Below are 121,896 nucleotides of genomic sequence, written 5' to 3' on the forward strand. Positions count from 1 at the left end.
ATGACAAAAAAAAAAAAAAAAATCAATGATATAGTGACGATGGAACTTGAGATGATATATAATTATCGCATTCTCAATGATTTTATTGAGATAAATGGCACCTTAAATAGGATTTTTTTCAGCCCGTATTATTTTTACTTTAAAAAGTGGTATAAACGCACTACTGCTTTCTCTTCACGGCATAGGTATTCATAGTTCCTTTATTTCTCCAGTCGCTAAAAAAGATTTAATGTGCAACAAAGACAGATATGAAAATCATTAGGTGGAATTGATGAATCAATCAAAAATGCAAAGGTCGTAGCAGAATCTTAAATTTTTACTTTGATTTACAAGAGACTGAAACTATAATCTTCAAGAAGACTAACTGAGCATAGTCAATATGCTACTTATACAATCAAACTATCATTTTAAAAAGCAAGCAGCTTTAAGAATGACTGCCTACACAAAACAATCTACGAAAAGGGGGGAAAAAAGGCCAGTGCTATTTTTTTTTTTTTCTTTACTGGTTGCATTAAATATAGCTTATTGTGCAACACAGTGCCGTTGTTTCAACTTAGCAATGCAAACATCTCATTCTAAGTCAATTTGCAGCAGTGAGCCTGGAATCTGTCATTTGATTGATTTTCAATGTAACATAGGCTAATGTCAACAAGGCCTATTTAAGTGGTCAATATTGCTAGTTATTTTCAAATTCCACTTCAGGAGAGTGTTTCTTTTTTTCCCCCTTTTCAAAATTCATCTAAAGGAGTTATATTTTTAATGAGTGAAACTCCAATGCAACATATCATTAATTAGCTCTAAACAAAATCTTAAGATACATAAAAGTAATTTAAGCGTTTAAACAAAATTCAGCTTGAAATGACAAAAACAGATTTCTATGATCTGAAACTCTACATTAAGATGAGACCAAAAACTGATGCAAAGATGTCTGTTAGGTCTGATGGAAATGTCTTTTACACACATTTTAAAAAGTATGCCTTTGAAACTGGTGCAATAAAATGTAAAATGCTGCAATAAAATTAGGGTCAAAGAGTTAAAAATAAATTGCAACAATTTTAAAAGTGCTAAAAAATTATTTGGTCCACATTTCAAAAGATAATTATTCTAAATTTTGAAGTAAATGTGAAAATGCCTGCAGATAACAACTGTCTAAATATAACTTTAAAATATGTAAAAATATACAAATTATAAATGTGACTAAACAATGAAACAAAAGTTTAATATTTAAACAACAAAAAAGCTAAAAAAATATTGTGTTTTAAAATAACTGTTCCGTAGTGTGTGTAATTCGCCATGGCGACAGAACTCTCCGCCAATCGCAATGCCTTGGTGATGCTCTCGCTAATGGGAATCGAATACGCCTCAACCCATTCGCAATAAAACTATTTCAAGAAAATATAGTCCGCTAATTTTGCTTATAATTAAGCACACCCGCACAATAACTATGAAAAGCAGTTTGAAAATTAAAGAAAAATCAAACAGTAATTAGTAACGTTGCAAAGTTAGACCCCCAATTGTAAAAACAGTTTTTTGCATAGTCATTATTTACTCCTTTAGGTAGACAACTTTCTAATAACATAGTAAATCCATCTAGATACTAACAACATATGTGCCAAATTTTGTTCTATTCATCCATCCAGGGACATAGAATTGCATAAGACTAAAAAAGGAGAATGTATATATCAGGCCTATCACAAGCTTGGAATAAAAGATGAAGTTTACAAAACAATGTGTATTATACTAAATAAAAGTACTAAGAAGCAAAATATAATTAATTGAATAAATTTATACAAAAATGCTTAAGAATTAAAAATAATGTAGAATTACTGCATGAAAAAAAATCAATTAATCTCCAGAGTGATAAAATTCATGGAAATTTGCCATGTTTTGTCTGTACTGGCACTCTACAGGACATATATAGATAGATAGATCTATTGAATTTGGAGTAAATATACCTTGAGATGAGAAAATACACATCAAAGAGATTTTTTTTAACTTTTAGCAAGAACTTTAAATTAAAATTAAATAAATTTGGGATTTTGAGGATTTCTAAAATAATCAGCAAAATATTTCAAAGAATAATTTTCACATTGTTTTAAATTTTAATAAATTATTTTTTAACAATTCTTATTCCGTTGCTATATAATTTTTTTCTGAACTTAGATAATTATTTAAAAATATTTTTATACAATTTTCAGAAATATATTTCCAGTCGCAATGAAATTCAAATTATTTTCATTGTTCCATCAATATATCATTTCAAAATTTTCTTCCGTTACTGAAGGATTCTTTTTATTATATGGCCGGTTTACACAATGAATAAGAATGCAAATTTACAGTAGATAAACCAAATAATTATGTTTTTAAATTAAATCTGGTGAAATGTAACTAAACTCCACTAGGAAGATTCATTTAATACAATAAACTGAACTAATGTATGGCTCTTGTCAATCAAAAGGTAAAAATACTTATCTGAGGGACATAAAAATTGAAATGAAACCAATATTCCCAATGAATTCATTGATACTAAAGGTTAGTGTATGTGTATAACAAATGCACATTCTTTAAAATGCAGAAAAACAACACATAAGAGAAAAACAACAACATAGGATATTTAGAATATAACTTCATTTACCACAATATACAACTATTTACAGCAACTGGATGAGAAATGGTGTGGTTTAAATACAATTTATGCTTATGTGAATATAAACAACCAATTCTTAATTGAAATCTGCCATGTTATGTCATCCATTTTTCACCATCAGGTTTCAGAATTAAACAAATCTAACCAATCAAAAAAGTGCAACAAAACTTCAAAGCCAAATCACAATTATTATTATTATTTTACCTTCTTAATCCCGATGGTAAATAATTGTTAATGCTCCTATAAAACAGTTATAAAATCTTTTTAATACATTTAAAAAATTACATACTGAACTGTATATGCACTGAATATTAAAATATTAGCCAATTCTTCAATTTTATATAAGATCTAAAATTGAAAAAAAAAATTAATCTATTTTAAATGAAATCTTTCAAGAATGGACTTTTTCAAAAGTTTTATCCAAATTAAAAAATTGCAATAATCCTGCTGTTGGATAAGATGTTATTAACTGACTATAATAAAATATAACTTGGACTTAATTATTAAACTTATATTTAAATGAAATTTTTAGTCATTTTCTTAATTATTTTTTATAGCAGAAAAAGAATCTGAAAGTAGAATCCAGTAGGGTCCAAGTAATTTTCTATATGATCATACTCAGGTTCACCATTCTACTTATGCTTCATAAAAAGCTAGACTGAAAAAAATAAAATATCTGGAATGAATCACAAGAAGATTTTCTGTTCCCATTTGATCTTCCTATATTAATGTTTAAACTACAATTATATTCTTACAAAGGCACTATAACCAAATAATAATAACTGAAAGAGAAACCACCGACAGATTTTTAATCAAGAATGGTTGTACTACTGGACTTCATATTTTCAAAAAACAGTAGCCGTTCAGATTTTACAACTTGCTGCAAAGAACAAAGAAAAACCGCGAAACTCTTAATCAAGATCAGTGGCTCGCCTGGGCTTCTTCGCGTTCTTCTTCATTCTTTGTGCACCCATTTTCACTTTGCCAGGGAACTCGGTCACATTCTGCGGTGACCGATTCCCATTCATTGTGGAAGATGATGAAGAACTGCTGCTGCTTCTTGAATCGATTGCCAAAGAATTAACTGCCCCATCTGAAGCAGTGACTGTTTCACCAGAATTGTTCTCACCTTCTGCCATACGTTCTGTTTCTACGACTCCATTTACAGAAGCCATAGAGGTGATGGAAGATTTAGAGAAAAGTCTCTCTGCTTCCTTGAATTTACGATTCCGTTTGTCTGCTTTACTGCTGGTGCTACGACTCGTTGCAAGATATCGGTCCCAGCCACGGATAATGTTACCGTAAAGTTGTGTGTCCTCCAGATAACTGCCCTCAAAAGCATATATCTGTCGTTCGAGGTTGGCTAATGTGTCAGCTATTTCAGCTCGCTTCTTCACCAGCTCCGCAAGTTCAGCTCTTGCATCAGATGATTGAGTTTTTGACATGATTGATGATGAGTTTGATTTGAATGTATCTAAAAGCATTCTGAAAAAAAAATGATAAAAATATATATATTCTCCAGCTGATATTAACATAGAGTAAAAATTTATAAAAAAATTTCATAATCAAATTATGAATACTTAAAAAAAGCTTGTTTCTTAAATTATTTTCACCTAAAATATCTTACAAAACAATATACAAAAATTTGAGCATTTAAATCATTATAATTTACAAATTTTTAATTATATTTACCAATAAACTAACTTGATAGTCGAATAGTACATGGTAGATTTATTTATTAAATAATTTAAGCCAGATAAATACATTTTTTTAAAAAAGTTTTATTGCAAAAAAGAAAAATTTAACTAAACATGAAGTAGAAGATTTTATTTACAGATGTATATATAACACAATGATCACTATGTTGTCTTTATTGATAATTTATTCAAATAAAGTTAACTTTTTAGTTATTCAATTCAGATTTAAATTAAATTCAAGATTTTAAAATACAATGAAACTTAATTCTTAGTCCTATGAATAAAAATCTTTGGAGTACCTTAACTGAATTTCCCATGTAGTGCAATTTATTAAAAAATATATGGAATTAGAAATGCATTTTTCAACTAAACTTACTATGAACATAATAATGTTCAACATGGTTACTTTCATACTAGCATCCCTGTTCTAATTAGTTTCAACCACAGGTCTACTTGACTAAAAAATATTTTTAAATCCAAAACAATACAATAGAAAGGATATTTAACTAAACATATTTTTTAAAAAATTTTTTGCACATCTATATTTAAAAAATCGACAGAAATACTCACTGTAGGTGTTTCTTTATTTTCCTACATTTTCCAAACTTTTTTTTCTAGGTGTTCCTGCATTTTTCTAATTAATGTATATAATTATATCTTTGGCCAGGACCAATAGTTTTCACTCTCCACTGCATTTCATTTACTGTCAATCAAAAATATTATTGCACCCAAAAAATTTGTTGTCATATAGATTTTTATAAATGATTTTCTTAAAATTACTGCTCAACAGTTTTTTTTAAAGAATTTTCTATTATCTTTAGGTTATTTATACAATAGACGATTGGTTGGTTGGTTTGATTTTATGACGCAAAGACCAGATTTGATCATTCTGCACCAAATATTTGTTAAACATTGTTTTCGCATTGAAATTTAAGGCATTCTAAAAAGGGGGGGGGGGGGGAGACAATTATATCTGATGCAAAATTTCGATATTTTTTTAAAAAGGTAAAAATATTTGAATGAGGGTTATCACTTAAAATGTCATTTAAGTTAAAAACAGTCACCCCAAAATGAACTTGTTGTGTACTAAAATCTTGCCATTCACATAGAATATGCTTAACCGTTAAAGCACAATTGCATTTATTACAAAATGGTGCATGATCAGGGTGTAAAAGATGTTTTTGGGTCAAATAGGTGTGGCCTATTTGAAGTCTCGTGATAATGACTCGTGCTAATCTTTCTTTCTGGTCAGAATTTTACTTTTGAAACCTTATAATAAATGATATTTCTGCATTAAAACATTGATACACTTAATTCCTTAGTTAAAAAACACCAATCAATTTAGAAGACATTATTTATTTTCCGATTGTTTTTGGAATAATTTATCTCTAAATACAAATAAATTCTATGTTACTTTTATATTAAATTATAATGTTCATGAATAAAATATTAGGTTTTAAAATATGATATTTTGTCACATATTTTTAGTATATGCATAACAGTTCAATTCTTTAAAGATTGGATAAAAGAGAGCCAAAAACAGTAAACATAAAACAGTAATGCTTTTCAACAGCAATTATACTTTGAACTTTTCAAAAAATAGTGAGACATGAAAAGGGAAGAAATTGAAAAACAATTTGTACACATAAAACATATGATTTCATGTTTTTTGTATTTCCTATTTTTTTACTAAATCACACTAGTTTCTATGATTATCACTCAACTGGCACTGACTTTACTAAACCTGAAGAACCCAAATTGACAAGTAAGTCATGTAATAATAGTACATGAAGCTTAAAACACAGCAGCCTTTTAATCTTAATTAGAAATTCTACACTCTCAAACAATTACAAGTTTCTTCTGTAACAAAACCAAACATTCTGAACAGTTTTACTGAAAACATGAAATGCAAGAAATAAGAAAGTACAAAAGAACGATGCAAGGCTTACATTTTAGAAAACCTAAATAAAGCAGACTACTAAATAAATGTTTAATAATAGCTCATTCGTCAAGATCAAAGCTTCAAATTTACAGTGAAAATAGATGACAGATTACATCAGTTTTAAAAGAAATTATAAATGTTAATAAGGTTCAATTGTAGTTGTGATCATTTCAAATCTATATAATTTAATATTCATATAATACTAGCTGCCTTTGATACTCAATTACTTTGCTGGGATTAAAATTTCCAATTAAATATTTTATATAATTTGGTCATATAACATCTTCTTTAGAAAATATTTCTAATTTTCAAATTTTGATAGGCATGTAATTCATACTATTTTAGAAGCCATATATCATTCTGCTCATTATATTATGCATTTCCCTTATTTTCTACCAGCTCCTCTAAAGTTCATTAAAAAAAAGATATATTTTGGTATTTCTAACCTTTTAATAAAATAATCTAATTTCTAACTTAAAACAATACAAAATTTATCATTTTTCATGTTAATAATATTTTAAGTATAAAAGTCAAAACGTTTAAAGATTCTTCCCAGAATTAAATAAATATATTTACTTTGTAATAATGATTCATATTAAGGAAAGAAATTTATTTTCACTATTTTGAATATTTCAAAGTTTTTGTATTAATATCGAGAAAATGGAAGATAGCATTATAATTTTAATAATGATTTTTCTCAATAACTTTATTGTTTTTCAAAATTCTTATGTTTTTGTATTATTATTCATAGCATGCTTAATATTCATTCAGAATTCCTCCACATTTTTGTATTCTTGTTGGAACTTAAAATCTTAATATCCTTTTTAAATTAATGAGAAATAGAAAAATAAATTATGACAAAAAAAATGGCACAACTGAAAAGTCTTTTTCTTTTTTAAGTCAAATTAAAAGTAAGTCAATACAAGAAAAAATGTCATGATGTTGTTTAATTTTTCATTCAAATTTCAATCAAAAGTTTTATTTAAAAAATCATTTTGAGGTGAACAAATAATATATGTGTCAAGTTTAGTAGCTCTAGATTAAACTATCAAGCCTGTAGAGTGCCAAAACACAGACAAACTCTCATCTTATCATAAGACTTCTTCAGTCACACTTTTAATATAAAAAATAACTAGAATATAACATTTTGCAATTTTAAATAAAATAAAATGTGATCAGAATCAAACATTAAGCACAATAATTAAAAGCTTACAAAGCAAATGTTGTGATCTTTGATTCAGCAACAATTTTCTTTTCAAAACATGATTTTCAAGAGAATCTGCAATAAAAAGTTTTCAATTTAATAATTTCAAATAATATGTTGCATAGATGTGACAGATATAAACAAAGGAAAACTGATGCAATAAGGGAAATAAAGGAGCATTTATAACTCAGATCTGTATATCAAACACAATTATAAAGTTATTATAAAAATCTGCCTGAGAAGATTTTAAACAATATCCTTCAGATTTACAGCATTATATACAAAACTGAGCACAAGTTTTGCTCTCCAAGCACATAATGAAGACTTTAAAATAATGGAAACTTAATCCCTTAATCTTTATCACTCTGTGGAACATCATTACAGGAGAAACAGAGGTGCATGAACATTTCAGGTTTAAAACATACATATGATACAACTTTTTTTATTAAAACAATATTTTTATATATCTTTACTGAGATTGCAACTATTAATAATGTTATAAATAAATATAATTATATAGTCTTTAAGGAAATTAGCGATTGAATGTGACTACAAAGCATTAAAACCATCTAATTAGTTTTTAGATGAAAAAGGAATATTAATTATAAGACTCAGACTTCCAAGAGATTAATTAATGTTAATATATAAAATAGAAAAGGTGAGATCAAGATATATTTTGATTACAAATTATATAATTCTTACAGTTTCATAGCATAGCAAAAAAGATTTCTGTACATTCATAATTTGAATTTCATGCATTAAATAAAATTTTTATAAAAATGATACCTACTATCAACATGTTTTCAGTGCATAAAATCAGTTATTTAGTATGTTACTAGAGAAGTTAAATATTTACTCTTTGCCATGAATATAATTCTTAAGGAATTACAATTTTTTAAATGAATTACATTGATTTTTATTGGTATCATATTACAGGAAGACTTTATTTTCAGTCTTTAGATCAGAAATTTTAACAGGGAATATACCAAGACAAAATATTTTTGAAAAATATATCTAAATCATCAATAATAGTGGGAAACAAAAAAAGCATTTTTTAAAAAAAGAAGACAATTTCTTATTTACTTAGCACAATTTTGAGGATTTAAAATTAGATAGACAATGAATAGTTCTTCCATGCAGCATCAAATGGAAAAAGAAAAAACAAAACTATTTTATTAGAATTTTCTCAATAATTCATTAAAGACAAAACTTAAATATATGTAGTACAGTAGAGCTGCATAAAACAATTAGTAAAAATATTTCCAACAGTGTAAGGTTGTTGTATCTGATAAACTTATATGCATTTTAGTGGCCTAAGTACATGCTAATAGAACTCAACTAATGGTATTAGAATACAGAAATTTATTGGGTTGGCAACTAAGTAATTGCAGATTGTTTTTAGAAAATCAAAGACAATTTTTTCATGGAACTAAATAACTTTATTCTGTAATGTATTGCACATTTTGATCAATGACCTTTTGTTATCTTTCAGACAGCATCATAATCCCACGTTCATAAAACTTCTGGTTTTTATTAGCAAAAAACTGAATCGGGTACGATTTGACATCATCATCATTATTGAAATTTTTACCATTCAAGGAGTTTTGTAAAGATCGAAACAAAAAGTAATCAGATGGTGCAAGGTCAGGACTATATGGTGGATGTGCCAAAACATCCCAACCAAGCTCCAATAATTTTTGCCGAGTGACCAAAGATGTGTGTGGCCTTGCATTGTCATGATGGAATACAACACCTTTTCGATTTGTCAATCCGGGTCACTTTTCTTCAACTGCATTGTTTAATTTCGTTAGTTGTTGAATGTAGACATCAGAATTGATCGTTCGGTTGGGTGGTAAGAGTTCAAAGTAGACAATTCCTTTGTAATCCCACCAAACTGATAACAAAACCTTCTTTTGATGAATATCAGCTTTTGATGTTGTTTCAGTTGGTTCACCTGGCCTGCTACACGATCTTTTCCGTTTGATATTGTTGTAAACAACCCATTTTTCATCGCTAAGTTGTTTTAAGTGATCTTCAATGCATGTATGTGATACATGAAGCTTCTCTGCATTCTCACGTGTTGTACTGTGATAATCCGAAACGATTATTGATTTGATTAGGTCGTCATCAACTTCAACTGGATGACCAGAGCGTTTTTCATCTTTGAGTGAAAAATCACCAGAACCAAATTTGGCAAACCAATTTTGACACTGCTGTTCTTTTAAGGCTTCGTCACCATAAACAGCACATGACTTTTTATGAGCTTGTGATACTTTTTTCCTTTTGCGGAAATAAAAAAGCAAAATATGACGAAAATGTTCCTTTTGATTTTCCATTTTTCAACAAACGCCAAACGAAAACTACGCAACTGATCAAAAAACTTTTTTTACTGATTGACAGCTGAATTGCCAACTATCAAATAACAAAATGTGTTTTACATTTGTACTACGTCTGCAAATCTAAAAATTCTTACTTAGTTACTTAAAAATTACTTAGTTGCCAACCCAATAAATCTTTTTTGTAGAACTTTATGCTAAAGAAGCATTTTACACATTGACAAATAATTGTAATGTAGCCAAACAAAGCAATGTTACTTGAAGAAGTAGTTCAGCCCTCCAAGTAGATGAAATATTATCAACTGTTGAGTATCAGAGAAAACAATTATTAGAATAATGTATGATATTGGAAAGAAACAGACAATTAAGTGGGTGATCTACAGATTTTGAAGTAAAGATATTTGTAGTATGACAAGTAAGGTTTATGAAGACATATTTGCATGAATATACACAAAAACTCTGAATATACGTCACATTACAATAAACAGAGTATCTTGAATGATCTTCAAATACTATTATTATAACAAAAACATATTGCATTCTTTTCTTTTTTTCAGTAAAGCCACATTTCCACAGCAAAAACATTAAACATATTCATAATATTTTAACTATTGAATATAACATTTGGTCTTTCCAATATTATAAAGTAGCTGTTCTGAATATATAGTATCAAAATTATTTATCTCAAAAAATAATCCAAAATAGCCGATTGAAATATTTATCAAGTGAATGTGAAAACTTCAAAGAAAACGAACTGAACTATTCAAAATTAACGCATGAATCATTATCAAGATAAGAAAATATTAATATTGAAAAGAAGATGCAATTTATTTAAATCTGTATACTTACCAAAAAACCATGCCAAATAAATCTTAATCAACTTGTAAACAAATGCTGATACTACATATCTTCACTATTTACCTATTAAAACAAATGAGAAAGATATAAATAAGAGAAAAATAAAATAGAAATATGTCAGCATTTACATGAAGCTTGCATTAATTTTACATCAAAAACATTACCATATCATTTTGAAGCTCCACATGGCTAATTTTAATGGACTATATAATTTGGATTATAATCAGATAATTAAATATACCTGAATACATTAACCCCACCCCCTCAAACCTTCCTCCCTCTCAAACTTTTCCCTTTACTAAGTCTACACGTGTCTAAGAAATCCCTATAAAAATTTCATAGTAAAACCACTGAAGGGAAAAATTTTGGTCTTTTCTGCTCTTTTGTCACGATGTAGACTGTCGTATCTCTCATTGCATTTTATCAAAAAATTTTCTGCTTCCAGAAAGTAATAAATTGAAATTGAAAATTTCAAAAGTATCTTTCATTATCAACACAATTGTTAAAATATGTTCACACACATATTTACAGAAGTATATTTATTGCCTAAAATAAGAAAATATTTTATGGCATTTAAAAACTTTTTTTAAGTAAAACTGAATTTTATGATAAATTAGAACAATTTTTTTTATTGAATACTTACTCCTTTGAGATTTATAAATTGTAAAATATTCTAAAAATAATGGAAAATTCAATGCCAAACAATCCCCCCCCTTTACTCAAGTTTCAATAAAAAAATGTTACTATATTGGTTAGAATTTAATCACTTCCATTTTAAAAGTTCACATTTCAGAAAGAATAACAGAAAATTTGAAAAATGCATAGTACAATGAACAGACGGCCACAAAGTTTCTAAAATAATATAAATTATAAGACTATCAAAATTTGTAGCTTAAAAATATTTTGTTGAAGGAACCATAAGAAGCAATTAAATAAAACATTTAATAAAAATTTTAGGTTTATTAATCTCTGTGAACCAGCCAACTGCAAAAGGGAGATAAAAATTAATAATGTTCCAAGTGAATATAATTGGTGTAAAAGGGTTTTTCTCCACATTTAGTAAGCTTAAGTAGAGATTTTCATCATGAGAAAATCTTGTTTTTCTATTATAACAGAATATTATAATAACAATGCATTATAATTAAATTCTATACCTTATTTTAATGTTGCTAATTTTTGATAAAATTTCTTTAATGTTGTTTCTTTCTGATGAAAATAGTCATATCTGCTTCATGAATTATTTAAGCTCTAACGATTTTAACACTATGCCATCCGCACGTCTGGTTGGAATTTTTTTGTTTGGCGCCGGTAAGACTTATGTTGCAGGTGGGTTTTCAAGTTTTCGGGATATCATAATTGTCATTTTCATAAGATAAATAATTAGTTTAAATAATAATAATTTTCATAATATATGAAATAATTATTACTAAAGAATTAAAATAAAATTTATCTTGAAATAAATAAAAATTTACATGACACCAACATGGTGCCTCCGGAAAGCATAGTACAATAGTGTTAATTACTTATAACTTTAAGAAAACAAATTCTATTAATGCTATTTTCTTTGCACATAATTAAATTTTTGATTACCATATAATCTCCATACCATACCTCTATTTGAATACCATACCATCTCCATTCATTCAAACTACACTTTTTTTTTTTTTTTCTTTCTATAACAGATCACATTCATTCAATCAATAATTTGACATTGAGATTTTATTTAAAATGGTTAAAAAGCTTAGAGTCATCGAGAAATTTTTTTTATTTAAAAGTAAACATCCACTGGTAATAAATTTCTGTGCAGTAAATGTCAGCCATAAGTTATAAATCAGTATGTTTTAACAAAAAACTTCTCTTTAAAGACATAACACTTGGAAAAACGTCAAAAGAAATTAAAGTAAATTCATGGAATCGCTCTGCTAGTCCATTTGCCTCAAAATACAAACAGGACAAGGACCGGAGAAAAAAGACTTGCTGCAACAGATATATGTACAAATGAAACTCCAAGCACCACATTGTAATATATAAGGAACGATTATATGCTAATTAAATAGTCTTGAATGCTATGCTAATATATTTTAAATTACACACATTTAAATAGGATCATAAAGGAGAATTGGTTTGACAGTAAATGGTGGATGCTAGTAAATGGAGTTGTTATTTTTTCAGACAATAAGTTGCCAAATGTTTTAATCTTTTTTAAAACAATTTATTTTTTATTACATTAGTTAGTTAGCAAAGTTTTGATGGGATTAACTAATGCACTGTTCAAAAATGATTTAGGTCTCATAATATATGTAAGTGCTGATATCTAGTCTTAACCCTTAATTGGGAGGTGTGGTGTGCGAGAAAAGCTAGCAAGGGATTTTCGGTCACCCCTATTCTATTTTTAGCTGAATTGAATGGATTGACGCTGTAGCTTCCTATTTTATGACCTTCAATACATGTGCACTTCCTCAACCAATTTCAGTAGATGCTTTTTTAAAATAATACAGTTATTTCTTCGAGCATGGTCTCTAAGACCGCACCTCCCTGTTAGTGTCCCAGTGATAAACAAGGCTTAGCATATGGTGCTAAAATTTGGGCCCCGAAATATCATCCAATTTACTGATCTTATAATGAAGCAGTACTCCAGACACTTTTAAATTAAGCAGAAAGTGATTTTAGTGATAAGGATAATTGTACAGAAGATTTTTTCGATGAAAGCCCATTCAACTTATTCTGATATGTAGGTTCAAACATAATTAATTTTTCTAGTGATAATGTATTTTGAAAAATTTATAAAATATATTAATATACCAAAAGATATATATACAGAATTTATAGGTTGACTTTTATGTTAGTTCTTAATCTGTATGTTTAAAATGCTCTAGAAAACCGTGCTACGAAAGTCACACAAGCCAATGAAAAAAGGGCCAATTTTACCCATTTTTATTTTTCATATAATTGTTGAATTTTACATAATATTGTCATCTATATACTTCTTATACTGTAAAAATAAATATGATTTAAAAAGTAATAAGTTTATTTCAAGAATATTATTTATTGTAACATGTAATTTGGGAAGAAAATGTATGTTCCAACACATTTACTTTTTTCAATGATATTTTGAAAAATTTCAAAAACATATCTATATATCAAGAAAAATATCTGCAAAATATATTGGCAGTTTTTCATACCAATATACTCATTAGAAAATTTAATTTGTGTGTAAATGAAATGTGATCCCGGAGACACCTCCCCAGTTAAGGGTTAAACTAACAAAAAAAATGAGAAGCAAAAATAAGTTTGCACTGTATTTTTTAAATATATACACACTGTCTGAAATTAAAAATTCTCAAAACAGAATAATTGCATTAGTTCTTTATTATCAAGATTTGACAGGTTCTTCTCTGAAGATACTGCTAGTATAATAATAGTAAATTTTTAAGCAGTTTTGCACTCTCAGATGAAGTTAAAATGTTCAGGCTCCCTCTTAGCATCCAGTACATATAGCACTCTTTTTTTAGATTTAAATATCATTGGCATTAAGTATGCCTTGCCCATATAATATATAAAATGGAATAAGTTAAAATTGTATATTATTTGTTAGTATATACCTAAATTTAACACAAATTAACAATTCGCAGAAAACAATATTACAGGAATCATTTCATTCCATTTGTGTTGATTTGTCTACCTCAATAATATTTTCATGTAATTTTGACAACTACATCAATCTTTTATTACAAATCATGTTTATAAGAACGTACAAAACTAGAATTCTCATATCAAATATCTGTATACAAAGAGCCAAGAAAGAGAAATTAACGCCTACTAATTATGACCCCCCCCCTCCAAAAAAATACACATAAACGAAAACATTCTATTTTTATTTACAGAAAGTTTTCAGAAGTCACTGTTTATTTATTAAACGTGCCGCTCAATCCACTTTTTAAAAAAATTTATGAAAAATTTTTGCAATGACTCAGATTTGTTAAAATAAATAAATAAACTTTATTATCGACACTGATTTTAAATACTACAGATCAGAAATCTTTTCATTAGTTATGAGAATTACCGTTGTGTGTACACATGACGTAATAAAAACAATAACATAAAATTCATGTACAATAAGGAAATCATTTTACAAGCATTAATATAAATCGAACGCTTTAGTATGCAATATGAGGAATTTAGTAATAAAATATAAGTATTCTAGTTTCTGAAAGTTTCCATGTTTAGGGTTACATACCTAACGACCACGTGCAAGTAAATAAACAAAGAGATTATTTAAAAGAAACGAACCTGTTCAAAACAAAACAGCTCTCAAATTGTTTAATCAATTAAATGTATAAGCAAAATTAATGAATATTACGATAAATGGCAACTATTTTTATATTTTGCTAAGCCTTAACTGACCATAGCAAACACAGTTCGAATGCGTTCAAGTTCAAAAACCATTTTCACTGTTAACCGCCATTTTTAATACGAATATTTTTCCCGCTCAAACAGTGTCAGCCGACACATGATGTTTATGGGTTTTAAAGAAGAGGGCATAAGATCTGAATGAATAAAGAGGCCTTGCTTACGTACTTTTTAAAACTCTATTTATATAAATCAACAAGGTCTATTTTGTTAATATTTTATATTATTTAACGATTGTTTAACTATTAATTTGGATTTTTTTTATTAGTTTTCACATGCGAAAGATTTTGAATAGTTTAGAAGAAATTTAAGCAATCTGATCCACAAAACTATAACAATGGATTACTGACACTGTCAAAATTCTTAAGGAGAAATTTTAAGTATCAGAACCATTTATAGTTATAATCTTATATGTAATGGTCCATAAGAAGCTCTAGTGTGATATCAACCTGCGCACATAGAAGGAGGTACAGTGGCGGCATCTATTGTATATGTTTTCAATAAGAAGTGATATTGGAATAAAAATCAAACGCAGTAACGAAGTACCTATATAACAGCAATGACACGAAAATATATTAAAAAGTCATAGTAAAATGTCGTGGAAAATGCATAGTTTTTTCTTGACGTAATTATAGAAAAAACTATGCTTATACCTGTACTTCAAACTAAAAACGAATAAAATTTTAATTATATTTATTAATATTTTAAGGGATATTTTGAGGGGGAAAGTTTAGAAGAATTTAGACGTCAATTTACCGAATTCAATCTACAATAATGTTGAAAACGTTTACGGAAATTATATTAAATTGGTTGATATCTCTTTTACCAGAATAGGAATTAAAAGATAAAATAATGGGAAAATGAGCGTAGTTCCGGTCGTGCATTACTTCATATGTTTATAGGTGGATTCACCTTCTGAAGCACCCCATAATAGTTTTTCTTTTTTGTTGAGTTCTTAATACCCGAAGTGCTTTTTCATATAGATAATACAGTGTGAATTTAATTTCTGTTTCTATGGATTTTTTTATTATACTATGCATAGCTGATCAAAATTCTAGACATAATTTTTCTCACTCACTCTGCTTCACGCAGATACGTTATAATGTGAGGAGTTAGTCCTATCTTTACATACAAGTAAAAAGGGGAATGCTATCGAATATGAAGTATACAGGGAGTTCCTTGTCCTCTTAAAAGTGGAACAAGCTTATATTTCTCTAAATATTGCATTTAGGCATATACTTACAATTATAAATACTATGGATATTTGTTTGTAAACATTTTTACTTCTCCGGAAGTTGACCGAAGAAAGTTAAAAATTGTTTATCTTTTATTCATCTATGCAGATAAAAAATTCCAAGTATCTATCTAAAATTTGTAGATATATACTTATTTTTAAATTTGTAAAGACAAATCACAAATTTAGATGATAATTTTTACTTCAGAAATACAAATTTATTCAAAACAGAAAAACTGTCAAATACAACTATTTGCTCAGTCGAACGTCAAGAAGTCATAATGATTTGAAATAAATCAGCATAATGATATTCACTTTGATTAATCGATAATTCGACTTTATAAGGAAGGGGGGGGGGGAAAACTTGGAAAGCTGAATTTAAGATATTACAGAGACGTACAGGATTGACGAATAAGAAAATAAAATTCTTTGTTCGTAACTGAGTTATTGATATCAATTACTGTTGTGCAGTATATATTTAATTCAATTTGGAAATATATATATATATATATATATATATATATATTTCCTTTAAGACTTTTAACCAAAAATTTTCTTACGAACTCATAATCATTGGTATTTTAATAAAAATGCACAGTTTAACAGAAATGTCTTGATCGAATGTTAATTTGTTGTAGTAATAATGGAATTCTATTCTCGAATTTTATGCTATCGGATTTTCAGAAAATATTTCAGGTCTATGCCAGTAAAGCTAAGTCATTCGGTTGAAAACCCCGAAGGACTTATTAAAAAAAAATTCAAATAAGATCGAAATCATGGAAATAAAAAGGAAGCTGACATTCGTCTCATACATTTATTATTGAAATGTTACTATACCTCGTGAAGGAGAGAAAGTAGCTCTCTAGTGAACGTGAGGTATTGTGGTGAAGCTTTATAAGCCAGATAACAGCTACGGAACACGAATAATTACTTTTGTCTTGTGGTCATGCTACTCGGCTACGAGCCATAAGGTTACGAGTTCGGTCCTCGCTATGTCCAAAATCGCTACAATATCGTCCTCGTGAAGTTTAAAATTTCCAAATGCAGTAATTATTACAAAAAACGAAATAATATTTAAAAATGCAAATAAAACATTTTTATGGAATTTTATTGTAAATATTATCTATAAATATTATTTTAAATGATTGGATTCAAGTATATGTGTTTGTTTATTATCAGTCAACTTTGGCGATCAACTGATACTTCTGGATTAATGGGCATTAAATTTTTTTTATATATATATAACTTGATTTTAATGGCTTTCTTAGCAAAATATACTTACCCTTCAAATTTAAATAGTCATACAACTCATACTATTTTAGAAGCCTTATCAGAAAATAGTTCCCTAATTTTCTACCGTCTCACCTAAAATTTGAACTTTGATTTGAAATGGAATTCAAACTTTAATTAATGCACAAAAAAAGTTTTTGGCGAAACCATACATGTTGTATAAAAATATGAGTAGAGACGATAGAATCATTCAACATTGAAATCTTCTGTGTACTACAGAATAATTTTGATAATTTGCGTAATAATTCGGAAGATTGTTCAATAGAAGTCTCTATGATTCTATATGAAATTCAATTTATTATAATAAAAAAGAAATTAATAAGTATAACTCAAAGTACCTGTGGTCTATATAAAAATTTAAAATTCTTAAGTCATTGGAGCATTTATTGATTGAAATTGCACAAAATATGATTCTTTATTTCATATAGGTCACCTTCCTTAGATACGCATGCCTTTTTTTTTTTTTTTTAACTATTTAGGAATTAGTTGCCCCTATTAGAGCATATGTCCTATATCCTTTCCTGTATAAAACAGAAAGAATGAATTAATTATATTGATATTTTAAAACGCCACAAAAAAATTTTCTGGAAAGTATCATATTTCATTTTATACAGACATATGCTGAAAGCTAAAATTTTCTAGGTTTAGTGTGTATTGAAAGTTAACTTTATCTTTTAATTTAAGCTTTTGTTAAAATACTAGCAAAAAAAATAAATAAATAAAAGCTAAAATATATAAATTAAAAAAACAAAACAAAGCTAATTTTTATCATGCACGCGTAACGTGCTAGTGCAGGTTAAATTTTATTTTTTATATGAGGTATATCATTAGAAAATAAGCTCAAAATATTTTTAATTGATTTAAAATAAAGAAAATTACCGCAAAATAATAAATATCATTAGAAATTTTTTTTTGAATTTTAAGAGGATTGATTTTGTTGCTGAAAGTGATTGGATTGCGTAGTGTAATCTTGATATGATGAACTACAATTTTTTTTTTTAATTTTAGAAATGACCTGAAGAACTTCAATTTGGAATTGGATCTATTCATTACTATTAACCTTTTCTGCATGGGGCAATAGACTGTGATAGAAAGATATGTAGATGTTTGGTTTCTCAGGTGTCATTTCCACCAATGCCTTTAAAATTTTCAAATCCACTTCATTATTTTCTTGTGCTTCGTTTGCTACGGCTATATGTTGGAACACATTTGACAGTCGAAAACAGAATCTTCAACAATCGATCGTGTCAATCCAGAAGTTACATAAAATGCGTTTTTGATATCCTCAACAATAAATGGAGAATATTCTATCGACCTCTATTTGCTAATGATATTGTTAAAGTCTGTATTAATCTTCATATTTATGTTAAGGGTTAGAGATGGATACCTAATTGAGGATGTAATGTCAATTATAGGATTGGAAGATATTCAATAAGAGAATATTACAAGAGGAGGGCTCAAAGCAAACAATGTGAGAAAGATTCTATGTAGATGCTTTGTTTCAAATGCAGGAGAGATTTCCTGGCAGATGTCCAAGATATCAAAACCTTCTGATCGCCATGATATCGACGATAAATACCTGTAAAATATGCCGCTTTCTCATTTAAAATAAGTATTCCAAAAGAAAACGTTTTTCTTCGCATGATTTTTATTTACTTGTAAAATATTTTTGTTTTATTGGGAAAAGGTTAAAAACACAATAAAACTTTTTTTAGAAAAACATAATATTGTTACTGATTTTCCAATAGTGTTTATGTTTTTACAAATAAAATGGTTGCTATTAATAGTCAGATACGACTGTTTCTGAAATAAAAAGAATTTATAATTAAATCCAAAAACAATAGTGCAAGGTAAATAAAAATTAATTGACTCTATAGGGAATTATTTGACTATCACTATCATTCTAGTGTTATGATTATCATTTAAAAATTAGATTTTTTACGACTCCCTCTTTTTTTTTAATAAGTGTATATATCGTCTTACCAAAATCATTTTCCTCTTTTTCTTCCCATTCATCAAAGTCACTATAAATTTCTAGACAAATTTCAAGCCAGGCATTTCTGGCTGCTTTTCTGTCTTTAAATACAGGATGTCCATAAAAGAATGGGGGTTTTGTTGAACGTTTTTTTAAAAATTCAGTCATAAAATTAGGTTAATGTTATATATATATCTATTTAAAGATTAATTTATCAAGATTTTTACCATTTGGTTGATTTCAATATGTACCCCGTTTGTGACTTGGTACACATGCAAATGGTATTCATTTTCTTCCCATGTCCTGGCCAGCATGTCTGGAGTGGTTATCTATTGTCTGAGATGGTTTACACCCTGAATATTCTCGCGTAATCAGTATTCTTGACACATATCCAGAAGAAAAAGTCTATTGGAGTCTATTCGGGCTTCTTGAAGGCCAAGAAATAGGACGTGAACTTCCAATCCTTGTTGCAGAATCGAGTAATCCAATGCTTTCCGTACTCGCAAACTGAAGGAAGGTGGTACTGGTGAAACTGGTGTGAATAAAATGTGATCAGCTACTTATTTCTTCAAAATTATCTGATCTCACCAAATTCATACCCTTAACTATGATTTTTTAAAACATCGAGTTCTTTTATGGACACTCTGTATATCAAGAGTTTTATTCCATAAAAAAGGTCTTCCTTGGACTAAAGCAATGAAAGTTTCTTTATCAATATTTAACTCACTCATGTTCATAGTAGATGAAACTCTATTGATGCTGAAAGAAAAAGTGTGTTTCACATAAGAAGGAAAGTAAAATTCATTGTAAGAAGAAATCTGAAATGTAAATCTGGATGTTTAAAAAAAACGGGGGGGGGGACACCGCTTATGCAAGCTTGTATTTAGTTATGTGCGCCTGTACTTGGACGGCGATAGTAAAAATACCGTTGTCTTCAGTGGCAGTCGACATCTGTATAGCGCCCGCCAATGGGAAATTCACTGCCTGTTTCCGCCTAATGTGTAAATCTGTTATCATGGCGGCGACGGTAAATTTACCAGGTCGGCATACTTTTATTTGATCTGATGTTTTTTAGCAATAAAATATTTCGAAAATTTTAAATTATTTTTCCTTTTAACCGTTGCCTCCATGTTTGTTTGCTTTTGTTTAAAAGCATTTCTACTGCTAGAAACAACAAAAGTGGTGCTATAGATAACTTCAGTGCAAAACTACAGTATACAGTTTCAAGTATCCAATTTCTTGAGCAAAAAACAAAGCAATTTCCATTACAAGCCAAGCTTGTGTACATTCTATTAAATATGGTGTGCTCTGAATTCACAGCTGCAAGATCTGGGGGAGACCTTCTTTGTTCCAGTGTCTACCCAGAAATATAGATAATGATTCATGTCTATGAATATTCCTAAACTTGCCGTGTTCTTAGATATCCCTTCAAAAAACATCTGAAACTTTCAAATTTTGTTATTTGCATTTGCCCTCTCACGAAGGAGCACCTCAGACTTGGAGATCAGAAGTCCAAGTTTGGTGATTGGTTCTCTCCATCATGGAGAGTACAGAAATTCTGTAGAATGAACTAATCCCAATAAATGAAGGAACGAGTCTCTTGCTGGAGAGGTTGTACCATGGCCAGTGAAGGTCCTTAGTTCCCGCCAATGATGTCGAGGGTCCGATCATTCAGATTTGTCCCTGTGCCTTCGGGTGAATTGGAGGAGTTGCATTCGCACTCGTTCTATTTTAAGAGCTTTGTATCTGTTCACTTCCTTGTGTTTCCGAACCGGTTCATTACATTACTTTTATAGTTAAAAAAATTGAGTTCTAATGCAAAAGCCGAAAAAATATAAAATTCAAATTCTTGTTCATCGAGTTGAAAATTGCTCATAAAAACATAACAACAGCATGTGTGGGATGGATATGTTTCTTAATTTAGTGATTATAAAAAAAAAGTTATGGGCGTAATTGGAAAGCAACTTGTGAAACTGAAAGAACAATGAAAAAAAAATGTACTAAATTATATATTACGAAGAGATAACCAACGTTCTCTTCGTAATAATTTGTAAATTTGATGTTATCATTTCACTCCTTAAAAGTTTATCAAAACAGTAGTTACAATAAACTTAAAAATTTTCAAAATATTTATATCCTAGTTAAAAAAATAATAGAAAACAGGTAATTAAATAATTTTAATAAAAGAGTAAATATATCATAGTACCTGATTACAGTATTTAATAATTAATCAAAGGCTGCTCTACAATTGCATAATTTCATTAAACTACAGAACAAATATGAATCTCATAGAAATCAGAATAATTTTTATTTTTTAAATTCTTAATTTTATGAAAATGCAATATATCAACTCGTTGTTATCTTTTAATTTCAAGGTAATGTTTCTGAATTAAAAACTTATTTAAGTTCAATTAATTTCTTATAAAAATAAGGTTTTTAATTAATATTTTATTTCTTTTTTTATATATATATTTTTAAAGATAGAGGCATCGATCGCTAAATTATTTTCTTGTATATATTTCGATAACGAAGAAGTTTTTGAATATTTAAAATATATTTTCTTTAAAAAGAACGCACTTCAAAGGCTTTCTAAAAATTCATTATCAAGGGCAACGTTGATATTATGAGCTCCAACAAATATCAAGGTTATTCTGATATGAATTTACAGCGAAATAAATTTATTCCGGCCTCAAAAAATAGCAAAAAATATCCATTACTTTATATACGCCTCTTCCATCACATAAAAGTTTTTTTTTTTTTTTTTTTTTTTTTTATAATTTCTAAACTTGATATTTTCTTTCTCATTTAATTCATATTATAGCAATTCTAAGCAATTTATAATTGCATTTCAAAGCACTAATAGAGTGTCTGCAAATTGAAAAGAATATTTGGTGAACAGAAATATGACCTTCCATTAATATTAAATCCAATTTCACTTTTAATGTAATTTCTATAATACTACTCACATGATTCGATTATATTACGGCCATATAACTACTTTTTCTTTAAAATTAAAAAAAAGTGTTTTCAAACGTTTATGACTGGCATGTCTCTGTCAAAAGCGGTGTTTGCATACGAAACTTAAATTCAAAATCTGGGGATTAATCGATATAACTGAATGCGTAGAAATATTAAAATGAGAGAAAATAACATCACCTTTTGTTTTTAAGAGCTCTATTTTATTTCTGGAAAATAAGTGTTAAAAGCACTTTTTATTAAATTTAATTATTTATTTCCAAAATTTTAGCCTCCTAATAAAGGCACATAGGGCACTTGTGTCCTTTATGCCCAACCTTAGTATGACACACTAAACAGTCCATTCATTCATTCAAACAAACTTAAATTGATCTCATTTCATTGCGCATCCACAGAAGAGGTTTACATTACAACTAATGAATCATTCAACTTATAGAAATTATTAATTAATTTTAAATATCCTTTATATATAAGGAAAACCAACGAACTAGTTATCCAATCCCGCTCATTAGTTTGATTTCACCTATTTTGGTTTCATATGAAAGCTGATGACCTCTAAATATGTCATTAATGGTCACCTGACCCCCCGACCATTCAAATTATTCATCTGCTTCCCGAATCAAACAATCATTCATCTGCCTAAGCTAGAACAACTGCTCCGATTTCGTCAAATTTATTTCCCATGAAAGCTTATGACACTTAGGCAAATCACCAGAGGTATCTTGCCTCCCCCCCCAACAATATCAGTTTTTGAGAGAAATTTCAAAAACACTACATCCTTGTGCATTTGATATGAGAAAAAAATCACGGCCAGTCGTCAGTTTAATTTTTTATTCTTAATCAATGCACCGATTTCATCAATTTTTATTTAATTTGAAAGTGCGCCACGTTGTGATACGTCATCAATGATCACTTGCCCCCGCCGCCCTTCACTTTGTTAAGGTATTGTAAAATAAAACTTTGATATAACCCCTTCCTCAACAATAGAACCGATTTCACAATTTTGTATGCATAGAAAAATCATCAGAATACTCTACATTTATCCTGCAAGCACAAATTACACTTTCATTAGGACGATACGATGCAATTCAAATTTCGTTGACATTATTAAATGAAAGCCAATTGCAAAGTGTGCGAACAGCTGGTTGCCGAAGGCAGCTATTTTATATTAACAATACCATGACTAAAATGGTTCATGACAATAGTTCATAACAGAAGTCAGTACTTTGAAATGACACCGATAAAAAATTGCTTACTAATAAATATATAAAATAGAACCACTACTAATAACAGGATTCCGGAATTGATTATTAACTATTTACTTGTTTATTAAAATTCCACTTAATTTAAACAAATTAATTTCTAATTAAATTAAAATGATGTTAAAAGTTATCTGATCTTAATACATTGCTTCTAAATTCCATTCACACTATTTATTTTCTTAAGACAAGTGTGAAATAAAATAGAAATATTAAATTGTCACAAAACAGCAACACATCATTTAGCATCACCTTGAAATTATACGTTGTCCAACTCGGTGAAATACGAATTACTTTCCTGAACAAATATTTTTCTCTTCTTTCCTTCCTTTTCTCTTTAACACACGTTTGAAAAAGAGTTAATTTAAAACATAAATTTTCAGCTGTCTGCTGCCTGGAAACGATTGAAAGTTAACATTGAATTTTATCAGAGGGAATTTTTATTTGCAATCACATGCGCAGTGAACTTTTATCTGGCTCAGCTGCTATAAATAAAAATCTCATTTCTCCATGCTTGTTCAAATATCAGGAAGAAGAACTTTTGTCCCTACGCAGGTAGCTTCATTTCCCCCCACTTGCGCCCACCTGTTGGAATTCTTTATCTCCGAGCTGCCATTTCGTTCCTGATCCGGCTGCCTTTCGCACACACTCCAGAATGCTCTGCTGCCAAAGGATAGTTGTCCTGGCCTCGCACAACCACCTCTGAGTGACTTGCGACAGTCATCCATCTCAAGAAGCACATCCCCAAGTTCTTGTTCCTCACCTTCTCCGGTTCTTTATTGTTTCCGATCCCTCTTTCCTCACCTGCCAGCAAGATACGAATTTTACTTGGATATATTAAAGAAATTGTTGACTCGCCACACAAAAATTTCTTACATGGTGAGTATCTGTATTTCACTTTGACACAATTAGAAACTCTTGTGCCCATAATTTAAGGTACAATCAGTCTTAATTAAAATACAGCAGTATTGTTGAATTCAGATTATATCCATTAATGTGACCAAATAACTTAATATTCGAATATTTGGATAATTGAGAGATAGACTTATTTCTTAGAAGAAACAAAATTTGCTTTTAATGTATTGATTAAATGACTATAAAAACAACACTGTTCAAATTTTATACATTTATATACTGTATAAAAATACACCTGTTTCAATATGCAAAATCAGTGGTTTTGCTATCTTTTCCTGCTTTTACTCAAGAAGGTTTTATTTGCGATTGTTTTTTCTTCCCACAAAGCGATTCAGATGTCTGCAGTAAGAATGATTAGTTTTATTATCCTTGAAGAGTTCGAAGTTGAGGGGAATGTAGTAAAATTTCGATATACACGGAAACTAAAAAATCCTAATTTTATCCGGAGCGTTCACAAGATGACAATTATTGCGCATAGTCGATATTCCTCTGTTGTTATCCTCTTACTGTCTGAATATAAGCAGTTCAAACAGCGTTGTGGGACAATGGCAAATAGCTGTGTGGACGGGATACTCTTTGCCATTGCACCTTCGTGGTCACGTGATTTTCCTGAGGTAGGCGTGGCCTTCTACAGCGTGTAAATGCCTCTTGAAGAAAATGCTGATCTAAAAGTAAGAAAAGCAGAAGAAAGAAAAAAAAAATTAAAATTGGCAGTAATTTTTTTAATAATATTAAGCAGTTTGAATCAATAATATGTAATTAATGAATAAAAAGCAAATTCTTTTAATAAACAAATAATAATTATTATAATTAATTTTTAAAATATTTTAAGAATAATACATTCAGAACAAATAAGTCATTTAATTAACAAGCAATATGGTGGACTTTGAATACAACTCTTGTGCAATAACACTTCATAATAAGCTGTGCTGTTTATATCTGATATGTTAGAAATTTTTTTTAAAAAAATGGAATGCATAAATATATATACTAGTCGCCTTTGAAAAAACGTTTGCTGGTTAGCTAAATATATTGGTAAAATTTAATTTCAGTTAGATAGCTTAGAAGTACTTTTATTCCCATAATTGTCATACATTAAAGCAATACTATTTTAATTGTCATATATATTGTCTATTTATTATTTATTGCACACATGAGTCTTTTTAATGAAGACAGTCCCAAATACCATAGAGCTGTTAAAAATAATATTATCTAGTTCATCTACGAGGGCAATTCAGAAACTAACCTCCGATTGGTCACAGTGCGGGTAGTGGGGGGAGTAGCGCGCCATCTGTGCATTCACACGCTCAGCAGGTCAGTCGGCATCAAGCCGTAGTCGAGTGAACATCGTACCTGCGCTAGTTTAGTTTTTGTGGCAGTTTGAAATGTGTGCTGCAATAGAAAATCCCGCCAAATGTGAAGTGCGTGCTGTTATAAGGTTTTTTACAGCCAAAGGATACTCTGCAGCAGCTATTCATCGTGAGCTTTGTGCCGTGTACGGACCAAAAGTTATGAGTGAAGGAGTTGTCCGTGAATGGGTACGTTTATTTAAAAGTGGACGAGAAAACGTTCATGATGAAGAGAGGAGTGGTAGACCATCCTTGGTGACTGACGAACTCGTTCAGACAGTTGATGCAAAAGTTCGTGAAAATCGACGTTTCACAATGGAGGAGTTGTCTACTGATTTTCCACAGATTTCTAAGACTCTTTTGTACGAGATAGTGACAGCAAGATTGGGTTACCGTAAGTTCTGTGCACGATGGGTGCCCAAAATTCTTACCGACCACCACAAAAGTCAAAGAATGGCCTCTGCATTAGACTTTCTGTCACGTTATGAGGACGAAGGAGAACCATTGTTAAACAGAATCGTGACCGGTGACAAAACCTGGATTAAGTACGTGAACCCTGAGACAAAAGAACAATCAAAGATGTGGGCACATTCAGATTCGCCTACCAAACCAAAAAAAGCCCGGCAAGATTTTTCTGCCAGAAAACTGATGGCAACGGTGTTTTGGGATGCCAAAGGGGTGTTGTTGGTTGAATTCATGGAACGTGGGACGACCATTAATCAAGACGTGTACTGTGAAACACTAAAAACATTACGACGGGCTATACAGAACAAACGCCGTGGTATGCTGACTTCCGGTATCGTTTTTTTGCACGATAACGCCCGTCCTCACTCTGCTCGCAGAACAACAGCCCTTCTTGAGTCCTTCAAGTGGGACGTTTTCAACCATCCACCTTACAGCCCAGATCTGGCGCCAAGCGATTATCACCTCTTCATGCGTATGAAGAAATGGCTCGGGTCCCAGCGGTTTGATGACGACGAAAAGCTCAAAGATGCGGTCACAGGCTGGCTCAAGGCACAAGCGGGTGATTTTTATGCAGAAGGAATTTCAAAGCTTGTGAAGAGATACGATAAGTGCCTCAATCGTTATGAAGACTATGTCGAAAAATAGTGCAAAGATGTAGTTGTAAGATGTATATATTAAAATATTTTTACTTAACTTGGTGTATTTTTTTCAATCAACCGGAGGTTAGTTTCTGAATTGCCCTCGTATCTTTTAAATTTATTCGTAGTGTAACTTCCCGTTTTTATTTACCTTATAAACTGCATAGATATTAAATCGAATGCTTCTTTTGCTTTCAATAATGGAAGAAAATCTCGCAATCAGATATTTGATGAAACAATGAAAACGGTTTGGGTTTTATTGGTATCGATGGAAATATTGTGAAATATATCCAAAAATTAAAAAAAAAAACAATGAAATGTTTAAAAGATAATGAAATCTTGACTAAAGAATTTTACAGTAACTAAATTAGCATCATTGAAAAAACATTTGTTGGACATTAAAATGGTGCAAAAATCATTTTTGTGATAGAACATTTGTACCATTATTAAGCGAAAAAAATCAAAATCTAACTTAATTTTTAATTAAATAAAATTCTAATTAAAATTTCATTTGCATTTGCATTTTTCCATACTCCACTGTATACATGTTCCAAATTTCGCATCAGTAAGGCAAACAGTCCGGCTTGTTACCAACACAATGTAAATAATGTAAATAATATTTGTAATAATATTATTTACATTACATTTACATAATATTATTTACATTATTACAACAATGTAAATAATATTTAAGTTTCATGCTTTTTCGTTGTCTGCGTCAAGATTGATTTACTGTATTCTCCACAATGGTTTTAATTTGCAGAATACTGTAGAATTTGACAAAAAGTTTTTGAAATTGAGAATACTGGGCTTTCGAACCTCAAAGTTCCTATAATTCTAAATGAGCCAAATTAATCCATGTGAAAATGACTTTCTTCTGAAGTCATTTTTATGGTTTGTGAATCAGCTTTTTGCATCAATATGAGGAGATTTTATAAAATCCTTGAATTAACATTAAATGGAAGCCTGCTCGAACATTTATTCTATTTTACTCTTTCGTTTACGAAGTATAGTGTTGCAATTGTCAGAAAAAAAAAAGGATAAAAACTTCGAACTCGAAATTTTGAAGAATCTCCACATTTTAGACCTCCCTGAGTTCGGAAAACACATTTTTTTAAAACTATCTATATATCCTTCTGTCTGTCTGTGATGAAGGTAACTGCAAAACGCTTTGAGCTAGACGGGTGAAATTTGGCATACAGTCATTACATCAAATTCGAAGATTTCTATCAAATTTTGAGCAAAATCCGTTCACAGGAAGCCTGTTTGTGCGGCTGCTCGAATATAAGTCAGCGCGACAACGAAAAACGAAGAGAGCTGGGTGGATAAATTCGATACACGGATTTAACATCTGTAGTGTACACATCTGCTCAATTTTTTGATAAATCTAATAAGGAATCGACTATTCATTGGTTTGTGTTTTTAGGAAACTGTCAACGCGATACATGCATCTAAAACACAATTCACCTTACAATTCTCCATGATTTGATATTTAAAAGTGCCTCCTGGTAAATTGAAACACGTGCATGTCCAATTTACCATTTGTAGTTCTGCGAAAAAATTTTGTTTCATTTCTGCTGTTGAATACACGTCTAAAACAGAAATATCTTTTTCGGATATATTAACAGCATGCCCGGATTTAATCGCCAAAAAACTCGTCAAGAATCAAACGATCTATTCAGTAAAAGTGTTAAATCCACGTTACTATTTCGTAATTATTTTACGCCAATGCTTAATGCAAGGCGTTCTCTAGGTAAAATCTTTACTAGAGAGTATACAAGAAACTTTCGAGCAGGCCACACCCTATTTTTCTTAAATGAAGCTCGCCAGAAAAGTCTTCCTTTCTTATTTACAAAAGTGTACGAAGAAAGTCTTTAAAAAAAGATTGACATAACAATCGATTTTATTGATTTATTTTATTTTGTTGACTCCACAGGCAGGTGGTTTCAAATGCCATGATTCACCGAGATGCACCCAGACGTACAAAATGAGCAGAAAACAAGTTTTCATTACTATTTCATAATCTATTAAGTCTGCTTAAAGTAAAAACATTAAATTAAAAACCCTGTACAAAATGTTTAACAGCACAATTCTTTTGGAAAAATATTTCGAGACATTTTCTAAATTCTTTGGTGGATTTTATAAATAAAAGAGGATTTAGAGGAATGTGGATTTTTCTCAATATATAAATGTCATCATTTTTTTTTTAACTTGGCAGTGACAATACTTGTATCTAAAAGCAATTTCAAAGTCATGTTCTGAGATTTTGCATTTTCTCGGTAAGTCAGTAGACACTCAAACATATGACGGATGCTACCAAAAAAATGTGTCAGAGTCAATATTAATTTATATGCTTAATTTTATTCATGTGTTTATTTTCATTTTCTGGTTCACATGGATAAAAACAGATAACTATACTATAAAAGGTTTTCGTCTAAGAATGTTTAGTACTCTCAAATTTTTTTAAACGGCCATTTACCAGATTTTATATCGATAGACCCTAGCATTCTTGAATGATCACTTTTGATTATCACCGACAAACATGATTCTAAAAACGTTTTTCGAGCTCAGAGATATATAAAACCTTTTGATTCATCTAAATCTACTGATCGATTTTTCAGACTACAGCAAACATTTTAAAAGTAAATTCTATAATATAATCGTCCACCACCGTCTCTAAAGCTGGGCAGAATTGAAAATATCCTCGTCCGTTTGGTTTATGCCATTATCGCATGCGAAGTACCAACTCTTGTTTTGAAATTTAGTAACTGTGACAGAATTTTAAAAGAACTAAAATTGACTAATTGATCTATGTTTGAATAAACCTAAACATGAATAAATAGAAAATAAACTGAGATTTGCAACTTTTATTATTTTATACTTTTGTTCCAAATCGTCAGTCCAATATTAAATCCTTCGAAAAGTCGCCTAAAAACTGCTATTCTGAATGGATGCCAGAAATGATAACAAATGGCTTTTGGAGATTGCAAAAAACATTGTCAACAAATCGCCTCAAATATTTCAATTTTAGCGACCGTACATTAATGTAAAGTCTAGCTGTATCGTCATGACTTCCCTATGGAAATTGATATTCATACTTTCTAAAACAATTATCCTGCAAAAAAAGATTTTTGTATTATCTTAAGACTCAAAAAAATTATCTTTTTAATGATATCAATTTCATTTCTGCGCAATTTCTTCTTAAAAAGAAATAACATTTTTAATTCAGTTTGATACCTTATCTGTAAAAAATGTTTTTAAGTGCTATGAAGGAATTAAAACTACACATCAAAACATTCAATCGTGTGTTTTTAGCAGTCATTAACTCAGTAGTGAGATTTTCACATCCGCTTTTATTTCGTAATCTATATACTTTTTTAATTTACAGTATGCTGATTGAATTCATGTTTCTCAATCGTATCAAATAACAAATTAATCATTTAACAACCTAAAAAAATCGATAAACTGGGTGAACGAATTGGTCGCCAGAGATGTCTAGTATAAAATAATACTTCAAAACGATTTCTTAAAAATTAATATTGTTTTTGCTCATTATTATTCTAAATGGCGATGATATCGTTTGGTAAACTACAGAAATACAAATAAAAACAAATAACTGGAAAAGAAAACTATTAAAACTAAAAGACAGCGCTAAGAAATTTTTTTTTTTTTTATGGTTCTTAGTTTTTATAATTTGATAAGTAAAATTCACTGTGGATTGGTGGTGAATCCAATAAAAATATTTTGAATTTATCTATAAAATAATTAATTAAAAATCACTCGTTAACGGTATTTTGATCGTTCTTACTTCATATTAAAGAACATTCGAAATATTACTTCAAAAATTTTTAAGGGATGATGGAATAAGAATATCGAAATTTCAGTCACAATTTTTGTAATTTTTCCGGAAAAGTAATAATTTTTAAGAAATTTCACGAAATTTAATAAATTATGCCAGAGGAATAAACGAATTTCTTTAGAACGAAAATTATTTGCTCCTTTTGACAATGCACAGAGTTTCTTTCCCCTATCGTCATTAGAAACGATATTAAAGACAAATATATACGAAAAAACAATATATAACGTTAAATTAAAAATTTCTATTTAAAATTTGGGCTTCGAGGTGTGTTGAATCATCATTGCGAGCCCCTGTGTGTAAATTTCATGGCTATAGTGGTGATGGATACCGTAGATACTCAGAAACATTCCCTTTTTTAAGTACATACATTGCAATACATACATATTACAATAAATAAACATAAATGCGATAGCTAAAAAGATAAGGTTTCCCTTGAACATGAGTGTCGATATGTAGATAAAATAAAGATAGTGATTAACTAGCCAAAGTGGTTTTTCCAAAGCTTTCTCCCATACTCTCTAATAAAGGTGCTATCCCAGAGGACGAATTGCATGGTATTGCCATACATAAGTTGCGAAATATTAATCTTCGGTGTGAATTTAGTATTTTTATTGAATCTATCATGTGATCCTTGAGTTTTTGGTGATTAATTCCTGGCAAAGGATTAATAGTATCAAAAAATTGAACTTTTGTTTTAGACGTGATTTTCACAACTGATTGAAAACAAAATTTCACACACACACACAAACAACTCTACAGTTGCATTCACAAAATTATGTACCAAACCTGAACTTGATACAATCAAATCATTTTTGAGTTCTGGCATTCAATGTCATGATTATGTCGTGTCCGCGTTACCACAGAAAGGGGGTGTGGTAGCCTCTGAGTGTAAAGGCCCTTGAGCACCCGAGGGCAGAAGCCTGACTGCTAGTTCATATGAAGATGAAACTCACACATTCGCTTGCACAACCCCTTTTTACAGGGGGGCACATTCACACACCTCGCCGATAGAATACAGATGAAAAACAACCATGCCCGAACCTGAATTTGAACCCGGGAAGCCCAGATCACGCTACCCCTAGCAAGACGCCGGCATTCAATGTCATCGTCTTATTTTTAAAAATGGAGAGCGACAGACGATCAGTCCCTCGTTGGATTCGGCTCGAAATTTGATGTCTACAGTATAGATGTTAAATTTTATTACCGAATTTTATCCATCTAGTTCTCTTCCCTCGGCAGTTATCGTGTTAACTTATATTAATACAGGCAGACAGAAGACTTCCTCTGAAAAGAGTTCGCTCAAAACTTGGTAGAAATGTACAGATTTAGAGTAAAGACCGTATACCAAATTTTATGAGTCTATTTCAGAGTGTTTTTGGGTTATCTTTGTTACAGACAGACGGACGGATAGATAGACATAATGCCAAAAATAGGTTTTTCGATCACAGGGAGGTCTAAAACCTGGAAATTCGTCAAAATTTCGAGTTCGAATTTTTTGATGATTACAATATTTTCTCTACACCTCGCATACAAGAATGTAAAAAAGAGTGTAATATTTTATCTAACGTCCGTCGTCATAAGTAAGGTGAAAAATAATTTTTGAAAAAAAAAAGACTTTTTTTGTGTAACTTTACTAAGTAATAATGAAAATCAAATATGTGTTTAGGAAAAGTATTTTTTTCCCGTCCATGGATTTTATTCAAAGTTTGGCACAGATTTTCTGTTTGAGAGTAACGACCAGAGGATAAATTTCATTCATCTAGCTCATTGTGATAATGACTTATCGTGATACATTATTTTGAAAATAATTTTCTTCTTTTGCACTCGAGAAAACTCAAGTATATACGATGTTGAAAATTTTATTGCAATCAGTAGAAACAAGAGGAAAATTCAAGCTAAAGCAACATGACCAGGAAAAACATATAGGAATAATACATGGCTAAAAATAACTGTATTATTAAAACTTGAAGGTGCAGCTTCTTTTTAATGTTAAATGCCTGCATGTAAGTGTAAAGATGTCAACAACTTTGTTTATCTTTGCGGGATTGAACTTCTGATTGTATTGTTTTTGTCCATTATCTGTTTCCTTAACAAGTGTTTAATTTTTTTTTCTGTGACTGTTTCATAATTATCAGAAGTTTGATTATTTTTTTCAGTTGTTTTTGCGAAAAATAAAACATAATAGTAATCTAATCTTGGTGTTTGTTATCATTCGTAAAATTGCCTCCAACCAAGGCATGAAATGAAAAGTACATTTTTTCTCACTCTCATACGAGATGAAAACTAAATCAGGATTTTTTTTTTTTTTTTTTAATCTTCTAGAATTTTTAGACTTTTTTATCCACTTAGTTATGTCACGGGGAAACAATTCCGATTACACAATTGGTACAAAGCTGTTTTTGTAATATATTATTGATAAATTCCAAATGCTTTTATTTTTTCAAAATTTGTTATTGCATTCCAAGTGATTTGTAATGCAAATGCAGTACACTCCCCTCCGGACCGTGACTATCCTGCTTCCAGACTATCCGGCTTAGTTTTCTTTTAACTTAATTAAACGAGGAAGGAGCCGGCGTCCTGGCTCTGTGAAAAAGGGTTGAATAAGCGAGTGCGTGAGTGTTATCTTCATATGAGCTAGAAGTCAGACTTCTGCCCTCGGGTGCTCAGGAGTCATTACCCTCAGAAGCTATTGCATCCCCTTTCCGTGGTAACGCGGACACGGCATATCATCATCCTCAAACGAGGAAGGCAAGGAGTCCAACGGGAAGCGTCTAACATAACCAATGCAACTCCTTGCCAAGGCATGGAAGCGGGCGTCTTGCGCGAAATACAAGTTGTCACAGGAAAAGAACAGCGTTCTGCTTATTGTTCATTGTTTCGTCAGTATGTTTGCCTGAGTTGTTGCCACTGTTCCTGATTATACTGCACAGAATATACAGTATTCATTCATTGTTCTTGGGTTATGTTTAATATTTGTTTAAGTGCACCACAGTAGAATTATAGAATTTATGTTAAAATGTTAATAGTTTATATCCTTTTACTTAATTTATATTTGATAAATTCCTGAAACGTGCAGTGCAATTTATAAACTTATATAAACTGCTAGTACAGAGACTTCAATTTTAAATCGACTCGTTATCAGCAAGTGCTTTTATAATTTACTGCGCCAAGGCCGCGTTCACATTCTAAAAGAAGTCAAACGGCTTGAGATAAATGGAGGGCCCAGTACTCAGTAAGAAGTAAGGGAATACGTATCTACCAGTGAGTGTTTGGTATAAAATCTTTGCCTTCTGGTATTGGTAGGCAAAGAGATGAATCCATAGAATCCCAGCCTACCCTTCCGCCACATTAGGCCAGATACTCGGGAGTGTACTGTACAAGAAATATTTCAGTTTTGCATTTCGAACTACATCCATTTAGGATCAGTTTTCTTTTTAAAATTCTGAAGAGGCCTTTTCGAACTTAAGGGGGTCTAAAATTATAGCAAATCAGAATATTAATCAAATAAATAATATAGCAAATCAAATAAAAACCAGAAAATTAAGATTTCAACAGATACAATCCGTTTATATTTTTATGCAGCAAGGGATCAAACTCAAGTGCTAATCTAAGCGCAGAGCAAAGAAACACTAACCACTTATCTTAATTTTTATAGAAGCATACGGTTTTTTTAATACTTATACATTAATATTTTAAAAAAATAAAAAGTAAAATGGTAAAGTTATAATTTTTTTCCTAGTACTTTCTTTACAATCGACTTATTTTTCTTCTTCACCTTGATCGGAAAGCAGGCTTATATCCTTTCGTAATCGAAAATAATTGCTCCCAACGATGAATACTTCAAATACGGAAATATTATCACATGCCCTTTTTTTCAAGTCTTTTCATACTTGAGAAACGGAGCGAGAAAATACGAATTTTTTTATAAAAATTTCAGTTTGGAACATGCTGCTAAGTTTACTGATCCAAAAAGATATTTGTTGTGGGCGATAATCTGAGCCATTTCTAGTGAAAGCAGATAAAACTGACGAGAGTGGTCTTTCCGAAAATTTCTTGCATAATTTCTGATAGGGTGTTATCCCCCCATAAAACTATGGACCCAGAAATCTGAAAACTAAGAACGCCAAGAGTTTTCAGACTTTTGCTTTAAGAAAGTGCTTCGTAGTACAGTAAAGGAAACCGTTACTTGGGTATTAACTGCATGCTACTGCCGAAAAATAGTGGCGAAATACGAATCTTCGAAGTGAATCTAGCATTTTTACTGCGTCCAGCCTCGGAATCATTGGCTACTAATCCATGGCATGCGGCAATTGAACAAATACTCAAAAACTCAATGTTTATTTTGGACGACTTTTTTACAACCGTTAAAAATCAAAATTTGACAAAAGATCTTCAGTTATAGTCATAACATCGCATATCGAATTTAATTAATTTCAGTCATTGCCATTTTACTTTTTTCGTATGCGTAGTATAGAGAAAACAGTGTAACCGTCAAAAAATTCGAGTTAGAGATTTTGACGAATTTCCAGGTTTTACAATTTCCTGAATCCAAAAACACACATTTTTGGAAAATGTCCGTCTATCTGGCTATTTGTGATAAAGAAAACTCCAAAATTCCTTCTGCTAGATGGGTGAAATTTGGCATTCTGTCTTTATACTTAATTTGTAGATTTCCATCAGATTTTAAGCAAATTCTGTTCAGAAGAGGTGTGCCTGTCCAACTATTTGAATATAAGTTAACAAGATAACTACAAAAAGAAGTGAACTAAAGGGATAAAATTCGGTACACAGAATTAAAATTTATAGAGTATATACCTGTCTCATTTTTAGTCAAATCTAACAAAGGGTCTGTAGATCAATACTTTTAAAAATATGTAAATGGGATAGCTAAAAAAACCCTCAAAATTCAATACATGAAATTTAGCAAGCGATTTTTTGGCGAGTCTAGTTCCGTGTCAAATCTTGTTTACAACTAAAACATAAATTCGGTTTTTAGATATTATTAACCGCATGCTGGGGATTAATCGCCAAGAGACTCGCAGATAGTTCAGTAAAAATGCTAAATTCACCCTTTATAGTGGTGTGTTGTGGTTTTATAAGAAACTGCCCGGTTTTAAATACACTATTTTTAATCTTCACAAACACAGCTACACTACAAAATTCACAAACACTTATTACTACAGACACACATAGAAAATTAGGTTAAAGAACAGTATGATGGAGGGATTCCACGGTTTCCAGCCTAAAGCACTCGGCGTTAGCGCAAGGGTTGCGCTTGGGAAAAAAGTCGACCTCAGGGTGCAGGTCTGCCATTCAACTGCTTGTCTTCTGCAAAACGACACAAGGGGGCGCTCTCTGCTGAAGGGGGAAAAGAGGTGCTACACCTTAAAGTTTCTTAACTATCATAGTTCAATTTCATGCAAGCTGTTCTGTGAGATAACTCTTTTATTAGAGAGTATGTGAGAAAGCTTTGGGCGACCACCCCTTCTGATTAGTTCTTGTGTTTATAAATATGTGAAAGTCAGACTTACGTACCTTTGTCTATCCCTTGAAATGGATTCCGTTCAAAATTTGGTTCCAAATAATTTCTTTTTTGTATAAAATTATTATGTGTAAAAAATTATTATGTTCGCTGATTTTGTGAATTGAATTCAAATGTTTTTAGAGCGAAAAAATACTTTCAAAAGAAACGACTGACAGGTGGAATAAGAAGAATTCTCTCTGTTAAAATGGTTGATACAGCGGCTAGAAAAGCATATACTTTGACAAGTATGAAGAAGAACTTAAATTAAGATTTTATTTATCTTTTCAAGTGTATAAACCAACAAAATATAAGAGTCAAACCAAGGACATGCTAGTGTGTGTTTCTTCAGAAAACACAAATGTTGATTTATTTTTTCTTTCTTTTTTATCTGATTCGATATCGCATGAAATGTTTATAGCTTTTCAGTATATGTAAGGAGTGCTGTTTATTTCAAATTTCATAAATATACTGAATAATGTTAACTACCCTTTTTTTGTTTTCTATAATAACAAGATACCTGTTTGTTCTTTTATCCATAACCTGATAGATGTAGAGCAGAGTTTTTAAAACTATTTATTCTTGTGATCTCTTTTCGAAAAAAGATTTTCGTGTCCTATATTCAAGAGAAAATTCTTATCGATATCGTGGAATTTGAAAATAAATCATTTTAATGAATTTATTTGGAGTTTCATTTTGATTGTACAAAAATGTTGTTTAGAGGCATTCATATTTTGAATTTCAAATTAAGTGAGACAAATGGTAATTAAGCTGGTACCATGTATTCATATTTCCATGCCACATCAGTAAGAAGATATTTAACCCGACACTATGGCAAATATTTTGGTGAAAATTATTCTTGAATCTAAAATTTTCTATTCGAAAACAGAGAGCAATTGATACATCATTGTAGTCCAAATTAAAGAAAAGTTAGTACTAAATGAAAAGAAATTAAATTAAAATAAATATTTCGTAAATTTTTATGATATAATTTAACTGTTATTTTCTTTTATAAACTCATTATTAAAAACAACTGAAAATTATCAAAAGAGAATCTAGGAAAGATTTTGACAGGCTGGTGGTATTTTTCTTGATCGCTCTTGGAATCGCGATTAATAGGTTAAAAAATGATTTTAACCTAACAGCACACTTTGCATATTTAATTCGTTGCTTTATAATTAACAGCGGCCTGAGTAGAACGACGTCTGAGTTGGTCCCTCTTCTCCACACCACACTCGTGGAAGGACGGATTTGGTGTGCACCAACGGATTTAGCGTGCACCAAAGCCGCTTGCACGGCAGTTCTTCGGTGGAATCGGGACACGAACCAGAAATCATACCAATTCAGAGCCGAGACATTATCACCAGACCACCGCGCCCCGCTGGAACGCATGAATAACTAATAAAGAAAAATTCAAAGCAACCACATTTCGCATAAAGTTTTTTTAGATGGAACAACGGAATTCTCAAAACTGAGTCCTGAAATTTATTAAATTCTTAACTGCTAATCTTCATTATTTTCAATGATGATTTTTGAAAGAATTATTGAATGAAATTGATATTTTAACCTAATTAAAAATTTATTTTTTGTTTCTATACTTATTGAACTTGTGAAATGTGTATAGGCAATTTTAGAAAAGAACAATAAGAAATTCTTGAAATATTGATATCATCTTTTGTATTGATTTGGCTCTATTATTTATTGCTTACGGCATTAATCTTTTAATCTCAATATTTATCTCGAAAAGTGTTTATTATGTGTGTAATTTTTAAAAAAATTGCAGAAGTTTTTTATGACAATCAACAAAAGAATAAATACAGTGAGGGGCTATAATTTATATAGATATAATATAGAAAGAACGGGAACATTAAATTTCCTCCTTTTAGTTAAAGAAAAATAACGAATTATTCTCTCAATTTAAGAATGTCACATAGAATGTTTGGTCAAAAATGATTTTGTCTACATGTAATACAATCATGCTTTCCTATTTGGCATTGTTAAGAATATTCTAATGTTTTCAATATGTATAATATTTAAAAAAAAAAAAAAAAAACTTTCGTTTGTCAGTTGATTAAAAAGTAAAAAAATCTTTTTATTTACTTATTTTCTACTCTTTAGTCTACTTTTATGTTCTTTGTTATAAATGTCATGAAATTTTGAAAATTCTTTCTTGAATTTTCTATCAATTAGCGTCTCTTAGTAAAACTTTATTTAACCAAACGATTAACTACAAATTAAGTTTTGAAAACAAACCTCGGGGAAGCCTGTAACTCCTATAGGGCGCGTTCCCAGGTGGCGGATTGGGGAATGCCTCCATTGGTTTTTCCTTTGGGTGGTAGAAGAGAAATAAAATACCTTCCGCGGACCAACAGGTAGAAGTCCAACCTCCCAGGAGGCTCTGGCAACCCCCCTCTTCCATGAGTTGTGCAAAGCCGTTTTAGACACTTTTGGACAGATCTAATCCTATTGCACTACTGGACAAGACAACAACAACAACAACAATAGTAAGTGCATCAACAATATTCGTTGTTGAAAACTACAAAATTCTAGCGGATCAAAAAGACAAAGAAGAATTGGTTTCTAAATACCATCTTTATCAACAACAAAAAAAAAAAAAAAAAAAAAAGAAAGAAATGTCGAGAAAAATAAAAATAATTCATAATAAATATATGAATAAAATTTGGTGGATTTTGGCTTCCGGCGATTTGCCATGCGATACCACCAAAGACTTACTATGCCAGACACACTCTAAATTTTTCCTAAGTCAAACCTAATCCTGCTGAGGTGGAGAAGCAGTTTAGAGAAGACGTAGACTGAGACTGAGGAGTTATTCAAGGGACAAACTGATGAAATTCGACCTATCATCTCTCGAATAATGTCAAGGCCGGACGTTAACCCAACAAAATTAAAGCAAATTTTATTGCTTAGCTATTTTTCTTCCATTTATAAAAAAATTAATTAATTTTTATTATGACTTGATAGCTAGTGAACAAATAAGTATTTAAATATTTGCATCAGATCAAGTCGTATCGAAATATTTAATCAATATGTATAATGCAAAGCAATAGATAATAGCAATGTTATTTATAACTGATAACCAATACGTTCGGCTGGCTCGTTGAAGATATTGATTCTATTTCATTTCAGTAAAATCATTTAGATATAGCTTCATGTCCATCAAATTATAAGATATTAAAGCTGTGATGTTTCAATTGGCTTGCGTATCTTGTGTGTCCATTCTATACATGAACCTTTCCCGGGGAGAACAATTCCATCATATGAGCCGTTTATTTTGAAAATGGGGCAATTTTTTTTTTATTGCGAGATGTTTAAAGGTTTGCGTTTTAATAAATTTTAAAATATTGGTAAGTATTAATTGATATATTTTTTGTATTTTGTGGAACCAGATAATGTAAGTTTATAATCCAATAGTGTTTAGCAGTGCTAACGAAAAAAATAAGAGTTCCATTATAACTAAATTGACTTACCTCACTTTCAAAATAATCATAATGCTATTAAAAATGTAAGTATACGAATCAACTCCTAATTTCTGCGATATTATACTTTTATTTTTTATTCGGCTTCTAAATTATACAGATTTTAAATAGAATACTTCTTCTTTAACTCTCAACAATGGAAGAAAATCACTATGAAATACAGTACACTCCTGAGTATCCGACCTAAATATGGCGGAAGGGTAGGGAGGATAATAAAAAAGTCGGATAAACCAGAGTTCTATGAACTCATTTTTTTGCCCACTATTACCAGAACACATGCCAAAACTCATGTTATAATATCACTTTCACACTTCTTTTTTTCTTTTCTCAGTACTAAGCCCTCCATTCATCACATATCACATAGAATGTATTCACGGCCCAGTAAATCATAGAAGCAGTTGCGCGTAACGTGTCGAGTTAAAATAAAATGTCCTGTTCTGGTAGTTTATATATATTTATATGTTGGACTGTACATTTCAAGAATTTACTACTAATACTGTACGTACTGTGCAGTTATAATTAGAAAGAGGGGCAACAATTTAGATCTGTTACACACTGGCGAAACAACGAACAGAGAAAGAAAGCTGCTGTCCTGTCACAATTTGTGTTTTGCATACGACTCATAAGATGATCGTAGCAGAGCCCACTTCCAATGCATTGGCAATATTGCCAATGCAACGCCATGCCTTCTTCATTTAATTATGATAACAGAAAACTAGGCTGGATAATGCAGAAGCCGGATAATCGTGAACCGGATATTCGGGAGTGTACTGTAGTTGATGATGAGCTTAGTAAGAAATTAGGTAAAAAAATATGTTTTTGAAAATTGACAAAAATAATCATCAGTGCATTAAAATTGGTATCATTTAAGAGATAATTTTTTTCCAAGTTTAAAAAACGGAATAAAAATTATCTTTACAATGATATTTTCGGAAGTTAACACGTAAAAATGCCAAAATTCAGTTTAATTTTTAATTAATTAAAAATCTAATTAAAATTTCAAAAAATTACTTTGAGGTGTAAAGTGAGGTACCCTGTAAAATATATATGAGTCAAATTTAGTTGCTGTAAATCAAATGGCCTGACATGTAGAATGCAGCACACACCTATTCTCTTTTATTATTCATAGAAATAATGTCTGATTGTGAATGTAATGCACTTTTTAAAAAATTCTCTCTAATTCTCTAATAAAAGGAGAATAATTTGAAAACCAAAATATTTTCTTTACAGAAGAAAAAAATGTCTTCTTATAAGACCACTTTTTTACTTTCTCGTATAAAAATACTGAGAAAATATTGTAATCGTCAAAATAAATCATCAAAATCAATCAAAATCAAAAAACCTTTCTAAAACACAAATACACCTTTATTGGAAAGTACGCGAGAAAGTTTCGAGGAAAACACTCCTTATGGTTTTTATCAAGTAATTTTATTTTACTTTGAAATTAATCCTTTCATTCAAGAATAATCCTTTCAAGAATATGAAAATGCACTTGAGGTCTTGAAAGTCGTCAAAGGCATTGAATGAGGAAGTTTTGTCTGGAAAGATAATCATATATAAAAAAAAATAAAGTTGGTTTCAATAGAAGGACAGAAATCGTCACAATTTTTCTATTTCATATTCGAAAAAAATGAGGTCGTTTCTAAACATTTCAAATATCTGAATGAATTATCAAAAGTTTCCGTTCGAAAATGCTTGGTTCGATATCATTTGGATTTAATTATTTAAATCTGTATTCTAAATCAGGATTCAAAAAAAGTTATTATTGTTTTTTTTAAGTCAAATTATAAGATTTCAGTAAGTTATTTCTCGGAATGACGTCATATTCTGTACGTCAAAGTTAATATTTTATTTCCTGATATCAGTCTTTATCGCATATCCCAAACTGACAGCACCTCTACGCACAAGAAAGGATGAACGCTCACCTAGAAAGATTATCTGAAGGCATTTATAAGAAGGTTTTGTATTCTAAAACTTTGATAAACAAATGTGACGTTTTGACGTAAAGCTCGCGATAATGTCAAATTATTTCAAGAATTTCAACAGAAGAGTTCTTTACCGTATCTTTGATGCATTTTGCAAAGATGCTCAAAGTGAAATATAAGCGTAAAAAATCTATTAAAATCATCTTTATTTATTTAAAAGCTTTAATAAGTTAATGAATGCATTTAAATATTTTTTATTTACTTTCGTAGCTGGAAATAGGCCAAAAGTGTGATAAGACAAATCTGTGAAAACGCTGATCCTTTAAAAAAACTTTCATGAAAATCTTTTTATTTAGGGTGAACTGTTAGATCTAGAACTGTCAAATTCGGCATGCAGTTACTTCTTGGGTAAAAAGAAAAAAAAAAGCTCAATTGCATTTTTAATTAAAAACTTATTGATATTAAATAAGATTTTTTCCTGGTGACTTTGGAGCACAATATTTCAGAAAAATCATTTTCTCACAACTTCAAAATTTTCTAAATTAGTTTTTCAGTGACATCCGTTTGTATGTGTGTGCGTGCGTACGTGCGTGTTTGTGTGCATATGTATTTGTGCTCACGCCCTTTATTTCTCAGATTTTGATTCATTTATAATAACATTTTTAAATATATGGCATTGTAACATTTTTTGAATTCCTACTATTAGTTCACACTCTCCCTATATATATTTGTATATCTTGTTCAAATTTTCAATCGTTAATAAATACTTTTTATTCATCCACTCAAGTTCAAATACATTTCTTTAAACTTGTAGTGGATGATACTTGATGTTAATACAGATTTTTCAAATATTAATTCATTATTATTAAATTTAATTAATTTTTAATAATTGAAATAGAGTTTTAGCAGTTTGTAATGTAAATTGAAACCAACAGGCAGTAGCTCAATCGGTAAAATATAAGAATTTCAGTGTCTTTCATGTGAAGGTGAAGAATGCGAGTTCAATTCTTGCAAAAATCAATAATTTTTTGATAATTATTTAATAAAAAGTAACTAAAATAAAAATTTTCTTTGTTGACCTAAGTAGGAATTGAATTACTTTTTTTTATATATTACTTGTTATTGATTCAGTTACAGCGTTTATACACACGCACGTTGCTATTAAATCATATTAATCCCTTAGCCCACGGACTTATTTAACTTCCTAATTAGATGTCAAATCGTCTTCAGAACTGTGCTGAAAGTTACAGTTTATAGGTTTAATTGCTCTTTAGAATTAACTTATAATTTTTTAATTTGAACTTTTGGTAACACTAATTTTTTTCATGGCAACATAAAAACTATTTTCTTTCATTCACCCGTGATGTGCTTTGAAGTGCTAAATTTCAATTTTATTTTACACTAGCAGCCTTTGGCGACCAGTTTATTCGCCGGAATTAATGCTCGTTAAAAGTTTCAATTCAGTATTTAATGTACCTTGGTCTCTTAATAGCTTATTCAGCAAAACATTTTTAAGCTTCAAATTTTGATAGCCATATAACTCAGATTTTTTTATTTAATGCTGTTCTGTACTATGTATCTTTCAAATGTTCTGTCAATAATGTAGTTCTGTTCAGTGTAGTTTGTATTTTTTTCAAAATATGTGCAGCAAAATATTTAAACGTGTGTATCCTTTCTGCAAAACAGAGAAAATTAGAAATAATACTCCAATTACGTTCTATAGATTTAAATTTTTATTGCACACGTTTTTTTTATGTCATGTATTTTACAATCAGGAAATATCATATTGATATGTTGTAATATTTATGCCATTCAGTATACTGAAGGGTGTTTTTTTAAACATAACAAAAGACATTTCTTTATATCTTGCTCTAGCCATCGATAACTTATCAGGCAATGATCACTGTGTCCCAGTTCTTTTTTTTAAGGCTATTGCATCACTCAGATAAAAATCCTTTATTTTTTTATTCGTTTTTTTTTTTAGGCTGAATCCTGACAATATGGCTGACTGCGCGGTATGGGATCTTTTGGAGGTTCAGCAATATATATCTTCATGTAAGTGACAGAGCTTTCACATTTTTTTTTAATACTAAGGGTATTGGGAAAACATAATTTGTCCATAGTTATGCCAGGATTTAACATTAGATATCAGCACTTTCGTTGCTTAAAGAGACATTCGTAACTAGAATGTACTATTAATATATATATTATTCGCTTACGATTTAAGTCTTATCGATGTGCTTTCCATCGTTATTTTCCGTACTCGAGATTCTTTTTTGTCGATAAGAGAGTTCCTTGTGATCGAGACAAGGGAAGACTCATACGGTCTGAAAACTTTTCGCAATATCTAATGAAAGTTTGCCAAAGATTAATTGGTGGAAAAGAATTCGAATCATATGCATATGTTATCTATTCGTAAGTTTCAGGAAAAATAGACTGTAGCTCGTGTCGCTTTATGATAGATAATATCAGACCCAAAATGACCTCATATTTCTTCTAAATGGGATGTAAATATAATAAATTAAACTAATTGGTGATATTCACATGCAGTAATTTATTTTTTTAAACATTTCATTCCCAAATTGTTTAAATTTCCTTTGTTGTTTGCCTTAAATGGTTTAGTTTCAACTCGTATTTTAAAATTTTAACTTTGATTTCTCGGGGGGGGGGAATTAAAGTCCATATAGAATGGTCAACACTTTCTCCCGATTTTAAAACCATTGAACATGTGTGAAGCTCTTTCGATAGATATTTTACTCGCCGTGAATACCTTCCCCAAATCTTACATGAATATAGAACAGCTTTACAGAATCAATGGACGTTGATACCTGTACAACTCATTGGCGATATCCTAAACAGTGTGAGTCATTGCTACCAGGGCGGTATCGATGTTCGAGGTGATTATATTCACTACTAAGAAAGTTCTTTGAGCTTAATTTAGAAGTCCAAATTTAGGATATCCTAGCTTCCTGAACGGAATATTGAATTTAATGCGACAGTTTAAGAGAATGGGCAGCTTGGAGGATCATCTAAGAAATGGCAGACCATCCCTGAATGCGAACCGCTTTCATATTATAAAAAAATGTCATGGAAGAAATGGCAGCCGAGACATCAATGGGGAGCATCAGTGTTCGTGAACCTTAAAGAATAACAGGGATCCGAAACGTCTATTCGATATTTTCTGCATGGAATGTTGGATCTATATTCGTTTAAGATATAAACACTTCATCGGTTATTAACTGCAAACGCTGATGAAATACAAACTTTGCTTTATGGGTGTTGATACAAATGTAACTTGACATATAATAGTTACTGGATTTCACGTGAAGGGATGAATCTCACTTTTCATTGCATAGTGACGTCAATAATGCAAAACAGTCCTATCTGAACGATGTCAAGCCCTTGTGAGTGCCTAAACAAGAGGCCCCATTTTCCTCATGTGATTGTTTAGTGTGGTTTCATTGCGCCTTTCATTTTGGGACCTATCTTTTTTTTAAGAGCTTTGCCCTGTATCATGGCTGAAAATTTATACACCCATTTCAGAACAGTAGGTTACGCTTTTGTGTGACCATGTCGTTCCTTTATTGCAGGAAGAGAAGCACTGCCTATCATCTCTTTCATGCCGAATGGTGACTCGCACAATTTAGTACGTGAAGTCAAGACGTTTCTATAGGACACTTACACTAAAAACCGAGTGATAAGTCGAAGTTGTAAATTTAAGTGGCTCTAACGATCCGCAGGTTTGACCCCGTAGATTTTTGGTTGTGAGGATAATTAAAATCTCGTGTATATCATATATCCTAGCTACTTTGGTAGAACTGAAAGAGGCCATTTGATATACAGTCAGTGGAATCGATCCTAGCATTCTATATTCCGCTGTAAGAGGTGTAGTCATGCGCTTCACTTACCTAATATCTTATGGTGGTGGTCATATATCTATATGTGTATATGCGAGCAATTTTTTTATAATATGTCGCTTTTTTTCTTTTCTTTTATTTTCTAACATTAATTTGTAGTACTTTAAGTAAATAACATGCTAGTTAGGACATTTTCTTACAAATCGGATGTTTTTAAAACAGAAACAAGCAAAAAACAAGGCAAGATATCTGAAAATATATCCAGATTGTATACGGTAAATTATATAAAAAATATTTTAGGTGAAATACACGAATAATATATGGTAAATCGTATTCATAAATACATAATTTATAATAGTGTCATTGCAATGTTAATCAAAGTTATTAAACTTAGGATTTACAAATTGGTTTTTATTGTATTGCCTAGTATTGTGCAATGTGGAATTTTCATTATTGTTTCCTTAATGTTTTTCAATATTTGGCTTTTAATCAGAGGCGGTGACAGTAGGTGGGCAGTTGCCCTTATCAGTGACCACTTGCCTCCCACCATCGGCGAAAAATTAGGAGTTTTGTTAAAAAAGTTTTTACCGCTTCAGAACGGTTATGTGGAGAGCTGGGTATTAAGGAATACGATAATTTAAAGCGCGTCTTAAAGTTAATATATTGTAAACAATCCGGATATCCGATTAATGGTTTAAATACCTAGAATCATTACATTTGGCAAAATAACCGACATCTTGTAGCAAGTGAATGAGATGTCTTATTTTACCGACTATTTTTGGTCAGTTGACTAAGAAATCAACACAACGGATGCCGATAGCATCATGTCAACAGATTATCAGACATCTGATTTAACTGTCATCCATTTAGATTATAATTGGCTCTATATTTGGTAAAATAATCGACAAGGTGACGAATGAATATGATGTTGCATTTTGGTCGATTTAGTAAGAAATCAATGTGACGGCAATCGATGACGTTAAGTCATCAGATTGTCAAACATCTGATTGGACTGTTTCTATTTAGCCTATAGTTTTCGCTACATTCAGCAAACTAATAAACCAGATGATATAATAAAATGTCGCAATTAACCGATTACTTTCTATCGATGGAATTAGAAATCAATGTCACGGATGTCAACGACATTAAGTCCCCAAATTATCAGTTATTTGATTCAATTGTCGCCGATTTAGAGTAAGTTTGCTCCTAACTTGGCAGAAATAACGAGATGACAAGAGAAAAAAGTTGTATCATTTTTGACAACTGTTATTGCTCTCTAGGCAAAGATATCATCATGAAATTGTGAGTTTTTACTTTCCTCCACTTTTTCGGCCACTTGCCGAGGAATAAATAGAAAAATTAGAGCTCGTATATTGTAAATGAATGGGGTGATAGTGTTCCTTGATTCAAATTTTACTGAATAGTTCAGATAAGAGGCGACATTTTATATTTCCTGGGAATAAATATGCAAAAATATCTAACTTACTGTGCTTCATTTCATTATAATAATTCCCCCCCCCCCCCCCCGACAAAAATCTAGTTACTAATTAAACTAAATTTAGTAAAAATATAAACAACCGTTGTCGACATTGCCTTTTCAATATAAGCATGTTAAGAAAAGTTGCATTGCTAGCAAACGATGTAAATTTGCTTTAAATCAATAAAGCAATTAAATTATAAAAATAAAGGTTTATTTAATAGTAAAATATTTGGATTTTTTTTCTTGTAATCTTATTTCTTAAGGTATAATTATTTCATCCGTAAAATATTATCGATTGCAATTTGAAGACAAACAAGTAATATATATATATAGTCGATTCCTACTTAGGTCAACAAGATTTTTTTTTATTTTAGTTACTTTTTATTAAACAATTATAATTAATATAAATATGTATATATGTATGACAGAATTACAATATTAAGTGGCAAAATGGAGCTTAGTTATGCAAAAAGAGTTTATCCAAGTGTGCACTAAACTTGTTAAGCAGGTTAATACCTAACTTTTTCAGATTTTTCATTTAGTATTATAATGGAATGTAATTTTTTTCTTGTGCCAAATATTTTACAATAAAAAGCTATATTATTCCAAATGCTTCTCCCTTTCCTGTAGACTTTTGATTAAGATGGCTTAATTAAACGATGATTTAGAAAGCTATTCGTAGAGTATTCATACATAGCACATTGAAAAAAACACACCAATGCATAAAATTGAGGGAGGGGGCAATTGCTTTTTTAAGAATATTTCAGTTTACTATTGCGCCAACGGTATAAGAAGAAGTACTTAATGATAAGAATAAGTCTAAAAATGGATAGAGGGATTCAAGTGTAAGATCTGATTTTTTTTTTTTTAGTCTAAACATGTACATATTTATGTGTGTATATTTAGACATAAAACTACTTTTTAAGAAAATCTTCTACAAATGTGTTTTTCATACTTTACTAAACCATTACAAAAGAATAATTTTAGTGTGTATATATATTTATAAATATTTTCTCCAGTCTTCTTAAAAAAATACATCCTATGTTTTCTGCATTCTATATTGTTTGTGCCCAAAGAATAATAATTTTTTGTTCATATACCGAACTCATTTGCTCGGGACACATCTAAATTCTGGTTCACAAGATGCAATTCTTAAGAAGTGTTCACACCAGGCCAACTACTACGAGCAATGAAAGCAGGAATATCAGGAGACCCCAATGGGACTATGGTAAGTGGTTGCCTTATCGGGACAATTATTTGCAATTGTCCCATTGCAGTCACATGATCTTCCTCAAGTAGGCGTCGCCTCCTATTGCGCTCAATAGTTTGCCTCGAACGAACGCTGTTTTATTTAGGTTTGTGGAAAAGCTCCATTTCTTTTGGGACTGATAGATATTATTGCTTTATTGAATATTTTGGATTTCTAAACACTTATTTTAAAATAACCGCTGGAATTAAATTTCTAAAGAAATTTATATATAAGCATTGTTATAAAAACATACAGATTGTTCATTCACTATGAAATGATATCCAAGCGGAACGGTATAAATTTGCAAATACACTAGATAAGGTACTACGATTTAACAATGAATACGTTAAAAGACATACTCGTGAGAAGCATCCTGAACAACAAAGTAGTGTTGCTGCGATCTTAAAAATGGGAGCAAGAAAAAAGAGTGGAAACCCATGGGAAATTATTTCGCAGTAGATTCCTCGGTTTGAAGGAGATGAAAACTTTAATATTTTCAAAGTACCGATATGAAAGATAAAAGATTTTTTTTTCTGAATTATAATATATTTATAATAATAAACATATGATTTTTTGTGTGTATTTTCTTTTGTGTTGACAGTGTCTTAGACATTAATTCGTTTCGTATACTTATATTTTTAGAAACACTGTACACTATAAAGATAATTACTAATAAAAAAACTTTTTGCTAATTAATACTTAATTGTCTTTAATTAAATGTAAAACGAATTATTAAGGATTATTTTGGAACTAAATTATAGAAATCATTCTTGTCCCCCTCTCCAATGAATAATTTCTGCCGCCACCCCTTCTTTTAATAAAAAATTGTTGCAGTGAATTTTTGGGAATTAAATATCAAATTAAGTGAATATTACTTATTACGTAATTTAATTTTTAATTAAGTTAAAAAACTAATATTTTTGTGCCACAGTTTTGCAATAACAAAACTTTTATGGGTGCCTTTTGTATATTATTACATATTGTTACGAATCTGTAATGTTGCTTCCCAGCACTGTTAGTTCCATTGTAGGAAAGACCGTTTTACGATCAAGTCTATTGGATGCTGTTCGGGTCCCGGTTCAGTGACTCCCGTGCTAGGCGACAAACTTGGCTACCATTAGGCGACTTGATGACGATTTTGGCGACTTTGGCGACAAAATGGATAATACAAGAATCTTCAAAAATTTTCTCTGTCCTGTTTCGGAAACTATAAAAAGTCGGCAGTCCAAATAGTTCAGAATTCAGATTTAGAGTTGAATAGCGAGTCAATGGCGAATTAGTTGAGTCGGTTCAGCGAAAGGCAAGCGTTGAGTGGAGCCCAACGCTTGCCTGAATTGAAGTGAATTGAGTTGTGTGCCGAATCGTAGTATTTATTATAGAAGCAGCATCGAGTCGTGTGCCGAGAAGTCAGTTGTAAAGTAGTGTGTCGGCAGTTGGATCGGCAGTGGAGAATTGCAGGCGTTTGGAGAGACAGTAGAAAGAAGCTACTAAGATTCCCTCCTCCTGCTGAGTTCTGTGACCGCTTTGTGTGCTGTGGTTTTTGTTACTACCGATTATTGCTTGTGGACTGCTGTTTGTTCTAAGTGTGCTACTGTGAACTGCTTGTGTACCTCTCGTCTGTATATTCGTGTCTACGTGTTAATAAACATCGTTATTTCTTATTGAGGCCTGTTGACTGCGTTACACCATACACTTACTACAAGCGAACCCGTTGACTTTAAGGAATTAGTGGAGGAAATTCCGTAACAATATTTTACAATGCTGTAATATTGATACAGTATTCGGTATTCACAATACTGTAATATACTACCCAAAATATTTTACCATTTTGTAGTGCTACCGGGGTTTCTTCACATTCCATTTTCCTTTTAACTATCCTTGTTATAGAGACAGCAGAAGTTGTCATATATTCATATAATGGATTTTGTTGCCTTGAAGTGCTATTCCTTTCTTTTTGATATTTGTGTGCTTCATCGGAAAATATTACATAGTGTCCCTCCTCTTTCTCCCTCAATGCTATCTGTTCGGTAAGAACGAAAGTGACTCGGTAAGTTTGGATGACTGTACGTAAGATTAAGGATTAGCTAAAAATTAGCCTGATAATGCAACGATATATCACATAGTAATTAAACATGTCTGTGGGCCGTTCTGCAAACATATTAAAAGATATGCATGGTACGAAATGAAAATGGAAATGCAAATTCCTCCTTGAAATGAATCCAATATTTTATCAGTGCTGTAACAATGAAAAAACATGTGAATGAAATATTTGATGCAACAATATAATTGGTTTGAATTTAATTTAAACAAGGGGAAACATTGTTGAAAATTGCATTGAAAATTAATGTTGCAAAAGCTAGTAAAATTAAAGAAAAGACGTACCATAATTAAATTGGTATCTTTAAAAAGATAACTGTTTACTCATTAAAGTAACGTATAATTTCTTTATGCATAGTAATTGTCTAAAAATTTATTAAATTATGATTAAAAAAACTAAGCAAAAATGCCAAAATTTTGTTATTTAATCAAATAGCTTGAGGATTAAATACTCTTGATTGTTGGAATGAAGTATATTTGGATCCAGAATGTCAGATACAAATTTCATGTTGCTTCTACTCAGTGTTTTGGGGGAGTTATTGTGAAAGACAAAATGATATAAATTGTTTCAAAAGAAGGAACTGAAAGAAAAAAAAAAGTATGAGTGAACATTGCAGTTTGCGAGTCCAGTCTGTGAACCTGCGTATGAGGGCCATAAAAGCTAAACAAATCCGCAATAGAAGTGGATTTACGATCAAGTTGGCGTCGTAATTTTCCTTCGTGTACACAAAGGTCATAAAAGTGAAACTAAACAAGATTCATGTAATTCATGGTTAAATTTGATACGGGAACTGACGCCAACCACAGGTAAGGAATACAGTTTCGAAAGAAAAGTAATTTCGAATACAGAAAAAAAAAAAAAAAAAAAAAAAAAAGGATGTGCAATAGTAATAAGTGGCCAAGATTGAAAATCATAAGATTTATTTATGGCTTTTTTTAAATCTAGTATTTGAATACAGAACATAATAAAAATAGGTTGTATACATTTATATTTATGTACGTTTCTAAGGAATTTTATAATCGATTTCCCACTCAAATTCCATAGTTTTTAAGAGAATGCATGGTGAATAGTTAGTGACTGGGGGGGGGATTGATTTTAAGATTTCACAATGCTTATAATCCGTCGCCTTTATCGACCAATTAGTTCGCCGAGGAAATTGATTATATTTTATTTTAATTAAATCATTTAAGTTTAATTTCATGTCCATGATTCTTTCTAATTGTCAGACATTAAAATCGTATAATTATAATTATCTTATGTTCTGTTCAATGTAGACATGAACCTTTCCAATGAAGACCAGTCTGATAACATCGTAACTCTATTAAAAACTTTAACATCTGAATTATCTATATTCTAACCTTTGTGCTGTTGTAACTTCATTTTTTACTCATCTTGTAAATTACGCAAGTATTAATTAGAATTCTTCTTATTTAGTACTCAACAGTGGAAGAAAATCACGTGTTTAAATAATTGATGAGAGAATGAAAAGGGAAAAGATAATTTCTTAAATTTTGAAATGGTGTGAAATTCATTTTTGAACAGTAAAATTTTCGGAACTTATTGTGGAAAAACACCAAAATTCAACTTAAAATTTAGGTAGTTAAAATTTCAAAAAAAAAAAAAAAAATGCTCGGAGGTGTTCATTTCCATTCTTAAAAACATAAGTGTGCCAAATTTCGAAGCATTAGGTTAAACGACCTGGCTTGCGGAATATAACATACATTATTATTGGTAGGGGTTAATGGATTAAAAATTAAAAACTAGAAATTAAAAACAAAGAAAATAAGCGATTTCTTTTTTTGCTTTTTAATGCACAAATGCAATATGATGGACTATTAAATAAAGCGAATTAAATAACTATATCGATTTTAAATAATAATGTTTTAATTAATAGCGGTCATTAATACAAAAATCCTATTTACCTGAGCGCCGAAATCAAAAGTAAGTAAAATGAAAAGAATTTGAACATTTAGATTTCCATTGTTCATCAATTATGAAATGGGAAAAATGAATTTTACTTCCTTTGGTGTAATTGACTACTTATAATTTAAAAGAAAATTCATGCATTACATAAAAACAGTCATTACAAAATAACAGTCTAGGCAGATTAAGAAACTTTTATTCAAGAGAGAACTTATTCGGAAATATAACATTATTATTACAATTATAAAATTACTATTTCCGGGCAAGTATCTTTCTTTCTTTATGTTCAATATAATATTTATATATAGTATATTTGCTTGAGAATGCCAATTCCTTTTTCTTTTAAGAATCAAAATGAATCTTATTTCACTTCACATTCATTTAGAAGCAAAATTAGGCTCTAACCCCACATTTATAAATAAGTTTATTTCACAAATCATCACAGAAGATAAAAAAAATAATCGAATTTTGTATTTTACCCTCATTGTATTAAGAATAGTTTGTTGTGGGCTATATTTGAATTTATTTAATTTTATAAGACATATATAATAGAGAGACTGCTTGTTATAGCACGTCCAAATCATTAAAATTACTTATTATATTTATCGTAAAATTACTTATTTATTATCGTAAAATTGAAAAATTTTTCACGATTAACTGAGTTCTAAAGTTTGCATCCTCCGAATAATGTAATTAGACTATGTCATGATTTGATTGATATTAAGTCGTTACTTATGGTTAAAAGTAACTCTGAACAGCTAAGCGAACTAACTGCTACTTCAGTAATACTGCAAGTAACTTACTTGCAGTAATTCAAAACAAATATAGTCAATTCATTATAAGATTCGCTTTCGTATATTGATTTTCTTTGAAGTCACTGTATGGTCTCATTCTGTTTTAGCTCTGTGTTTGGAGGCAGCACTCTCCTCCTCTTCCTCATTTGTTTTTGTTGCCAGAGGAAGCTACAGGCGCGGACACTGGCCATGGCAGACCTGACCAACGTCGAGAGCCAACAGAGACAAGTAAGTCACCCTAGCACCTTAAACATTACCAAAAAAATCTCATGCAGTTATAAGTTATGACCAGTTATCTAACGAACAATTCTGATTTTAAAAGATTGCTCATGGTAACTCGAATAATCAATTATTTCAAGAAGATAAATATGAATGGTAACTGGAATATTCAGTTATTTGAAGAACATAAATATGAATGGTAACTGGAATATTCAGTTATTTCAAGAACATATATATAAATAAGTTTCATGCTGTGATCTTCTTAATAACAAAATAGTTTAGTTTAAAAGAATTAAAAAAAATTAACACGTTTTAATTATTTTCCAATTTTTAGTTTTAACCTTATAAATATTACTGGATCCTAAACTAAATTTTTCTCGAATTCGCTACCAGATAAGACCACAGGTGTTCGTATCAATTTTTTATTAAATTAATGGATCATCTAATAAATAAGTTTTGAAAACATTAGAATAATGTATTTTAATAGATGCTGCATAAGTATATAAAAAATCAAAACTCTATAAGAAGAAGAGTGCAAGTGAAATTAAGAAGAAGTGAAAAATCAATTACAAAATTCAATATTTGCAAACATGAAAATCAAGTTAAATAAAGGGTACAAAAAAATATATTCAGTTGAATCCTATTTCCCTTGCAAGAAATATTAGACATGTTCTGTGGTGTTAATATAGCAAAAAATATAGTACATTTTAGAAATAAACAACTAGAAAACTTTATTCTTTTTCGATATTTAAATGGTAAACTTTTGAGGCATATTTTTTGGCAAGTAAAAACAATTTTTGATTTTTATAGTTTCAAAAGGAAAAAATTTATTCAACAGAATAAAAATGTCTACTATAATAAAAGTATTTTTGTAATAACTCATTTATATCAGGATAAAAAGAAATAAGCTACAATTTTTTTCTTCTTTATTTTATCATCTTGAACTTTCGTTGTTTATAAAAAAAAACTTTTATGGATAGGGACATCATGCTTGGGGTGTATTATCACGGATGATGTATTGCCGTAGATAAGATGACTTTTTTTTATATTGTGGCATTTCGGAAGCAATGTCAAATTTGCATCTTGCTTCCGAAAACGTGTTTTCGCAAGCACCTTACGACAGCTAGACATTATTTCCCAAGCTGTTTATTGGTTAAAAAGGAAACCTCTTCTTTCTATGAATATCTATTCTATAACATGGTCATATATTTAGAGAACAATGCTGTTATCCTGCAATAATCTGATTTAAAACGAAGGCAGAAAGAAAATTCTTCAGATTCAACATCCCTGAAAAATGTGCAATAAAACTCAGTTACAGTTACAGTAATCAATTCTGTATTTATATTAAGAAAAGAATTCTTCAAACATAATCGATAAAGTACTCGTATTTCGTATTGTTAAAACTTAAATAAAAAATTTGAGAAAAAATATTTTCGAGTTTTTTTTTCAAAGCAAAGACATAATTTAATTGAAAATTATATTTAATTAATAGTCACCTGTGGCGACCAAGTGGTTCGCAGGGAATAGTAGTGACATTTAATTTTAGATACACCGGATAAATATAACTTAATGTACATGTTTCCGCCAAATTGTGCGGCATCGAGCCGCGTTCTTTTAATTAATTTACTTAAATTCTCTATTGCATGCATGGCCCTTTCTAATGGAAACCAGTCCCATGACATCATAGTGTTATTATAAACATAAATGCTCGGTTCATCAATCTTCTAAATTTCGCGGTCTTGTAAATTACATAGATATTAATCAGAATCCTTCTTTAGCTTTCAGCAGTGAAAAAAAAAATCACGCGATTAAATATTTGAAAACGATGTGGATTTCAAGATAACAATGCAATCTGCTGTTAGAAATTCGGTATATATATATATATATATATATATATATATATATATATATATATATATATATATATATATATATTTAAAAAAATTCTCATAACTATTAAATTGCTATTATTAGAAAGATAATTTAAAAAAAAAATTTTGAAACGATGAAAAATTTATTTTTATTCAATAATGTTTTCGAAAGTTATCGTTGAAAAACACCAAAATTCAGCTAAAGTTTTAATTAATTAAAATTTCTCTGAGATGCACATTCCCACTCTCCCTCATATATATGTGCCAAATTTAGTAGCTGTAAGTTAACTGTTCTGGCTTGCAGAGCGCCAAAAACTCACACACTCATCTTTATAATTAATAGAGACAATTAATTACGTCAGCATACCTTTCATATTTAAAAGGGTCTATTCTGGGACTGAGCCCTTAATTTTGATTAGCAATAGTATGACGAAGAAAATGCCTGACATGTCAATCCCATTTCCAATAACTTATCGGCAAGATCTCAGAGGAATCGTAGCATGTCCACTAACACATCATATACGCTACAATTGAAATACAAAAAGTATTCTTTATTCAATTTTATTCATGAAACTACCTTCCTTCTTCAATATTTAAAATTAAAAGAAACATTTCTGAATACTCATTCCAAATAAATTTGCATGTAAGGCATAAAAGAAAGAACACGTGTTCTGTAACTATTCATAATATTTTAGAAAGCTATTTAGTTGTCAGTTAATTTAATTCTCTTCGACGACAGAAGTATATCCAGTTACCTGCATAGAGGCAAACGATTATTAAATGCTAATTAGTTGAAATAATTCATTTGATATGAATTTAAATTGATATTCTATTCATTTGCAGTGAGGGAGACTGGTTCTGGCCAAAGTAGTAAAATACCTTCGCAAGCGAAAATTTACTTTATAAATTTTATGAACAAATATTTAACAATTATACTAATAAACATAGTTTATTAGTATGTACGTATGTATGAGTATGTGTATAATGTATGTATGTAATATACTAATAAACATATTTTATTGGAGCTTGAAATTTCCGAATGTAATATCTGATTCTGAAAGAATAAAATATGTTATACTTTCGGTTTCATTAAAGAGGGCGACTCTTCCAATTTTGCTTTGCTGAAAATATCCGAAGATAAATATCATATTCTGAAAGAACGAGTCGGTTTAATTAAAAAATGCAATTCCTCAAGTTTTGATTTGATGTTTAATGAAATTCAATGTAATAACTATTTGTGACACTACAAATGTACAGATAGTAATAAACCGTTTGCGGTCTCAAAGACGTATTTACCTTCAAATGCCATACTCTCTTTAATCGCCAAGCTGATAATTTTATAATACTTAATAATAGTCTTCAATTTCCACAAATATGACATGTAATTTGTCTGATCAAGTGTGAAAACAAGAAAAGAAGCTACATGGCGATCTAAGAAGATCGCAAACTTCTTTCTTCTGTATGATTTAAAATATTTTATTATTATTATTATTATTCATTAATTATTTACCAAAACCCGACCACTAAGCGGCTGTTTGAATCTTCCACAAGCTCATAATCTAAAAGATAAAAAGTCTTATTCTAAATTATTATTACACTTAACATTTTAATTATATTTCCACGCACTGACATTTTCTTTTTTCTTTCCTTCACAGAGAGCGATTCGAAATCAGCGACGTAGCGATACTCATCAGTTGATAGCAGCCATCATCACCCCTCCCCCGGATTACAACACGGTCATCAAGAAAGATTCGATCTGCGAACCCGCACCCCCCACTTACGAGGTGGCTATGTCGGGACTCCGATCGGATGGACATATGTGAAACGGCTCTTCAGAGACCGCCCTGGATCTAACAACAAGCAAACGCATGGAAAATTCTTCCATACATAGAGACATTGCAGTCATGCCTCTCTTACAGATGAACAAAGAACATTCGTTTTATTTTAAGAAAGGGAGGGTAAAAGGGAACAAGGAATATTGTGGCAACTGCATCTGTAATCAATCATGGGCACTATAAATGGAATATCAATCTGAAAGAAAATTTTCTGTTTTAACCCACTTAATTGATAGGTAATTGTAACGAAAAGTCTTGTGTTACATCAAAACGTTCTCTTATCAACGAGTAATTTCGCCATTGCAACAATGAAATCGATTTTCATTAGATAAGATTATTTTTACTTAGATAAGTTCATTCTACCTATACATAAGTATCATCTTGTATCAGCATCGTTTCTGTCCAAAACAATAGCATAAATGTCTTTTGTGGATTTTTACGTAACTAATTTGATAAATGGTGTGAAGACTGACTTTTATAATATGAGTAAAGTAGAACAGGAATTTATCATAAAGTTTTTAAGCAACTATTGAAACTAAAAAATATCTGCAATCTCAGAAAATGTGTACAAGTGAGACAAGAAAGCAAACGAGAGTATTCTTGAAGTACATTGTGTGTTAAAGCAAGCATTTTGTATTTCAAAATAAATGAATTTAATTTATAATGTATGTGGTGAATCTTGATACCTTACAATTTAAACAAGCAATTTTTTTTATGACTAAAGGATGACACTTCTTTATATAGATTTGCTTAAACTCCCAATATATTCGTTCATGAGTTCAGTTTTGAGATTTATTTTCTTCGCAATGTTCACTTTCTATTTAAATATGTGATACCTTATTTTCAGTAATTTTTCTAGAAAAAAACACATATTTATTTGAATATAAATATTTCCATTTGATGCAGAGATTGTGCTTAGTTAAAGATGTAAGTAACAAGATCACAAATTAAAAACTTAGCAAGTACCATCCTGTAATCATCAATTAGTTAAATCTGAATGTTATTCAAATGATGGAAAATAATGTTTAAAAAATTATATCCAGGTCAAATTTTAAATAATTTAAAAGTAGTTTGATACAAAGTGAGTGAAGTGAATAATTCCGATAGATATAGGACTATATTAGATGACTAAACTATAGATATATGACTATATTAAAGTTTTTTTTTTTTTTAAATTGAACATATGTATGAATCGAAACATACAATCAACTAATAAATTATTTAAAAAAATTTCCGTTTGACATATTAAGAAATAATTATAAATTTTTCATTATCAGATCATTTGAAAACAATTTTCAGATCTTTCCATTGATTACTGTTTATATAAATAAATACACTACCTATATGACTTTTGAAACTCCTAAACATGTGCACTGTTTGCCAAAATCTAAATACAATTTTGTTTTTAATCTCATTAGTGATTCTTTTAAACTTTTACTACTAATATTTATAGAAGAACTATTAAAATATTCCCTCATTCATACAGAATTATATGACAAGACATGCCAGTAACATGCCAATAGTTATGACAGGACAAATGGTTAATATTTATGAATAAGTTTTTTTGCAAAGTGAACTTTCTAAAATTTACTTTTTATATTGAATATTCATAGTAAAACTGTATACTTCTTTCGGTTTGAAACATAATTTCACTGATTGCAATCTATCAATATACTTAATTTGGAATTAACACTTAGGGAATGCCAAAAACCTAAATTAATTTTTTTATTTTATTTATAATTTTTCTAATAATCATAGAGCAAAAGACTACAGTGTTTTAAAAACTGTTGTATTTTTAATCAAATAAGAAGAAAAATGCAATTTTGAAAAATATTCAACTTATCAAAAATATTAAACAATCAATTAAAAAAAACATTCTCCCACTCATAAGAAATGCAGAATATTCCATATTAGTAGAAAGAAAATTGCACCATATTTTTGTAAAGCTGTTTCATATACTTAAAATATCCAAAAGAGATACTGCAAAATATCTTGCAATATAGCAACAATTAAAAAAAAAGAAAAGAGAAGAAGAAATTTTAACATTAAAACAGTTTATTTACAAATATTTACAAAATCCACAGATATGTACAAAAGAAATGTTACAAAATCACAAGCATACTTATAGATACATTTAGCAAAATTTCTTTACAAAAACGACACATATGCAAGAATACACATACAACTTAAGTAAGTTCTGAACACTTTAACATGAGATTTTTTAAAAGTAATACCAGTTGGTGGTTTATTTTCGTCATTCCAAAGAATTTCTTTAAGAATTTTTGAAAGCAAAATATTGTTGCCTTTAAATTATTTAATAAGAGCTATTGAGACATTCAGCATAATTTTTAAAACAAGCATTTCTTGTTTTTTTTTTAATGCTGATTGCAAGTAATTGAAATATATGAAAATATATATTTTATATCAAAACTTAAATTTCGAAAAATGGCATCTTAATTTTAAACAATAATCAGATCTCAAAACAATTAGACAATTGATACTAAATATGGATTTTACACAAAGGACATGAAATAAAAGCATAATAATTTAAATATTGCACAAATAACAGAGGTAGTTTAAAAGCATTGCAATGTATTTTACTTGCATATAAAATATAATTAAATATAACAAACAGCATTCTGTCCACCAAATGGAAATTAAATTTTATTAACAACTATACTAAATGCATATGTAAAAACATAATATAAAAAAAATATGTTTGCCAAATTTCAAAAGTTCTTGAAACATTAACTTAATACAGCAAGGTTTGAGGATTAAAAACAGATTCAAAGCAGCAAAATGCTCATCAAATACAAAAATAACATCTGATGAAGAAGCACATTAAAAATATTTATCTATACAGAAGTTATAATTTGAATAGTGATAAAAATATCTTTATAATGAAATGCTAGTCTAGGTGATATCTGCCAATGAAATATAATATCTTTTAATAATGCATTATCCTGCACTAAGAATAATACATACACAAAAAAAGTAAATGATAAATATGTTTAACGAAATTGATCTTTCCAAACAAATAACTTCATATAATGTTTTTATAAAACATCCATTTAATAGAAACTTTTTTCTTTTTGTTCTCAGCAAAATAAGATTATTATTAATAGCAACTAAACTCTTGCCAGCTAGTGAAACAATAATCAATACTGTCATGGATTTTAAATAATTAAAACAAAACTAGATTATCCTGAAAATACAATTAATATAAAAGTTAAAATAATTCTTGGAAAAAGTTTATATGCAAAATCTTACAAAATTTTTCCTAACAATATTAATGAGTATAGATATCAAGATGACATTTATATACAGTAAATATCAAAATTCTTCCAAGATAATTTAAAATGCAATTTTTCTGTTTCATAATAATTCCTGAACAAAATCTTTTAGCATAAAAATAGTTTCATGAATTGCTATAACAATATATAACACAGATATGCTTGACTTGAGTAGAGACAAAACATTTCAGTCACTTGAATCATTGAGTTCCATGAGAATTTTTGATCTATCATAGTCTCCATCATCTTCATCATCACTATCATGACAATAATCATCTTCACACTCATCATCTGTAAAATAAAATGAAAGCATCAAAAGTAAATTCTTCCAAATGTGTTTTCCTACCTAGAATTTTATGGTTAGGAACTATTTGTGCCAAACACATAATAAAAAGTAAAAGGTATGCAGGCGTAAGATGGGGATAAAGTTCTTAGATATCATAGGTGGTGATGGAAGAGCCATAGTAGTCATTTTTACAGTCTAATTTGCATAACTATATTTGTGGATATAAAATTTTATTTTAGTAGTACACAAAATATTATAATTTTTAAACTTTTAAATGTATTATAGAACATGAAAAATTTAAGAGTAGTGATATCACAAAGTTCCATTAAAAATTTAAGATTTTAGGACTCAATTATAATGAATTCATACTGTAAGCACCAGAACTTTGGATATTGGATCAAAAGATTCAGCGATGGGAAAGAAATGAGCCAAGATCAACTTAAATAACAGACATGGAAACTGATTAATTGTGCATCAGTCATCATTTCAAGATAACTCTCCATTTTGCTGCAGAGTTTAATCAGCAGCAAAATAATGGTACAAGCATCAGTTACAAACAGTTTGATTTACTAATGATTACATAAACGAATAAGCACGATAAAAACTGTGAACAACTTAAAAAAGTTGTAGAATTTTTAAAATCCACCAAAATCCCTTTAAATAACAAAGAACAGTGTAAAGATTTAAAAATAAAGTAAATTGTTAAACAAAGATAACATGAAATATTTCTATTAGTAAATCTGAAACATGTGTAATGAAATAAGCAGAATGAAAATAAAAGCTACATAAACTTTCAGTTCCAAGAGTCAAACTGAAAATTTTAACTCATGAAACTGAAAATCCAATGCTCTACATAGAATCTTTGATTAGCAGTACACACACCTATTCGCAAATTTCTGATACCAGGTTGACAGTAAGGGTCATACTCTTCCGATTCATATTCATCAGAACCTAAAATGAAGAATTTTTTTATTAGAAATAATTTAATAAACAACAGGAATTTCATGATAAGAAAAATAATATTATAAAAAATTTAAAATAAAGATTTATTTTTTCAATTTCAAATTTAGCAAGATAGAGAACAAAACATTAACAAATTCAATGGGAAATAGAAAGAGACAATGAATTTATAACTAAAAAAAAAAAAAAAAAAAAAAAAAAAAAAAAACACCCCTATTTTATTAATAAATTTATAAGATTTTTATTTGATGTAATGAACAGTTCAAATTATCAAACGCTAATCACTCAGCAAAAATGTTTAGCTTAATTAAAAAAAATATATAAACATTGAAATAAATGTTTCTTATATATATAATTTTACTTAGAAGACTTAACTCATTAAAGCAATAATAGGACATCTATATAAAGAAAATGATAAAATGTAGATTATTTCTTTTAAAACTTAAATCGTTCTTAAACAGAAAATTTAAATTTCAGTTTATTAGATTCCTTGAAGAAACGACTTTATTTAATGGTTCAATGCACATATTCAGACATGTATAACTTTTATGGCATTATTTTTAAGGTAATATAATCATAAATATTCTTACAAATGAAAATAATTACCCTGGTCAGATTCAGAATTGGATGATTCATCTTCAGGATATTCATTCCTCCAATTATTCTCATCATTGCTGTCATCTTCATCTTCATAACATTCACCATCATTATCACTGTCACCAGAGTAAATGTCATCTTCTGTCATAGTACATGGTCTCACACTGAAATAAAATAAAATAAAAATCAACTGGCATAGTATATAATTCTTCAATTGGTAAAATATACTAGTTAATGAAAATAATCAAAGTATGTAATCAAATAAAAAGCACCGAAAATGCATCACTAAACAGTTTTTTCAAAGATTCACTTTTTATAAGTTTAGAATCTAAATCAAAATAATAAGATATTTATAATAATTGCTCAATATACGGTTTATTTAGATAAACATTTTCTTTTCTAAGTAGGGATTATTTTTAGGATAAGTCTTTTCATATTGAAGTCCAATTAGAAGACGAAAACAATTTAAAATACTTTTAAATTATAAAATTCAGAAATTTAACAGAAAATGCATTACATCGAACAGTAATTTTTAAAAAATTTAATATATCACCAATAGATTACAAACATGTGCGCACAATTGTTTCAGCTTAGTTGAACTGTCCTATTTCTTTCTTTTTCCCAAATAATGTTTAGCTTAAACTCAAATAGTGAAAAGATTGAAATATTCAGTTTACTCTATCAATAAAATTTATTTCAGGTTCCCCCTTCTTCATGATAACTTGAGATTTTTCTTTCAGAATATATTATATACTGTACCAGTTCAGTTTAGGTTATATAACACAGATTTTAATGAAATAAGAAGTATGACAAATAAAAAAAAGAATGCTGGATTAATCACTATTTTCATATTCATCTACAAATGATGACCAATTCAAATTTCAATAAATATTTTTCAAAAATAAATGAAGTCTTTACAGCAACAACTTATGTATTACCCACATGTTAGTGATTAATTGTCAAAGATCACACACACTATCAAGTTCTTTCTTAACTAAAATCTGACCATGTTCCCTAAAGGCATGCATAAGTAACCAATTTATATTATTTTTTATCAGGCATCAAAATACAAAAGAGATAGTGAGAAATATTTTTTCAAGAAATATATTGGATTCTTTTTTAAAAGAATTCTTTAATTAAGAAAGAAAAATATGCAAGTTATAGAATAACTTTTAAAAAAAGGGATAAAAAATACCATGTTAAAACTCTGAAAATAATATTTACCATAAATAATGATTTATATCAATTCAATGAATATTTTTCATTCAATTACCTGATAGGATTCTCTACAAAAGAATTATCTATCTGACCATTAGCTATATATACATCATATACATAATCTCCTGATTTTTCTCTGACTAGAGGTTGGTCATTGCATGTGATGTTACTCTCTGCTTCTTCTGCCTAAAAAACAATTCAAAACAATATTAATCAAAATGCAATTAAAAATTGATAAGAAAAATTAACGTTTAAGTTATGGGAACCAAACTCTGAAAATTTCCTCTACTTATGGGCTTTGAATAAGAGAGACACAAAAATTCTTTTAAGCATGTTTGTTGAAAATGACCCCTTCGACTTCAATCACCCATAGCCTTAATGTGTATCTTTCTCCACAGTAGTAAACAGGTTGTTCTTTTGTGATTTTCAATGGCAATATATGGCTTTGTATCAAAGTTTCATTTCATCTCCCCCTTAAATTGGTAATTTGCTAATTTTGCAGGGTATACTATCACATTAAATATTATCATTCTTAAATTATTTGACTAATTAAATAAAACTACACCAATTTTATCATTTATTTATAGAAATAATACAAATTGAAATTTCCACTATGATTATTTTAGAATGTGAAAGGTTAATACTAGAAATTTAAAAAATATGAATCAAATAAAAAAATTAATCAATAGATTTATATACAATATCCACTAAGAAAAAATTTCTTTACTTTCCTGTCATACCAGTTAGAAAACATCTTCAAAGTAAAATTAATCATAAACAATTATTTTCTATCACATTTGAATTGAATCACAAGAATAACATACTCTTTAAAAAAAAAGTGCCATTTATTTAAATAGTAACTAACACAAAAGTTAAAGAATTAAAAAGACACATATCATTTTAAACATAAAAATTGATAGCTTTAAATAAGAAGAAAAATAAACAGACGTCATGGTTTAGCTTCAGACACAACAACTTTTTTTTTTATGAAACTTATATACAATATAGTAAATTATACTTTGGAAGATGTAATTTGCTATGTGAAAATGCACCAACACCAAATTACTGGATAACAATAATTTGTTTGAAATGCATTTATTTCATTTTAAATGAATGTATTAAATATATTTTTTATAAATTTTATGATAATAGTTATATCTAAAAAAGGATTTTTTGGATTTTGTTCATACCTTTCAACTTAACCAAGCTTTTAACTAATTTTAAAGCTTTCAAAGTTTTTGTTGGTTAAAATCTTTGACAGGATTAATAAAATACTCTATTTACAAATACTTAATTAAACAATACAAAAATGCTAGAATAATCCTCAAGAATTGTTTTGGAAAAAGGGAAAAAAATGTTATGAATCATACAGAAAAAGATTAATATATATATATATATATATATATATATATACTAGCAAGAGAAGCAGAAAGGAAGATAAGAAAATGAAGGTTCAGATTAAAAAGTTTCATTTTTTCCCCCTACTTCCATATATATATTAATAAAATGAGTTTTATCAGAGGAGCCTGAATAGAATGAGATCATGATATCTGTACTACACAACATATACAGTATACATATAATACAATCACTTTCCTTAGTCAATTCTATCATTTGCTAAGTTATAATGCTTATTTTTGAAGCCTTAGTCACATTATTTTCAACAGGGTTTCTGAAATCTTCTTCCACCCCCCATCCCAACCAAAAGTCATCAAATGGATTTTACATGAATTCTCATTCTCATAATTTTGCTGCGCCTCCTTAATAATTATGTCAGTTTTTATAGTATATATATATAGGAACTTACTTCAATACATAACATAACAAGATGCATATAAACAATATATATATATAAATATATACCTGTTTCTTTACATCTTCTGATTCTTCAATAATATCATAAAGCTGAAAAAGTTTACGAACTTCAGCATTTTCAGGGGTTATGTTTACATCTTCTTCAATTGGAACTGTTTCCGATAAAATGAGCCTTCGATTGTTGAGTAAATCTAATTTTTTCTTTTCACTAGCAGCTTTGTTTTCTCTCCTAAGTTTTTCATATAAGCTATGCACATTCTTTTGACTAGAAACAACACTTTTGGGATCACGCCATTTTGAAAATCTTTGAGCTTTGTCTTTGGAAAGTACTGCTTGAATGTGATCTTTAACAGATTCAGTCTAAAATAAAACAAAAATGAAATATTTCATAATATTTCTATTGCCACCTGCAAGATACATAACACAAAAGTGATAACAAATTATAAAAAGGAAAATCATTAAATGAATCTTATGCTTCTCCTTTATATAAAATATAAACATATAACTTCACGTATTATAGTCTATTTTCAGGAAAATAAATACTTCTCTTCTGTTATTGTGGAAACTACTTTTTATCTACTACTTTTCTTAACTTTTATAGTTTGAAATACCTGAATTTAATTTTGCAATCTTAAAACCACATTTTAAAGATATATATAATCTTTAATTAAAAAATGACCACTTAATGAAAAATATTTTTCAAATATTGAAAAAATTATTAGCAAAAAGATAATATTTATGCAAACTGCTGTTCTTCAGGGCCATTTCCTGCTTCATGTCTACATAAGTACTACATTTTTCCTTTCAAAAATCAAAACTGCATACTCAGAACAGCATGAGTACATAATTTGACTGAAAAGGGCCAGGTAGTTTTCATTAAAAAGAGATCCAACAGCTGCAATTTAATTTGGATAATCACTCACTCTCACATAAAAACATACAAGGCATCTGCTATCATAACTCAATAGCTAATTCCTAAATTATTAAATAGATAAAGTGCTAGTTAGAAAAATGTTTGAAATGATAGGAAGAATTATATTTTTGTATTGTTTGAGTCCATATACATATTTTTCAAAATGAAATCTATTTTTATACAGTTCTTTGGTTTTATCAATCATATTTAATAAAATATTCTTAACATTAATAAAAAATATTAAAAAAAAAACAATATGCAACTAAAAATGAATGGTTTTGTTAAACATTGAGGATTATTATTTTAGACAAATTTTACAGCTAAATTTGTTACTTCTAAAGATATGTTACAGGATCAGTTGCAAATTGAAAATATACATTGTTGTATTATTAAGGATAATTTTTTTAAATGCTTTGAGAAGAGAAGGTATTACAAATGCTTTAGAAATAATTTTAATATATAGAAATTTTTAATCAATCTTTTCTTTCTCTCATTTCATTTTACAGGACAGTGAAAACTTTTTTTGTAATCAATCTTACACTTTTAGTTATAAAATATTTGATATCAGAAATAATATTAGGGAACTCAACTAACATAAAGGGAGAAATAAAATATTCATGTTTTTAAATTCACAATATAATTTTGTGTAATAGATTTCAAATTAGCTGCCAACAGAAATTTGAATCCTTCCATGATATAAAATATCAGCTGCTTGTAACAGTATGATATCCTTGAATTTATATATATATATATATAAAATACATGGAAAACAAATTTTTACAATTGAGTATTGTTATATTATTTAAAAACGCATCTATATGTTAATAACAAGGTATTATTTACATTTTGTAATATATGATTGTGCACATGGAAAAGAATTAATAACATCTTAAATGTATCATTTTACAGCATCAATCACAGAATATTCACAATACTGAGAAATGTTGTGACAATTCAGATAATGCAATCAGAATATATGAAAGGCTACAGTCATTATACATCAAATTTTTTCAGTGAAACACATCCATCTACAAATATTATTTTCAAAATTGTTAAACATTCCAAAGAAAGAGGCAGTATCAGAAATTCTGTCTGAATTATATGTTATACAAAATCAATCCTAAGCATACCAAATGAATTTGCTCTGGGTTATGCTCTTGCTTATCCCACAGCAAAAGATTTTAAAATTGCAAATAAATAAAATTTAAAATATGCAACATATTCATACTGCACAGTATTGGCCCGGGAGTTATTACTAGGAAACCAAGAGCAGTAACAATTTTATTTTAAACAAACATAGGAGAAGTCCTTCTTTCATGAATGAAATTTTGTCTGCTTACATTAGAAGGAAGTGTCAATGCACATAAGAATCATTTTTTAGCCTCAAAATCTGAGGCTAACTAAAGCAGAATTCAACTTAAAAATGCATTCAAACCGAAAATTTTGGCTCTAATCGGCTGAATCAAAACAAATAACACATATAAAACTTGATTGAGAATTGATATAAAAAGATCATTTTGTAAAAATAAACATACAGAATTTATAAAACAAAAATTATCAATCTCGACACTAACAATAAAATTCCTAATCATATAAGTTTCAAATATTACATATTTTTATAAAAATAACGGCATAAAAAAGTTAAAATCACTTACTTCACTTTTCAAAGTTGCAGCAAATTTGAAGAAAACTTCATTTGTATTTGAAGTCTCATCAAATTTCGATCGTTTTAAAGCAACAACTAAACCTTCTACCGGCTCATTACATGCTTTCCTTTTTAATCGAAGAACAACTGACATTTTCTCTTAGAACAATTATTCAATACTAATAAACATTCACTGGTTTATCGACAAGAATGATTTAATCTTGATTATAACAAGACTTTGCAGCACGTTCAGAAGTCACACTTGATTACTAACAGCAAGATACACAACCATTTCGTCATACCATAACAATTTGCTCCACTGACCACCTTCCATTAAGTCTATTGAGCATGCGCGAGCCAAAAGCGTGAAATTGCCAAATAATTTCATAATATTTTAGAACTTTTCACTCTTGAGCTGTTTAATTTACAAATGAATGTCTTTTAAGTACTTTTGATAAGATAACCAAATTTAATCGAATTAAAAAAAACTTGTTAAATTAGCAATATCTTTTCTTATAAAATATAATGATCACTAGGGCAAAATCAAGTAACATCAATGATATATATTTATATGCTACCTTTATTAATGTACAATTCTATGAAATTTAGAATATAAGTAGATTATTTTTATTAAATAATTATTCAGTTTAATTTACAGAAGTTGTTTACATCTTGGCAAGTAAAAATAACAATTTAGATTTATATATGAATTGGAGTGTAATAAACATGCTTCTTTTGTAATGTGAAGTGAAGGGAAGGTAATGTTGTGATTCTGCACCGTCTGCTAAAGAACTTTTCCATTTAAACAATTGTTACTACTGTTATGGAGCTAAGTAAATTGGCTTTAGATGGCATTTCTACAGCAGGGAATACCACTGAAATTTCTGATCAATCATATAATCTTATATTAAATGATATATTCGAAACTACTACTTCTGTTAAGAATTTAAAAGGTTAGATAATAATATAACATATGATGCCAATATTTAACTAATCAAAAGAGCCTTATGTTTATATGCATTTTAAATATAAACATTTGTTTCAAATATGCAATATACTTTAAATTTGTATCACAATTTTTTGAAAGAAGACAATCATCAATCATTTAAAAATTATAAATATAACTCCCCCTCAAAAAATTAAAATATAATGATTTTTAAATTTGATTAGTTTTTGATTCTTTGAATTTATAGAAATAAAATGTTAACTTTAATATCATCTGAAAACAAACTGTCTAAAGCTCTTGTATAAATAAGAAATGAGTTACAAAATTACCTGTTTAAAAATAATATATTTACTTTATGTTGACTCATCTGTCATTGATTATTGATGCTGCTGAAAATGGTTAATTAATAATACTTCTGAAATATGATTATTATTTATCAATTTTCTTATTAAAAAAGTCAATACTTGTAAAAATCGTCTAAGATATCATATTTATTGTAACCAGAAATTAGTGACAAGATGTCATATTAGTCATAGCTAAAATCTGACTGTGTTTGCCAGTGACATGCATTTAAGACTAAAGTTAAACAATGGTATGCTGTTGATACTCAAGCATTGAAAACTCATTAATCTTATATTTTCAGCTGGAAATAAAAATAATATCAGATCTTCTACAGAAAAAGCAGCACATAGTGGGTTATTGAGTCTTGTCTTAGAAGCCGCAAAGCATAATGTTGATTCTTCTTCAATCAGGTGACAAAATAATGTTAATTATACAAATAATAAACTTTAAAAAGTTTTATATGCTATTCCTTAGATTTGGGATACTGCATTGTTATCTTTTATTTCATAGTAGTGTTTTCTAAAAATTATTTTTAGTACAAAATCCACTTTTTTGTTAATATAATACCTGTCAAAATATGTGTGTGAGCTAATGACCTTGCTTTACATTAATTAAAGCATTTTCCCTTTAATTTTGTATTTTATCACATTTGTCATACATTTTCCCTACTGCCTTGTTAATAGCAAAGTGCTAAATGGTACTGTAATGTATGATGAATTTTTAAAAATTATTATTTGGTAAATATAACAATTTTTTTTATGTGTAAATAAAATGTGTATGTTAGAAAACTTTAATTTTCTTGCTTTGTTTATTTTTGTTAGATTTATTGTTACATCATTACATAAATTTTTTCTGAAATTTATATTTAAAAGTTATTTAATTAGTTATGAAGATTATGATTTTTTTTTAAATTTTAGTTTTTAATTATTTTTCTTTTAATTTATTAAGAATTTTTCATAATACATTTGATTAAGCAGTATAATATTATAGCATTAATATGAATGGGTATGTATTGGCACTCTACAGACCAAATTGTTTGACCTACAGCTATCAGTTTTGGAACATATAAATCTAGTTTCCACCCTCATCCAAGAGGGATTTCTTTGAAATTTTAATTAAAATGTTAATTAATTATCAATTATGTTGAATTTTGGCATTTTTCTGCAATAGCTTTCAAAAATGTTGCACTAAAATAAATTTTACAAAATTAATTTTTTTTTATTTAATAGTCATAGTCAATTAATATGGTTTTGCTAAAAATGGAGACTGAATTAATCGTGTGTTTGCTGTGAAATTGTGTGTTTTCTTACTGGAGGGGCTAAATAAATATAATCTAATTGTAGTCAGAATTCTGATTGAAACATATTTTCAATCACTGCTTGCCTAGATTAAGAATCCTAATGTGAGCTGCATTTTAGACACATTAACAGAAAATTTTACTTTAGCAAAGATTATTAACAGCGAGGTAATATGACTTACCTATAAAAATACTAAAGATTGGAAATAGATATTAGATGTACAGACGCTTTAAACAAGCAAACTGATTAAAGTCAGATGGAATTGAAATTTGATTTAAAAAAACTGTATTAATGATGAAATTTAGAGAAAGAGGAGAGGGAATTGTTGAATAATTTTCATCTTCTAATGCAACTCAACTTGTGATTGATCGAAATATATTCTTGTTTATGTATGTTAAATTTTGTGTGTGTGTGTGTGTTTTGTCTTGTAATCCTATTGTGTTGTGGCATGATGTGTTATATTTTCTATGTTTCTTTATGCTGAAAATATATATGTTCATTCTAAACTATGCCCATATGTACACACAAACATAATTTTGTTAAATGTTTTTAATGGAAGAAGATTTAAAATGGGCATATGCATTAAAGCTTAGATTTCTTTCTTCCTTTCTTTTTTTTATAGATATTTCAATGCTTTCTTTTGATTTATCTTGTATTTAGTTGCCTTTGGCGACCAGCTGATTCACAGGAGATATTATATATATTTACTTTCATTCAAATCATTTAGATAAAACTTCATGTTCCTGATTCTATCAAATTGTCAAGCACTAAAGCCAAATTATTTTAATATTCTTGCATATGTTTTGTTTATTGTGTGTATGAATTTTTCTATTGGAGACAAATTCATGATATCATAGCACTATTATATCCAACTAATCTATCTTCTAAATTTAGTGATATTGAAATTTCACTTTTTTATTTGCATTGTATATTACATAAATATTAAACTTTTTAAGATTCAACAATAAAAGAAAATTGTGCTATCAAATATTTGAGTATACATTGAAAATCATTCATCATTATTTTCATGTTGAACAATGAAAACATTGTCGTGAAATATATTTAAAAATACATTTCTAAGTTAATTAAATCTAGACTAAGGAATTTTACAGCAACTAAATTGCTAAATTTACAGCAATAATTTTTGAATTTTAAAACAGTATAAAAATCATATTCTTGCAGGAATGTTTAAGTTATTACCTAAAAAAAATGTTATTTTTAATTAATTAAAATTTTTGGAAAAAGATCACTTCTAGCTGCATATTCTCACTCTCTAAAGTATATTTGTGCCAAATTCTGTAGATCTAGGTCAAATAATCTAGTCTGTAGATCACCAGCACATAGACATGCATACATATTCTTTATTATAAGTAGAGATACAGAATGTGGGAAATTAAACACACATTTTTAATGTGTTGAGCTCATTTATATCCTCACCTTCAAATATAAAATATCTATGTTATTACTTTCTTATCATAAATGAATAGTTAGTAATAGCACATATATTTACTTTATTGAAGTATTTTATCCATAAATGCTGAATTTAATTTAATGGATATATTTCATTTAAACTTCATTTACATTATGTTTAAAATATCAAATTTAGTATAATCATAAAGAAAATCCCTCCAAGTTGTTGAATTTTTTTTAAAAATCATTTAGTTTTTTGTAGTTTTTAAAAAAAAAGCATTCTAAAATTTTTAGGATTATTTCTTGAATTCTTTTAATGGAAATCATATTTTAGAAGCCCCAGATAGTATTTAATTAAAAAAATTTAGGGAATTTAATAAGTGCTTTTTAAAAATATTGAATGTATTAATCTTTTATGAGGCATACTTTTGATGTTTTAACTTTTTATTAATTTTTAATATAGTAAAACTTTTTTTTTAAATAGTTCTGTATTGGAAGATTGTAGATGGGATGTGAATCGAATTTCCTCTTTTATAAATAAATTTCAGGTATAAAAACAGTTTTAAACTTATAGCTTCTTTTCTTTTAAATAGAATAATGCCCAAATATTAATTCTTACTTATATTTTATTTTTAATTTAGGAAGATAAAGAAAAAATTCAGTCTGCCTTATCAATGTGAGTATAGCACTAAAATTATTAAAATTTAGTTTTTTACTGTGCACACTAGATGATTATACAACTTTTAAAACAAAAGATGAATAAAGTTTCTTTTGCCTGAAACATCATAATTTTTTTTATTTAATTGATGTAAATTATTTTAAAATCATTTTGAATATTATATGTTTTATAAAGTAATTTTTGGAATTTTAATATATTCTAAATTTAAATAACCTTTCATTTTTATCAAAAATATTCAAAATCTTTAATTGTTACATTATCTTTTAAAGTATATTTTTCTGAAATTTGGAGGCAGTCATTAACTAATTTTATCTGTAAATTAAAATGCATCTTAAAAATGTCTTCTTTTTTTTTTCTTTTTCTGCAGTAGTTTCAATTTAATTTGTGGAATATGTTCCTTTTTTATTCCTAAAAAAAAGAGACACACTGGAAAAGATTTCTACTTTCATGATGCAGTGATAAGAACCAGAAACTTTCAAAATTATATTAATTAATTTTTGGTTTAAACTAATATGCAAAAGTTAAAAATTATGTTGAAAGTATTTCAGAGAAAGACCTTTGTTATCAAGATAAAAAATGCATTAATTAAAAAGTTGATAAAAAATTCAAGCATAAAGATAATTATTTGAGATTAACCATTTTAAGAAAATTTATTTTGCCACTAATTAGAAAGTTATTTTTGTATGAATCTTGTTATTTTTCATTTAAAATTATTATTTCTTGTTTGCTACTTTTCAGGATTGGTAAAAGTTATAATCACATAGTAGGTGTTCAGTGGCGCCAAGATTTTAGAATAAAGGTTAAAATTTCTATATTTATTTTTTCAATTTCATTTTTTGTTGTTGTTTCTATGCATTTTTGTCTATAACTGTTTTTATTCAAAGTTTGAAAGTAAAAATTTAGTCAAAATATTTTATTAGATTTCTTGTATATTTGTATTTTAAAATGCTTAGAAAACAAGCAATAATGCAAGATATTGTATGTGTAGATATGTGTAGTTTTTTTAAGAGCAGAAAAATTTTGAAACATTTTATAACTTGAAATATATAAAAAGTGCATTTATCATTAAAAAATAAACAACCAAAGTAATCTGTAACTTTGAAATGATTAATGGCTCAAATGAAAGTAAATAAATATCTCATTCTGCTATTGAAACAGTAAATGACTGGAGAAAAAAATAGACAATTTTTACGGATAATATTTAGGAAAGCAGTTTTTAGTTACAACATATATCTTTATTTATGAAAAAGATTACTCAAATATGCAGTAAAATGGAGTTCACATTAGAAAAATTAATACAAATGATAGCTGTTAAGAAAATTTCTTATTGTTAAACTAATTTCTGTGGTTTCTTCATATTATTATTCAAAATGATTTAATTAATTGAAGGAATTTAAAATGTGTAATTTCTTTGAAATAATATCCACTGTATTTCATATTAATAATTTAGAATTACAGTTGCAATTCACTAATTTCTGATTGAATTATAGGAATATAATTGATTTTTGAGATGAAACTGAAGAATATCTGAAAAAAATGAGAAGATTTAAACAAATATCTAAAAAATAATGAATTCTTAATTTTCAAAATCAGAAATGAAATGCAGATGCATCTGGTTAGAAAAAATAAAAATAGATCAACTTCAAAGATCGATTTAAATTATCAGTTAGTAAATTAAATCTAATATTCACAACTATAAATGAATATAATTATTAGATAATACTTCTGAAATATTAATTTAAATTTCTTTCTATATTATTGAAAGGTACTATAAAAATAATATTAAAAACTTTCTGAAATTAAAAAAAAAAAATCTGATAGTTTTTCTATTTTAAACAATATTTAAAAGATAATCATGTACTGTCAAGGTTTATATATATATATATGTGGACAAGAATAACAAAGCCTATTTAAATGCTTTATCAATTTAGTGATAAATTATTTGTTCTGTTCATTATATTCTGATTGAATTTGTTGAAAGGTTAGGCCCATAAAATTTGAAATGGGATCATAAATATGATAAAACCTCTAAAAAATTCAAATCAGATTAAATTGAATATCCCTGAAAAATATTTTTAAATACATGCTTTACTATTTAATACATGTAAAATCCACATTTATATAACCTAATGCATTAAAAACAAAAAAACTATGGAACTGCATCTTTTAAAAAACCAAAAAAAAACCTGGGAGGAGGGAAGCATATTGAAAGGAGGTGAAAATATCAAACTTCCTTTCTACATTTTTAAGAGGAAATAACATTTTTTGACCTGATCATAAAGAGAACTGTCAAATCATTGACCTCTGAATGAATGATACTTAATGCTTTCAACTTTTAAATAATTAATGTTTGGAAAAAAAATCAAACATTTCCCATGGTGCTTACTGATGTATACCTGTACTAAATAAACTCTAAGTTCGTTGGTCTTCTCTGAGATTGCCAGTATATTAAATAGTATTAGAGATAATCATGGTTTGTAATTGCTACTGCATATAAAATTTCTTCTTTTTTTTTTTTTGTATAGTCCAATAATTGTGAGAAAATATGTGAACCCAGTTATATTATATCATTAGAAGCTTGGGTAAGTTAATTAGTCAGATTTTTAAAAGAATGCAATATCATTATATAATTTTTATTATTTCAGCTCATTAAATTTATGTTGCATTTGAAACCACTTCCATTAATAATCTTTAAAACATTTTTTTTGTTATTACCCCATTCCCCCCCCCCCAGCTTCACTCTATTTATTTATTTTTTAAATTCAACCGGGTTTGTAATATATATAGAAAATTCCAGAAGTTGAGTTTAAAGCTTATAAGCATTATCAACTGAAAAAAAAAAGACTTGACTTGTACTTAAACACAATTATAGAAGATGCCTGCATCTTGTTGAAACATAAATTCATTAACTTAAAATATAAACATTTTTATATCTTATTTGTAGGATAGATAATTGATGTACACAAGAATGCAACGAGCATGTTCATAATAATTTTTTTTGTCATATTTTAGTTTTTCATTGATAATGTGAGTCTTAAGTCATCAATTGATTAAGTGCTACAAAAGTAGATCTGACTATATCGTAATGAAGAAATTTATGAAAAATTATTATTCATATGATACAAAAATGATCTCTTATCAAAATCACTCATAATATTTGCAAATGTTCCAATAAATTTTCCAATACTGTCAAACCTATTCATATTTTTAATTGCAAATATTTAATTCGTAATAAGGCAAAGTAAGATCTCATTAAATTAAATATCTGATTATATTTTAAACTGTAGTTCTTTATCAGCCTTAAATTAATGTCATACATATTTCATCTTTAATAACTGTTAATTTTCCTCTTAATATTTTATCTATGTTAAAATTTTCACTTATAAAAATGCTATTTAAACAATTATTAATATTAATGTAATGTGTAATGAGTCTTCTTGATTTGAAGGAAAGTTTTTGATTCACTGTATTTATTTACAGAATCCACACATCAATTCTGGAGAGGATATCACTTTCAGCTGCAATATGGAACAGCTAGAAGTAAGTTTAGGTATAAGGCTTTACAACAAAAAAGAATGGAAATTTAAATATTTTGTATGTTAAATAGTAGTTAAATAGTTTGTAGTAAGCAAATCTAAATGTTATTATGTTTTTAAGTGATAATTTTGTAAAAATATCTCATAATTGAAAAAAATCTTTCTAAATGTTCATTCAAAATAATGCGATAAGCGAAATAAAATGATATATAAATACAGTGAATAAATAAATGAAATAGATATTTTTAACTTTTAAAATATAGATATTTACTTTTATTATGAAAATAAAAAATTCATAAAACAAAATGAAACGTATTATTAGATTGGTGGATTATGTTATAAATACATTAATTTCTTGTAACTGAAAGATTAAGCTGCATTATCTTAAGTTCATACTTAAGTGACTGAAAATTAGTGAAAACATTTTGAACTTCATTGAATTATATACTAAAAAATTATGAATTAAATTTTGAAATTTAATTCATAATTCTAATATGTGACATAGTTGTTGTGAGACAACATTTAATTCATGATTGTGTTATGCACTTAATACAACAGGTTGGATCACAGATTGTTTACATTTACTGCTAAGTGCCACTTGAACACAAATTTATGCATCTGCCATATTCTAACAAATCAAACAAAAGTAACCTTGAAATTATCAATCTCGAGTTTCATGATTAAGAATAGTATTTATACATTCATTCTTGTGACATGAGCAGAAAACTAATAAAATGTCATGATGATTTCCTACATTCATTGAAATTGTACATATTTAGTTCTTTGTTTTAAAATTATTTATTTCTCAGCCATTATTCCATTTTTTTTTTATTTCCATAGGTAGCAGTGAAAGTAAACATAGTACAGTTGTAATGTATGAAATTTCATGAAGCTAATAATATCTCTAATATAATAATTTAATCACACTTAAATATAACCAATATATCCCTTGGTTGTAATATACAATCAATTAATAAATACATACTGGCATATTAAAAGAATTTAAAAAAAGGACTGAGAAGCATTTCTGTATAATTCAATATTACCTTTTTTAATAGTCCAAGTGACCAGTTATTCTTATCTGATAACTTTCAGCTCTGAGAAATGAGATTTTTAAAATTCTAAAATTGTGCTATGCTATAGAATCTATAATTGGAAGGAATTTTTAAAAATGCATGAACAAATATTTATTTGGAAACCGAATACAAGAAATAGAAAAATGGAAATTGTTTGTTTTCATAGATTACCATAAATATCATCAAATATAATAACTATCATTAAATTTTCTAGGATTTAGTCTTGAAGTTAAAAGATGCTACAAAATGTATCGAAAGGAATGCAGTTTGAAATTGCCTTTTATACAGAAATGCCAAACAAAACTGTGTCTCTGATTTATACAGTGAACAAGTTGTTGAATGGACAGCAAATTAAGAACAATTAGAATGAGATGATAATATTATGTACTTTGTATGTGAATGTGTTTTTTTAATCCAAGTTAAAGAGCTGATTTATATTATTTATTACTGAATAAATGTAATATTTGCAGCATATATTTTCCATTTGCTTGTTTCTATATCTGGATACTGTTTTCAAAAACCTGAATTTCATGTTTCTTACATTTTAAGTCTGACCATCTGATATAAGGTACAAAAATGTACCAATAAAACAGGTTAAAAGTATGATGAAACTATATACCACATAATGTTTCTTTATGAAGTATCAGTGATAATTCTTTTTTTCTCCTCTGTCTGATAATAGAAAGAACAATTAAAAAGTATTCTTGGCCAGGAAAGCCTCTTTTTATTTTAAATTCAAATCATTATTTGAAATACCTATTATGAGAAAAAAAAAAAAAAAACTTTATAAATTATCCATAGTGTATTATTGTTCAAGTCTGAGTAATTTCATTTAATCAGATTTGTGTTTAAAAATTTGCATTAATATTCCTTCTTTTTATTGTAGGCTTATATAAATGTATCAAAAGGTGGTAATTTACTCATTTTGTAAACTGTTTAATGCTAATATCTATTGTTCAACATTTAAATATTAAGAATAGGATTTTCATTACATATACTTATTTACAAAACAAGTAATATAAAAAAAATCATCAAAGAAAACAATTTTTTCAATTAAATATTAAGTCAAATATGTACAGTAATATAAAACAGATTATTTCAGTTGTTTCTGAAAACTGTTTCTATGTGATTTATGTAATAGCACTATTTTCATCAAATATTTCTTACTTATTTACAACATTTGTTTGTTGAGATTCTACTATTTTGAATTCACTGATGCATGCAATCAACCACATGACTTGTGTAGTACATATGTGTCCACTTCGAACATGTTTTTCTCTTGGTGGCTTTTCCTGGTACAAAATCACATGACTTGTATCCTCCATTGGTGATTCAATGGCATGATAAGGTATCATGAATGTGTCAATGGCATCTGTTCTGGGCTCTCGGGAGAGAACTTTCCCTCCTCCTAAATGTATGAGGTTGCAAAGATCTTCTCGTGAGGGAGTAGGTGAGCAAAAGGTACCATGCAGATAAAAGTAAAATCCATCAAATAAAGGTGGACGCTGAAATTGTAAAAGAATAAATGATTACTTTCCAGATATGCCTACATCTTTTAAAAAACTAAAGATGAAAATTTTATCTGTTGATGATCAATAAAATAAACTGTTGAAACTAGAAATAACAAATTTGGTACAAAAATATTTTGGAGAATACAAATGTGCTCTTTTATTACAATAAAATTGTAAGCCAAATTTTGATGGGTTTATTTTTGCTCATATTTTCCGAAAGAATTATTGCACCATTTTAAAAGATAAATCAGCGTTATTAAAAAGATAAATTGTATTGTAAAAGTATTGTGCAATGTTTAGCCTAATTAAAAAAATAAATTAGTAAAAACTATTATTTGAGGCCAGAAGCATTGTACATACACTCCACATGAGAAAAAAAAAAAAAAAAATGAGTAATTTCATAATAGAACCAGATAAAGTGTTTTTAAATACAAATCTGTCTGATATTAAACATCAAGCAGCTTTTTGTGAGATTTAATATGAAATTACAAGTCGAATCATTCTGTTAACAATTTCAGTTAGAATACCAATAACAGAATGGAAAAGATGACAAAACATTAGAATAAAAAAGTTTTTTCCTCCACATAAATGCATTTTATAAATGTTTTCTGATTGCACATGATTATTTTTAAATACACTCTAATATTAGGATTATGATTTTTTCATATCATATAATATTTTATTTTTATGCCTTTTTACTTGAAACTAAACTGAATTTCAAAAATATAATTATAAGTTTAAAATCAATACTAGAGAAGTGATAGTGAATAACTTATTCATATACTGTTCTGTCAACATAAGATTGAATTTATTTACGCTAATTTTTAATTGATGCACCCTTGAAGATGATCAATTTTGATGCTTGGTTTATAAAAGTCATTTCATTAGATCTTTAATTTTATCCACTATTATAGTAAAAGAATTTTTAATTAAAAATTACTTTTATGATCATGGCTGTATAATATGACAATAAAAACTACTGTAAACAATTTTGAATTTTCTTTTAACTAATTAGATGATCAAGCCACCTAATCATTAAAAGGCTAGTATTGTAATAAAATAATGGGAGATTACTACTTCATTTCAAACAATCCGTCGATTAAAAGTCATATATAATTTAGTATAGTAATGCAATGTATATACAAAAATGTTTTTAATAATTGCATTATATATTATATAATTTCATAATATAATTAGAAATTTATATTTTGCATCACTTTAAGTTTTTTTTTTAATTTCTCAATATTAAATTAATAAATATAAATTTAGCCTGTTTTTTTTTTGTTTTGTTTTTAAGAAAGGAGGAAATAACTACCTAGTTTTAGGAACTACTGCACTTGCATTTTTCTAAGCTAATAACTGGAAGTTCAGTGTTTTCAATAATTTATTGTAATATAAAAAATGCATTACAAATAAGCTAAAAAGGAATGTTTACAAAAAATTTTGTATTTAGCTATTAAAAAATATATCTAAATTACTTATCACTAAAATATTGAAAAGAATTTTCTGATCCATAAACAATTTGAAGGAAAAAAAAAAAAATCTGATATGTTATTTTCTACCTCAGTAATTTATGACTGGAAAATAATGTTCCATGCATGCATTTAAAATTCTAAGAATAATATGATTCTATTAAATATAAAGAATTGACTTTATTTTCTATAACATAAAAAACAAAATTACAGGTTATACTTTCTACTCTTTTATCTTATCAAAAAGAAAATAGACAACTTTGGTCATTTGCAAGAAAAACATTCTTTTTAATTACTAATGATGAAATATGCTTAGTAGGGTAATATGCTGCTATCACGAAAAAGGAAAATTAACTGTTTTCAAAAACCTGAATTTTATGTTTATTACATTTTACGCCTGACCATCTGATATGATGTTGGGGACAAAAATGTACTAATAAAACAGGTTAAAAGGATAATAAAAAATTGCTGACTTTTAAATTAACTGGAAGTAAATGATTATTCAAAATGGTTTAGGAATTCAATTCATGCACCTGCTTCCCTAAACCAATAGTGTTATTGATATATCAAGGTTTGCAATTTAACATCCACAATGTGTAAAATAATAAGATAAAGTAAGCATTTTGCAAATAGTGGTTTCTGGATAAAATGATTTCCATACTTTTTGTTCATAATTTTGTCTCCCACGTTTTGGCCCTTGACTGTTGGGTTGGTTTCTTGTTCCCTGGACTTCAAATACTTCTTCATCGACTTTCTGTTTATATTCTAAGCAGACTTCAATCCCTTGAAAAGAGCCAAGACATTATAGAATTAAATTTTTTATTCCAAAAAGATGGGGATTGGATTTTTATAAATCATCACTCACATTCTTACTTAATATTTTTCTAATAATGAAACTAGATATAATATTAAGGTTCATAACATAATTATTAAATACATGCAAATAGTGAAGGGTGTTATCAAGTAATTTGAAATATTTTATACAAAATTGTATTAAAGTGCAAGAAACAGAAAGGAAAAACATAGCAAACAGAAAGAGCTTTAGAAAAAATAATGAAGTTAAAAAACCTGCAGAATTTTAATAAAAATATTTGCCAGGTAAGCAACTAATATTTATCTTAAAAAATTATTACTTTATAATCACCTATAGAGATTTAAAAAAAATAGTAACAACATAACATAGTAATTTTAATTTTGGAACTATGATAAAATTCTCAGTTATCATACTAAGTACTACCTAATTTTATTCAAATACAAATATAGAAAACTACCATCAACTGTTGAATATTTTCACAAACACTAAAGCTAAATTTATTAGAGATGTTTTTTGTTTTTTTTCAAAATCTTATTAAAGCATATCTAAAATTACTTTATCAGGGGTGTTTGTGGGACCCCAAAAATTCCCCTGAAACTTTTACGGACTTACTACCGACATTTTGGAGTTTCGAGAGGGGGGGGGGGAGAAATGAAAAATTACAATTATGAAGTATTGAATGACCTAATTATAAAAGTTCAATGAATTACTTTTTTTGCAAAATTAAGACCTTTGAACCCAGGTCACGTGATCGCACATCTGGTCGAACGAAGTCTCTCCCTTTTTTTTCTGCCGCGCCTACTTGCCGAAAAGAATCCAGAAGAGAATGTCCGAGAACCGGGGGAATGAGTCATAACTCGCAATAAGGAAAGAACAAAAAAGAAGTTTCCCCCCCCTTTTCACGCATTATCACTGCCTTTGGAGAAAGAAAGGAAAAGTTTTCACCACACACACTGACCTTGCGTTTTCTGCTTTCAAAGCAAACAAAATTACCCAGATCAAAATAAATAATTCATTATTATTCCTTTTGAACGACGATCCCCGGAATTTCCGGGTATCGAAGTTCAAAATCCCCGGAATTCCGGGGTTTCCCCGGAGCACAAACACCCCTGCTTTATATTACATTACAAATAGTCATACTAGGAAGAAGTATTAGACTACAGCTAAATTAACATTCCCTTTAAAGAAAAGAAAAAGAGAGGGAGGAAAAAAAAGTTACGAATATAAGTAAACAAATCTAGAATATAAACATCAATAACTATGTTGTTTTTTTTAGAAATTTTGTTATCTAACTCTTTTAATTGTTTAGTTTTCTTACTAATTGCTCTTTGAACAGCATTCGATTGTGTTATTAAAGAAAATTATCTGGTTTATTGTGCATATGAATTTTTCAGTTATTTCTAATTATGTCGAGATTATAAAATCATATTTCTCTTATCCTTCAAAAAAAAAAAAAAAAAAAAGGTGATATTTTGAATGAGCAAATATTTTCAATTTTTTTTAGTACTGTTTACTGTTTTATTTTTGCATCCCTCCATAAATGCACAAAACTAAAGAACCAATTCCTCAGCCACAACCACTATGCCATCCCCCCACCCTTTATATTCATGTCCATTATAGCTAGACACATCATTGGTTCCTCGTTTTCAAATATTAGTCCATTATCAAAATACTATTTCTTTGTACACACTGCAAATAGAAAAATCTTAAAACAGTTCTTCACTCACAACCACTCAATAAAATATGCGATGTACTAATTTTGCCAGTTTTATTTCATATGAAAACTCATAAGACTTACATATATCATCAAAGGTCACCTTGTCCTCTCCGCTTTTATTTTCTAGAAATATTTCAAAATAAATCTTAACAAAATTCTCAACTCAAAAACTACAATGATTTCACTAATTTTCATCACCAAATAATTTTAACACTTTCCAAGCATAGCTAACCACCTAGAATGCTCCACCAATATAAAATTACCATTATTATGCAATAAATTAAAATAGTTTTTTCTTTTGTTTTTAAGAGATGTATATCTTTAATGCTGGTCAATATGACTGTATTAATGCCACTAATATGGCAGACAAGTGCTTATAAGATTATTTTAAAAAATTCAGTCAAATTTGATTAGCTGGATTTTATAGGAAGTGTTTATGTGCATCTGATATTCAGATAAATCTATCACATTTACATCCATAAAATTTGGCACATAAGTAGTTTAAATGGTGACCTGAGGTATCTCAAAAATAAAATGTTAAGATTTAATGCAGAATTTTTTTTTTTATCTACCATTTTCAAGGTAGTTTCAAGGTTTTTTTGTCCATAGTATTATTTCTAATAATTGTAGAAAAGGAGAAAATTTTTCATTATCGAAAAGAGTACACAATTGCCATTATGGAAAAAATTTATTCCAAATTCCTGATGTAATTTGCTGAATTTTAAGAAATGTTTATGTTTTTATCTTTTCAACTTTTTAAGACAATTATTCAAACACACATTTCTCTCTAATTTTAAGGAAGAATGATCAATATATATATATTGTTTTAATGGCAAGTTCAAAAATTTTCTTTGCCGAGGGGATGTTTAATTTCTTCATTGATTTAATAAGGTATCATAGTGCAAGGGGATCTTGAGAGAATAATTTGATTTGCTGTATAAGCAGCCATTTATTAGTAAAGGAAACTATCTGTTTTGATTAGTTTGTTGAAAAGTGCTTTAGATTTGCAAAATATTTCTTTTTCTGTACAGAGATCAAGAAATCAGTTTTTAATCTTTTTCTTTGTATCTTTGGTAAGAAATTCTTTAGCTCTTTCTTTCTCCAAAAATCAGCCATTTAATGTACTGACTTTTGAAATTCTGCAGCAAATTAAATGAAGTCTTGCCAGCATACTGAAAAAATTTCTTAAACTTTAATATAAAATATGCTGCAAATATATATATATATATATAATCATGTTGAAATACAATGAAAAAATGTTCTACAAAGAAATAACCTCATCTAAAAATGTCAACAGCAAGCTAAGGTTATTGTTGAAAACAAACTTGTATGATTTCTGAGAATGTATAAAATTATCTCTTGTAAGAAGCATTTTTTTTTTCCTACCTAGACTAAGGGAAAAACTATTAAACATGAATCTTAGAACTCATTGGCAATCCAACAATAAATCTGCACTTCTCATTGAGTGTTGAAAACTCAGATGATATCAAGAAAATACATTCATATAATTAGGCATATCTAACATGATGAACACTTTTTTTAAATCCTTTTTAAAAGCAGTTGTTTTTAGGCTCTTATGTAAGGACTATTAAAAATAATAAATTTTTAAGGACCTTTAATGACACTACATATCTTGTAGTACTTAATCTACTTATGCATTGTATTATTAAATAAGTTCATGTATAGTTAGCTACAAGTAAAATATTTAAGTTTTCTAAAAATAAGAACAAAGAAAATTTAAGATAATAGAAGATAGAAATATTATATATATATATATATATATATATATATATATATATAAACAGAGAGAGAGAGAGGAACATTAATTAAAAGATTTTGAAGGGGAGAAAATAGCTAGCTTTCAGAAAACAACTAATGTGATGTTTCTAAATAAACAAACCAAAAGAAAGCTAAACTGTACAAAGTTTCAAGCAATATGAATATTGCTAACAATATGTTAACTGCATGGCAGAATGACAGTACTTCATTGCTAAGCAGAATGCAGCATGACTGAGGATATAATTTTAAATTTCCTTCTATAAGATATAATTCTTAATAAGATTTCATTCAAAAGACACTTAAAACATCAAAAGGTGTCTAAGAAAAGTTAGTATTTAGTGAATAAATTTATCATAAACATAAATGGTAGAATTTTTTTAGTTAAATTTTTTCTGGTTATTTGAAAAATTATTCACTTTATAAACTATAATTAACATTTTAATAAATATTAATTATGTAATAATCTTACATAATATACATCAATATATTATATTTTTATAACTATAACACGAGAAATAATAAGACTGATAAATAATTAATTTGATAGAATAACAGTGGGTATTTTATATCATTTTAAAAAGGCAGGGAAAAAACAATAGAGCAAATTATACTTATATAACATACTTACAATTGAAATTCATAACCCACTTTCCAGTTAAAATACCCATTAGAACTTTCAGTGTTCGAATACAATTTCCTTGATTGTCACAACTTGTTATCACATGAGTAACTAAATGAAAAGAAATATTTCAAAATTTTATGCATAATATGGTTTGAAGTCCTGTAGCAGCTATATAGATTATTAGTAATAGCTATATTAGAAAAAAATAAAATAAAATAAAGCTTTTCAAATTTTAAAAAGAATAATTTTTAATTCTTACAAAATTACTTAAGAGCTTATTCAAAAATAAAAATGTTTTGGAAGAAGAAAGTATGAACAGATTAAAGAGCAACATTTTTGAAATTTCACTATGGCTAACTTATTTAAAACTACATTATTTTGAACTGCAATTAGATGATACATAGCTGCCATTTTTTTTTTTCAAACTTTCCCACCAAACGATCATAAGAGCATCATGTCTTCATTGACAGATATAACATGCATCAAGCACCCATACATCTTGGAGAAATAAAAAAAAATATTTGTACAATAACTGGTTGAATTAAATCAACTAAATACTGACCTTCTGGTTTGAAATCCTCTACTATATCAGCTTTCAACATTTGGGCACATTTCTGTAATTTCTCCTTTTGCTTTTCATCCAAATTAGAACAGAGAAATATTATCTTATCTTCTTTCTTCAAAAAAGACTAAGAAAGAAAATTTATTGATTAAAACAGTAAGACAATATATTTATATAGTGGCAAGTTTTGAGTTAGAGCTCCAGATTCCCCTGAAATTATTTTTAAAAATTGTCCCCCCCCCTGATTTGTTTACTATCCCACACAGAGTTTGATGTCTTTGTGTATCATTTTACTCTAATGACTTTCATGACCAATGAAAATGAAAATAAGCAATAAAAATAAAATAAGGAATAAATTAAAAACGCAGGAGCAATACAGATTAGTGCTGTTCAGTGAGCAGCCCATAAAAACACCCAAAGTGCTAGCATGTGAGTGATTTATCTGAATAGCAAAAACAATCCTTTTCTCCATTTGATTTAGAAGTACTACAATTGCAGTCAAACCAAACCTGGCTTGGAGTATGGCCAAATGATCCAAATACTACAATTACCCCCCCCCCCTTTCCATCCAATGTCTGCTTTTGTCCTTCAAATTATTATTATCAGTTATTTGCTTCCTCTCATTACTTCTTATGAGTTTTGATCTTGATTTATGTTGGCTCTACATAAGCATATATAATTTATTAAATATTCATTTTTTTTTTTTTTTTTTTGTTAGAGCAACAGTTTGAAAAATAATATGATGATAATTTTCTGAAATGATATTTGGCTAAAACTTTTTACAAATAGATACAATTATTATAATTAAAAATGTGAAAATGATGAATATAGCAGATCTTTTATTGCACAGTTTATTCCTTTTTGAATGAACATTACTGGACTGATTGATCGAAGATGAAAGTTTGCATAAAACAGGAGAGGCTCTGCTACTTTTTCCTGCAGAATCATCATTTCAACAATCCCATAAATGTTACTGAAAAAACTACCAGAAATTTATATCATATACTGATAATTTAATATGCCTAAAATGCAACAAACTTTATAAATCTAGCTTCCAGATTAACATTTTTAGGAAACATAGAGGTAAAAAAAAACTTTAAAAAATTAAAATATCTTGATAAATATTTTTTGCAGCACTGCTGATTACTGAAGTGAGAAATTGACACTGCCTTTATAAAATTTAAAAAAAAAAAAAAAAATGAAAATCTTTAAAAACAAATATTAAAAATTAATAATAAAAGTCTGCTAATTTAAATCAGAATCATGAGAGAAAAGTATAATTTAAGTTGTAATATGTTCCATTGCCATTTACTTTTTTAAATTCTTATTTAATTATCAAATGCAAATATAGTATAATTTATTTATGAAGCAATAAACTTGTTTTGATCAATCAATAACAGTTAAAAAAAAAACAGATGTCTAATTTAAAACTTACAAGTTTTCAAGCTTAAATATGAAATAAAAAAATATATATTACTTGACTTTAAAAAGGCATCACATGACTGATTCAAAGAATTTGAGTCTAATTTTTCAAAAACTATTTATATTTTTATATATGAGGATAAAAACTATGAAAAATAGTCAAGATCATATCAACATGTTTATTTCACATGACAGTTAATTTACACAATATTAATTAACAAAATAATACAGAAATATTAATTAAATTATTATAAAACAAAATTACTCCTTTTCCCCCTATGAAATTCATTACTTTGCAACTCAATAGCTAATAGAGTCATCAGATTCTTCACTATACAAATTAGGTGATTGAAAGTAGCTTTTAATTTTATTAAAATGGGAATTCAAAATGCTAAAACAGTTTTCAGTATTCAATTTTCAATAACAATGAATTTAATTATTAGTGCCAAAAAATGTATTAACTTTTTATTAAGTGTCTTTTTAAGAATATTCTATTTTTTCTGCACTAATATTTTCAGAATTTTTACTAAAAATAAATGCAAAATTTCTTCAAAATTAAAATACAGCATGTATGTCTTTTAACTTTTTAAAAACCATTACACATAATGATACTTCTTAAAATAGTAAAGCGTCAGAAAAATCAATTAAATAATATTTTTATGATGCCATCAAATAAAAAATGAGGGAGAAATATGGAAATAAACATTTTAACATATTACTAACTTTTACATCTGGAACTAACGTGTTGGCTTCAATAAATGGAGAACAGGCTTCAGTTAGAACTTTTCTATCTTCATCTGTTTTACAGAGATCTAAAGCTGTATATCCAAAAGATGTTCTAAAATGTTAGGAAAGAAAAAAAATTCTTAGCTTTTGAGAAAGCTGATACGATAAATACCCAAGCAGCAAGAGAAGTCGCTAAACGATTGGCCAAGCATCGCATCCATCTGATATACACCGCCCGTATTTTGCCAATGTCACCTTTGCATTGGCGCGACATCGGATTCTGACCATATTTTTTTCTGTCGCCTCTGAAGATCGCTTTTTCATCGGGGCAAACTCCTACGGCGACTTAGTGAAAAAGACCGGCTCAAAGCAAACGGCCCATAGTCGCCTCGATGTCGGGAAAGTTGTTTTTCCTAGGCGGCGCTATTCGAACATATTTTAGAAATTTCCCATGAATCACCTGGCTGTATTGGATTTTGAAATTCAACCAGCAACGTACTGTCATTTCAAGAAACTTGGTAAGTGTAAAGTATTTATTATTATATATTTATAAATAATATATTATTTATTCTAAATAGTGAATAAAATTTTTTATTTTTGTTGAAGCCGTTCGAACTTGTTGCTTACCTGAAACATGGAGTTGCACGTGATATTATTAGCGTTAGGCGTAAGCGACCATTATCATTTCTTTTCTTGTTTGTATTCTTTTCAAGTGATTTTATTTCTTATCTTTTTTTGTGTGTGTGTTCTTAAATTATTGCAGATATTTTTCCATTTCATTTACAATGCCTTTCCTTTTGTTAACAACACTTTCTAATGAAAAAAGTTTTTAAAAAATATTAAATTGCGTTCTTATGTTTTGGTTTTGCAATAACATTTGTGTTATTATTTTTATTTCGACATAAGGCTAAAAAAATAGATTAGCAGAATATATTTATTGTAAATTTCAAAAAAAAAAAAAAAAAATCTTTAAAACTTGCAATTATGTAGTTATATTTCAATACTCTTATGTGAATAGTTTATAATTATTTCACCTTTCATGAAATAGTAACATAAATTTTACACCCATTAGTTTATATTATTTTTCTCTATTTTCCTAAACATTATTATAATATTTGACTATATAGTTCATTATCAGATTGAAAACATTATCAAGCTTATGAAGTTCTATAAGACTTTTACTCCTTAATTACATATCTCCAATTGTCAACAAATATTTTATTTGTACTTTTAAAAGAAGTGAAAGCTCAATCATTATTCTAATTAAGGAATATGTTTTTTATGTTCATCAAATCTGCAAAAAGAAGAGTGAACTTGAAGAAAAGTATATGTATAATTCTTTATATGTATTACCAGCAAAATATGAAATCCAGTATTCTATAGAATGCCCAAGCATTGTATATAATGCCTAAAACAAGCCAGTAATGTATGAAGCAATTTGTATTTCATACATTTTCTAAGCATTCTATAGAATGACAACCTGGCAAAGTATGAAATACATCTCTCATTCAATGAACTAAAAATTTTGTGCAACCTTTGTTTCAAAACTGAAAATGCAATTAAAGATAAAATAAATTTTAAAATTAATCTATAAATATGAACAAAAAAATTTTTCTCACTATTTTTTTTGGAAACTACTGTGCAAGTTTCTATTCCTGACTTCAAAAAAGAGCAAAATATTGGAAGTTATAATTAATGTGACGGAGTATGGTTTCTACCTACTTGGAACATCAGAAGGAAATTTAAAACAATTATATGTCCCAATTCACTTTATATCCTAAGAACTTGTCTAGAATTGAAGATATTCCAAATCACAAAATTTCTCTCTGGTCAGTTGCAATTACTCAGAGCAGTGGAAGCAATCAAGGATTTATCAGATGTATGTGTTAAAGTGCCAAAATATCTAATGTCTTTTCGTGAAAAATGTAGTAAAACTTAAAAATGTTGCAATGTGATAGGCTTGAATAACAAGTAGGTAAATTTTAATTTCTGATTTTTTTTTATCTGAAAACTTATTTGCCTTAATTAGAAAGGCATAAATTTTATTTTGTACAACTTTTATTTTTCTATATAATTTGAATAAATTTTTTTAATGGCAACCTCATCATTTTTTCAGACTGACAATTCAAGTGATTTTAATTTTATTTAGCTTAGTTAATTTTCCTTTTCATTTACAATTTTTCTATGAAAGAAGTTTAATAAAGTATTAAATAACATTTTTATATTTTGGTATTGAAATAACATTTGTGTAATTATTTTTATTTTGACATGAGGCTAAAAAAAAGTTTAGCAGAATGTATTTATTTTAAACTTCAAAAAATAAAAAAAATCTTTAAAACTTGAGATTATGCAGGCACTTTTGAGTACTCTTATATGAGTAGTTTCAAATTATTTCACATTTCATAAAACAGTAACATAAATTTTACTCCTATTAGTTTGAGTTTTTTTTTTTTTTCTTTATTATCCTAAACATTATTATAAAGTTTGCTTACACAGTCCAGTATCAGAACAAAAATATTATGCTTATGAAGTTCTATAAGACTTTCGCTTGTTAATTACTCATCTCCAATTGTCAACAAATGTTTTATTTGTACTTTTAAATGAAGCAAAATCTCAATTACTATTATAATTGTTTTCTAGGTTCATCAAATGTAACCAAAAAGGAAAAATGAAATGTATAAATAAATGTATAATTCTTTATATGTAGCTGAAGATTCAGTTATACATATATATAATATTTATATAAATGTGTGTGGATTTATAGAAATTTCAAACTCTTCAAGTATTACATAATAAATAAGGTTTAAATAAATTTTTTATAAATAACTTTGTGTCAATATTATCTATTCTTGTAAATTATAAGTCATAGTTTCAGGATTTTGCTTGGGTGTATAAGTCATTACAGAAAATTCAGTAAAAAATTTCAAGTAAATTATTATTTTACTTTGTATTTCTAAAATATTATTTAATGAAGGTCTTTGTAAATAAATTGTTTTGCATAGTTGTTTTTCTTTTCTCCTAAAAATAAAGAGGGGAAAATAATAATTAAAAAAATATTTGTCTAAAGAAATTTTGTATAATTGAAAGTAGTGTTTACATTTTTAGGTATGGAGTTTTTGTGAAATATTCAGAGAATCATAGATCAAATTTGGTTCTTGTGCCATGAAACAAAACCAAACTAATCATAGATTTTTTAAAAAAATTAGAAATTTGAAGTAAATTGTTAATTTGTGCTTGTAAAATGTTATCAATTGGACATTAGCTAACACTAACATTTGTAATGAGGTATAAAATTTCTACACCGTAAAGTAACTTTGTAAGTTAATAATAAATAAGATTTCGTATAAGTGAAAGAAGTGTTGTATTTTTGTGCATGGAAATTTTGTGAAACATATTTTTAAATTATTCAGAGTTAATCATAGATCAAATTTGGTTATTTTGCCACAAATCTAAACCTCACTAAACATAAATTATGAAAATATTAGAAATTTGAAGTAAGTTATTAAATAAGAAGTAAGTTTGTGCTTGTAAATTGTTGTTTATTGAATACACTAACATTTATAATGAGGTTTAAAATTAATGCAATATGAAGTAACTCTGTAAATTAATAGTAAATAAAATTTCCTATAATGGGAAGAAGTGTTCCATGTTTGGGTATGGAATTTTTGTGAAATATTCAGTGTTAATCATTAATTAAATTTGGTTCTTGTACTACAAAACCAAACAACTAACTATAGATCAAGAAAATATTAGAAATTTGAAGTAAATTATTATTTTGTGCTTGTAAAATATTATCTATTGGACATTAGCTAACACTAAAATTTATAATGAGGTATAAAATTTCTTCATGAAGTAATTTTGTAAAGTCAATGGTAAATAGAATCAGTAAAATTGAAAGAAGCATTACATTTTTGTATATGGAATTTTTATGAAACATATTTGTGAAATATTCGGGGTTTAACATAGATCAAATTTGGTTATTTTGCTACGAATCTAAACCTCACTAAACATAAATTATGAAAATATTAGAAATTTGAAGTAAATTATTAATTTGTGCTTGTAAAATATTTTCTATTGAAGAAACATATAATAGGAATTATATAATTTAGTGTTTTAAACTATTTTTAACCAATGCATTAAATTTTAGGGTGTTAAAATAGGAATTTGTATTTTATTCATTATTCTTTAGGAACTATTTGTTTATTACTCACATTAAGCAATATAAAAGTGTATATAGTAAAAAAAAAATTTTTTTAATAAGAATTATATATTTTTCTGTTTCGAATTTTTATAAAATAGCTTTTAAAAACAGATGATATAGGCAATATATATAATACATCTACTTTTAAATTTCTAATATCAGTTAAAATCATACTGATTAATTATATAATTGAAACTATGATTATGTTATTTCTTCCCATCCATTAAACAATGAAAATAAATAGGAATGAAGGAAATAAATCTTATATGTAGATAGATGTTCAGGGGATCAAATTTAAAATTATTTCAGATAATTTTAACATTTGTTTATTTTTTTAAAGAGCAGTAAAAAAATGTCATTTAAACATTTTATAGGGTAAGATTGTGGTAAAATCTATGCTATAATAATAGTTAAAAAAAGTTGGAAGAATTGTTAGAATGACATTTTCCATGAATTTTTTTATCAAAAGCAAGTATTTTATGGAATTTTAAATTTATCAAAATAAGTAACAAACACTATTATTAATAGGTAAAAAAGAAAAGTAAACTATTCAAAATATCTCGTATTTTCAGTCTTTTGACAAAATTTTGAAAGTATGATAGTTTTAAATATTATGACACTAGTTTCTAGAGTTTGAGAAAATTGAATAACCATTAAACTAATATTTCAATTTGACACCAGCAAGTGTTCAGAAATAAATTGCCTAATGATTGGTATTTGGTTGCCCATTGCTAAAATACATGGGGAAATGATTGGTATTGGGTCGCCCATTGCTAAAACACATGGGGAAATGATTGGTATTGGGTCGCCCATTGATAAAACAGGTCGCGAAATGCTTGGTATAACGTCGCCCGTGATAATAACAAGTCGCCAAAGGATCGGCAAATTCGTCGAAAACAAATCGGGGCGACCATCGCGCGGCGAACCGCCGAGGGACATGACCAATGTCGGGGCGAGATCGCCTCCGATCTCGCCCCAATCTCGCTCGTTCCGTGGGGCGATGGTTGGCCAACGATCTTTTGCTGCTTGGGTAAGTAGGGAAAAATATTCAGCACTTAGAAAATGTTTAGTCTTTTTGATTCAGCTCTGAATCAATAAGACACAGATACTTATATATTCCATACATTTTTGTAATATTAATTTTATCAATTGTAATATCTTTACTGACATAATTCCAAATTCGATGTATGTGCAAATCTGGTAAATGATCAGAACAATACATCATTTAAACTCATTTTTATAAAATTAATATACTATCAATAATAACATATCAGAAATTGGCCTTTCAAATATTTTTATATGGAAAAACAGGTGAAAGAATAATTGTATTAAATTTTAACTGCATACGAATAATATGCCCTTGAAATATTCCAAAATAAAAAGTGAATTTATTGTTAATTTACTGCTTCTTTCAGGTAAATCCCTAGCTCAATGAATAATGAAAAGGAGCATTTTTAATTCTATTTTCAGAAATAAGTTTAGTTAGAAGTAATAAAAGTTCAAAATAAATTCCCGAACACCAATTCGAAATCTTGACTAATCACTAGATCAATCTTACTTTTACATTGGTATGTATAATGAAATTTGAATTAAAATACCCTATTCTCAATATAAAGCCTGGCAAGATTTTTTTTTTTTTTTTTTTTTTAGAGAGACATAACTAAGTAGTGATAAATGATTTGAATTTTTCTGTTACTATAGTTAACAAAAAGTAATTAATCTAATTAGCTACTACAGTTTTGAATAATTTTCTCACATTTAGAAAATATTGACAAACAACTTAATTTCATTTAATTAGTGATCATTATCAAAATTGTAGCATGTAAAAGGATACTAAATATAGTTTTCTTACTTGGCAAGTAAGTCAGCTCCTCTAGATACTAGTAAGACAGCCATAGTTACCATGCCATTAAGCAGAGCATCATGCAAAGGAGTGATGTTATCTTTAAGTGAAGGTACATTGACTAGAGCACCATATTCTAATAAAAGTTGAGCAATTTCTATAAATCCACGATTACTGGCTTCATGCTGAAAGAGGAAATATGTATATATGGCCATTGCAATCTTGTAGAAATAATAGATAAATTTTCCAAAATCATTATACATGTTGATTATAAATTAATGGACACAATACATTTAAAGATATGATTAACAATTCCATAATCAATATATAACAAGACTTTTACAAGAACAAAATCAATTCTTTTCTGCATAATTTTACATAATAGCAAAAATACAAAACACTTGTAGGACCTTTTTTTTTAATGGAAACACAGGACTTTAAACTCACATTTTTTTAAGGCTCTAAATAGTTAATTCATTTTTGATTAAAAAATTCAGCAAAGCTCTTATAAAATTTTGGAATACAAAATAACATACAATGCAAAGAAAGATAATGTTTACAATACAAATGTTAGATTCATTTCACAAATCATTCTTAGATTCTCATTCTATATTTCCCAGTGAGTTCACTGCTCCAAGTGGCCTACTACTTTTGCTTAAGCATTTCTTCTATAGCAGGAAGCAGTAATGCTTAACACCTCATGTTCAATATTGCTTCTTCTAGAGTTTATAATCTATATATTTGTTTATATCGTATGGTGTTTATAACACATATATAAAAAAGATTTTTCATGAAAATGTTCATTATCCTATTAGTAAACAATTTGAATTGCTCATTAATCAATGACCAATTGTAAGTACAAATTTATAAAAAATTACCAAGGGTGTCCAACCATTGTTATCTTGTGTGTTAACAATAGCACCTTCTTTAAGAAGTTCCTTCACTTTAGCAATATCCCCCTGTATAGCAAAAAAAAAAAAAAAAAAAAAAAAAAAAAAAAAAAACGAATTAATTATCAACTAACAATACAACTTTTTATATCAATGAAACTGAAATTTTATTTATGAATGAGAACCAATGGCTTTATTTACTAAACTGCAATAAGAATAGAAAATTATGCATCATTGATATGTTATAGGCATATAGTTACTTTAATTCAATTAAAAAACTATCTAATTTTTTTCACAGAAAGAATGTCATGCTTAAACAGAATATTTCACACATTCTCTCATTTGATATATATCAACAATTTATGTAATACATATTATCATCTATACCTGGTGAACAAATCTATTGTAAAATAGCTTAAGTTATTGTAATAGACACTGCAATAAGAAAATTAACATGTGTGTTTTTTTTCATAGGAAAGAAGATAATATCTATTTCTTTAAGAGATACTTATACTTCTTATACTAACACTATATATTTTCAAGTGTTCAATTTAAGGTTAAATTCAATTAAATAGTTTAATATTTTAATAATAAAATAAATTAGTTTTTCCAAAAGACTTTCTTAAGCCAGATAACTTCAGACAAATTACAAAAGATTAACAAAAGACATACTTAGCATTCCATTAATCCCACTAAGAAAAATAAATGAACAAAAATTATCCATATCTAATTAGAAGCATCAGCTCTTTACTAAATACATAAGTGTAAATAAATTAATATCACTTTTCTTCTTTCCATAAAAAAATAATTCATACTGGCATTAATATTACATTCCTTTATTTTTGACATGGTAAGATATTCTTTAAAAACCTACAAATAAGAGCCCATAAAGGTTTTTAACACATTTTGCGTGCATTACAAATCAGGTATATTAAAAATGCTCATTTTTATTGATATGAAATGAAAGAAAAATTTCAACCTGGACATTATTTAAAATATTCATATGACACAACTGCTTATGGTGATATAAAAATTAATAATGGGAGGAAATTAGCAAAAATTGAAAAAAGATCCTTTTGAGAAAACTAAAATTTTATAACACACATATAAAGAATTTTTAATTATTTGGTATTTATCTATTAGCTGAACAAACAAAATTTGCTGAAAGCAAATATAGACAAAAAAAAAAAAAAAAATGTGGCTTGAATGCAATGCCAATAATACATTTTAAGAGAAAAGTACGTAAGTTATTTAGTAAGTTTTGCAGCTAAAGGCTACTATGCTTGGCACATCTGATGTACACTTGGCTGATATCAAGAAGAAACTATAATATATTTTTTATATTATAGTGAAAACCAAGACACATTATATACAAATATTATAAATTATATTTTCAAAATAACATTAGAGTACAAAGGTCGAATACAGAAATATTAATCTACCTACTTTAATAACAGCCACTTGCAATGGAGTTTCTCCTTTGTGATTCTTTTTATTTATATTCCCAATGGGTGACTGGCCTGAAGTGTTTGGGCTAGAAACACTGCTTGATTTCCTATTTCCAAATTTTCTTGATCTACTTGAAGTAGAGATAGGTGTTTTAACTAACTGATTTGTAGGTGTTTTCTGGAATAAATAAAATTCATTAAATCAGATGAATGAAAAAAATCTCATTAGAAGAGGATTTTACATTTTTGAAAATGAATCAAATGCCCAAACATTCTATTGAAAGTAATTTACTTCTTAATTAGTTTGTGCAATTATTTTTTCTGATTAAATTCCTTCCTTTTACAGTACTATTAAACTTGCATATTATTTTCATTACACAAACTATCATTTTAAAGTATTAGCTAATGGTAATTTATTTCTACAAATAAAAAGATAAAAGTGTATAGGCATTGTACAAGGCATATCATTTGATTTACAGTTACCAAATTTGACATACATATATAATACCTTGGTGGCTGAGAATGTGCACCTGAAATTTTAATTCATTAAAAATTAAGCTGAATTTTAATATTATCCCATAATAACTTCCAAAAATATTATCTCACAAAAATACATTTTTAAGGTTTCAAAATTTAAAATAAAATGTTTTTTAAATGATACTAGTTTAATAATCATGTAAATTTATCTTGAATTTAGGCATTTATTAAAAAAAATTACTGAAATTCTTATTTAGTTCCTCATCGAGCCTTTAATAACAAAATTTTTTATTATTACTCAAAACTAAAGAAGGATGACTCCTTTGAATACTTCTGTAGTTTACTAGATGAATGAAAAATGAAGTTACAATATTGCATAAACTAGAAGATAGATGATATGGACATTTAAATAACATCATGGGACTGGTCTTCATTAAAAAGATTCACACACATACTAAATAGAAATTAGAGAAAATAACACAGCTGTAATATTTGACAATTTGGTAAAATCAGGAGCATTAAATTATATTCAAACAATTCAACTGAAATTAAATAAAACCAATATCTTTGGTGAGCCAGTCAATCACAATTTCTAACACTAGATTACATAGTTACTCGATGTATAAACCATTTACAATAGTTTGTTAATTATATGATCATGTGGTCTTCTTTCATTGTTAAAGCTAAAAGAAAAGAAGTATCTTCTTTCAAAATTGTGTAGTTTATAAAATGAAATGGGGAGGAGAATGAAAGTAAAATACCATGAAATTTAGAAAATAAAGTGAAATAGATATTTATGCTTCAAATACTGCTATAATGTCATGGGATTAATCTCCACAAGAAAGGTTCATGTACACAATAAACAAAGTATATGTAAGACAATAAAAATAATATAACTTTAACGTCTGATAATTTTGTGGAATCCTGAACATGATTTTTGCTTAAATTGCATGTCTATACATTTTAAGTAAAAATTAATATAATGAACATTCTCAAGGAAACAGCTAGTTGCCAAAAGCAGCTAGTATGAAATACTATAAAATAACTTATAAAGGTTTATCTAAATTAATAATAAAATTTATATAAAACTAAAAACAACTGATCCACAAATTTAAGTTCAATTGGCAACAAACCTTAGATGGGTAGGGGAAATTTATCCCATTTAAAAAAAAATTTCAATAAAGAAATTAAATTTTTGATGACTGAATACATTTAATGAATCTTGAAGTCCCCCCCCAAAAAAAAAACAATTATTCAGAACATCATTTCTCTTGTAAAAAGATTTTTTTTAAAAAAATTATCTTTATGCCTAAAAAAATTATCTTTAAGACAATATAATAAGTTTTCAATAGTTCTATATTTATTCCGAATATAAGAAATAATGGAATATCAATTAAAAAATTTTTTTGTGATGAAATGACAAGTACAAGTTTATCAAAATAATAATTTAAAAAAACTTTAAAAAGGTGGGGAAGGCATTATTTTCAAAAAGTTGAAGATGTGATATTTTTTAAAATTATGTTAATTTTAAATTAACTTCAGTAAAAATATATCTTAATATATATAAATTACGTGTCACGTTGTTTGTCCGCGATGGACTCCTAAACTACTTAACCGATTTTAATCAAATTTGCACACCGTGCGCAGATTGGTCTAACTTAAAAGATAGGATAGCCCTTTTTTTGAATTTTTAATTAGAATTTTAATTATTAATTAAAAACTAACTTTCCTGTAAAAAAAAATGAGCTACAACTTCCTGTCAACAAATGAGTATGGCTTCAGTTTTTTTCCCCAACAGCCATGAAGCTAGGCTTAAGATTTTTCGGCTGATTATTTGAAACGATTCTATTTATTTTCTTAATGTTCGATGCATTTAAAATTAAACATTGTTAATTAATCGATCTTTCAGATTCATTCTTAAGTACTTTTGAATTAAAATAAAACAGAATAAAGGAAATTAAAAATGTCTAATCTGCATAGCGTTACCCCAACTGGCGTAGAAAAACTCACGCATTTGCGTTACGTTTCGATTTTGAATTATTTATGATCCTATCCAAAAACATTTCTCAGGAAAAGATATCATTTTCCACAATTATTTTTTAATGCATACAATAAATTTGATACGTTGCAACGGATAAAGTATCACGATCTTATGTTTGAATTTTGTATTACTGTGCAGTGACAATTCTCAAAAATAAGATATTTTATTTGAAAATGATTAATTACAAACGTTTTAACGGATCACTGATTAGTATAGCATACCAAAATTCTGCTTTTTTTTTTAATTATGAAGAAGTTTGGAAAAATACTTGGAGGTGCACACGGATAATTATTACTTTTCGATTTGAATGAATTCCGATTCTTTATCTGAATGTTTACTAAGAAAAATGTTATATGGCAATAACATTTGTTACCTTCATTGAATTTTCAATTAAATGATTTTATTTCTTTTGTTAAGGATATCGTAAAAAAGGTAAGTGAACGAGCCAATAAGTTCTTCTAATCGGATAATAAAAAAATATTAACTCATTTGTATGCTAAATGAAATTTAATCTTTTTTTATATAAATTATTGAAGATATGATAATAAAAAATGGTTACAATAATCGTTTCAGTTTTTCACTTCTTTACTAATAAACTGCACGTACATATCATGTCAGCTATCATCAACTCGACTATCATTCACTTCAGCTACAATGCTTATCATTATTTAATAAATGTTTCTGAAACTGATTTCATTTTGTAAATTAATTTTGAATTATTGCAACAGACAAATGTATCAATGACGGAATAAATCTCATAGCAACTTCATGTGTGGAATATAGAATTTTTTTAAAATCTTTCCTTTAAGCTGAGGAAGCCAGAATCTGTATCACTGAAGTTAGATAATTTATTATACATCATAAAGGGTTTATACTAAGAAGGAACAAATTATTTGTTCATTATTTGTCAGTCACAATTATCTGTTCTCCAAGCGATTCTAACAGATGGCGGTATTTGTTGACTGGATTGAGTAAGTATTCTAACAGGTGGCGCTGTGTTAAAAGTACCAACGTTTCACATAAGTTACAATTTAATGGCATAACCACCACATGTTGCTGAGGCTAAAGTATAAGTTAAATTTATTTCGTAGTAAACGCAATACATTGAAATTCAATTGTTCTTACTTTTTCAATTTTTGGCATTAGCATAGCCGACCACGTGTTATTTAGACTGAAGTATAAATTGAATTCATATTATAGTAAAAGTAATACAGTGGAATTATTCTTGCTTTTTAATTATTAGTGCTTCATTGTTCAACAATCTTTAATTAAAATGCATGTTTAAAACAATCATTCTTATGGCAAAGTGTTGAAACACTTCGATTGGCCATAAACATGCACGTACAATTGCAAAATGATCCATCACCACAAATATTTTCTGAACAATTACTAGATATTGGGAATGGTAAAATAGAACTGCAACCAAATACGCAATGCATTAAACTGCCAGACAATTTCTGCACTGTTCTTCAGGGAAAAAATGAATTGATTCAGAGTATTTTTCCGGATATACAGAGTAATTACTTGAATCATAACTGGCTCAGTGATCAGGCCTATTTTGGCAGCCAAAAATGTTGATGTTGACGAAATTTTCCAAATACAACAGTTGTTATTAGGCGATCTGATGTCTTTTAAATTAATCAATACTATTGTTGATGAAAATAATAGTGTAAATTTTCCAATTGAATTTTTAAATTCACTAGATATACCTGGAATGCCACCACATAACCTTCGATTAAAGATTGGTTCACCTATTATTCTCCTGTGTAATTTGAATCCACCTCGATTATGCAACGGTACACGTTTGATCATCAAAAAGATCACCGGAAATATACTTGAAGCTACCATTTTAACTGGAAAGTTTAAAGGAGAAGTGGTCCTGTTGCCACATATTCCGATGATACCATCAGAATCTACAATATCCTTCAAAAAGTTACAGTTTCCAATTCATTTAGCTTTTACCATGTCTATAAATAAGTCTCAAGGCCAAACAATGTCCATTTGTGGTTTAGATTTGGAAAATCCATGTTTTTCTTATGGGCAACTATATGTTGCATGTTCACGTGTAGGAAAACCGTCAAATCTATTTGTGTTAGCTAAAGATAGGTTAACCAAAAATATTGTGCACTGATTAGTGCTAAATTAAATTGAAATTAAAAGTATTTAGAATTCAAAATAATAAACATTATTGTCAAAGATTTAAAACTATCTGCCCTACCTACCTCATTTATAAGTTTAAGTGTTACGTGTTTTTTACTAACAACTTTGTAATGTACTCATTTGTTACAAACTTGAATACAAAAAATAAAGAAATTTAAATTTTTTTTTGTTTTTTTTTTGTATTGATTTTTGTTCAATATGAACGGTAGTACAAAATCAATCATGGAGGTCCCCATGTTTTTTTACAAATGGCATCTGTGTAAAAAAGCATGGTGGTCCCCATGACTGGTGTTCTCCTACCGTTTCCCTTGAATAGTTTACTACTATGTAATATAACAAAAACCTTAGCCACAGCAACGAGTGGCCGGGTCTGCTAGTATACATATATATATAAAATCCTAAACAAATACAATTTAAAAAATGTATATAAAGAAATTTGATATTTTTGTTGATTATGTAAAATTTTTCTGCAAGCAACATACTTGGTTAATTTTTAGTAGTTCATTTGAGATTGCATGACATCATTGTCTATTGGCATTAGAAATAACAAAGAAAAAGGCTATTCTTTTTTTTTAATACACCATCAATTAATACATCAAAATTTTCAATAAATTTATTATGCAGTTTCAAAACAATCTGCAGTTTTAACAAGTTTTGGACTAACTTTAAAATTAATATAATATAAAACATATGCAATTTAATTTAAATCTGTTCAAACTTTTAATTAAAAAAAACAATTAACATTTTTTTTTTTTTTAGAATTTACATCATTCTTAATTATACTAAGAAAATCATTGTTAAAATATAAAAATTTAACCACAAAAAATTTCAAAAAATAATTTTTATTAAATTTTACTTGGGATAATAAGCCTTGAAACAAAGTATCAGATAGTTGAAAATTATCTATAATTGCATATACTTACCATATGCTAATTACAGTTGTCTAAGTGATTTGATGTTAAAAATATTCCATAATTTATATATTAATTACAAATCATCAATCTATATGAGAATCCCTTTTCTGAAAAATGAATATTTCTAATTGGTATAAAAGACAAGGATTAAAGTACTGAAAAAGTACCTGAATGGAATTTTCTTTGTTCTGCAATGGAACAGAAGGTCTTTTAGAGACTGATTTTGGTCTTATAACTTTTGGAGTTGATGTTAAAGGTCCACTCTTTATAGTGTTCTTTAAAACAGGTTCATCAAGTACTTCTGCAGCACTTTCTCCATTTCCAGATGGAATAAAACTTTTTAATTTTTTCAGCTGATCTAACAATTCAATCAGCTGTTTATCTTCAAGTGAATCACGGTTGTTAATTGGAGTGTTGCATACAGGACATGTCATTTCTGAATTTTTTGTGAAGCACTGCCTATTACAATAAATATGTCACAGATAAAATAAAATAATTAAAAATGCAATGTGATACGAAAATAGAAAGTTGTTCTAATAAAAAATAACATTACAACCAAAAAGAACTACAGTATTTATATTTATCATTGAATGTCAAAGTAATTAAGATTTGAAAAAATTGAGCTAGATAGTTTAAAACACTGTACTGTAGAAAATATTCAAATTCTGCTATATGCAAAAGAAAATCTTTAATAAAACAGAATCCAATTTAAAAGGAGAATTTTATTTTTTAAATGAAATTTTTAATACATGGACATTTTTTTACAATGAATTTTTTAAAAAAATAGTCAGCCAAGGGTATTTATGACTTTAAATTATGTTCAGTAATCACAGATATTGTTTAAGATCGGTCCTTTTATTTCTGGCAGATGGTAAACAAATCAAAAAGTAGATTATATTCAGGAATTGTTTGTAAGACCTAGAATAGAAGTATTTGATATCATTTACTTATAACATTTCTTTACTATATAATAATAAGTTAATTTTTGATGAAGGAGCATGTATACAACTAGAACATTTGATGAAATATCCCAATCAAAATCTCATTCAGCCTTCACAATACAGTATAAAATACAGAATTCATTGTATGAGAGTAAGAAACTTTAAAACATTTGTAGTTAAAAAAAAAAAAAAAAAAACCTTATTTACTCATTTACCTATCTATTTAACAACTATTTTCTTTTTATTAAAATCCCTATTATGCATTATATTAAAGGCACAACATATTTCATTAAATATTAAGCAATTTAGAGATTTTATATAGAAAACTGAGTTTACTTGCACGTTGTATGTCCACATTTCACAATGAGTAGAGGGTCATTCAACAGATCATTGCTAGATGTTATAAAAAAAATGTATATATATATATATATAATGAAATATATGATAAATATTTTTAATTTATTTTCTGCTTTCATTTAAAATTTTATTCTTTAAAAGTTAGTCATTTTCTAAAGCTAATGTACATACTCACCAAAAGGTACATTTCAAAGCGTCTTCTAATGCTTTTACTGCATCCAAAACGTCGGCAGAAGACATTGGTAAATTAGTATAAAAACGTTTCGATTAATATATTAACTAATAAATCAAAAACAATTAAAATTTGGAAAAGAATATTAAAATAGTGTAAGATTCCCGAATCTATCAATCGATAACAACAAACGAAATTTCGCGCTACACAGAACAGGCGCGAAATATTATTACATCATCACTGCGCAGATAAGGTGAAGCCGAAATCAAAAATACATCTACAAGGAAAAATGTGTGCACTATATCGGACCGATTGAAAACAGGATATTTTAAAAAAAAATATTTGTATTATTTAAGATCATAGATAATTTTCAATTCCATTTTTTATACCACAGATAAAAAGAGGGATGCTCAGATCCAAATTAGCAATATAAATATATTTGGAAATATCTCATGAAAGTTCGTGTAATTTAATCTTATACTAATGCAATTATTTACTCAGAAAAATTTTAATTTACCTTATATCACAAATATATTAAATTATTTGTATTCTGAAATATTTTTTCACAATATCATGACACTGAAGTATGAAACTATAAGTGAAATTTATAAAATCTAAATTGGCATCATAATAAAATGTCAATAACAGTGCGAAAATTGGAACAGTTCTTATTTTGAAAATGCGCATGCGTTTGATTAAGTAAATAATCGTTGCATTCATATTCTAAATACTTTTGAAAGTAACTTTAAATAAATACTAATGAATTAATTTATATTTTCTAATAATTTTAGTGTACCATTCATCTTTGAAAGGTGTAATTGTATGTGAAAACCTGGTGTTGTACATTAAGGAACAGGTACCTACTGGAGCTTGCCTACTTCCGCAATAAAAGCTGTTCCGACACATTCATCAAAACAACAATAATGGAAATTCACAGCGACGTGTCTCGGTTTCTGTTTTTCACATTAAATGTTTTTCTGTTATTGAATCAGGTATTTCTTACATACATGATTTTGAAAACTTACTTATTTCCTCTTGAGTATTTTATAATTCCTATGTATCTCAAAAATTTAGTAGTGACAATGTAGTTCGGTTGGAGTTCAGTTTTAATATAACAGTTTATGTATATAATTTGTTTTCATTAGCATCAGGTTTTAGCTGGAAGGGGGAAAGAAAAGTTTAATTCATTATCAGTGCGAATTTGATATCTACTTTGATGAAAATATAATATTTTGATTAATTTAACATATGTAATTTAGCTCTACAAGTAGGATTTTCGAACACTTACTCTCTACTAATTCCCTATATTTTTTAAAGTTTCGTTTTTAAAATTTGCCTTATTATTTTGAAAAATAGCAGCCTTAATTTTTTAGTATTTAATGTCATTGAGAGTGTACTAAGCGACATTATGAATTGCTTAATTGATTTTGTATTACTGTACATTTTTATTCTTTAAAGTGACACTCATAATTCTACACTTCCATTGCTTTATATATCTATTAAATATGCTCCCGCTCTGTGAATATATCAGCTGAAGAATTATTATTTTTCCTTTGTTTAGAAGTATTGCTCAGGAGCATGAAGTTAGTAGAGTTTTGATGTATTAAATAATTGTTATTGTAATTAAATTTGTTGAAAGATATATGAAAGATGCATGAAATCAGCATTCATGCTTAATATGTATGATATTTTTTATTAATAAGTTACTGATAAAATGACTCAGTTGTTTATTAAATCTCATCATATTTATTCTATTTTGTTAAATTCTGAAATTTCCATCACAATAGTTTTTTAAAGTTTTTATAATATAATTATATATTTTGTTAGTTTTTAAAACTTTACTGCTTTTCAGTTTATGAATTTTTATTATTATCTTTGAAAGTAGATTTGCTTGAAAATCTTTTTTCTATTTAGAATTGTAATTTGGCTTTACAAATATAAAAGTTACACCAACTTCTTTTATAGTTATAATTTGTTTTTGTAAAAAATGCTTTCATGATAAATTTTATTAGGGACCATTTTTTAAATTATTACATTTGTATATATCTTTATGATAAATTATTATTGTGCTCTGTATGTGATCAATCATTTCTATATTTCTTTTCTAGTTGTATCCAATGCTTTGAAATGTTACTGTTAGTATTTAATCAATATATTTCAAAATATTGGATAAAATTAGAAATAGATAAGATTATAAATAAATTGTCCATCAGTTCTTCGGAATTGGGAATTTAACTTAATTTTTAAAATTTAAGAAATTTTTGACCGCAAAGTTTTGTTGAAATACTTATATGGAAAGTCTTTCTTGATCAGTTCTGATTTCCAGGATGTGTGTGTCATGAATTCATATATGGTTTGTACCCATTGTTGTGTAGCCTTTAAGAATATAGACAGATTTGAATAATTTAAGAGCACAGACAACATACTTTGTACGTCAGTTCCTTTGAAGGCATAATATCAATTTTTAGTAATATTTATGTTTAAGGTTGTGTCTATCAATCTCATAGAAGTAATGAAGATCAATTTGGAAGAAAAACTGATTAAATTAAAATATGTATGACAAATACAATAAAAAAATTGATTGATTTGTGAATTATATCCTGAATCTAAAACAAATCAAAGAAGAAATTTAAATTTACTAACTACTTTCTAACAGTCAAACAATTCTCTGGCATGCTGAATAATTATTGTTGCTCTGACAAATGTTTTTTCCCCCATGCAAAATTGAAACATTTAGTAAAATTTATGATTATATCATTATTTTTATTTATTCGCACAAGTTAGATCTTCATTTCCTTTGGAGGGGGGGGGCGGTATCTTCTGAAGCTATATTTTCTTATTTGTTTGATTGATGCTTGATTATATTTGTAGAACTTCTAATGGAATGGAATTGTAATAATAATGAGATCAAATGGTCGCAATGACAATATGGTTTCATAGGGGATAATGTTAAATTTTCAAAAAAAAAAAAATAAAGTCTCTATTTTGGAGTGGAATTAGATGATAATATTTGAAACATAATTTGTCTGTTTAAACTTGCAGTGTTTAAAAAAACTATAGTAAAACGCCATAAGCTATATTCTCATGGCAATCGTAGATCTTCCTCCTCCTTCCTTCTTTAGCTACTACATCTATGCCACCTTTTGATGCCAGAACAATGGAAAGTTTGACTTTCAATATTACCATCATCATAGTGCTTAAGAAAAAAACAGCTTGATATATTTATCTTTTTTTGAAAACATACAACATTATGCTTACAGCATTGTGGATTCATTAAAGTGCTGAACTTGTCTCTTGATTTCAATTGCAGGAATTCTTGATAGGTTTCTTTAATTAATGATATCGTCACTCAACAAAGATTTTGTAAAACAATAACTAATCTGTTGTCAAATTGCCGCATGGTCCTTTCAAAATAATGTCAGCTGGTGAGTTAGAAATACAATATGTGTTATCCAACTGCATTTCCCAATATTATTCCTATTAGTTGTCTTAGAATTAACTAGTGCAATTATTTTAATACCATGTTTAGTCATTTTTTTAAAAACCATATATTTAATGAATGAAATCTTACTCTGAATACCTTAAGTTTTTCATCAATTGCTGCTTGTTCTCCAGAAGAATAATATTCTGTAATTTCTAATAAAAGCAGTAATATGTCAAATCACAGCTAACTTACCTATTTTTATCATCAAATCTTATTGAACCAAATAAAAATATTTATTTTCATAACACTAAGAAATATTTAAACATTAATGTCATTCATGATTCACAAGGGCTTATGTTACTGGTTTTTTACACCACAGTTAAATATAACATTCCTATGTTTGCTTTTTTTTTTTTTTTTTTTTTTTTTGCTATTTTCAAATTAGTATTAAAAACAATCATATCAACCGTTCGCTGTTTACAAACTCTGGAACTGCAGATAGTTCATCTGTAACTTTATTATTTTTAGGAAATGGATTTTTTTCCCTTGAAAATTTATTTCTAATGTGATGTTAGTTCTCTACTATTTATGAATTTCTGTAATCTGATTTTCTTTTCATGCTTTTATGTTTATATATTATGTAGAATTGGGACTTTTTTTTTTATCAATTATGGTGCTAAGGTTTTCCTTTAATTTCTGAATCAGAATCATCATCACTTTTATTAATGATCTCTGTTAATATCATCAACATCATTCTTGCTACTGCCGTCTTTGGAAGTATTCTTATAGGATTCTGGCATAATCATCTAGATGAACTATGTTTCTTTTCTTCCTGGTTTTAAAGTAAAATAATAAAGCTATTGTGAGAAAATGATGAATGGAAAAATTTTATATGAGGAAATATAGTAAATAGTGGAAGTGTTGAAATAAGTCTGTAAAATATGTTTCTGATTAGTTTGTTCAATTTTAGTGCCCCCCCCACCCAAAAAAAAATCGATAAAAATATTTTTTTTAAAAATGTCAATTGTATACAAAATTTATTTTTATAAGAAGAATATGTGCCTTTTATTTAAAACATTTATTTAATCAAAAAACTTTAAGTTCTTTTTATTACATAATAATTATTTAACTCTGAGAAAAAAATTAAATTGAAAATATAATAATGATAATCACATTTGAGCCGGCCTTTAAATGGTAATGATAATATTTTATAGAGAAAAAAGCCAATATGTTGGTGATTTTTTTATATCAATTTAGTTCTAAATCTTTTCCATTTTCATAGAAAGTATAACAATCATTAAATATACCTCAATACAACAGAGGAACAACTTACATAAGAACATAGGTGGCATATTTATAAACATCAGACGAGACCATTCAAAAAAATAATGAATGAATCAAATTTAATTGGACTTTGGAATGAAGATAAATAAGATGTGGCTATTAATCGCATATTTATTGTGGAATTTTGCTGATGTCTCTTCACTTATTGGCATATGCAGTATATTGTATATGTTCTTAAAGGTTAAATTTAGATTATAATTTTAGCAAAATGAAACATTTAGAGGAAATTGAATTTTTTTAATGTCATCCATACTATTTATTTCATGTACATATATATATAGGAAAGTGTAAACCTTTATTTTTTTAAATAAACATTTTCTTTCTTTTACACAAAAGCAAAAAAATTCAGTAATAAGAAGCAACCTTACTTATTCTTTTATTTTTAGGAAAATTCCTGTTTGTTTTTTAATTGTCAATTAGCGAAATAGCTAAGTGTGGTCATCTTGAAAAAACTATTTAATTTAGCTGTTGAATGTGTATGTTAACCAGAATACTTTATAATGCTAAAACCATAAAGAGAAAACAATTCAGTTTTTTAATAGGAAGTACTTTTTTAATGTTTTCTGACCTTCTTTCCTTTAGGTATCAGCATATTACTGCAACCATGATTTGTAAGTGTGAATTTTTCAAAATTAGTTTTTAATATATCAAATTCAATTTGGAATAGTAAAAGTAAATAATCTGCTAATAATCCTTTAGATGTCGAGAAGACCAGTATTGCTGTGGAGATAATCTTTGCTGTGACTATGTTTATTCACCTTGGTACTTCTGGTGAGTTCTTGTGATTTAATTAATTTTTCTTATTCTTATCATAAATGGTGCAGTTGTAATGAAAACCTTTCATTTCTGCTGTATATAAAGAGGGAATAAATAAATTCTTATCTTGACTCTTTGGTTACAATTTAATGTTGATGAAATGTTTTCCCCTAATTTTTTTCTCCCTTTTGAATTTTTTTCTCCCTTTTGATTTCTCCTAATTTTTTTCTCCCTTTTTTTTTCTCCCTGCAAGGATTTAATAATCATGCAGTAAATCTGATGCAGTAATGATGATTAAATCCTTGCTTGATGTATGTGTGTTTATAGCATAGAACTTCTTTTTTGATTTGCATAAAATTGTATATTTTATATTCGTTTATGCCTTAAGGTTCAGAAGTTGATGGGGGAACAGAAGTCATCAACTGCAATAATTAGATTTCTTGCAACATTGATAATTATTTTCATGCTCAAAAACTTACCTATCATCAAAATTCGCAAAGCTTTTTTATGTGATTGTCACATTAGTTCTAGTCTTTATCATTTTAAGATTAATTGCTTTTTTTCCCCCTCTGTATGATGGTAGTGAACCAAAAGAATGACTGCTAGATCTTTTGATAAAAGCATGCATTATCTTTTTTTTTTTTTTTTAAGGGAAGGTTATTTTATTTTCTATAATAACAAACAGTAGTATAATATATTAAAACCTTGTTATATTAAATAATGTTGTGTTTTTAAACTTAATTCTTTTTTTATTTAAACATTTATTTATTTGTACTTATAAAGATGGAATTTTACCATTAATTTCTGACTCTTCCTATGGCACTTGAGTTTTGAAATTTTTAACATTTACATACCCTATGTGACTGTTCTCTATTTTAATATTTGCAATACTTAATGCAGTAAATTTGATTAAATTTTCACTTCATACAAGTTTTTCAACTTGTGTTCATTTTGAAAAAAAAAATGATTTCAAATCCATAATATTAAATATAATAAATTATAAATTTTATTTTTTAAAATTAATTCTTAAGATACTTAAAAGTTTTCTCTTGATAAGAGTTTATTTAAAAAAAAAAAAAAAAAAAAAAACAATATTTCTCTGGTTGTTAAGCTTAAGTTTGACTTTATGCATTGAAAAATTTAATCTGATTTTTTTCTCTGATGATACATTTTAATGTTTTTTCTAATAATGATTATTAGAAAAACTATGATTGCAAAAATTCTTAGATATATTTTTATAGTTAATGATTTTTAACAAATCATTAATTATATTTTTTTCCCCTAAAAACTAAAATGTAATCTTATATGTGTATAATTATGCATCTTATTACATAATTTACTTTTTAAAATGATAGATATACAAAAGTATACTATAGTCAGATGCCCATTGTACAGCCTTTTATATGTTTCTATTAAAACAATTCTGATTTTGAGCCTTATTTTCAGCTATTATGTTTACATATATAAAAACACACACACTTAATATATTTCTTGTTGCATTTTTTGCTTTAATATATGGAAGTTTTTTCTTTATCTTGGTTCTTGCCTTCATAACAAATTAAGTACCACAGGACATTGTGTGTGTTTGTGTGCGACTTATATTTTATAGTAATAATACTTGCTCACATTTTGCAATAGTCTGCCTTGTGATGATTTGCAACAATATAATACAGTTATTGTTAGTTTTTTTTTTTTTTTTTTTTTTTTTTTTTGCACAGAATAGGGCATATTGGGCAAAATACAAAGTTAATTAAATGATGAATTAAAATTATATTTAGAAAAATTTGTACATAAAAAGGAAAGAATATTATCAGTGGTATAAACAAAAAATAACTGTTTTGATAAAAATGAATTGTTACTGGTAAATTGTGAAAATTATATTCTTTAGTAAAGCCAATAATTTGAGAAATTCAAATAGTTTTCTAGATAGTTTTCAAAAAGAATTTGTTCTTCAAAATATAGATATGTGTATTTATAAAATTTGATTAATACAGGGAGAAGTCTATTTACATTCAGTCCTGGGTTTTCTCAAACAAGCACATCAATATGGTTGGTTTAATTGAACATAATTTTATCATTTTGTATATTCTAAATTTTGTGTTATTTCATATATGTTATATGATGTATATTGAAATGTCTAATTCAGGAATATATAAAATCGAGAAAAGGATGGTACGGCCGTGCCTCTTGTTTTTGCTCGACTTGTCTGGGGCACTGCCGTGCCCCCAGATTAATTTAATTAAAGAATTAGAAAATGGAAATAAATTCAATTTGATTTAGAATTCGGGTCATTGCATCCATTAAAAAAAATCATTTTGTGTATATATATATATACAGTACTTGGGTTTATTCAATACTTATGTGCAAACATTAATTTAAAATTTCTTACTCTGATTTTTCAGTCAGTGTTAAAATTATTGCATTATCATAATTTCCTGTTATTCAATTGTATTCTTATGCCAGTTTAATATTTTGTATGAATCCTCTAGAATATTTAAAGATTGTTTAGTATAGCTATGCTTATTAAGATGTCTACTCTTTTTCAGGGCCGGTGTAGTGTTTATGGTTCTTGTCCTGTCAGCATGTGGAGGACTATTTCGTTATTGTTATGATAGTAACTCTTACGTTGTATTACACTCTTCCAAAGAAGAATATTATGCATCAAAAGGAGCCATGGATGAAGACAAAGGATTGACTGGGGTAAGTTTCTATTAATACATTTAACATTTTTTTTCAACAATTGTCACATTTAAATCTTATCATTATTACAGTAATTCAAATTATAACATTGTAGTTCTTAAGATACTTGACTTATTCAATATAAATTGAATGAAAAAGGATATTTTCATAGGAATATTCTAGAAGTACTGAAGTATAAAAAAAAAACAATTTACAAATTTTAAAAGTTAAATACTCATTGTGTGCCTATATATAATAAAATAGCAACAAATAAAAAAAAGTTTATAGTTTTACAAAATATAATTGGTTATCCATAAAATAAATCAGTTGTCAGAAGTATAATTTTTTTTTAAAAAAAAGGCAATAGTTATTTTATTTTTTAGTTCATCTTCGTGTCTAAGAAACTTAAATTGTTAGGAGAATAAGAATTTATATGAGCTAATAATATTATATGAAGAGTGCTACTCAAATGTTTTCAATGAAGTTTATAGTTATGATGGAGCTATTGTACATACTGCAGCAGCTCCAAAAAGAATAAAGAGGAATATGTTCACATGATGGGTTGTTGTGGTGAGTTTGGTGACTCAAAGGGGATACTTTATCCTATATTTTTAATGGCAATGTTCACACAAAGTTGACTCTTTCAATCTTCATTATTGCAGCTATTGCCTTGCTTCCCAATAAGAACTCTTTAATTTTAATACCAATTTGGCACATATTTCATTAGAAGCAATTGACACCTGTAAAGCGAATATGATGATTGTTAAAAATTTATCAGTATTTGGAATATTTAAATTTTTAACATTTATTATACTCTATATAATCTTATATTATTTCCTTTATTTAAAAATGTCAATAGGTATAGTAGGGAATCTGTAGAAAATGTGAATGTAAAATCTGTAACATTTTATTATGTTCTAACTATACAAAAATATTGCAATTTTCACATTCTGTCTTAAAATTCAAACAAAACCCTTTTAAGTAAAGGCATTTTTGTTGTCATGCAAATTTTGCTTTAATTTTAATAAATTTTAGAACAAACTTTTATGCATGGTTTGAATTATTTTATTATGGTTATTTTATTTGGCATTTTTTTTCCTTGTGCTTTGTTTATTTTGATTTAAAATATTGCACTTTTGCTGGAACTGTTATTTAAACCATAGGAATAAAATATGATTTTTTGTTTATTTATTTATTCTAGTCTTCATAGAAGATTATGCATAATATGAAGCATTATAATAGTAGATCACAGTTTGGTTATTTTAATGTAACTAGTTGAAAACCATTAATTAATATTTCACATCAATTTGAATATTATCTAGCATATAACTTTGGAATTATCCAATTTTGTTCCTTTTCAATATCACTTTAGATTTTTAATTAATGCAAATTTTATCTTTTTTTCCTGATAGCTTTGGCAATTTTTTTTAACTAATAATAACACTTGCAGTATATATTTATTCTTATGATTTGTAAGATATGTTATATTCAAAGTTTTTTTAAACTTTATTCAGTTATTGCTAAGTTATGATTTTTATTGACATTTATGTACACTTATTTATAATTAAAAGTATTTGCATTATCATACACATACGATTTTTTTTACATGCTACATTTTTGTATAAATTGTTGATGGTTTGATGAAATAGCACATTGTATCAGTGACTTATTTCTTTTTTATGTAATAGAGAATGCATAATGTCTCCAAATGAAATTTTTTCACTTGTCATATTCATCACAATGGTTGTCTTGAAATTTTTTTCTTTGCATTATTGCAATTTAATATAACATGTAATGTTTCACAGTAACTACAGGATTATAAGTTCATACCAGAATGCCAGAACATTGTAATCGTATGCACATCTCATTTCTTACATAACCTTATTTAACATAAATTACATTTTTACACAAGTGAATTTTGACCATTTTAACTTGAACAGGAACTAAATAACTTTATTTCTAAATCTGAATTTATCACAATTTAATATAAATATTTGCTGTAAATTTAGATATGTCTTTTCCTCTTTTATTTTCACATTTTGAAGTGAAGATTCATTAACAACCCTAAAACAATGGCTCAATGAAAAAAACATTTCATATGTTTATGTAATAACTTAAATAAACTGAATAATTCTTTGTCATTAAATTTAAATAAACTGAATAATTCTTTGTCATTAAATCAAATAAGACATCAAAGCATAAGTTTATACTATAAATATTATTAATAAGAACCTCCTAAATTTTCTTTTAAAAAGAGACAATTTGTGTGAAATGCATATTTATTGACATTCTAACGTGAATCAAATGGTTAATAATAGTTTTTGATTCCCAAGAGTTAAAAAAAAAAAAAAAAATGTAACCATATCCTATCACTGAGATAGATTTCTTCTGATAGCTTAAATATGAAAAAAAAAAAAAAAAAAGTGTGTAATAGGCAATTAAATATTCTTTCTTCGGATAAGAGTAAATTTCACTTATTTTGTTAATTTACATTTATATGATTAAAATATTTCTATTTTTTCTTCCAATAAAATAAGGTATAATAATATAAAATAATTTCAGTAGAGAAAATTGCAGTAGCATTTTGTTTTAATTATATTTACATTTCCCAATATATCATAATATTTTATTTCTTCAATAATGGATTAATTTTTAAAAGTTATTTTCTTTAGTGTTAATTTAGAACCTTTCATCCTTCACACACAAAATATTTATGTTTTTCACTTGGTAAATTAAGCAGTTTTGACAAGTCTTGAATTGAAATCTAAAATCTGTGATGAAATTGTAACATAAAATATTATGTTATATGGATATTACAAATTTTTATTTAAAAAGTATAAGTGGCAGTTTTTATTTAAATGTGCTTCTGAAATTTTAACTCAATTTGTTGATAAAATGTTTACAATTAAAGAGGCTTGATCATAACTTAAAATTTCAAGAATTAACGATAGTAATTCTGAATTGTGTGTGAATATTAAGTATTATGGAAAAAATATTATGATACATTAAAAGTTTAAAAAAGTTCTAAAGCAATTAAATACATGATCATTAATAATAATAAAAAAAATACATGGACCATATACATAACATTAATATCTGAAACATAACTAACATCCAAACAAAGCACTTATATTTCTGAATATTAATCCTATTCTTGGTTATTCTATCAACATTTAGAAATAATAAAAATTTATATAAAATGGAAAATTTGAACATTAAAAACTGATTAACAAATGGCAATTATAAATTGAACAATAACCATTAGAAATAATATTTGTCATAAAAATAAAATATTTCAAAAAAATATTAAATAATTTAAAAAGCGAACATTTTTTAGACAATTCCAAAGACAGAATATTTTAAAAGAAAAAACATGATTTTTAAATTGCGAGTGATTGTAAAAGAAGTGCATCATATTATGCAATTATATAACCTGAAATCCAAAGAAAAGCTCTTATCTTTCAACCACCATATATTTTCATAAGTATTGCTTATTTTATTTACTTAGCTAGCTCTTTTATGCCTTTACTACATTTATGCAAAACTACTTTTAAAATTGAATGTCTCATTTTCAAATATTCTGGAGAAAACTGAAAATACATCTCATTTTAAATATATTTTTTTTGAATTTGCAACTAGAGTTAATTTTGTTATTGAGAGGGTAATTGTTCAACCCTATTTGAAGTATTCAAAGCAATAAAATCTTAGCCATAAATTTTTCAAAATTTAAACTCCTCAAATACTCAGTCACTCAAAATTGAGGAAGTAAACAGCAGAATGTCAAAGGCTTTTTATAATTCATGATGATGTAAAAAATAAACAAGGTTTCTTTGGGGAAAACCCCAACATTGACTTCTGATTTTTCTAAAGATACATACTAAAGTTAATGAAACTGAAAATGAAATCTCTTTTTAGGTGTTGGTGAATAGAGAGGCTCCTCCGCCTTACTCCGTGGCTCAGTACTCGGACACTCCAGAAAATTATCAGCGCTTCCCCTTCTATGAGGAAGAAAAGCACCGACCAAACCTTTGATCATTTTCATATATATTGACTGTTCTTGTTGTACATTATTTGGAATAGAGTATTTATATGTGTATGTGCATGGGATGGCAGAAATGTATCATATGTGGGAAAGGCAGAGAATTATATTTATAAAAGTTATATTCAAAATTTATAGATGGAAGATGGTTTTATTATATAAGTATGTAAAGAAAATAGTGTGAAATTTGTCTTAGTTTTTCAGATTTAAAAGAAATTAAGACAGATTTACATTAAAACGTATACTATTTCATTTTTAAGTATTTAGTTATTTTGTTCATTTATGAATGCTATATGTATGTCTCCCTAAAGGTTAGGGAAAGGAAAAAAGCAAGGTGATATATATATTCTGTGTTTCATTTGTGTTTGAAAGTGTTTTAGATCCATGACTATGTTTTAATAAACAAACTTTCAGTGGTCAATGACATAGAAGATAATAAGAATTAATTTGTAACTTATTTACATTTTTTTGTCAGTAATTATGATAATTTTTATACGAAATTTTGCTTGATAATTCTTCTTAATGCCTAAATTTTCAGAAACTAAAGATACTGATGGCGACATAGCTGTAAAAAATTTTCATTGATTTATAACTTTTTTTATTCGTATTAGCTTCACTTAAAAAAAGTGAACTTTTTTAACTGCACAATTTAGCTTTAAAGTAATAGCAAGTAAAACATTTTTTTTATTACTCAATTTGAAGCAATTAATTGAGTTCGTTTAGTTAATTGTTTTAGTTGAATCGAAATATTAATATTTTTTTATATGTTTGAATGCATTAACAACCTTTGGTTACCTTAAATTTACTTAAATATCTTTCACCCCAATTTTTTTCCCCCTTCTTTTTAAGGAGCTTCTTAGCAAGGAAGTTTAATATATTGTTCTTTGCCCAGATTTTGAATTTTGCTTATTGCTATTTTAAAATAAATTTATAAAGGTTTTTTTTTTAGCTGTAGGAATTTTTTATATATTAATTTTGTATCTATGTTAATTGATGAAAATGCAGGTATCCTATCTTGACCATATTAACATCTATACAGAACAAGAATTCTTGTTTGGTAAGTGACTATTACAACCCTCTTTTATAATTCATGTTTAAGAAAAATAGGGAAGGAAATATCTGATCCTTTGCTTTGAGAATAAGTATTATTATAAAAAGGAATAGCAGTTCATTTATATGCTACAGTGTTTATATTGGAAGGTGCTCAATTTTATTGTGTATATTGAAGCGTGCATGCACTTACAGTGGCAAATTACACTGGATTCAATTGAACTCTCTAAAGAGAAGACATAAAAACAAATAAAATGGGAGACAGTAACTAAATCTCTTTCTATTGTAACTTAGGTTTGATATATATCAAATCCTTCTATTGTTCCTATAAAAAAAAACCATAGGGATCAGATCTGTCAATTATAGTGTCCATACAACAGGAATGTCAATTAAAACTTATTTACAGTGATTACAACATGCTTTTCTTTTATATATTTGTTGCAAGAAATAATTATGTAGAGATATAAGTTTTTTTTAATTATCTTTTGTACTTTAGTTCACCCTTCTATAGTATTTAATGTAATCTTGTCCAAACTCCATGGATAGAATAACAGCTATTTTGAATTGGTTAGTATATAATGGACCATAAACTATATTGGAATATATATAACTTCTGAAAAATAAAATTCTAAATTTTTCGATGACTTATTTTTTTTTAGTTTGAAGACGTTTGTATTATTAAAAAGGATTAAAGTATAATATGATTTTTATGTAGTGATTTCTTAACTCGTTTGTAGTCAATGATTATTCAAGTTGATAGTACATAGAAAGCTACATAGCAGATTACTTCTATCTTTTTGGAAGTAGAAATCATCTTTCAAGTAACCACTTGGAATGAAGTACAAATCATTAAATTAAATAACTTCCAAAACAAACAATAAAAAGGTGTAAAAAAATGTGTATTAATTTAACACAAAAAAAATTCTTGAATATTTTTTATAAGCATGATTTCTTAGAATCAGAATCTGTCTATTTCCCAAATTGATCAAACTATCTGCAAGGTAATGCAATATTTTGGAGGAAAAATTTGTTTTGATTTCTTTTTAATTCTTTTATATTCTTAACTGAAATAAAAAATTCATTCTTCATTGCTTTTATATACATTTTTAAAAATTTCATGTCAGCACAGAAGGTGAAATTAGGGTGGTTCTCTGAAAATGTATCACCCCCTTTCTTTTTTTGTGCCATTTCTTTCTCTAATTTCATCAACTATGACGGTGGAAGAGAATGCAAATGATGAAAGGTTCCCAACATGGCGTCACAAGTTTTGTTAAGGAGCAATTGCAATTAACATGAAAAAAAAACCTTGAAAATTACTGAGTCCTGACTTCCAAGCTATTGCAGCTATCGAGAAATTTTTGACATAAAAATTATTTTTTATGATTAAGTGACAATTCACATAATTTAAATTATCTTTCAATCATAGAAGAATTATGGAGAAAAAAAATTTCAGACCCCACCATCTTCATATTCACTTCTTTTATGATTGTTTACAAACACGACTGAGATTTTCAAGCTCCCTATAACATATTTCTTGCACATTCAGATCCATTCAGAATTACTTGAATTCCGTGAGAACAGTTGTAATAGTTTAAGGGATCTGTTGAATAGGAGGCTTATGCATTTACTGTGAATAAAATTAAAATTCTTCAAACCTAAATTAATTTCAAGTTTAAATAGTTAATATCTTAAAACAAATATTAATTATTATTGTGAGTTCTAATACATTTAATTGTTTATTTCAGTTTAATAACAAAACATTTTCTAATGTATTTTGAACTTATGTGATTTTAATGCTTTGTTTGTAAATAAGGTTTATTAATGTAAAATGTGTCCATTTTGTATTTCATTTAATAATTTTATACAAAAGATTTTGAATTTTATAGAAATAATTCTTCTCTTATTCATATTGAAATGTTTCTCAAAATTTAAACTGTTTTACTTCTTTTGCATTTCAGTTTTTGGTGCAGTTTTGTAAATGATGTGGTTATAAATTGTTTCATATGATTTGTATTATCATAGTATTGCTTATAAATAATATTTAATTTTATTTAAAAATATTTGCTCTTGCTAGCAGCATTATTACAAAAATAATTTTATATATAAAAAATATATCAGTAGAAAGTCTAAAATTGTAACATTGCAAAGTGTAATGGTCAAAATGTTACCTAAAGTTTAGGCTTTATTTTAGAGAAAGTGGTGTTAAAACTCATCTCTTTGGCTGATAATGATTTGACAGTTAGTCTTGTTAATTATTACGCTAAAATTTTGCCTTTATTTTCTTTGTTCTTAGACTACTATTCAAATTAATAATATCTTGATATATAAAGTAGATCGATGAATGTATTTTTTATGCAATCTTTAAAATCAATATTATGACTTAGGTAAAATTTTGTAACAGAACAAAGATATGTCCGTTTTGTGCTAGAGTGTTTGGCATAGAACCAAAAGGAATTGAAACTTATTCTGTGTAGAAGTTTATGGACATTTTCTGATAGCAGGAGAATTTCCTAGTAGTAGGTGGGGATTAAAGTTTTGGCCTTTTTTCTTTTTGGAATTTTTTTCATTGTAAATTCTATGTATGCTTCAAATTTTTCTTTTGAAGAGAGTGAGCTTTGAATGAATAAAGTAATATATTCATTCTCAAATTACTGAAGTTTTGGAAAAAAATCTTGAATTATTTTTGTTTTGCATCATTGAAATTTTTGAATAAAATGATGTATTATTATTGTCATTGTATCATGCATTATAGTCACATGTTTATTCATCATGTTCATTATCATACTTTTTAAATGCAGATGTCAAAAAATTCAAGTGAAAAATTTTCTCATTAGAAGCATAGGAAATTGTTCTGTTTCAATATAATTGTGTTTAATGAAATGAGATCTTCCTAAAGCACTTGTTATGAGTATTCCTCAAGCATTCAAGCACATATATACCTTTTTCTACTGATGGAAGTAAAGTATAGAGTTCACTAAACTTCCAAACATCTATGTAAGGTTTATGTCACATTATTTTCTTATCTTCTTCAGTAAATCTTGCTACATAATGAAATTTTTCGCATTTTCCACATTATCAGACAAGAGTACGACACTGTTGATCACATGAGTCATCTGTTTTGTCACTCAACATATTGCTCATGACAGTCAACAGATGTATGCAATAAAGATATGAATGCTGATTTCTCATGGAGGTTTTTGAAGGAATATTTTAAAAAATTCAATTTTTCAGATATTTTAAATGAATAAAGGAAATGACTTTTAAAATTTTGCATGATGCTTATGAAGAGCAACATTCTCAGTCACATTTCCATGAAATACAAAATTTACACTTAATTTTTTTTTTTATCTTCATTAACCAAAATTTAAGTTTAAAAAAATATTTTTTAAAATAAGAATAAAAATGTGCTCTCCCCCCCCCCTTCCTGAACATCTTCTCCTTGAGATAATGAAGTATCTTTCTAAAAAAGTTTGTGATGTTTAATTTATGATCTTCATAAAGCATCTTCAAGGTTTTTCTATTTCTACCATAAAATCTTAGTAATATGTGTTACTGCTCTTTGATTAATAATGAACCTAAGATAGTCTGAATCTACTTTAGCCATTTTTACCTTTCCATTTCAGTAAAGTTAATTAATCTTTACTAATACCAAATTATTATCTGGTAATAAAAGAAAACTATATAAAAGCAACTTGCAGATACTTACGTAAATTTTTTCATTTATTGCAGATTAATTATTTTCCTAAATAATTAAAATTATTTATCTGTACTTTAATCATTTTGCCCATTAAATTCCAAATAAAATATCTCCAATCAAAAAAAAAAAAAAAGAATTTTTTTAAAAGTATGCCACTCATGTGATGAATGATATCACAGGAGTCCAGAATGAATCTACGTTCAATGCAGCATTATATATCAACAGTGGTCAGTTTTTATGAACAGATAGTTCCTCAAAAGATCACACACCTTTCTTGGATTTCAGTGTTTTCAGAATCAATTTATAACATCCTGGAGATTGATTCTTATTCTTTTATGCCATAATTCTACAATATTTTTAATATCTCAAGTACTTTTGTATAAATTTATTCATTTTATTCTTCAATTAATCATACTTATTTTACTTCTTGGTTAATATGTTTGATACAATTCATTATTTTGCAAAATCCAGCTTCTTTTTTTTATTTCAAGCTTTTGTCATGTCTGGAAGATGTTTGTATTCAAGCAAGAACTCATCAGATTTCATCAGTTCTTATTTTTTAATCAAGAGATAGTGTTACTCACCTTGCAGCATCCCTTGCACAATGGTGTGTAGCCCCTACTAAGGCCATGTTTCTTGTACATTTTATTAACTTGTTTGTCTATGCATTCATTTTTATATTTTTAATTCCTTTATAGAATTCTTTAGAATCCCATTAAAATGCCTTTTCTACAGCTTTTTTTTAAAAAAGTTATTTGTACTTTCAAAATAAAATTCACAATAAATGGGGCCTTAGTGACGTTTCTTCCCCTATAGTTTTGTTTACAAAACTCGAATGTATTCTAGTACCTCTGTAAATATGTGTATATCATTTGTATGACATAAATAAAGTGTATACTAATATGTATGTGTTTGTTAAGTTTGTTATTTAAAATGCATTTTTTGTTGATAGATTTATAAATTTCAATTGTATTGTGAATTATTTTGATTTCTGAAATATCTTGTTAAGGTTATATCGATGAATCTGGAGTAATAATGATACATTTATAATGGTGATTATGTAATGCTAAATTAAGTGAGGCTGATAGAAGCTTTCATTTAATTAAACTTGGGTTTGAGACCCAACTCTACTGAAGAGTCACTTTGTACGGGAGGTTGAAAATTTAATAATAACAACCATATAATTACAGTCGATGCAATTGGCTAACATTGCATAATTTTGTTGAAATGAAGATTTTTGTTTTTTCAGAAATGAATTTTATCATTCTTGAGATCGCTTGGTTACCTAATGATTCTATAATATTTTTTAATATCCCAAACAATCTTGCATAAAATCATTCATTTTATTGTTGCATTAATGATTACAATTAATCGCATTAATTTTGCTTCTCGGTGCGCATCAACTCAGATTTTTTTTTTTTTTTTTTTTTTTGTTCCAAGCTTATGTCGTGTTTGAATTAGTAATAACTTGAAGCGTTTTGTCTTTCGATGCAATCGCTAG

The 121,896-nt window shown here is 27.8% G+C and overlaps 6 protein-coding genes across 11 annotated transcripts; 3 read left to right on the forward strand and 3 right to left on the reverse strand.

Moving 5' to 3' along the window:
• Positions 1 to 2,613: 2,613 nt before the first annotated feature.
• LOC129984755 (chromatin modification-related protein MEAF6-like) lies at positions 2,614 to 15,138 on the reverse strand. Of its 2 annotated transcripts, XM_056094708.1 has the most exons (5): positions 14,975 to 15,138; positions 10,676 to 10,747; positions 7,500 to 7,565; positions 4,915 to 5,047; positions 2,614 to 4,132 (listed from the first exon to the last, which is right to left on the reverse strand). In XM_056094708.1, exon 5 carries the CDS (start codon positions 4,129 to 4,131, stop codon positions 3,559 to 3,561), a length of 573 nt encoding a protein of 190 aa, XP_055950683.1. In that variant the 5' UTR covers position 4,132; positions 4,915 to 5,047; positions 7,500 to 7,565; positions 10,676 to 10,747; positions 14,975 to 15,138; the 3' UTR covers positions 2,614 to 3,558. The 2 variants fall into 2 exon arrangements, with proteins under 2 accessions (XP_055950683.1, XP_055950682.1); XM_056094707.1 differs by lacking the exon at positions 4,915 to 5,047.
• Positions 15,139 to 24,433: 9,295 nt separating this feature from the next.
• On the forward strand, positions 24,434 to 57,987 carry LOC129983742 (uncharacterized). 2 transcript variants are annotated; one of them, XM_056093350.1, is made up of 5 exons: positions 24,434 to 24,707; positions 43,982 to 44,052; positions 48,478 to 48,562; positions 53,506 to 53,626; positions 57,144 to 57,987. In XM_056093350.1, exons 3-5 carry the CDS (start codon positions 48,552 to 48,554, stop codon positions 57,309 to 57,311), a joined length of 300 nt encoding a protein of 99 aa, XP_055949325.1. In that variant the 5' UTR covers positions 24,434 to 24,707; positions 43,982 to 44,052; positions 48,478 to 48,551; the 3' UTR covers positions 57,312 to 57,987. The 2 variants fall into 2 exon arrangements, with proteins under 2 accessions (XP_055949325.1, XP_055949324.1); XM_056093349.1 differs by lacking the exon at positions 48,478 to 48,562 and having other exon boundaries at positions 24,436 to 24,707.
• Positions 57,988 to 59,407: 1,420 nt separating this feature from the next.
• Positions 59,408 to 68,376, reverse strand: LOC129983561 (probable RNA polymerase II nuclear localization protein SLC7A6OS). The gene is made up of 6 exons (XM_056093084.1): positions 68,061 to 68,376; positions 65,541 to 65,852; positions 63,733 to 63,863; positions 62,469 to 62,623; positions 61,785 to 61,853; positions 59,408 to 60,907 (listed from the first exon to the last, which is right to left on the reverse strand). The coding sequence occupies exons 1-6, from the start codon at positions 68,202 to 68,204 to the stop codon at positions 60,804 to 60,806; spliced, it is 915 nt and encodes a 304-aa protein (XP_055949059.1). The 5' UTR covers positions 68,205 to 68,376; the 3' UTR covers positions 59,408 to 60,803.
• A 427-nt stretch (positions 68,377 to 68,803) lies between these two features.
• On the forward strand, positions 68,804 to 77,811 carry LOC129984482 (COMM domain-containing protein 3-like). 2 transcript variants are annotated; one of them, XM_056094371.1, is made up of 8 exons: positions 68,804 to 69,003; positions 69,640 to 69,748; positions 72,531 to 72,594; positions 72,688 to 72,722; positions 73,464 to 73,524; positions 75,251 to 75,307; positions 76,206 to 76,265; positions 77,552 to 77,811. In XM_056094371.1, exons 1-8 carry the CDS (start codon positions 68,874 to 68,876, stop codon positions 77,606 to 77,608), a joined length of 573 nt encoding a protein of 190 aa, XP_055950346.1. In that variant the 5' UTR covers positions 68,804 to 68,873; the 3' UTR covers positions 77,609 to 77,811. The 2 variants fall into 2 exon arrangements, with proteins under 2 accessions (XP_055950346.1, XP_055950347.1); XM_056094372.1 differs by lacking the exon at positions 75,251 to 75,307.
• Positions 77,812 to 78,419: 608 nt separating this feature from the next.
• LOC129984480 (BRCA1-associated RING domain protein 1-like) lies at positions 78,420 to 103,717 on the reverse strand. 3 transcript variants are annotated; one of them, XM_056094369.1, is made up of 11 exons: positions 103,410 to 103,717; positions 103,214 to 103,270; positions 102,104 to 102,391; positions 96,343 to 96,522; positions 94,885 to 94,965; positions 94,016 to 94,191; positions 87,960 to 88,074; positions 85,815 to 85,941; positions 85,259 to 85,360; positions 80,982 to 81,103; positions 78,420 to 78,842 (listed from the first exon to the last, which is right to left on the reverse strand). In XM_056094369.1, exons 2-11 carry the CDS (start codon positions 103,232 to 103,234, stop codon positions 78,501 to 78,503), a joined length of 1,554 nt encoding a protein of 517 aa, XP_055950344.1. In that variant the 5' UTR covers positions 103,235 to 103,270; positions 103,410 to 103,717; the 3' UTR covers positions 78,420 to 78,500. The 3 variants fall into 3 exon arrangements, with proteins under 3 accessions (XP_055950344.1, XP_055950343.1, XP_055950345.1); XM_056094368.1 differs by having other exon boundaries at positions 102,104 to 102,395; XM_056094370.1 differs by having other exon boundaries at positions 103,218 to 103,270; positions 103,410 to 103,486.
• A 495-nt stretch (positions 103,718 to 104,212) lies between these two features.
• On the forward strand, positions 104,213 to 121,302 carry LOC129983870 (uncharacterized). Its single transcript, XM_056093538.1, has 5 exons — positions 104,213 to 104,398; positions 108,757 to 108,785; positions 108,874 to 108,945; positions 111,477 to 111,630; positions 115,525 to 121,302. The coding sequence occupies exons 1-5, from the start codon at positions 104,330 to 104,332 to the stop codon at positions 115,639 to 115,641; spliced, it is 441 nt and encodes a 146-aa protein (XP_055949513.1). The 5' UTR covers positions 104,213 to 104,329; the 3' UTR covers positions 115,642 to 121,302.
• The last annotated feature ends 594 nt before the right edge of the window (positions 121,303 to 121,896 follow it).

The sequence above is a fragment of the Argiope bruennichi genome, chromosome 9 (assembly GCF_947563725.1).
Source record: "Argiope bruennichi chromosome 9, qqArgBrue1.1, whole genome shotgun sequence".
Lineage (NCBI taxonomy): Eukaryota > Metazoa > Arthropoda > Arachnida > Araneae > Araneidae > Argiope > Argiope bruennichi.

Coding starts and splice junctions, on each gene's coding strand:
- LOC129984482 (XM_056094371.1), top strand. CDS start 68,874: ATGGAGCTAAGTAAATTGGCTTTAGATGGCATTTCTACAGCAGGGAAT. Junction 69,749..72,530: donor GTTGATTCTTCTTCAATCAG/GTGACAAAATAA, acceptor TTTTTTAAATAG/TTCTGTATTGGAAGATTGTA. Junction 73,525..75,250: donor GCCAAGATTTTAGAATAAAG/GTTAAAATTTCT, acceptor TTTTTTGTATAG/TCCAATAATTGTGAGAAAAT.
- LOC129984755 (XM_056094707.1), bottom strand. CDS start 4,131: ATGCTTTTAGATACATTCAAATCAAACTCATCATCAATCATGTCAAAA.
- LOC129984480 (XM_056094368.1), bottom strand. CDS start 103,474: ATGTCTTCTGCCGACGTTTTGGATGCAGTAAAAGCATTAGAAGACGCT. Junction 103,271..103,409: donor GCTTTGAAATGTACCTTTTG/GTGAGTATGTAC, acceptor TATAACATCTAG/CAATGATCTGTTGAATGACC. Junction 81,104..85,258: donor GTGGGTTATGAATTTCAATT/GTAAGTATGTTA, acceptor GCTCTTTTCAAG/GGATTGAAGTCTGCTTAGAA.
- LOC129983870 (XM_056093538.1), top strand. CDS start 104,330: ATGGAAATTCACAGCGACGTGTCTCGGTTTCTGTTTTTCACATTAAAT. Junction 108,786..108,873: donor TATTACTGCAACCATGATTT/GTAAGTGTGAAT, acceptor ATAATCCTTTAG/ATGTCGAGAAGACCAGTATT. Junction 111,631..115,524: donor AAGACAAAGGATTGACTGGG/GTAAGTTTCTAT, acceptor ATCTCTTTTTAG/GTGTTGGTGAATAGAGAGGC.
- LOC129983742 (XM_056093349.1), top strand. CDS start 44,015: ATGGGATCTTTTGGAGGTTCAGCAATATATATCTTCAT. Junction 44,053..53,505: donor TCAGCAATATATATCTTCAT/GTAAGTGACAGA, acceptor ATTCTGTTTTAG/CTCTGTGTTTGGAGGCAGCA. Junction 53,627..57,143: donor TCGAGAGCCAACAGAGACAA/GTAAGTCACCCT, acceptor TTTCCTTCACAG/AGAGCGATTCGAAATCAGCG.
- LOC129983561 (XM_056093084.1), bottom strand. CDS start 68,204: ATGTCAGTTGTTCTTCGATTAAAAAGGAAAGCATGTAATGAGCCGGTA. Junction 63,864..65,540: donor CAGAAGATGTAAAGAAACAG/GTATATATTTAT, acceptor ATTGTTTTTTAG/GCAGAAGAAGCAGAGAGTAA. Junction 62,624..63,732: donor TTTGTAGAGAATCCTATCAG/GTAATTGAATGA, acceptor ATTTTATTTCAG/TGTGAGACCATGTACTATGA.